This window comes from Hemitrygon akajei, chromosome 27, assembly GCF_048418815.1.
Source record: "Hemitrygon akajei chromosome 27, sHemAka1.3, whole genome shotgun sequence".
NCBI lineage: Eukaryota > Metazoa > Chordata > Chondrichthyes > Myliobatiformes > Dasyatidae > Hemitrygon > Hemitrygon akajei.
In genome coordinates this window covers 49225147-49369325 of record NC_133150.1, presented here as the reverse complement: position 1 = coordinate 49369325, position 144179 = coordinate 49225147, and the positions used below count along the sequence as shown (strand labels likewise).

At 44.0% G+C, this 144179-nt stretch overlaps 3 protein-coding genes across 8 annotated transcripts; 1 reads left to right on the top strand and 2 right to left on the bottom strand.

The window, feature by feature from the left end:
• Nucleotides 1–2683: 2683 nt before the first annotated feature.
• LOC140717385 (zona pellucida sperm-binding protein 3 receptor-like) lies at nucleotides 2684–31328 on the bottom strand. Of its 5 annotated transcripts, none has more exons than XM_073030922.1 (6): nucleotides 30699–31328; nucleotides 25966–26062; nucleotides 23585–23658; nucleotides 20952–21128; nucleotides 16625–16721; nucleotides 2684–3606 (listed from the first exon to the last, which is right to left on the bottom strand). In XM_073030922.1, exons 1-6 carry the CDS (start codon nucleotides 30751–30753, stop codon nucleotides 3603–3605), a joined length of 504 nt encoding a protein of 167 aa, XP_072887023.1. In that variant the 5' UTR covers nucleotides 30754–31328; the 3' UTR covers nucleotides 2684–3602. The 5 variants fall into 5 exon arrangements, with proteins under 5 accessions (XP_072887023.1, XP_072887019.1, XP_072887022.1 ...); XM_073030918.1 differs by having other exon boundaries at nucleotides 2684–3437; XM_073030921.1 differs by having other exon boundaries at nucleotides 2684–3437; nucleotides 31100–31328.
• A 3660-nt stretch (nucleotides 31329–34988) lies between these two features.
• LOC140717052 (complement decay-accelerating factor, GPI-anchored-like) lies at nucleotides 34989–56125 on the top strand. 2 transcript variants are annotated; one of them, XM_073030236.1, is made up of 5 exons: nucleotides 34989–35243; nucleotides 39305–39496; nucleotides 46714–46810; nucleotides 50260–50333; nucleotides 55762–56125. In XM_073030236.1, the coding sequence occupies exons 1-5, from the start codon at nucleotides 35168–35170 to the stop codon at nucleotides 55938–55940; spliced, it is 618 nt and encodes a 205-aa protein (XP_072886337.1). In that variant the 5' UTR covers nucleotides 34989–35167; the 3' UTR covers nucleotides 55941–56125. The 2 variants fall into 2 exon arrangements, with proteins under 2 accessions (XP_072886337.1, XP_072886338.1); XM_073030237.1 differs by lacking the exon at nucleotides 39305–39496 and having other exon boundaries at nucleotides 35015–35243.
• A 9011-nt stretch (nucleotides 56126–65136) lies between these two features.
• LOC140717071 (C4b-binding protein alpha chain-like) lies at nucleotides 65137–141275 on the bottom strand. The gene is made up of 18 exons (XM_073030252.1): nucleotides 141177–141275; nucleotides 118523–118723; nucleotides 116183–116279; nucleotides 112198–112271; nucleotides 111148–111333; nucleotides 109282–109464; nucleotides 108349–108534; nucleotides 105551–105733; nucleotides 99999–100181; nucleotides 92664–92760; nucleotides 90750–90823; nucleotides 86752–86937; nucleotides 84624–84720; nucleotides 71014–71087; nucleotides 70253–70321; nucleotides 69295–69315; nucleotides 67205–67289; nucleotides 65137–65248 (listed from the first exon to the last, which is right to left on the bottom strand). Exons 1-18 carry the CDS (start codon nucleotides 141223–141225, stop codon nucleotides 65137–65139), a joined length of 2157 nt encoding a protein of 718 aa, XP_072886353.1. The 5' UTR covers nucleotides 141226–141275.
• Between the last annotated feature and the right edge of the window lie 2904 nt (nucleotides 141276–144179).

Sequence of the window (144179 nt, the reverse complement as noted above, 5' to 3'; positions counted from 1 at the left end):
TCCTACAAATGACCAGGTGCTGTGTCTCACCATGGCTGATATGAGAAGAACCCTGTGCAGGGTCAACTCACGGAAGGCTGCTGGACCAGACAACATCCCTGGTAGAGTGCTCAGAGGATGTGCAGACCAGCTAGCAGATGTTCTCACTGACATCTTCAACATCTCCCTGAGCAGTGCCACCATTCCAACGTGCTTCAAGGCCGCCACCATCGTCCTTGTGCCGAAGAAGTCTTCAGTGTCCTGCCTAAATGACTACCATCCCATTGCACTTACATCCATCATCATGAAGTGTTTCGAGAGGCTCGTCATGAGGCATATCAAGACCCTGCTGCCCCCCTCACTGGACCCCCTGCAGTTTGCATACCGTCCCAACCGCTCAACAGATGACGCCATTGCCACCACCCTCCACCTGGCCCTAACCCACCTGGACAAAAAAGATACATACGTTCGGATGCTGTTCATAGACTTCAGTTCAGCATTCAACACAATCATCCCTCAGAAACTGATTGGAAAGCTGAGCCTACTGGGCCTGAACACCTCCCTCTGCAACTGGATCCTAGACTTCCTGACTGGGAGACCTCAGTCAGTCCGGATCGGGAGCAGCATCTCCAACACCATCACACTGAGCACGGGGGCTCCCCAGGGCTGCATGCTCAGTCCACTGCTGTTCACTCTGTTGACCCACGACTGTGCTGCAACACACAGCTCGAACCATATCATCAAGTTCGCTGATAACACGACCGTGGTGGGTCTCATCAGCAAGAACGACGAGTGAGCTTACAGAGAGGAGGTGCAGTGGCTAACAGACTGGTGTAGAGCCAACAACCTGTCTCTTGATGTGAACAAAACAAAAGCGATGGTTGTTGACTTCAGGAGGGCACGGAGCGACCACTCCCCGCTGAACATCAACGACTCCTGGGTAGAGATCATAAAGAGCACCAGATTTCTTGGTGTTCACCTGACGGAGAATCTCACCTGGTCCCTCAACACCAGCTCCATAGCAAAGAAAGCCCAGCAGCTTCTCTACTTTCTGCAAAGGCTGAGGAAAGTCCATCTCCCACCCCCCATCCTCATCACATTCTACAGGGGTTGTATTGAGAGCATCCTGAGCAGCTGCATCACTCCCTGGTTCGGAAATTGCACCATCTCGGATTGCAAGACCCTGCAGCGGATAGTGAGGTCAACTAAGAAGATCATCGGGGTCTCTCTTCCTGCCATCATGAACATTTACACCACACGCTGAATCTGTAAAGGAAATAGCATTATGAAGGACCCCATGTACCCCTCATACAATCTCTTCTCCCTCCTGCCATCTGGGAAAAGGCTCCGAAGCATTCGGGCTCTCACGACCAGACTATGTAACAGTTTCTTCCCCCAAGCAATCAGACTCCTCAATACCCAGAGCCTGGATTGACACCTTGCCCTATTGTCCTGTTTATTATTTATTGTAATGCCTGCACTGTTTTTGTGCACTTTACACAGTCCTGTGTAGGTCTGTAGTCAAGTGCAGCTTTCTCTGTGTTGTTTTTTTTACGTAGTTCAGTCTATTCAGTCTTGATTGTGAGAGGGACAGAGAGAGAAAAAAGAGAGAGGAAAAAAGGGGAAAATAATGAATGAATGAATAAGGGATGGGGTAAGAAGGGAAGGCTAGAGAAATCAATTCATATATCCAATTTCCGTTAATGCCCCCCTCTCCTTCTTACCCCATCCCTTGTTTGTTTATTTATCATTTTTTTCTCTTTTCACTCTTTTTCTCTTTCTCTGCCCCTCTCACAATCACTCTTTGCCTGTTCTCCATCTCCCTCTGGTGCTCCACTCCCCCTTTCTTTCTCCCGAGGCCTCCCATCCCATGATCCTTTCCCTTCTCCAGCTCTGTATCCCTTTTGCCATTCACCTTCCCAGCTCTTAGCTTCATCCCTCCCCTCCTGTCTTCTCCTTACATTTCAGATTCTCCCCCCCCCCCCCTCCCACTTTCAAATCTCTTACTATCTCTTCTTTCAGTTAGTCCTGATGAAGGGTCTCGGCCCAAAGTGTCGATAGTACTTCTCCCTATAGATGCTGCCTGGCCTGCTGCATTCCACCAGCATTTTGTGTGTGTTGCTTGAATTCCAGAATCTGCAGATTTCCTTGTGTTTGCAAATCTCAAAATCCTTCTTAGAGATTTTTGTGCCTGGTGATAGCAAATTCCATCGTTAGAGTCCTGAACCCAATACTTATTACTAGAAACCTGTCCTGCCATGCAGCAGCCGTGCTGCCAAAGCATGCCTGGACAAGATAGGAAACTTTCCAGCTTACATTGTAGACAACATTTTAATTGACTTGAAATATGAATTGAAATACAGGCAGTCCCCGGGTTACGTACGAGTTCCGTTCCTGAGACCGTCTTTAAGTCGGATTTGTACGTAAGTCGGAACAAGTACATCCGGTATTATTTAGCATCAGTTAGTCAAACGTTTGTCTTAGTATATAGTATATATTTTACCTTTCTATGCATATAAAACTTAAGAAACGTATGTATTCCAATAATTAAACCACTGCGTTGCTTAGTAATAATTGTAGCTTTCATCGGGGCAGGGCCTTTCACATGCTCCATTATTCTCACTTTATCCGTTATCCTTTAAAATTGTTCCGATCGTTGACCGACTGTAGCCTAACGCTTTTCTAATGACTGATGGCGTTTCACTTCTTTCCGATCGCTTTATTATTTCCACTTTATTTTAAATCACGATTGCTTTCCGTCAATGGAACAGAAGCACTGCGGGCGGCGGGTCCCGAGCTGCGCCGGCTCCCGAGGTCCGCAGGGTCCTAAGGACCACTGTACTGAGACAGGTTAAATGGGACAAGTGGGGGCTGTGCTGGGTTTGGGTATTTGATCCACCACAATATTCCACGTGGGAATTTAAACTGGAGGTGGCACTGTTTTTTTTTACGAGGTCGAGTTGCGAGCTCGACATCAACCCGGCACGGATGGTACGGGAGTCACTGGATCGACATCAACCCGGCACGGATGGTACGGGAGTCACTGGATCGACATCAACCCGGCACGGATGGTACGGGAGTCACTGGATCGACATCAACCCGGCACGGATGCTACAGGAGTCACTGGATCGACATCAACCCGGCACGGATGGTACGGGAGTCACTGGATCGACATCAACCCGGCACAGATGCTACGGGAGTCACTGGATCGACATCAACCCGGCACGGATGGTACGGGAGTCACTGGATCGACATCAACCCGGCACGGATGGTACGGGAGTCACTGGATCGACATCAACCCGGCACGGATGCTACAGGAGTCACTGGATCGACATCAACCCGGCACGGGAGCAGTCTGTCACTGGATTGAACTCGGGAAACTCCGTTCTCCAGCCCAGCGCTGATCTCACTGCGCCACCAGCCGACCAGAATGAGGGGCGGGGTCAGGGTGAATCTTACTAAGAAAAATTTAAGCCAAATATAAAGTTAAACATTCAACACAGTGTCAACAGCAACAACTTAAAATGACGGACGGCGTCGTGATCTGACTTAAAATGGCGGACAGCGTTCTTCTTCCTCGGCTCGTAAGTACGAGTTGTCCGTAAGTCGGACGTTCTCGGGGACTACCTGTAATAAACATAAGTGATTTCAAAAAAAGGTGCGTGATAGGGAAATTTCATGGTGATTTTCATGATCAGTAGCCCAAAATTCATTAGCTACACCTAAAAGTATTCAGGAAACAAAATCTTTGTTGTCCCGTGATATTGATTTGATCTCGTTTTTATTGTTTGCTGCTCTTTATAGTAATTTTTTATTGTTAGAAACTTTTCATTATTTTTGAAAGCATCTTCGCTTTGCAGAATTTTTTTACATGTGCCTAAGACTTTGGATAATACCATATGTTTCTATGTACATAGAGAATAGAACACTACAGGCCATTCGGCCCACAATGTGTGCCGACCCAGCTAAAAAGCAAATCAAAAACACCCAAACACTAATCCCTCCTACCTTCACCATATCCATATCCCTCCATCTTCCTTACATCCAAGTACCTATTCAAATGCCTCTCAAAAGCCTCTAATATATTTGCCTCTACCAACATACCTGGAAGGGTATTCCAGGCACCATTCTCTGAGTAAAAAACCTACCCCTCACATCCCCTTTGAACCAGTCCCCACCCAATGTATATTAAGGGTTATGGGGAAAAGGCATGTAGGTGGAGATGAGTCTATAGCCAGATCAGCCATGATCTTATTGAATGGTAGAGCATACTTGACGAGCCAGGTAGCCTACTTCTAATCCTCTTTCTTATATTCTGGTACTAGACACTTCAAACTGGGAAAAAGATACTCCGTCTACTCTAACTCTGTCTCTCATAATCTTGTAAACCTCTATCAGATCTCCTCTCAGCCTCTGCCAATCCAGAGAAAACAACCCAAGTTTATCCAGTATCACATGATAGCATAAACCAGACAGCATACTGATAAACCTCTCCTGCACCATTTCCAAAGCGTCAGCATCCTTCCTATAGTAGGGAAACCAGAAATGTATGCAAAACATTTGATTAATAAATCTATATTTAGAAACAGAGAAACATAGAAGACCTACAGCACAATACAGGCCCTTCGGCCCACAAAGTTGTGCCAAACATGTCCCTACCTTAGAAATGATTAGACTTCCCCATAGCCCTCTATTTTTCCAAGCTCCGTGAACCTATCCAAAAGTCTCTTAAAAGACCCTATCATATCCGCCTCCACCACCATTGCTGGCAGTCCATTCCATGCACTCACTACTCTCTGAGTAAAAAACTTACCCTGACATCACCTCTGTACCTACTTCCCAGCTCCTTAAATCTGTGTCCTCTTGTGGCAACCATTTCAGCCCTGGGAAAATGCCTCTGACTATCCACACGATCAATACTCCTCATCATCTTATACACCTCTATCAGCTCACCTCTCATCCTCCATCGCTCCAAGGGGAAAAGGCCGAGTACGCTCAACCTCTTTTCATAAGGCATGCTCCCCAATCCAGGCAACATCCTTGTAAATCTCCTCTGCACCTTTTCTATGGCTTCCACATCCTTCCTGTAGTGAGGTGACCATAATTGAGCACAGTACTCCAAGTGAGGTCTGACCAGGGTCCTATATAGCTACAATATTATCTCTCGGCTCCTAAATTCAATTCCATGATTGATGAAGGCCAATACACCATACGCCTTCTTAACCACAGTGTCAACCTGCACAGCTGCTTTGAGCGTCCTATGGACTCAGACCCCAAGATCCCTCTGATCCTCCACACAGCCAAGAGTCTTACAATTAATACTATATTCTGCCATCATTTTTGACCTACCAAAATGAACCACTTCACACTTATCTGGGTTGAACTCCATCTACCACTTCTCAGCCCAGTTTTGCATCCTACCAATGTTCTGCTGTAACCTCTGACAGCCCTCCACACTATCCACAACACCCCCAACCTTTGTGTCATCAGCAAACTTACTAACCCATCCTTCCACTTCCTCATCCAGGTCATTTATAAAAATCACGAAGAATAAGGGTCCCAGAACAGATCCCTGAGGCACACCACTGGTCACCGACTTCCATGCAGGATATGACCCGTCTACAACTACACTTTGCCTTCTGTGGGCAAGCCAGTTCTGGATCCACAAAGCAATGTCCCCTTGGATCCCATGCCTCCTTATTTTCTCAGTAAGCCTTGCGGAGGGGAATTTATCAAATGCCTTGCTGAGATACATATACACTACATCTACAGCTCTTTCTTCATCAATGTGTTTAGTCACATCCTCAAAAAATTCAATCAGGCTTCTAAGGCACGACCTGCTCTTTACAAAGCCATGCTGACTACTCCTAATCATATTATGCCTCTCCAAATGTTCATAAATCCTGGCTCTCAGGATCTTCTCCATCAACTTACCAAACACTGACTCACTGGTCTATAATTTCCTGGGCTATCTCTACTCCCTTTCTTGAATAAAGGAACAACATCCGGAACCCTCAAATCCTCTGGAACCTCTCCCGTCCCCATTGATGATTCAAAGATCATCGCCAGAGGTTCAGCAATCTCCTCCCTTGCCTCCCACAGTAGCCTGGGGTACATCTCATCCGGTCCCAGGGACTTATCCAACTTGATGCTTTCCAAAAGCTCCAGCACATACTCTTTCTTAATATCTACATGTTCAATCTTTTCAGTCTGCAGCAAGACTGCACTACAATCACTAAGATCCTTTTCCATAGTGAATACTGAAGTAAAGTATTCATTAAGTACTTCTGCTATTTCCTCCGGTTCCATACACACTCTCCCACTGACACACTTGATAGGCTCAATTCTTTCACGTCTTATCCTCTTGCTCTTCACATACTTGTAGAATGCCTTAGGGTTTTCCTTGATCCTGCCCACTAAGGCCTTCTCATGGCCCCTTCTGGCTCTCCTATTTTCCTTTTTAAGCTCCTTCCTGTTAGCCTTATAATCTTCTAGATCCCTAACATTACCTAATTCTCTGAACCTTTGGTAATCATTTCTTTTCTTCTTGACTAGATTTATTACAGCCTTTGTACACCAAGGTTCGTGTACCCTACCATAACTTCACTGACTCATTGGAACATACTTATGCAGAACTCCACACAAATATTCCCTGAACATTTGCCACATTTCTTCCATACTTTTCCCTGAGGAGATCTGTTCCCAACTTAAGCATCCAATTTCCTGCCTGATAGCCTCATAATTCTCCTTAAACCAATTAAACGCTTTTCTAAATTGTCTGTTCCTATCTCGCTCCAATGCTGTTGTAAAGGAGATAGAATTATTTGAGAATAAGCAGCCATCAGATGACAAACAGGAAACAACTTCTGTGTCACATGAGTACCAGGCAGCTATCATCTCCTGTAGGGGACAATGTATCCACCTACCACTGATATCCTTTGCTACACAGTCACCGAACTCCTCACCATCATCAGCCCAGGATTCTGACTCGCCCCTGAGTTAAGGAGTGGTGGACCATGCAGAAGGGTCTCAAAGGCAAGATGCTGGAAACCTGAAGTAAAAATAGAAGAAATTTTTCCTCATCTCAGCCCTGAATGGCCAATTCTTCAGTTTGAGACTGTGACCTCTAGTTTCAGAGTCCTCAACTAGGGGAACGTTAACAAGTATCTAATGTTCCAGTGAGATTCCCTCCCACTCCCCTGCCAATCAATTCCACACTGGACACATGCAGTATCTCAGAAACTAGTCTGGTGAACCTTTACTCTACTCCTCCTCAGCAAGCACAGCCAACTCTCACATTCCAGCTGTTTAAGTAAAGAAATTTGACCTTAGAAAATTCCATAAGACACAGGAGAAAATTAGGCTATTCAGCCCTTCGTCTGCTCTGCCATCATGACCAACTTAGAATTCACAAATAACCACCGAAAGAAACACGATAGGGTATAAAACTTCATTCTTACAAATTTATGAGTTTAAAAATTAAATAAATGTGCAGAAAAGGTAAAGAGCGATCAGGCCAAAGATTATAGGCTGATGGTGAAGATTGATATTGAGTGTCCAAAGTTAAACAGTTGAACAAGTGATCAAGACTGGAATTCTGGAATGATTACAGTGCAGGAAGAGACCATTTGCCCATTATGTCCATTACAATATGCCATTGGAACAAGATTTGAAATTTCCTTAAAATATTCCTATTCACAATTTATTTTTAGTAAACAAAGTACAACTCTTTCACATTTATAGGCAGAAAACTGCTGGAGGATGCAATACCAGATTTGTTCTCTGGTTTCCTAAATTGTCACCCAGACCTGGTGAGCCAAGGACAGGAATGTTCCCATGGGTGGGAGTTCATCACTAATGTACCGTTAACTATCTCAGTGAGTCTGCTTCTTCATCATTCAATGTTACTCTATAGCATCTAAAATAGAAAAAAAGCAAAAAAAATTAATAGCAAAGTAGAATGTGATGAACTTTTTAACTTGTAAGAACAGCTGCGCTATCTAAGGTACTGTGAAATGCAAAGTATCATGCTGACAGTTCAGTTACAGGGACTCAGAATGGAGACAGCTCCTGTACTTCCACTCTAACAGTGCAGTTAGTCCTCCAAGAGGACCAGAACCTTGTCATGGTTTGGAGGCTTGTGTGCCTCAGTGACCCAGAGAACTATGCTGGCTGGAGATGGCTTTAAGCTTTGGCTCTTGGTAAGGTTGCCCATGCCAAACAGGTCAAAGGGTAGAGGCCAGACTAAGAGTGGTCCACCAGTCCTCCAAGTTCAGGGGTAACAACCCTGACAAGTAAAACAAAACTGTTATGGAAACAGCAATGAAGAATCCTTCTGAGTGCGACGGTATTCCTGAGTCTCCACCTGGGACTTGCATGACTCACAGTAAACCATGCGACCATAAGATATAGGAGCTGAATTAGGCCATTTGGCTCATCAAGTCTGCTCTGCCATTTCATCAGGGCTGATCCATTTTCCTTCTCAGCCCCAGTCTCCTGACCTCTCCCGTATCCCCTCATGCCCCGACCAATCAAGATTCTATCAACCTCTGCCTTAAATATACCCAATCGCTTGGCTTCCATAGTCACCTGTGGAAAGAATTCCACAGATTTGCCACTCTGGCTAAACAAATTCCTCCTCATCTCCATCCAAAAAGAACGCTCCTCTGTTCTGAAGCTGAGTCCTCTGGCTTTAGACTCACCCATCATGGGAAACATCCTCTCTACATCCACTCTACCAAGGCCTTTCTACTTTTGATAGTTTTCAATGAGGTCACCCCTCAGTCTTCTCGATTCCAGTGAATATGGCCCAGAGCCATCAAACACTCTTCACGTGACAAGCCATTCAACCCTGCAATCATTTTCATGAACCTCCTTTGAACCCTGAAGTCCCACAATACTCCAAGTGAGGCCTCACCGGCACTTTATAAAGCCTCAACAATACATCCTTGCTTTTATATTCTAGTCCTCTTGAAACAAATGCTAATGTTGCATTTGCCTTCCTCACCACAGACTCAACCTGCAAATTAACCTTTAGGGGATACTGCACAAGGACTCTTAAGTCCCTTTGCACCTCAGATTTTTGAATTTTCACTCCATTTAGAAAATAGTCTACCCTTTCATTTCTTCTACCAAACACTTCCTGACACTGTATTCCATCTGCCACTTCTTTGCCTATACTCCTAATCTGTCTAAGTCCCTCTGTAGCCTCTCTACTTCCTCAAAACTACCTGTTCCTCCGCCTATATTCATATTGCCTGTAAACTTTGCAACAAAGCCATCAATTCCATCATCCAAATCACTGACATTTAATGTAAAAAGAATCGGTCCCAATGCGGACCCCTGTGGGACAGTACTAGTCATTGGCAGCTGATCAGAAAATGCTCCCTTTTTTCCCACTCTGTGCCTCCTGCCAATCAGCCACTACTTTGCCCATGCTAGTATCTTTCCTGTAATACCATGGACTCTTAAGTTGTTTAGCAGTCTCACGTGTGGTACCTTTTCAAAGGCCATCTGAAAATTCAGAACCACAACATCCAGCAATTCTCCTTTCTCTATCCTGTTTGTTATTTCTTCAAAATATTTCTTCAGATCTGTCAGGGAAGATTTCCCCTTGAGGAAACCATGCTGACTATGGCCTATTTTATCATGTGCCCCCAAGTATCCCTGAAACACTTCATTAACAATAGACTCCAACAACTTCCCAACCACTGAAGTCAGATTAACCACCTGATTATTTCCTTTCTTCTTCCTCCCTCCCTTCTCAAGGAATGGAGTGACATTTGCAACTTTCCATTCCTCCAGAACCATGCCAGAATCAATTGATCTGACTCTTGAAAGATCATTATTAATGCCTCCACAATCTCTTCAGCCACCTCCTTCAGAACCCTGAGGTGTACACCATCTGGCCCAGGTGCCTTATCTACTTCAGACATTTCAGTTTCCCAAAAACCTTTTCTCTAGTAATGGCAACCTCACACACTTCTGCTCTCAAACGCTCTAAGGTAGACACAAAACCGAGCCACCAACACGATGATGGAAGCCCTGAACACCAGCAGAGATGGAGGACCTTCATTACTGCTCTAAACACCAGTGGCATAACAGGCAGTGTGTAAGTAAGTGTTAGCAGCTTCCAACATCACTGTATATGTATATACCTGTCCATGAGTCATGATATTTTACCATAGGACAGTTTAGGAAAGGTTTGCAAGGGTTCCCAATCTTCTTCATGCCATGGATCCCTGCCGTAAGCTGGGGGAGTCCGTCAAGGGCAGGTTGGGGATCTCTGGTTAGAGGAACACACTGCCCAACTGTGGAGCAGCCAGTGATTGTGATGCAGATGCAAATCCACAAGTATTCAACAGGAACGTGGATACCTTAATGGCTGCACCAAATTGTAGTTATATCCCAGCTCTTGTTATGCCCAGGAGCTCTTCACAGTCAATGCAATGCTTCACTGTTAAAACATCAGAAGCACAACAGCCAACTGATGCACAGAAAGCTCCCATAAACTACTAATTGATCACAGGCAAATGACAATGTTTACTATGTCTGCAGAATGAACACTGTCCACAGCACTGAGGATAATCCTTCTGTTCTCTGACAGATCTTTCCATAAGACCAATAGATACAGGAGATATAGGGCAGCTTGTCCCATCGAGCCTGCTCCACCATTCCATCATGGCAGATTCATTATCCCTCTCAATTCCATTCTCCACGTTACCTTTGATGCCTTTACTAATCAAGAATCTTTCAACCCACTGTCTTGGCCTCCACAGTTGTCTGTGGCAATGAATTCCACAGATTCGCCACCCACTGGTGGAAGAAATTCCTCCTCTTCTCATTCCTACACATTGCCAACCATTACCAACCAAGTACTGATAGCGTGGTTTGAGCCGCTTACATAGAAGACACTGAGATACATAGGTTTGCTCTTACTCCTGCTTCGCACATTGCTTAATGATGGCAGCGATGATGAGGACAGTGGCCACGCCTATGACGAATCCTGAAATTGAAACAGCATAAAACATAGTACAGGAACAGAACCTTCGCGCCGATGGCCAGGGAGGAGAGCCAGCTATTCCGGCACTTCCCTGCAGCAGCGCTCAAAAGCAACCGAACCGCGAGGCACCGATCCACCCCCCCGCCCCCCCCATTGTAGGAACATGAAAGAGAGCAGCAGCGTTTGGCCCTTTGAGACACCCCTCCCGCTCAACGAGATTAAATTGGAGTTTTACATCAAACTGAGCTTTCAGTGAGGTTAACAAAACTGCATTCATTGGCACACAGTGTGGTCACCACATGAGCCCCTATCTCTCACTGGACATTAAAGCAGTTCTCTAGGTAGTTTACACTCACCAATCCTCATAGAGGGATCAGAAATGGACAGAGTGAGCAATTTCAAGTTCCTGGGTGTCAAGATCTTTGAGGACCTGACCTGATCCCAACATATTGATGCAGCTATAAAGAAGGCAAGACAGCAGCTATATTTCATTAGTTGTTTGGGGAGATTTGGTTTGTCATCTAAAACACCTGAAAACTTCTGCACATGTACCTTGGAGAGCAATCTGACAGGATGCATCACTGTCTCCATGGGGGTGGTAGGGAAGCTACTGCACAGGATTGAAAGAAGCTACAGAAAATTGTAAAATTAGTCAATCCATCATGGGTACTAGCCTCCATAGTATCCAACACAGCTTCAAGGAGCGGTGACTCAGAAAGGCTGTGTCCATCATTAAGGACCCCCACCATCCAGGACATGCCCTCTTCTCACTGTTACCATCAGGGAGGAGGTACTGAAGCCTGAAGGCACAGTCAGTGATTCAGGAACAGCTTCTCCCCCTCTGCCATCCAATTCTTAAATGGATATTGAACCCACGAACATTTGAAAACAGCAAATCTCAGTGGCAGTGTGTTGTATTTGAGCCAATAAAAAGAAAGGAAGTTTAAGCAGAACGGGCATTGTGTGAGTGGAGCAGTGTTAGGCTGGTCCAACTTTGGCTAACAGGTATGGGCAAGCACAGACACAGGCTCTATGTAAGTTTCTACTATTTTTTTCTGTTAATACATAGCTAATGCTCTGGGGATGAATCCAGGTATAGTGGTATCTTCCTTGTGTGAGATGTGGGAACTTTGGGGGCAGGTACCTTTTAGGAGAGGGAAAGGGAATAGGCAGCCAGTGTAGAGAACCTGTGTGACCATTCCCCACAATAATAAGTACTCTGCTTTGGATACTGTTGGGGGGTGGGGGTGGGGGGCGAAGCCACAGTGAGCAGGTCTCTGGCACTGAATATGGCTCTGTGGCTCAGAAGGGAAGGGGGAAGAAGAGGAGTGCAGTAGTAATAGTTAGGGGAGAAGACAGGAGATTCCGTGGATGTGAAAATAAAAATCTAATGGTACTTTGCCTCCTCGGTAACAGGGTCAGGGATGTCTCGATTCAGGTCTACAGCATTCTAAACGGGGAGGGGGAGCAGCCAGAGGTTCTGGTACATAATGATACCAACGACATAGGTAGGAAATGGGAGGAGGTCCTGAAGAGAGAATACAGGAAATTAGATAAAAAGCTGAAAAGCAGTACATCCAGGGTAAACACCAGTGACATGCCAAAAATTCGAGAGTGTCATGGCACAGAAGTGAGTACTGTTGCTATTACTAAGGAGAAGGTGCTTGGAAAGAGGAAAGATCTGAAATTAGATAAATCCCCTGGGCTAGATGGTCGACACCCCAGGGTTCTGAAAGAGGTGGCTGAAGAGATTGTGAAGGAATTAGTAATGATCTTTCAAGAACCACTAGATTCTGGAATGGTTCCAGAGAACTGGCAAACTGTAAAGGTCTCTCCACTCTTTATGAAGGGAGGGAGGCAGAAGAAAGGGTATTATAGACCAGCTAGCCTGACTTCATTGGTGGCAAGATGTTGACGTCAGTTATTAAGGATGAGGTTTTACGGTACTTAGAAGTACATGATAAATTAAGCCAAAGTCAGCGTGGTTTTCTTACAGGGAAATCTTGCCTTACAGATCTGCTGGAATTCTCTGAGGAAATAACAGGTAGGATCGACAAAGGAGAGTCAGTGGATGTTGTTTATTTCAATTTTCAGGTCTCTAACCAGGTGCTGCACATGAGACTGCTTAACAAGATAAGAGTCCATGGTATTAGAGGAAAAGTACTAGCATGGATAGAAGGCTGCTGCAGGCGGGAAGTCAATAAAGGGGGTCTTTTCTGGTTGGTTGCCAGTGACTAGTGGTGTTCCACAGGGGTAGGTGTTTGGACCACTTCTTTTCACATGAAATGTGAATGATTTGGATGATGAAAGTAATGGCTTTGTGACCAAGTTTACAGATGATATGAAGATAGGTGGAGGAGCAAGTAGTGTTGAGGAAGCAGGGCATCTACAGAAGGACTTAGACAGATTGAGAGAATGGACAACGTGCCAGATGGAATGTAGTGTAAGGTCATGCACTTTGGTAGAAGGAATAAAGGCACAGGCTGTTTTCAAAGCGGGGAGAAAATTAAAAATCAGAGGTGCAAAGGAACTTGGGAGTCCTTGTTCAGGATTCCATAACGGTTAATTTGCAGACTGAGTCGGTGGTGAGGAAGGCAAACACAATGCTAACATTCATTTCGAGAGGATCAGAATATAAGAGCAAGAATGTAATGCTGAGGCTTTTGAATGCATTGGTCAGACCGGCATTTGATAGATTCCACCAGACCCTGAGGATTTACCCAATACTTTCTCAATACTCTCAACATGTCCAGTTTCTTAATATTTAGCCCCAAACTATTAACATACCCTCTCTGACTTCACTCTCATCCATGTCCTCCTTGGTGAATACCTAGGCAAAATACTCATTAAAAACCTGCCTCCTTTACTCAGTGATAGACACTAACCTCCCCACCATCGAGGACATCTTCAAAAGGTGATGGCTCAAGAAAGCAGCATCCACCAAGAAGGACCCCAGCACCCAGAACAGGCCCTTTTCTCATTGCTACCGTCAGGAAGGAGCTACAAGAGCCTGAAGACACACTAAATGTTTAAGGAGCAAATTCTTCCCCTCTGCCATCAGATTTCTGACAGACGTTGAACCCATGAACACTACCTCACTGTTTTTGCTCTCTTTCTGCACTGCTTATTTATATTTATAATTTATTTTTATTGTTGTTTATTTATTTAGCGATCAAGTGCAGAATAGGCCCTTCTGGGCCTTTGAGCCACACTGCCTCAGCAACCCCCAACAAACCCGATTAACCCTCACCTAATCACAGGACAATTTACAATGACCAGTTAACCCACCCGATACGTCTTTGGACTGTGGGAGGAAACCAGAGCACCTGGAGGAAACGCGCATTGTCACTGGGAGAACGTACAAACTCCTTACAGGCTGCTGCGGGAATTGAACCCAGCTTGCTGGGTCCTGCAGGTGAAATCAGTATTAATCTGACAAAGCAACAGACACATGGCAGAAGATTATTTGTAATGCCTCATCGGGCTTAATTGAAAGAATGAACTGCCTGCTCAAGGAAAAAGTTCGCACTCTGACACCCTCTGGCATACTGCAGGGGTGGCTAAGTGTCCTTCAGCAGGCTGTTGAACAATTAAACACACGGCCCACTGGCCAAGGGAGGGTCCCCACTGTCCTGCCATCTGGCACACTCCGCATCGCCCGGCTTGGAAACCACTGAACCCCCCCGAGACCGAGGACTCGGGTAGAGTATGGATAAGACAGCCACCAGGTCCCCCCAAGAAGGGAGAAATTGTCGCGCGGGGTCCAGGGGACACCCGCTGAGTCACCATTCCGGGTAAATCCAATTTGCCCTGTATACATACCCGGCATTTAACCCGACGGGAATGAGTTTCCTCCTGCTTCCCCACCCCCCCACAGGACAATGGTGCTACTTCAGTCATCCCTCCTGGTCGGTGCGATGATCGGCTTCATGACAGCTGCCAACACCTTCCTCAGGGTCGCTTACGAGTTTGCCTGCAACACCAACAGATCAGACTGCTGGATCTGCACGCTAAGCCCAGCACACGCCGATCCCATTGGATGACATCGAGATGAACTGTTTACACAGACTGTTTGCTCCTGTTGGTTTTGGTATATCTGTTTGGGGGGGGAGGGGCTGCTGGCAGTCCCCCCCACTCTCCTCCCCACTACACAACATCTCATCCCTTGACCCCCGATGGGGTGGGTGTTTCAGGAACTGGTATTTCCCTCCCTACAATTTGACCTCCACTCGCATCCTCACCCTCAGAGTTATCCCACAGCCACTGAGTAGACCCAGGGAATGCTGGTGCAGGTTCTGCAATGAGCACACTTCCAACCTTTCAGTCGGTCACAGCAACTGCGAGTGAAACTGGTACCCGGGTGCCCCAGTGACCACTGCTGACGGTGCCGCTAAGCTGGGAGTTCCCTGGACTCTGAACGGGACCCACTGGACCTGTGGCCACTGCGCCTACCCGTGGCTCCCCACGAGCTGGTACGGGTGCAGTTTTCCAGCATATGTGGTGCCCCTCATCCACCCCCTGAATGACCTTGGGGAGCAACCGGCGTACAGCGGCCACCAGGACAAGAGGGCCATTACAGAGGCGGAGAGGTTCTGGATGATGGCCTTTCCCAGTTATGATGCGGGCTGAGAGTCACGGGAGGTGATCCAGATGTCCATCGCACTCATTCTTGTCATTACTGCTATTATTATACTCTGTTGGCATGCCAAATTATTAAGTGTGCGCCTGCCTTTATTTAGCTGCTTTGAAATGGTTACTTCTCGTATCTGTTGATATTGTTTTCACTCTCCCTTATGTGTCCTGGCTGTGTGGTGTGTCCTCTGAGGGGTGGAGTGTAACCAGAGAGCTGTGTCTGTCCCGTGACAGCACTGCCCTCACCTGGTCGGAGGTCACACCACCTGCCAGTCAACATTTCGCCCTTCCCAACTAATCAATGCACACTTAACCATTGGCCACCTTAATTGGATTAACCTGTCTAGCACCAAGCTGTTGGCCCCCTGACCTATAAAGGGTGCTACATATGCTTGGCTCGCTCTCTCTTTTGCCATCCTTGAGGGACCACCCTGCTTCACTCCAGGCTGAAGACTGCAGAACAGCGCTGGAGACACGTGGTAAGGTGTGCACTGAATAGGGTTGTGGGAGCGTTTATTGTTATCCCTTTAACAAAGAGCCGTGCTTGCCCCTAGCCAAGGGGGGAGGCACGTATTGTAGTTACTTTTCCCTTGCTTGTATGTGTACCTGTATTCCGTCCCCACACCGTTTTCCCGTGTATTGTACTGCAGACCTGATTTTTCCCGCGCTCCTCTATTCTAAGCGCATTTGTACGAATACTGTAGCTGCTTGTGTTGTTCCCAAGCTTTTTCTCCCCTTGAAAATAAACTCATTATTAAAAATGTGTGTCCAGAGCTCTTGCCTTTGAGACCCAAAGAATCTTTCTCATTTCCATCACAACAGCCATTCAACCCATCTAGACTGCTCTTCCATCATCATGGCTGATTTAATATCCCTCTCAACCCCATTCTCCCGCCTTCTCCCCATAACCTTTGATGACCCGCCTAAAAAAGAACTTTTTTAAATATACCGAATGGCTCGATCTCAACAGCCGTCTGTTGTAATATGGTCTAATGGAGAGTCACTGCTTACCCTTTATCACAGGAGTAGAATGCCCATTTCCCAATTGTGTCGTCTGATACAGTGTAAGTTGCATTCTCCATGTCTGGTGGAGTACCACAGTTGTTGGCTGCACGAATCACAAACAACTTCACCATCAATTTCAACAATTTTAGAAACCCCCATACCATACATTAAATCCAATTTCAGGAGGATTCAAGTCCTTTAGCTTGCAACATTCCTCCAGGGTTTGGACCATTAACCTGGAATTTAAATGTAATCTCTAAAAATTAAACTAGGATCTCAAGATAAAGATGAGAATGAGAATTAGAGGGGGGACATAGAATCAGGGGATGTAGAGTCAGTATGGATAGAACTGAGAAATTCTAAGGGTAGAAAGACCCTAATGGGTGTTATTTACAGGCCCCCAAACAGCAGTCTGGATGTAGGGTGTAAGTTGAATGAAGAGTTAAAATTGGCATGTCGCAAAGGTAATGATACAGTTGTCATGGGGGATTTCAACATGTAGGTAGAGTGGGAGAATCAGGATGGTACTGGACCCCAAGAAAGGGAGTTTGTGGAGTGCCTCTGAGATGGATTCTTAGAACAGCTTGTACTGGAGTCTACCAGGGAGAAGGCAGTTCTAGATTTAGTGTTGTGCAATGAACCAGATTTGATCAGGGACCTCGAGGTAAAGGAGCCATTAGGAGGTAGTGACCATAATATGATAAGTTTTAACCTACAATTTGAGAAGGAGAAGGGAAAATCGGATGTGTTAGTATTACAGTTGAACAAAGGGAACTATGGAGCTATGAGGGAGGAACTGGCCAAAGTTCAATGGAACAAAACCCTAGCAGGGAAGACAGTGGAACAACGATGGCAGGTATTTCTGGGAATAAAGCAGAAGGTGTAGGATCGGTTCATTCCAAAGAGGAAGAAAGATCCTAAGGGGAGTAAGGGTAGGCCGTGGCTGACGAGGGAAGTAAAGGACAGTGTAAAAGTAAAAGAGAAGTATAACATAGCAAAGATGAGCGGGAAACCGGAGGACTGGGAAGCTTTTAAAGAGCAACAGAAGATAACAAAAAAGGCAGTACGCAGAGAAAAAATGAGGTACGAAGGTAAACTAGCCAAGAATATAAAGGAGGATAGTAAAAACTTCTTTAGGTATGTGAATAGCAAAAAAATAGTTAAGACCAAAATTGAGCCATTGAAGACAGAAATGGGTGAATTTATTATGGGGAACAAGGAAATGGCAAATGAGTTGAACAGGCACTTTGGATCTGTCTTCACTAGGGAAGACACAAACGATCTCCCAGATGTAATAGTGGCCAAAGGAACTAGGGTAATGGATGAACTGAAGGAAATTTATATTCGGCAGAAATGGCGTTGGGTCTGAAGGCTGCTAAGTCCTCGGAACCTGATGGTCTGCATCCCAGGGTACTTAAGGAGGTGGCTCTAGAAATCGTGGACACATTGGTAATCATTTATCAACATTCTATAGATTCAGGAATAGTTCCTATGGATTGGAGGGTGGCTAATGTTGTCCCACTTTTCAAGAAAGGAGGGAGAGAGAAAACAGGGAATTATAGACCGGTTAGCCTGACGTCAGTGGTGGGAAAGATGCTGGAGTCAATTATAAAAGAGGAAATTATGACACATTTGGATAGCAGCAGAAGGATCAGTCCAAGTCAGCATGGATTTATGAAGGGAAAATCATGCTTGACTAACCTGGAATTTTTTGAGGATATAACTATGAAAATGGACAAGGGAGAGCCAGTGGATGTAGTGTACCTGGACTTTCAGAAAGCCTTTGATAAAGTCCCACATAGGAGATTAGTGGGCAAAATTAGGGCACAAGGTATTGGGGGCAGAGTACTGACATGGATTGAAAATTGGCTGGCTGACAGGAAACAAAGAGTAGCGATTAATGGGTCCCTTTCGGAATGGCAGGCTGTGACCAGTGGGGGACCGCAAGGTTCAGTGCTGGGACCGTAGCTGTTTACAATATACATTAATGATTTAGATGAAGGGATTAAAAGTAACATTAGCAAATTTGCCGATGACACAAAGCTGGGTGGCAGTGTGAAACGTCAGGAGGATGTTATGAGAATGCAGGGTGACTTGGACAGGCTAGGTGAGGGGGCGAGTGTATGGCAGATGCAGTTTAATGTCGATAAATGTGAGGTTATCCACTTCGGTGGTACGAACAGAAAGGCAGATTACTATCTAAATGGAGTCAAGTTAGGAAAAGGGGAAGTACAACGAGATCTAGGTGTTCTTGTACATCAGTCAATGAAAGCAAGCATGCAGGTACAGCAGGCAGTGAAGAAAGCTAATGGCATGCTGGCCTTTATAACAAGAGGAATTGAGTATAGGAGTAAAGAGGTCCTTCTGCAGCTGTACAGGACCCTGGTGAGACCCCACCTGGAGTACTGTGTACAGTTTTGGTCTCCAAATTTGCGGAAGGACATTTTTGCTATTGAGGGAGTGCAGCATAGGTTCACAAGGTTAATTCCCGGAATGGCGGGAATGTCCTATGTTGAAAGATTGGAGCGACTGGGCTTGTATACACTGGAATTTAGAAGAATGAAAGGGGATCTGATTGAAACATATACGATTATTAAGGGATTGGACATGCTGGAGGCAGGAAGCATGTTCCCGCTGATGGGTGAGTCCAGAACTAGAGGCCACAGTTTAAGAATAAGGGGTAGGCCATTTAGAACAGAGATGCGGAAAAACTTTTTCACCCAGAGAGTGGTGGATATGTGGAATGCTCTGCCCCAGAAGGCAGTGGAGGCCAAGTCTCTGGATGCTTTCAAGAGAGAGTTAGATAGAGCTCTTATAGATAGCGGGGTCAAGGGATATGGGGAGAGGACAGGAACAGGGTACTGATTGTGTATGATCAGCCATGATCACAGTGAATGGCAGTGCTGGCTAGAAGGGCTGAATGGCCTACTCCTGCACCTACTGTCTATTGTCTATAATTTGACTAACTTCTATAGATGTGTAGTGGAGAGTATATTGACTGGTTGTAACGCTGTCTAGTATGGAAACACTAATGCCTTTGAATGGAAAATCCTACAAAAGGTGGTGTATTTGGCCCAATAAATCACAGGTATATCCCTCCTAACCATTAAATGCATCTACTTTACATGAAACACTGTTGTAGAAAAGCAGTATCCATCATCAGAGATCCCCACCACGCAGGTCATGTTCTCTTCTCACTGCTGCCACTAGGTAGAATGTACAAGAGCCTCAGGACTCGCACCTCCAGGTTCAAGAACAGTTATGACCCCTCAACCATTAGACTCTTGGATAGAAGGGGATAACTACACTCACTTGTTCCATCCTTGAAATGTTCCCACATCTAATGCTCACATTTTAAGGACTCCTTATCTCATTATCTCATGTTCTCGTTATTTATTGCTATTTACTTATATTTGTATTTGCACAATTTGTTGTCTACTGCACTCTGGTTGATCTTTCATTGATCCTGTTATAGTTACTATTCTATAGAGTTGTTGAGTATACCCACAGGAAAATGAATCTCAGGGTTATATATGGTGACATATATCTATACTGATAATTAAATTTACTTTGAACTTTGAAATGTCACAGGCTGAGTGAAACATAGAAACATAGAAAACCTACAGCACAATACAGGCCATTCAGCCCACAAAGTTGTGCCGAACACATCCCTACCTTAGAAATTATTAGGCTTACCTATAGCCCTCTATTTTACTAAGCTCCATGTACCTATCTAAAAGCCTCTTAAAAGACCTTATCGTATCCGCATCCACCACCGTTGCCGGCAGCCCATTCCACGCACTCACCACTCTCTGAGTAAAAAACTTACCCGACACCTCCTATGACACTACTCCCCAGCACCTTAAACCTGTGTCCTCCTGTGGCAACCATTTCAGCCCTGGGAAAAAGCCTCTGACTATCCACACGATCAATGCCTCTCATCATCTTATATACCTCTGTCAGGTCACCTCTCATCCTCTGTCGCTCCAAGCATAAAAGGCCGAGTTCACTCAACCTATTCTCATAAGGCATGCTCTCCAATCCAGGCAACATCCTTGTAAATCTCCTCTGCATCCTTTCTATGGCTTCCACATCCTTCCTGTAGTGAGGCGACCAGAACTGAGCACAGTACTCCAAATGGATGAACTGGGTGAAATTTGAACATCGACTGGCAGGAACCTTGTGAAAAATGACCATCCCAGGTCAATTCTGCAGGTAAACTCCAGAACTCCACCCACCCACCCAGCGTAGACTGTCCCCACAGGTGATTTCATCAAGAGCACCCACACAACCAGTGACCAGTTGCCACCATTCAACACCTGGGCTACATCACCTGTACAGTTTGGAGGTGGGTGACTCCAGGTCCCGGTATCCGTGCAGTAAATGGTCTCTTGACCAGTCAAGGTATATCCTTTGGCACAGGAATAAATCGCCTCGGCCCCGTACGTCCACTCCTCTCCCACAGTAACCCTGCCATTGCTGATTGGCAGTGGATGGTCACACTCTATTTCTGTAAAACAGAGAATGGAACTGTCATCACCAGTGGTTACAGGCAGGAGTGAGCAGGGAGGTGAGACAAGTGTCCGTCCTGACTGAGAACAAACAGATTGATGAGGGTCAGTTCGAGTGTTTATTCCAACTGGTCACTCTCAGCGGTCACTCCCAGTGGTCACTTCAGGCAGTCAGATGCAGTGGATGCCAGCGGTGATCGTGAGGTGGAGGCTCCAGTGAGGAGTGAGCTGGTTGTTCTGGTGAGGGAGGTCCCACCCTGCAGGGACCCCTCCTGCACCCCACAATTCAATCCCACACTTCATTTGCTGGGTCTTTGGTGGGAGCTCCCATCGGTCTCTCTGTCGAGTTACTGCCCCAGGGATTAGATGTTAAACTCTGAGAGGGATATGGAGCACAGGAAAACTATTTTGGTCACCAACACATCTCCTTGACAACGCCAAAAGGCTCAGAAAGTCAAGTCAGGTCAAGTTTAATGCTATTTAACTACATACATGTATTCTGTCAAATGAGACAACATTTCTCCGAACCAGGGTGTAAAGCACAGTGGTACATGTAACACACAATAACTTATGAAAGTAAGGATAAAATCTACAGATGAATCCTGCATATGGGTATAAATTAGATATTTTAAGATAAAGAACAGATTAACCAGTCACACTTTGAATGTGATATGGTGGGGAGATCAGAAGCCCAGTGGCCTTGGGGGAGAAACTGTTTCCCATCCTGACCATTCTTGTTTTTATGAATTACCCCTTCCTGATGTAAAATGTCAAAGAGGATGCTGGATGGATGTGTGGGATCCTTGATAATACTAAGGGCCCTGCAAACTCAGCACTCCTGATAAAAGCCCCCGATAGATGGTAGGGTGACCCCTGCGACCCTCTCAGCCATTCCCACAGTCCTTTGTAGGGACTTCCAGTCCGATGCACAGCTGCTCCCACACCAGATAGAGATGCAACTTGGCAGGACTCTCTTGATGTCCAATGTCTCACCCACTGCCTCGAAGTTTCAAAGTATGTATACAGAATACAACCTGAGTTTCATCCTCCCGCAGGCAGTCACGAAACACAGAAACACCAAGGACAATGTTCCCTCTGAAGAGTGCGCCTGTGCGCGCACACACATCTTTTGCTATAGGGCACAAAGGAATTTAAACTGCACACAAAAGGTTTGTCACCCTCTACCACAATGGCATGTTGAGTATATTTCACGATTGCAGACAATCACATTTCCTTTTCCGCTATCTGATGCTGATGGTGCTGTCAACGTGGAGTTTCTGAAGATTTGTCTACAGCATTTATAACTGGTTTATTTATACTGTTTTTACTGAAGAAATTATTCAGTGTGCACATGGTGTTGTCACTGGGCAAAATATTGCACAGCACAAGATTTTTGTGCACACTGGTCCTTACAAATTAGGGGAAACACTGACCATGGAACCAGTTTAATGAAAACACCAGACACCTAATGTACAAAAAATGAACAAATAGCACAAGCAGCAAAAAGCGAGCAAATAACACACAGATTATTAGACATTAAACTTCCGAGTCCTCAGAACAATCCAGGAGTGACAGCCACCGAGCCAGTTCAGTTTAGCGCTGAGAATGACTGAGCCTTGGACATGACACATTTCTATCAGCTGGCTCTCTATTTTTAGAACAATATCAACTCTTGATATACAGTGTGGTTTTCCACTTAAATGTAAAGGGGCAGTACACAGTTAATAGCAGCACCCTCAACAGTGTTAACATTCAGAGAGATGTCAGTGCAAAGCCTATAGCTCCCTTAAAGTGACCACACAGGCTGACAGGGAGTTCAAGCAGGATTACAACATGCTTGCCATTATTAATCGAGATAATGGATTGGAGAGCAATATCCAACAACAGGGACCCCCACCACAATGAAGAAAGAAGGTACAGGAGCCTCAGGACCTCACCACCAGGTGCAGAAACAGTTACTACCCCTCAATCATCAGGCTGTTAGACCAGAGGGGATAACTCATCCTCATTTCTGAGACTTTCCCACAACCTATGGACTCCCTTTCAATGACTCGTCATCTCATGTTCTCGATATTAATTGCTTATTTATTATTATTAGTATTATTATTTCTTTGTTTCCATTTCTTGTTTGTATTTGCAATTCTGTTGCTTTTTACACAGTGGTTGTTTCCCACCCTGTTGGGTGCAGTCTTTCATTGATTCTGCTGTGTTTCTCATTTTACTGTGAATGCCCATGAGAAAATGAACTCAGGGTTGTATATGGTGACATTGATGTACTTTGATAATAAGTTTACTTCGAACTTTGCTCATCACGGTCTGACAAGCGTCTGAGTGAAGAGATCTCTCCTCCCCACTATCCTAACAGGCCAACATCAAACTTTCTCTACAATTGTTTCACAGCGAAATGGTTTAAAACATAGCAACCAAGTGAGAAGAAGGTCTATTCATCACTTACTCTGACAAAACAAAGAAGGTTTGTTCCATCCATTTTTTGTGCACGGTATCCTGTTTCTCCCATACAGAATATGGCTGAAAGAAAAGGCTTCAGATGAACTGGACAAGATTCAAGATTCAGATTTATTTATCAGGCATACATAGAAACATACAGTAAAGGTATCATAGGCATTAACAACAAATAAAATCTAAGGCTGTGCTGGGGGTGGCCAGCAAATGTTGCCACACATTCCGGAGCCAGCATAGCTTACCCGAGTGCACGGCAGAACAACACTGGACCATAAGACCAGAAGATATAGGAGCAGAAGTAGGCCATTCAGCCCACTGAGTCTGCACCGACAGTCAATCATGGCTGGTCCAATTCTTCCACTCATCCCAACTCCCCTGCCTTCTTCACATACCCTTTCATGCCCCGGCTAATCAAGAACCTCTCTTGATGCTCACACAGTGTCACCCATACAAACCAAAACTAACTGATTTACTATGGGTTTCTCATTCCTTCCAAATGGGTGGTATTTTTCCCAATGGAGATTAGGAAGCAAAACTCTAAACTCCAAAGGAGTGTGTAGAGGCAGCTTTGGAGACACTTGTGTGGAACTAGGCCGACGTAGGAAAAGGCCATTCAACCCATTGCTTCTGTGCTGTTTACGATGCCAGTCTAAATAATTCCCTCTAACTCCACTCAGAATCAGGATCAGCTTTAATATCACTGGGTATGTGTTGTGAAATTTGTTGTTACGCAGCAGTAGTCCATTGCAATACATAACGATAAATCACTGAATTCCAGTGAGCATATTTAGTATATTTAGGAAAGGAAAGGCACGTCGCATCTGGAGTTTGTCCGGTTAGCGGGCAATTTCCCTCCACACCTTTCTGAACCGCAGTGGGGAACCGTGTACGAGGCAAGTTACAGCAGTGGTTTGCATTGCCTTCTGCTGAGTGAGTTTCCAAAGAGATCACCAGCACAGATAGAAAGCGTGTAGGGGAGCCGGCTGGATTCAAACTCGGGACCTTTTGTCACAAAGTCCAGCGCTGATGCCAATACGCCACCAGCCAGGTCTTAGTATATTTAAGTGTGTGAAAATATATGACGTGGGCACACATGTTCAAATGTCCACGATTATTCCTGAGAAATTGTTCTACAGAGATGGTTGCCATTGCCTTCTTTTGGACGGTGTCTTTACAAGACGGGTGACCCCAGCCATTATCAATATTCTACCCTGCAAAAAAGACTCCACCTACCGAATCAATGCCTCTCATAATCTTATAAACCTCTATCAGGCCAGCCTTCAGTCTCGAATGCTGCACAGAAAATAACCCAAGATTGCCCACTCTTTCCTCGTGTGGGGCAAGTTTTGTTTTACACAGAGCGGAGGCTGCCCGGAACATGCTGTGTGAGCAGATGATGTTAATCGTTAAAACCACAAAGTTTAAGAGCAGTTGGACAGGCGCATCAACAGGCAGGGAATGGAGACACATGGACCATGTGTAGGCAGGTGGGATTAGTTTAAATTCGCATCTGTGTCAGCAGAGCTATGATGGGCCGAAGGGATTGTTCCTGTGCTCTATTGTTTTGTACTCTATTATACCACCAGGGAGTGACGGCTTGGAGTGGCTCCACCTGGAATTAACTACAGATACACCCTTAGCGGTCATCCCCCAATGTTCACTCCCGATGATCACCCTCAGTGTTCACTCCCAGTTCCCTTTGCAATGGCCACTCCTTGCAGATAGCCCATATTCACACTCAGTAGTCACTCATAAAGTCCAGTGCTAAACGATGAAAATTCTGCCTCCCCCTGACAATACACAGACTGCAGAGATCCACGGTGGAGGTGGGGGAGAGGTGGACCTTCCTTTTCCTTGGTTTTACTCCTGGGATCTGACACAGCCCCTTCCCTGTAAACCACCACGGGCAGTGAGGGGCGACTCTGAGCTGAGGGGAGATCTCCGGTAAGGGAGGTGGGTGGGGGAGAGAAAATCATCTGATTGGTAGCTGCATACAGGAAGTCAGCCAGCCAGCAGAGGTAGATGGGGCTGGATTTCTCACCAGTTATCTCCCTCTGCAGCTGTCCTGCAGGGTGGAGATAAGCTGGATAACAATTTGATGTAGGAGAGCCCGAGGCAGCTCTCGGCTGACTTGTGTGGAGACACTTAGAACATAAGACCATAAGACATAGGAGTATAATTAGGCCATTCAGCCCATCAAGTCTGCTCTTTCATCATCATGGCTGATTTAATATTCCTCTCGACCCCATTCTCCTGCCTTCTCCCCAAAACCTTTGATGACCTGACTAAAAAAGAACTTCTTTAAATATACCGAATGGCTCGATCTCAACAGCCGTCTGTTGTAATATGGTCTAATGGAGAGTCACTGCTTACCCATTATCACAGGTGTAGTACGTCCAGTTCCCAACTGTGTAGCCTGATACAGTGTAGTTCGCATTCTCCACGTCTGGTGGAGTACCACAGTCGTTAGCTGCACAAAACAGAAACACCATCACCATCAATTTCAACAATTTTAGAAACCCTCATACCATACATTAAATCCAATTTCAGGAGGATTCAAGTTCTTTAGCTTGCAACATTCCTCCAGGGTTTGGACCATTAACCTGGAATTTAAATGTAATCTCTAAAATCAAACTGGGATCTCAAAATGAATATGAGAATTTGACTAACTTCTATAGATGTGTAGTGGAGAGTATATTGACTGGTTGTAACACTGCCTAGTATGGAAACACTAATGCCTTTGAATGGAAAATCCTACAAAAGGTAGTGGATTTGGCCCAATAACTCACAGGTATATCCCTCCTAACCATTAAATACATGTAACACTTACCCAACAGGCTGGTATATGTCTAGGGGAAAAAGAGATCCAGCCACTCACCAACCCCACCTCCCGTACACACAGGTGCTGTGAGAATCAAGTTTATGCCACGCGCACATACACCATATCAAACTCACACCAGATACCGTAATGGAATACACTTTAAAGATTTTACTAAAACTAAAGAGTACTATGCAATACAATATATACAAAGGAAAAGAAAATAAAGTAAAAGGCGCCAACTTATCAAAGTTCAGTCAGTTTAGTGCACATCATTGGAGCTCAACCATCGAACCATTCGACCCCTCGTCACTTTCCTCCGACCTCCACGTCCTCGCACCTGGGACCACCTGGGTGGTCGACCGAGCAGTGCAGCGCACGTCCACCTACCTCGGCGTCTTCCTCCCAACTCCCCTGAAAAGACCGCGAAAGCCCCGCTCCCAGACCCACAAGACAAAATAACATTCCCCATTGGTCAACAAATGAATACAATCCCGATATCAGCAAGTCTAAAGCTAAACAACTGCGAGAGAAAGCACCTATCATACAAAGAAGCATTCCTACTCTTAACAAAACAAAGAAGCCATTTTGATTGACATACACAGGACATTGTACATTCTCTCCCCACCAGCAAATGTCATGCCCTCATGACATTACCAGAGTTCCCCAATGCTTCTTGCAACACACAAAACCCAACCCAGGTGCAGAAAGCAGCGACATAACTACCCAGAGCAGTAGAAATCACACTCAGTTCCCCTGCCACCACATATGTTAACCGTTCCGGGGGGCGCCTACTTCTCTGAGATCTCCGTACCCCTTCTGCCGACCCTTCTGCCTCAGACCCCGTGGGGGACACTCCTGTCGGACCCTCATCCTTTCCCTCACTGGGCTCCCTCTTCACCTGTGAAGCCTCTGCCTCGGACACTCCATGTCTACCTGTCAGACCCTCACCCCCTCCCTCACAGGGTTCCCACCTCACCTGAGAACCCTCTGCCTCGGACACTCCATGTCTACCTGTCAGACCCTCACCCCCTCCCCCACGGGGTCCCCCCCCCCCTCACCTGAGAACCCCCTGGCTCACGTTCAGGTTCCACCTTCTCTCCCCCCCAAAGTTGGCTGCCTCTCCATCTGACCATCAACACCTTCCCTCCTCTCGCCCAACTCAGTATGGGAAGGGCCAGGAGCCTCCTCTCCTGGTACTGGAGCGCCAGCGAATGGGAACAGGGGCCACTCATCTGAGTCATCACCTTCTGAATCGGTATCCATTCCCGGGTTAAGGGCCCGTCCCGGCTCTTCAGCAGCGACCTCTTCCCTCGCTCCGAGCCCTCGCAGAGTCCTTGTACTAGGCGCAATCTCCCACTCTGGCTCCTTATCCACCCAGAGGCAGCAGGTGATTCTGATGGAGCACCTTGACAGGCCCATTCCCGTCCTCAGGTTTCACCTGGTAAACTGGTAGACTCGGCATCTGGCTCTCTATTACATAGGGGCTGGCCGCCCATCGATCTGCCAACTTGTGCTTACCAGGGAGTCCCAAATTCCATAAAAGGACCCGGTCACCCGGGAATAATTGAGCAAACTTCACCTTTTGATCATATCTCCTCTTATTCCTCTGATTCTGTTTGGTAGCCGCCACCTCGGCCAACTCGTACGCCCTCTGCAACTCCCTACTCATATCGGACACATACTTTAGATAGGGCTTCACGGGTAATTCACCCACTTCAGCACCAAAACACAAGTCAATGGGCAACCTCGCTTCCCACCCGAACATCAGATAATAGGGCGAGTACCCTGTAGCATCATTGCGAGTACAATCTAAATGAAACATTGTTGTAACAAAGCAGTATCCATCATCAGAGATCCCCACCACCCAGGTCATGCGCTCTTCTCATTGCTGCCATCAGGTAGAAGGTACAAGAGCCTCAGGCCTCACACCTCCATGTTCAAGAATAGTTATGACCCCTCAACCATCAGACTCTTGAATAGAAGGGGTAACTACACACTTGCCCCCTCATTGAAATGTTCCCACAACCAATGATCTCACTTTAAGAACTCTTTATCTCATTATCTCATGTTCTCGTTATTTATTGCTACTTATTTATAGTTGCATTTGCACAATTTGTTGTCTACTGCACTCTGGCTGATCTTTCATTGATCCTGTTGGTATACAATTCTATACATTTGCTGAGTATGCTCACAGGGAAATGAATCTTGGGGTGGTATATGGTGACATATGTATGGTACACCAATAATGAAATTTACTTTGAACTTTGAAATATCACAGGCTGAGTGATGTTCATGTGCACTGAGTTAAGCATTATTTTGCATGTTTTTGACCTAATTGACATTGGCCAGTAAGAACGGGCCCATGTTCATGCTTGCAATTGCAGAAGCTCTCAAAGTCCATAGACAGAGGAGACCAGCTGCCAATAATGCAAAGCCTTTCCTTTGCTTGATGGGCCAAATGATCTAATTCTATTCCTACAGCTTACTGTCCCTCCAAGACTGGCCCCTCCATGTGTCTATCCAAGTTTTTCTTTAATGACACTATCGTACCTGACTCAACCACTTCCTCTAGCAGCTTGTTCCACGCACTCACTACCCTCCACAGGAAAATGGTGCTTCCCCCCCCCCCCCCCCCGGCTCTTTTTAAATCTTTCCCCTTCCATCCCAGAAGAGGGCCATTGCTGGAGCAACAAGTAATGTGCTGGTGCAGAGTTCCCACCGACACCATCCACGGGTCCTTTCCACCCTCAGACACTGCCCGGCCAGCGGGCTCCTCCTCGGGTCCTTCTCCGAAGAACAAGGGCAGGCAGTGCAGGGCAGCACCACCACCTGTAAGACCATGAGACATAGGAACAGAATCGGGCCATTCAGCCCATCGTGTCTCCTCCACCATTCCATCATGATTGATTTAATTTCCCACTCAAACATATTATCCTGCCTTCTCCCTGTTAGCTTTGACACCCTGTCCAGTCAGGAACCTATCAACTTCCGCTTTAAATATACCCAGTGACCTGGCCTCCACTGCCATCTGTGGCAATGAATTCCACAGATACACCACCCTCTGGCTGAAGAAATTCCTCCTCATTTCTGTTCTAAATGGAAGTCCCTCCATTCTGAGCCTTTGCCCTCTGGTCCTAAACTCCCCCACTATTGGAAAACTCTTCTCCACATCCACTCTGTCTCGGCCTTTCAATATACGGTAGGTTTCAATTATATCCCCGTCCATTATTTGAAACTCCTGCAATTACAGGCCCATAGCTGTCAAACACTCTTCATACATTAACTCTTTCATTCCCAAAATTATTCATGTGAACCTCTTCTGGACTCTCTCCAAAACCAGCACAACTTTTCTTAGATAAGGGGTCTAAAACTGCTCACAATACTCCAAGTGTGGTCTGACCAATGCCTTATAAACCTCAGCATTACATCCTTGCTTTGTCAACCACTCAGGAGGACAAGGGCAGGGAACGCAGGGAAGCACCACCACCCATAGGTTCACGACCAAATTCCAAAGCTGACCTTAAAGTGTATCACAGGTCCCTCGTCACCTCTAAACCCTGGAACTCCTCTCCCTACAGCACTGGAGGGTCAGAAGCTGTCAGAGTGGCAGAGAGGAACACAGGTGTCCCTGGAGGTGAGTGGGTGCTGACTCCATCAGGATAGAATGAACAGTGGTCCAGATGGGTACAATTGCAACAGAAAGAGGCCTGTGGATAGTCCATGGGGGGGAGGGTCACAGGCACTGGGACAAGCAGGGAGGATGGACCAGTTGGGTCAACGACTCTATTACTATGACCCCTTCACCAGAAGGTTTGCGTTTTGAAAAGAGGTGGGGAGGGTGTGCTGAGGTTGCAACAACAGGTGGGACGGCTCAACGGTGAATCACCCGACGGCGGATCGGCATGCCCTAAGCCGTCCCAAGGGGTATTCAGGGCGAGAATCTGACGACAGTCCCACAGCTTACTCCTCGGTAGCAGGGGAGGGGTGGGTGTCCTCGAGAGATTGGTGGGTATTAGGGCCGACACGTTTCGGGACCGGACTGTAGTGGTGGCCCTGGTACCGGGAGGCTTAGTGGGGGGGTGGGGGGCAGGGACGGTTGTAGAACGGGGGAAGGAGCGGAGGGAGAGGAGAAGAGCAGAGATAATGTGGGGAAGGGGAAGAGGCCCGGACGGTGTAGGGTGGGGATGGACTGGGGAAGGGGAAGAGGCCGGGACGGTGTAGGATAGGGGCAGGTATGGAGTAGCGTAGGGGCATGTGGGGAAGAGGGGAAGCAACAGTATCTCACCCTGGCTTCCTCCGACTAACGCAGAAAGCAGCATCGCAACCAGGAAGGGCTTCATCCTCACTCCGTGACGGTGATCGGTTAACCGGCTGCTGACGCTCACTCGCTCCGTGATGGTGATCGGTTAACCGGCTGCGGACACTCAGACTCTCCGTGACGGTGATCGGTTAACCGGCTGCGGACACTCACTCGCTCCGTGACGGTGATCAGTTAACCGGCTGCGGACACTCACTCGCTCCGTGACGGTGATCGGTTAACCGGCTGCGGACACTCACTCGCTCTGTGACGGTGATCGGTTAATCGGCTGCGGACACTCACTCGCTCCGTGACGGTGATCGGTTAACCGGCTGCGGACACTCACTCGCTCTGTGACGGTGATCGATTAACTGGCTGCGGACACTCACCCGTTCCGTAATGGTGACCGGAGCCCATGTGGTGGACTCCTGCTGGATCCTGCGATCGGCCGCCTCAGTTCGCCCGGGCTGGGATGGTGACGGGTCCGGCAGAGAGAAACTGTAGAGCGGAGCGCCTGTCACCAGAGATAAGGGGGGCGGCAACACAGTGAGACCCTCCTTCAAGGGAACAACCCAGCCCAGGAGTGTTGTCCAGGGACACCGGAGTGGGAGAGAGGGCATAGGGAGGAAGGAAAGAAAGGAGGAGGAAAGGAGGGGGAGAGAGGAAGGAAGGTGGGGGGAGAGGAAGGAAAGGAGGGGGAGAGGGAGGAAGAAGGGAGAGGGAAGGAAGGGGATAGGGAGAGGGAAGAAGGGGTGGGGAGAGGGAAGAAGGGGTGGGGAGAGGGAAGAAGGGGTGGAGAGAGAGGGAGATGAGAGGTGGAGGGGAACGATCGAATGGAGGGAGAGGAGAGAGAGGAACCGGGAGAAGGAAGGGGCAGAGGAGAGAAGAAAGGAAGGGAAGTGTGGGGTAAAGGAAGGGGAGAGGTGAGGAGGGGAGAGAAAGGGAAGGGAGGGTTTGAAGGAGAGAAGGGAAGGTTGAGGGAAGGGGAAGGGAAAGAGGAGGGAAAGGCGAGGGAAAGGAGGAGAGGGTGGATGGGAGAAGCAGGCAGAGGGTGGAGGGGGAGGTATGAGAGAGGACCAGGAAGAGAGAGTGAGGGAGTGAAGAAACAGGGAGAGGGGGAACGAGGAGAGAACCATGGTTAGCTGCTCTCCAGATGAAATTTGGCATTCCTGGACTTCAGAAGTGTTCACTGTTTTCAGGGAACATGGATCATTTCTGCAGTGGCTGATGGAGCCTGATCTCGAATCTCCTCTGTTTCTTGTACTTCTCTCACCCTGCCTCCCAACAGAAATAACGCAAAGTTCCCCAGGTCTTCACCTGCACTGTTCCTGCATCTGCATCCAGCATATTGTCCTTTGTCGGTCCCACCAACTACAGTGAAGGTCCCACCACTATTTCCAACTGATTGCAATGACTCACTGATCCACTCCACCCCCTCCCTGAACCTTAGCACTTCTCTCTGACATTGGAGTCGGCGTGACACCTTCCTACTCCTCTGCCCTCACCACCATAGAACAGTACAGGCCCTTCAGCCCACAATGTTGTGCCAACCTTTTAACCTACTCTGAGATCAATTTGACCCATCCCTCCATCTTTATTTCATCCTTGTGCCAATCTATGAGTCTCTTAAATGCCCCTAACGTATCTGCCTCTCCATCACCCGGCAGCACATTTCATGCAACCACCACTCTCCGTGTAAAAAAGAGCACCTTTGATATCCCTCCCCCTACATTTTCCTCCAATCGCCATAAAATTTTATCCTTTCATATTAGGTTTTCTGCCCTGTGAAAAAGAAGCTGGCTGTCTCTTCAAAATATACTTCTTATCGTCTTGTACACCACCATCAAGTCACCTCTCACTCTCCTTCTCTCCAAAGAGAAGAGCCCTGGCTCACTCAGCCTGTCCTCATAAGACATGCTCTCTAATCCAGGGAGCATCCTTCTGCACCCTCTCTAAAGCTTCTACATCCTTCCCATAATAAGGTGACCACAGCTAAATCTAGAAGTATTGTCCACAGCCCACAGAGAGTCACCATGGTTCACTAGCGCCACCTTCCTACAGTTGGGCTGTCATTCATTGATTCTGTTATGGTTATTATTCTGTAGATTATATGAGTATGCCCAGGATTGTATGTGGAGACACATGTACTTTGATTACAAATTTACTTTGAACTTTGATATTCCATGTATTGTGGAGGCACCTTAATACTCCCTGAACCCTCCCAAGGTGACCTTCTCTACACCAACAAATCTGAACACAGACCTGAAGAGTATTTCACAGAAAACCTATGCTTGGTCCACAAAGGCTATCCCCTGCTTCCAGTTACTGACGATTCCCCATCCCCACACCGGCCTGTACATCCCTGGCTATCCCACTGACAGGCTGAGGCCCGAAACAGGCTGGAGGAACATCGCCTCAATTCCACATGGCTGGTCTACAAGCAGTGTTAGGAACTGGCCCTGCCCTTGGACAACATCGGTGGTGTGGAGAGGGGACACTTGCAGCTTGGGCAACTGCTGGTCTTCCCAAAACAACCTTGCCAGGCTTGTGCCCTGGAAAGTTTCCAAGGCGCAAATCCATGGTCTATCGAGACTAATGGATGCCTACACAGTAGGGACATTGAATTCTCCAATTTTAAGTAAAATTCCGCTTCTTCCACACCCCCTCCAAACTCTTCCTTCTAATCCTCCTCGGGTCCTCACATTTTTCTCCCCCTTCACCTTTCCTTTCTGCTTTCATTCATAATTACACACACTCCTCACCCAAAGGATCAGTGAGACACTCTCCCCCCTCCCAATCCCTGCCTGGTTCCATGTCTCCTAACGGTTCAAATTCATGTCTACTTATCAGTCCTAATTAGTCAACCATGATGGAATGGCAGAGAAGACTGATGGGCTGAATGGCCTAATTCTGCTCCCGTTCCTTATGGAGTCCGGTACCGGCAGATCTTCGAGTTCCTGGTTCTCTCCCTCCAGTAGTAATCTCTCCCACCCCTGACCTTGCTCCCTCTACCTTTATTTCTGCTCCCCTCTTTCTGTCTGCCTGCATCCATCACCTACCTTACCCCTGCCTTCCCACTCCCCTCCCCTGCCTGGTACAACCTGCCTGTCATCTCACATTTCCACTTCTGCCCACCAATCACTTCCGGCTCCTGTCTCACCACTCCCTTCTCATTTGGCTAACGTCCCTCTCCACTTTCAGATCTGGTTTCCACTAGAAACATTGACAGCTCCTCTTCTGCCCCAATTTCCACCCCCCCCCCCCCCCACACACATACACACACCTCCACCTGCTGACTTCCTCCAGCAGCATCTTTGCATTGTTCCAGAAACATCCATTACATCACCGATCCCAGAGTCAACCCCAAACTCACCGACCCGGCAACCTCCATACTCATTCAGCCGGTTAATGTGGATGAAGGTGGTGGGTTGGAGATACGTCTCTACCAAAGGAGGTGTGAGGCGCTCCTTCCCTCCACTCACCTTGGGCAAGGTGTAGCACTTGATTAGCCCCCCCCCCCCAATCCCGATCAGGGTCCGTGAAGCCACAGGAGCAGGTGGTGAATGGTTCTACCAGCCGCTGCTGCACATCACAATTGCTGGCTGTGCGGCCACTGACAACCTCTAAAGAGTATTGATAATGGCTGTGGTCACCCATCTTGAAAAGGCACTGACCAGAAGAAGACAATGGCAAACCACTTCTGTTGAGGTTTGGGAGTTGGGGAGGAACGCCTCGTGTTAAAACAAGGAGTATGTCATTTTAAAGTTCGTCGGCAAATGGGGATTTGGCAACCACCGGGCAAAGTGTGGGTGCTCCTGGCTTGTGAAGCCGGAGATAGGATCGGAGGCTGTCGCCGAAATTGCGGGATTCGGCGTGTGACGGTGTCTGGGGCAAAGGGGAGGTCGGCGGTGTCGTGGGCCGCAGTAAATCCGGCCGGGGTACGTTCTCAGGGAGAGTCTGGGCCGGTGAAGGGGGTCTGGGGAACACGGGAGTGGTGAACAGTGAACCGGGACACCAGTGATCACTAAACGGTGACCCTGCATGGTGAATGGGGAACGGGGGGGGGGGGGGCGGGTGGTGTAGAAGCGTAACTGAGGAACGGCTATCCGTAAATGTGGAAACCGGTGAACTGTGACGGGGGAGTCGGTGAACGGGAGACCGGGGTTCAGTGAACAGGTGATCGACAAACTATGCACAGGGAGCGGGCAGAGACCAGTGAACAGGAGACCGGGAAACGGGGTTCGGTGGTTTCCAAGCCTCCTTCTGCAGACAGGAGCGCGGGTACCGTCAGGAGCCAGACCCGCCCAAGAGCGCCGCCCGGTGCGGGTGGATCGGACCTCTCCCCCGCTCACTGATTCGCCGCGGACCAGCCCGGGGAGACTTGGACCAGGACATATATGGGCTGAGGTGCTTGGGCAGCTCACCGACATTCGGCGGCTGTTCTCTGTACCGGTTTCATGGCGTGGGCTTCGTTCCTCGTCCTGTTGGCAGCATCAGCATCGGCGTCGGCGCGAGTGACAACGCGGTCAGCCGGTAAGCAGCGGGCACACACGGGAGCCGCTCCCGGGGGTGCGGAGCTTGGATCCCGGGCGGAAAAGAAAAACTGCGGACGCCGGACCCCGGTGGCTGGGGACACCTCCAGCCCGAGCATGTGTGCGTGAACTGGTCGGCGCCGTTCCCCTGGAGCTAAGAAACACGGGATCTTCCTGTGCGGGGGAGGGAGGAGCGAGCCCCGGTACCGGACAGGACGATCCAGCCAGGGTATCAAGTGCCCACCCCGACCCTAACCCGGCGGCAAGGCTGTTTTTTCACAGTGGCGCCGGCATCCAGTCGCAAGTCCATGCGTCGGGGAAAAAAACGGGAGCGTGTCCCGGCCCGGAGAACACCCTGAGCGAAGCCACTTCCAACTAGGAGCCGGTGGGAGAGGGAACCTCCCGGCCAATAGGAGAGAGGGAAATCCCTGGCCTGTGAGAGGGGCAAACTCCCAGCGAGAAAGGGAACTTAGCAGCCAAAGAGGGAGTCCCTCCATCCGAGGAGAGGGGCAACTCCTCGGCGGGAGAGAGTGTCCCGGTCAGTGGGGGAGTATTCCAGCCAGGGGAGATCCCACATGGAAGAGAGGGGGAACCTCACAGAAAACGAAGGAGCATCCCAGCCAGTTGGAGCCTTCCAGTAGGATAGAGAGGGTGCCTGCCAGCCGAGGCAGTTGGCCGTCCATTGCCAGTTAACATGAAAATGGGTATTGATGTCAAGAGTTCACTCCATGCTCCGTCACTATACCACACCGCCCCTCACTATTCCTCACTAAACCCCACCACCCCACAGTACACTCCTGACCATACTGGCTGATTAGCACCTACTGCGATTTTGGTACCAGGAGGTGAGCAGCCAGACTGAGACTGAACCCGATGTGGACACGGTCGGACTGAGACTGGACCTGGTGCGGACACGGTCGGACTGGGACTGAACCTGGTGCGGGCACGGTCGGACTGAGACTGGACCCGACCAGACTGACCCTGGACCTGGTGTGGACATGACTGGACTGAGACTGGACTCGGTGTGGACACAGCAGGACTGAGACTGGACACGGCGGACTGAGACTGGACCTGGTGTGGACACGGTCGGACTGAGACTGGACTCGGTGTGGATACGGTCAGACTGAGACTGGACCTGGTGTGGACACGGTCGGACTGAGACTGGACTCGGTGTGGACACGGCGGACTGAGACTGGACCCGGTGCGGACACGGTCGGACTGAGACTGGACCCGGTGCGGACACGGTCGGACTGAGACTGGACCCGGTGCGGACAAGGCCGGACTGAGACTGGACCCGGTGCGGACACGGTCGGACTGAGACTGGACCTGGTGCGGACAAGGCCGGACTGAGACTGGACCTGGTGCGGACAAGGCCGGACTGAGACTGGACCTGGTGCGGACACGGTCGGACTGAGACTGGACCCGGTGCGGACACGGTCGGACTGAGACTGGACCTGGTGCGGACAAGGCCGGACTGAGACTGGACCCGGTGCGGACAAGGCCGGACTGAGACTGGACCCGGTGTGGACACGGTCGGACTGAGACTGGACATGGTGCGGACACGGTCGGACTGAGACTGGACCTGGTGCGGACACGGCCGGACTGAGACTGGACACGGCGGACTGAGACGAGCTGGTGCGGACAAGGCCAAACTGAGACGGGACCTGGTGCGGACAAGGCCAGACTGAGACTGGACCCGGTGCGGACACAACCAGACTGAGACTGGACCCGGTGCGGACATGGTGGACTAAGACTGGACCCGGTGCGGACAAGACCAGACTGAGACTGGACACGGTGCGGACACGGTGGACTAAGACTGGACCCGGTGCGGACACGGTGGACTAAGACTGGACCCGGTGCGGACAAGGCCAGACTGAGACTGGAGCCAGTGTGGACACAGCAGGACTGAGACTGGACCCGGTGCGGACAAGGCCGGACTGAGACTGGACCCGGTGCGGACAAGGCTGGACTGAGACTGGACACGGCGGACTGAGACTGGAGCTGGTGCAGACAAGGCCAGACTGAGACTGGAGCCAGTGTGGACACAGCAGGACTGAGACTGGACCCGGTGCGGACAAGGCCGGACTGAGACTGGACCCGGTGCGGACAAGGCTGGACTGAGACTGGACCTGGTGCGGACACGGTCGGACTGAGACTGGACCTGGTGCGGATAAGGCCAGACTGAGACTGGACATGGTGCGGACACAGCCAGACTGAGACTGGACCTGGTGCGGACACGGCCGGACTGAGACTGGACACGGCGGACTGAGACGAGCCGGTGCGGACAAGGCCAAACTGAGACTGGACCTGGTGCGGACAAGGCCAAACTGAGACTGGACCTGGTGCGGACAACTCCAGACTGAGACTGGACCTGGTGCGGACACAACCAGACTGAGACTGGACACGGTGTGGACAAGGCCGGACTGAGACTGGACCCGGTGCGGACAAGGCCAGACTGAGACTGGACCCGGTGTGGACAAGGCCAGACTGAGACTGGACCCGGTGCGGACAAGACCAGACTGAGACTGGACCTGGTGTGGACACAACCAGACTGAGACTGGACCCGGTGCGGACACGGTGGACTAAGACTGGACCCGGTGCGGACAAGACCAGACTGAGACTGGACACGGTGTGGACAAGGCCGGACTGAGACTGGACCCGGTGCGGACAAGACCAGACTGAGACTGGACACGGTGCGGACACGGTGGACTAAGACTGGACCCGGTGTGGACACGGTGGACTAAGACTGGACCCGGTGCGGACAAGACCAGACTGAGACTGGACCTGGTGCGGACAAGGCCAGACTGAGACTGGATCTGGTGCAGACAAGGCCAGACTGAGACTGGATCTGGTGTGGACACAGCAGGACTGAGACTGGACACGGCGGACTGAGACTGGAGCTGGTGCAGACAAGGCCAGACTGAGACTGGATCTGGTGTGGACACAGCAGGACTGAGACTGGACACGGTGGACTGAGACTGGAGCTGGTGCAGACAAGGCCAGACTGAGACTGGACACGGTGTGGACAAGGCCGGACTGAGACTGGACCCGGTGCGGACAAGACCAGACTGAGACTGGACACGGTGCGGACACGGTGGACTAAGACTGGACCCGGTGTGGACACGGTGGACTAAGACTGGACCCGGTGCGGACAAGACCAGACTGAGACTGGACCTGGTGCGGACAAGGCCAGACTGAGACTGGATCTGGTGCAGACAAGGCCAGACTGAGACTGGATCTGGTGTGGACACAGCAGGACTGAGACTGGACACGGCGGACTGAGACTGGATCTGGTGCAGACAAGGCCAGACTGAGACTGGATCTGGTGTGGACACAGCAGGACTGAGACTGGACACGGTGGACTGAGACTGGAGCTGGTGCAGACAAGGCCAGACTGAGACTGGAGCCGGTGTGGACACAGCAGGACTGAGACTGGACCCGGTGTGGACACAGCAGGACTGAGACTGGAGCCGGTGCGGACATGGCCCAACTGAGACTGGACCTGGTTTGGACACGGTTGGACAGAGACTGGACACGGTGTGGACACGGCCAGACTGAGACTGGAGACATCCAAGCTGCAGCTCTCCAATGCAGAGGAAAAGCTGTATGGAAGACAGGTAAGCTTCAGGGAACCTGAAATAATTTGGTTCACTTAAATATCACAGCTTTCTCAATTTTTTTAATATCTTATCAGAGCTTTAAATGATGGTTTGTTTACTTCAATTGTTACTTTAAATTTTACTGCTTCCTGACTGCAAAAGCTGTTAAGAAAGACGTTTATCTTTGACAGTTGGCTAAGTTAGGGTGTGACTAAGCTGACTGTCATTCTCTGCAACAGTCTTCGGGTGACACTTATCTCAGCTGTCCATGCAAAGGTATGTATGCCAGGATAGGGAAACTCCGACAAGGACATTCCCACCATTCTCACAGGACATCCATGGGCCAGGCGATGGGGGAGCAGGTGGCTGACCCCAAACTCTGGGCCAATGAATCTGGAAAGGTTATTGTTCCTGCATTTGCAAACCACCAGCTTAAATGTGGTGTTTTTTTTACTTTCCCAAGATGAGTGTGGCAACCCTCCACACCTGGAAAATGGATCACCCTCTGTGGAGTTCCTATCTTCGACATCTTTTCCCGTGGGTACCAGGGTGTTGTATCATTGCTACCCTGGTTATGTCCTCCAGCAAGAAAGCTCAGGTTCGGTCAGCTGTGAGGAGGGTTTAACCTGGACCCCACTGGATGCCACTTGTGAGCGTAAGTCATAGACATAGAGTCATAAAGTGCTACAACACAGAAACAGGCCTTGCAGCCTATCTAGCCCATCCTGAACCATTATTCTGCCTGGTCCCCTTGACCCTCACCTGGACAATAGCCCTCCATACCCCTCCCATCCTTGAATTTAACCAAACTTCTCTTAAAAGTTGCAATGGAACACATATCCAGCACTTCCTCATTCCACTTTCTTACCACCCTCTGAGTGAAGAAGTTCCCCTTAAATATTTCACCTTTCACCCTTAACCCATGACCTCTAGTTCTAGTCTCACCAAACCTCAGTAGAAAAAAACAGTTTGCACTCACCCTATCTATACCCCTCACAACTTTGTATCATCATTGTCAATATATATGATGTAGGTGATCAAGGTCTATCCATGACCATGATTGTTCTTGGCAAATTTTTCTACAGAAGTGATTTGTTATTGCCTTCTTCTGGGCAGTGTCTTTACAACACCATTATCAATACTCTTCAGAGATTCTTTGCCTGGTATCAGTGGTCACATAACCAGGACTTGTGATATCCACACCTGCTCCCATGACTTCTTGTGACCCTATAGCAAAGCAGGTGCTACACTTTGCCCAAGGGTGATCTGCAGGCGAGCTGAGGAAAGAAGCACCTTACACCTCCCTTGGTAGAGACGTATCCCTATCCCGCCACCCTCAATCAATTTTGTGTACCTCTATCAAATTCACTCCTCATTCCCCTTTGCTCAAGGGAGTAAAGACCTATTCAACCTTTCCATGATCAGGGTATCACCCTGCCAAACTTATGCACATGCCTTCCTCAGTGACAGCTTAGTCAGAACAGGGATCCTTCTGCAAATACAACCAGCTGCACTTCAGTATATATGTGATCACAACAGGAGATGTTTAGCTCTTCAATTCTGACTCTACCACACGGAGCTGGGGTATTATACCATCCAGTGTTCACCTGGACTTCCAGGAAGGCGATCAGACATTGATAGGCTCTTTCACATTCACTACTCACACACTCTGTGGCTATGTAAAAAACTCTAAGTAAATTTTATTGTCAGAGTACGTATATGTCACCATATACAACCCTGAGATTCATTTTCCTGTGGGCATACTCTGCAAATCTATGGAATAGTACCTATAACAGGATCAATGAAAGACTAGAGTGCAGAAGACAACAAACAGTGCAAATGCAAATATAAATAAGTAACAAGAACTTGAGGTAATGAGATAAAGAGTCCATGAAAGTGAAATCATTAGTTGTGGGAACATCTCAGTGGATGGGCAAGTGAGTGGTGTGTCTCCGCCCTTTTGTTCAACAGCCTGATGGTTGAGGGGTAGTAACTGTTCTTTAACCTAGTGGTGTGAGTCCTGAGGCTCTTGTACCTTCTACCTGATAGCAGCAACAAGAAAAGAGCATGGCCTGGGTGGATCTCCAGTGATGGACACTGCTTTCCTACAAGAGCGTTTCATGTAGATGTGCTCCATGGTTGGAAGGATTTTACCTGTGATTTACTGGGCCAAATCCAAAACCTTTTGAAGATTTTCTGTTCAAAGACATTGGTGTTTCCATACCAGGCTGTGATGCAGCTAGTCAAAACACGTTCCACTACACATCTATAGAAGTTTGTCAAAGTTTCTGATATCATGCCAGATCTCCTCAGACTCCAAAGGAAGTCGTGGCACTGCCATGCTTTCTCCGCAATTGCGCTTGCGTGCTGGGACAGGACAGGTCCTCTGGAATAGTAACACCCAGGAGTTTAAAGTTCCGGATCCCCTCCCATGTTAAATCTTACTGAGCTGTTACAATGTTGATTATTGACGATGAACACAGAACAGGTCAGCTCAGGAACAGGCTCTTCATCTCAGTGTCAATGCCAAATTAAACTAATTCTCGTCTACCCTTCCATTCCCTGCACATTCACATGTCTATCAAGCACCACTATCATATCTACCTCCACCATTCCAGACACCAACCACTCATCCTGTAAAAGAAACTTGTCCTGCACATTTCTTTTCATCTTTCGTCCTCTTATCTTAAATGTGTACCCTCTCATATTACACATTTCAACCCTAGGAAACAGAAACAGTTGTCTACCCTATCTTTACCTCTTATAATTTTATAAATTTCTATCAAGTCTCCACTCCATTTCTCCAGAGAAAATAACACAAGTTTGTCCAACTTTCCCTCGTGTCTCATGTCCTCTTATCCAGGCAGCATCCTGGTGAACCTCTTCTGCACCTTCTCCAAAGCCGCCACATCCTTCCTGTCCTCCACAAAATAGCCCAAGTGCAGCAATTCCAAAGGTTTATCAGAACAATTTTTTAAAGAAACTTCTCACGGGAGAGATAGCTCCCCAAACTGGGAGGTTGTCAAAGAGCAGAGTCTCAAGATAAAGGGGTGGGGGTTTAGCAAATGAGGACAGTGACACGATAGGCCTCTATCTGAGGCTGTGGAGAGCTAGGCACAGTATATTTAATGCAGATGTCGATAGATTTTTAGGTATTAAGGAAATCATGGATTTGGGATTAGTGCAGCAAAGTGGTACTGAGATAACATGTACATCAAAAATACATTGAGAAGTGTTGTTTGCATCAATGACCAACAGAGTCTGAGGACGTGCTGGGGGCAGCCCGTATATGTCACCATGCTTCCAGCACCAACATATGCAGCATGCCCACAACTTGGTAAGTCTAACCCAGACATCTTTGGACATTGGGAGGAAACCCAGTCACAGGGAGAACGTACAAACTCCTTACAGGTCATGGCAGGAATTGAATCCTGATTGCTGGTACTGTAAAGCCTTGTGCTAATCACTGTGCCACCATGCCACATAATATGATCTTACAGAAAAGCAGAGAAGGAGCATTGGCCAAATGGTTTGCCCATATTTACTTAGCAGTGTGGAGGAACAGAGTCATCTTGGGATCCACATCCATAGATCCCTCAAAGTTGCTGCACAAGTTGTCAAGGTGATTAAGAAGGTATACGATGCGTTGGCCTTCATTAGTTAAAGGATTGAGTTCAAGACCCATGAGGTAATGTCACTGCTCTATAAAACCCTAGTTAGAGCACATTTGGAATATTTGAGCTCCTGATGCGGCCTCCTCTACATTGGTGAGACCCATTGTAAATTGGAGGACAACTTCGTCAAGCACCGCCACTCCATCCGCTGCAAGTGAAACTTCCCAGAGGCCAAACATTTTAATTCTGATTCCCATTCCCGTTCTGAAATGTCAGTCCATGGCCTCCTTTTGTGCACCTCAGGGTGGGGGAGTAACACCTTATATTCTGTCTGAGTAGTTTGCAACCTGATGACACAAATATCAGTTTCTCCTTTCAGTAAAACCTCTCCTCACATACTTATAACTTACCCCTGGGGTCCCCTCCTCCTTCCCTTTCTCCTGTAGTCCACTCTTTTATCCTATCAGATTCCACCTCCAACCCTGGACCTATCCCACTCATCTGGCTTCACCTATCACTTTTGACCTATCCTCTTTCCCTCCAGCTTTTTATTCTGGCATTTTCACCCTTCCTTCTCAGTCCTGAAGAAGGGTCTCAGCCCAAAACATTGACTGTTTATTCATTTCCATAGATGTTGCCTGACCTGCTGAGTTCCTCCAGCATTTTGTATGTGTTGCCTCATGAGGGTAAGGATGTGGAAGCTGAAGAAAAGGTGCAGAGGAGGTTTACCAGGATGCTGCCTGGATAGGGTGAGCAAGCTGGGGCCTTCCTCTTTGTTGCAACGGAGGATGAAAGACAACTTGATTGAGCTGTACAAGATAAGCATAGATCAAGTAGATAGCCAGAATTCTTTCTTCCCCACCCCACCCCCAGACAGAAATGGCTAATATGTGTAATTTTAAGGTGATTAGAGGAAAGTATGGGTAGGCTTTTTACACAGAGAGTGGTGGGTGTGTGGAACACAATGGTAGAGTTGGTGGCAGAGTCAGGTATATTAGGGGCACGTAAGACACTCTTAGATAGGCACATACAGTACTGTGTAAAAGTCTTAGCCAGATGTAAAAAAAACTTTGTAAAGCAAAGATGCTTTCAAAAATAATGAAATAAAAAGTTTCTAAATATCAAAAATGCTATAAAGAGCAGTAAATAGTAAAAAAAAATCAGATCAATATTTGGTACGACCTGTATTTGGCTTTAAAAATGCATCAATTCTCTTAGATACACTGCCGTGCAGTTTTATAAGAAAACCAGCTAATAGATTGTTCCAAGCATCTTGGAGAACTTGCCACAGTTCTTCTGCAGACTTTGGCTTTCTCGCTTGCTTCTGACTCACCAGGTAATTGCAGACAGCCTCAATGATATTGGGATCAGGGCTTGGTGAGGCCAAACCACCTGAAACCATTTAAGAAATCTGAGGCGCCTAAGATTTTTGCACAGTTCTGTTGTTAATAGAAAAATGGAGGGTAATGTAGCAGGGAGGGGTTAGATTGATCTTAGAGTGGGTTAAAAGGTTGGTCCAACATTGGGGCTGAAGAACCTGTAATGTTCTATGTTTGTGTACAGTTTTTGTTTGACTGTAAGATCTGACCTGCTCAGTGCACTTGGATGTAAAAGCCAGCTCAATGTCAGTAGCAGACAAGAAACCAAATAATGGAAGACAAGTGTAGCATTTCCAAAGGGAACCAGTGGGTATATTTAGAAAGGAAACACATGCAGGGTCTGAAGGGGAAAGCAGGGCCAGGGATCAATCAAACAGCTGTTTCCAGGAGCTGCCAGGGCTTGGGAGAAGTCTGCAGACTCCTCTGATTGTCTGGTTCCAACATACAAGGAAAGGTTTAAATTTCAGGTGACTCCCAGGTCTACTCACAGGCAGAGTAGACATTAGCATCAGAGAGTATGGTTTTAGTTCAACTGGGTTAGTTTAGATTTCATTCATTTCCTTTCACACAAAGAGTAGATCCTGCACCTGGTGTGTCTTCCCCCCCACCCCCACCACCTCCCCTGTAACCTCAGCCAGATTTGAAAGCTCACACGGCAAGATTCTTCGAATGCTTGCAGCCATCTCCGAGCAGTGCCTCAGATATCAAAGACACAGCGCATGCACTCTCCCCGTGCAAGCTCCAGTTAAAGATTTGCTATTTCTTTCACAGTTACATTGACATATCAAAAACATGGAGTGAAATGTGTCATTTGAGTCGACAACCAACAGTCCAAGGTGTACTGGGGGCAGGGCATGCTTCCGACACCAACAAAACAAGCACACAATTTGCCAACCCTAGCCCATATGTCTTTGGACTGTGGGAGGAAACCAGAGCGCGGTCACGGAGAGAACATACAAACTCCTTACAGGCAGCAGCGGGAATTGAACCCTGGTCGCTGGCGTTGTAAAGTGTTACACTACGTGCTATGCTACTGTGACACCCTCTTCCACCTCTTTCCCTACTGGCAGCATCCTGCAGGCTTTCTCCTCACATTAATCCCACTCCATTTAAAAAAAACAGGTGGAAATGGAATAGATGCGGATGTAGGGGAAGGAAGAGTATGATTCTGAGTGACGTTTATTTTTGTTATTTTATTTTTTGTTTGCATTTTATCCCATTGTAAAGCACATTGGACTATATTGTCTGTGTGAAAAGTGATTGATAATTAAGTTATTATTATTATTATTAAAAGACCATAAAACATAGCAGAATTAAGCCATTTAGCCCATCAAGTCCACTCCACCATTCCATCAGGGCTAATTAATCATCCTTCTCAATTCCATTCTCCTGCCTTCTCCCTGTAACAGTTGATGACTTGACTAATCAAGAACCTATCAACCTCCGTTTTAAGCATATTCAATGACTTGGCTTCCACAACTGTCTGTGGCAATGAATTCCACAGATTCACCAACCTCTGACTAAAGGAATTCCTCCGCATCTGTGTTCTAAATGGATGTCCCTCTATTCTGAGGCTGTGTCCTCTGGTCCTAGACTCCCCCAATATAGGAAACATCCTTTTCACATCCACTCTATCTAAGCCTTTTAATATTCGATAGCTTTCAATGAAATCCCCCCGATCCTTCTACACACCACTGAGTACAGGCCCAGAGCCATCAAATGCTCCTCACACATTAACTATTTCATTCCATGAATCATTCTTGTGAACCTCCTCTGGACCCTCTCCAATGTCAGCATATCTTTCCTTTGATGAGGGACCTAAAGCTGCTCACAATACTCAAGGTGTGCTCTTATTTATAGGTAGGGTGCCTAAGACTTTTGCACAGTACTGTTCATCAACTACAGAGAGTTGATGCAGAGAGCAAGATTGTAAATCTGGCAAGAGCAAAGGAAGTTGGGAATGGTGAGGCTGGAGTGCCATGGGAGGGGGGTGGGATAGGTAGCAGAGAATTGGTTCCGTGGGGTGGGGTGAGGGTGGTGTCAGAGCAGACCCACCCAGCCCTGAGACACCAGGTAAGATAATTTGATTCCGAACAATTGGTTTATTAATTACAGGATGCCTTTCTGGTGCATCCCACTCCCTCCCCCTTTTCCCAACTATGATTGCCCTCTCTCTGCTGTCTTCCCATTCTCAGTCCACAACAGAGACCCATATCAGAATCAGGTTTTTCAGCACTTGCATGTCATGAAATTTTGTTGTTTTTTTTTGTAGCAGCAGTACAGTGCAATACATAAAATTACTAGACTGTGCAATAGTCTTAGGCCTCTAACTATATATATGTGCCTAAGGCTACTGCACAGTACTGTATTTTGTAACATCAGGGTAGCATGGCAGTGTAGTGGTTAGTGTAATGCTCTACAGCACCAGTGATCAGCGATCAGGGTTCAATTCCCGCCACTGTCTGTCAGAGGTTTTGTATGTTCTTCCTGTGACTACATGGGATTCCTCAGGGTGCTCCAGTTTCCTCTCACATACCAAAGGTATACAGGTTAGTGTTAGTAAGTTGCGGGCATGTTCTAAGACCATAAGAGCAGAGTAGGCCATTCAGCCCATTGAGCCTGCTCCAATATTCTACCTCTGGACCCCCTCCAATGCCAGCACATCTTTTATAGAGCCTAAAACTGCTCAGAACACTCTGTCCATTGAAGTATTGACTGTACTGCTGCACCAAAACAACAAATTTCACATTTTTTTCAGTGATAATAAACCCGATTCTAATTCTGTGTCGGCCCAACATTGTGGACCAAAGGGCCTGTATAGTGCTGTACTCTTCTAAAAATCTTTTTGGTAATTGATAACTTTGCTTTTCACTGTCCAGGAGTCGACTGTGGTAATCCAGAGGAGATTGAGAATGGAGTTTTTGTGGCTCCTTCTACTGTGTTTGGAAGTGTGGCTGTTTATCAGTGCAACGAAGGGTGAGTCTGTGCATATCCCTGAGTGAGACTGTTAACAAGACCATGTTTCTGCTGGTGTGCCTGTATCTACCTTGAGGACCAGGGAAGCGGCTTTAATGTCTCACCGACAGAATACAGTGGGTGATGCTGTTAAACACTGTGTGGTGTTATCAGAACAGACTGTGAGAACAGACTCTGAGCATTGAGGTCCGTCACTGAGAGCAGGTGAATGTCTGAAAGAGTTTGCCGAGGGGTGGGGTGTGTTTTGGGTTTTGTGTCAGTGAATTCCTCCCGGTGTGGTCATCAGTAGCCCAGCACTGGGAGGTGTCACAGACCTGAGACACGAGGCCACGCAACGATCTCTTTGACCGGGTTCAGGGCAGCCTGGGAGGTTAGCAATGCACCCAAAGGTGCTACAGCACCCGTCACATAGAAAGTCCAGATGCCAGGTGGTCACTCAATTCCTCATGTCTGCTCTGCCATTCACAGATCACATTACACCTGCTCAAACCCCAAATCCTTCAATTCGCTTCATATCTAAATATAGATTGCAGCAGTGTGTACTAGCTACAAGATGCACTGCAGCAACACACCAAAGTTTGTAAGGCAGCACCTCCCAGACCCATGACCTCTACCATCTAGAAGGACAAGAACAGATACCTGGGAACACCACCACTTGGAAATCCCCCTGCAAGTTACTCACCATTCTGACATATCGCTGTTCCTTTATTGTCGCTGGGTCAAAATCATGGAATTCCCTCCCTAATAGCACTGTGGGTGTACCTACAGCTTAGGGACTAAGAAGGGTGTTTCACAAGTGTGCCCATTACACCACTGACATTTAGGGCAGGAATGTAGGCCCTCCATCTCTTGGCAATGTTCAGGGCTTCCTTCATTATGTCAGTAGCTTCCACTTGGTTTTCACTGCCAGTCGTGCAAGTTCCAGCTGGAGGCTCAGGAATACCATCACACTCAAACGTAGAAGGATTCTTCACTGATGTTTCAGAAAGTTTTGTTTGACCAGTCAGGGTTATTAGCCCTGAGCTGAACCCCCAAACCTGGAGGACCAGTGGACCACTCTTAGTCAGGCCTCTACCTTTGACCTGTTTGGCACGGGTGACCCTACCAAGAACCAAAGGACAAAGCTCTGACTCCAGCCAACCTAGCTCTCTGGGTCATTGAGGCAAGCAAGCCTCCAAACTTTACTTTACTTTACTTTATTGTCACCAAACAATTGATACTAAAGCGTACAATCATCACAGCGATATTTGATTCTGCGCTTCGCGCTCCCTGAAGTACAAATTGAAGTAAATATAATAAAAATTTAAATTATAAATCATAATTAGAGAATAGAAAAGGGAAAGTAAGGTAGTGCAAGTCAGGTCCGGATATCTGGAAGGTACGGCCCAGATCCGGGACAGGATCCGTTCAGCAGTCTTATCGCAGTTGGAAAGAAGCTGTTCCCAAATCTGGCTGTATGAATCTTCAAGCTCCTGAACCTTCTCCCGGAGGGAAGAGGGACAAAAAGTGTGTTGGCTGGGTGGGTCATGTCCTTGATTATCCTGGCAGCACTGCTCCGACAGCGTGTGGTGTAAAGTGAGTCCAAGGGTGGAAGATTGGTTTGTGTAGTGTGCTGGGCTATGTTCACAATCTTCTGCAGTTTCTTCCGGTCTTGGACAGGACAACTTCCATACCAGGTTGTATTGCACCCTAGAAGAATTAGTGAAGATTTTAGGGGACAGGCCAAATTTCTTCAGCTTTCTCAGGAAGTAAAAGCGCTAGTGGGCCTTCTTGTCAGTGGACTCTGCTTGGTTAGACCAAGTCAGGTCATTCGTGATATTCACCCTGAGGAACTTAACACTTTTGACCTGTTCCACCTGCGCACCACCTATGTAGATGGGGTCGTGCAGTCCGCTACTCCTTCTGAAGTCAACAACCAATTCCTTCATCTTGCTTATAGGTTATTGTCTTTGCACCATGCCACCAGGTTCTTAATTTCCTCTCTGTACTCAGACTCATCATTACCCAAGATACAGCCTACAATTGTGGTGTCATCAGCAAACTTATATATTGAGTTCGATAGAAACTTGATTACACAATCATGGGTGTACAGTGAGTACAGCTGGGGACTGAGTACACAGCCTTGTGGGGCACCGGCACTCAAAGAGTGATTGTAGAGGAGAGCTTGTCCCCTATTTTTACAGTTTGGGTCCCGTCTGTGAGGAAGTTGAAGATCCAGCTGCAGATCTGAGTGCTAAGACCCAGGTTCCGGAGCAAAAACAAGGCTGTGGTCCTCTTGGAGGAAGAAGGGAGCTTGTTTACTTTCTAAGTTGAGAATTGCAGCATCTGTAGTTTTTTTTTTGATAATTGCAAAGGGGAAGGAAGAGCCCTGCAAAGCCACTAGGAGACAGTGTGAGAGTTGTTAGCTGGACCCATGGCAATTTACTCCAGGAGCCCATGTCTGGAAAGTGAGGGCTGTTGATATGTTTGGTTGGGAGGAGTTTTTCTCCAATCATGACAATCCATTACCATGCACGTAGACATAATCAGTGCAATCTTCGCTTGTGGTATGTCCTCCGAATGTCTGGCCTTTGTATATTTATCAATTAGTTGATTGATCGTCACTATAGAAACTCAATTGTGAGGTCGCAACGAGACCCCCTCCCTACATCACAATTGAGCTTCCCTGATGATAACCAATCAACTGATTGATGAGTAATAAAAGGCCAAGCATTTGGAGGACATACTACAAATGAACAGCACACTGATTATGTCTTCTCGCATGGTGACAAAATACTTGCAAGTAAATTGCCAAGATCACAGAACAACTCAACCCAACCATCAACCTCCCGAGTACCACATTTTCAGAGTTGATATGTTTGTTTGTTTGTTTTAACAGCACAGGGAGCCCACAGGGTACACCTAGTACATCCTCAGTGTTCAGGGCAAACTTCATGTCAAGAGGCTACCACCAGGATCACTCCTCACCCAGTGCCAGGCATCCCAGAACTTCCTGTGGGATCAGCTGCACCCCCACCCTGCCTCTAACACTAGGCTCCATGGAATTTACTCTACCCACCTAGCCCCAAAATTCCCATATCTAACATCCACGGAATATTGGTGCATCTGAAGAAAAAAATCTCTTCAAACATCTTCCTTTACAATTGGCTACCATCTTTGACCAAATGCGGATAATTGGTCTTCGAACAGCTTTACTTGTCACATGTACAAATCGAAACACACAGCAAAATTCGTCTTGAGTCCACAACCCCAATCAGTGATCACTGTCACTATAAGGAGTTATATTAACCACTACCATACCATACTGTCCTGGAATGATGTGCCCTTTCTTAACACTACTAACTCTCTGCAGGCAGATGTGGCACTAAGTTAGCACTGGGAGTCTTTCCTGTCCAACAGATGTTAACAGTAAAGATTATCTCAACTTTTCCTGGTGACTTGTTTTTCAGATACAGGATGAGCGGAGGAGGTGTGCGTATATGTGGTTCCAGTGGCTGGACGGGTCAGGCGCCAACCTGCACGGGTAAGTTAATCTTGTTGTCCTTCCTAAGGACCAGATACATTTAACACCTGATCACTGAGTGACTCTGTAGCATCTGATATATCTGACCCAGTTGGTGGACTGGGGGTGGAAAGAGAACTCTGACTGCAGCCAGGAGATTCACCTGTTCCTCTGGTTTGTTTGCACTGTTTAACCCAGCCTAATACATAAACATTCTCTTCTGTCACTCCAATCTTCAACATTTTCTTTCCACAATCAAAAAGAGATATAAAACAAATTCCTGATGATCTGATTGTGCATTCAATTTATGAAATTATAGGCATTCTATGTCAAAATCATGTTTGTTGTCATGTGTTGAGTTCAAGGGTCAAGAAGTTATGTTCGGCTTTCTAGTTAGGCTACATCTGGTGTATTGCGTACAGTTCTGGCCCCATTATACAAAGGATATTGAGGCCTTGGAGAGGATGCAGAAGAGATTAACCAGGATGTTGCCTGGATTAGAGGGCATGTGCTATAACAAGAGTTTGGACAAAGTTGGCTGTTTTCTCTGGAGTAGCAAAAGCTAAGGGGAGATCTGTTAGAGGTTTATATGATTATGAGAGGCATAGTGTAGAGAGACAATATATTTTTCTAACTGTTGAAATGTCTAATAGCAGAGGGCATGTATTTGTGGATAATTTCAAAGGAGATGTAAGGGGCAAGTTTTTTTTGTATACAGAGTGCTGGATGCTTGGAACGCATTGCCTGGGCTGGTGGTGGAGGCAGAAACAAAGTTCAAAGTAAACATTATGGAGTTTTAAGAGATGGCATATGTATCAATATTACAGTGGATAAAGGGAATTACAGAGGCACAAGAGAGTTGGCCAGAATTAACTGGAAAAGAACACTGGCAGGGATGATGGCAGAGCAACATGGCTGAAATTTCTGGAAGCAATTCGGAAGGCACAATATATATACATGTCGAAGAGTAACAAGTCAAAGCCAATATAAAAGCCAAAGAGCGGGCATACAATAGAGCAAAAATTAGTAGGAAGTTAGATGATTGGAAAGCTTTTAAAAGCCAACAGAAGGCAACTAAAAAGTCACTAAGAAGGTAAAGGTGGAATACAAAAGTAAGCTAGCCAATAATATTAAAAGGATACCAAAAGTTTCTTCAGATACATGAAGAGAGGCGAGAGTGGATATTGGACCAATGGAAAACAATGCTGGAGAGGTACTAATGGGGATCAATGAAATGGTGGACAAACTGAATAAGTATTTTACATCAGTATTCATGGCAAAAGACACTAGCAATATGGTGGAAGTTCTATGTGTCAGGGGACATGGAGTGTGTGAAGTTACCATAACTAGAGAGAAGGCTCTTGGGAAACTGAAAGGTCTGAAGGTAGGTAAGTCAGCTGGACCAGATGGTGTACACCCCAGAGTTCTGAAAGAAGTGGCTGAAGAGATCATGGAGGCATTAGTAATGATCTTTCAAGAATCACTGGGTTCTGGAATGGTTACAGAAGACTGGAAAATTGCAAATATCATTCCTCAAGAAGAGAGAGAGGCAGAAGGAAACTATAGGCCAGTTAGTCTGACCTCAGTTGGGAAGATGTTGGAGTTGATTATTAAGGATGAGGTCTCAGGGTACTTGGAGGCACATGATAAAATAGACTGTAGAGAGCATGATTTACTCAAGGCACAAATTTGGCTAACAAATCTGTTTGAATTTGAAGAAATAACAAACAAGTTGACAAAGGAGAATTGGTTGATGTTGTGTACTTGGATTTTCAAAAGGCCTTTGACAAGGTGCCACACATGAGGTTGCATAACAAGCTACAAGCCCATGGTATTACAGGGAAGATTCTAGCATGGATAAAGTAGTGGCTGATTGGCAGAAGGCAAAGAGTAAGAATAAAGGGAGCTTTTTCTGGCTGGCTGCCGGTGACTAATGGTGTTCCACAAGGATCTATGTTAGGACTGATTCTATTTACATTATATATCAATGGTTTGAATGATAGAATTGATAGGTTTGTGGCAAAGTTTGCAGATGATATGAAGATAGGTGGATGGGCAAACAGTTTTGAGGAAGTAAAGAGGTTACAGAATGATTTAGACAGATTAGAAGAATGGGCAAAGAAATGGCAAATGGAATACTGTATTGGGAAGTGTATGGTCATGCACTTGGGTAGAAGAAATTAAAGCTTTGACTATTTTCAAAATGGAGAGAGAATACAAAAAAAACTGAGGTGCAAAGGGATGGGAGTCCTTGTGCAGGATTCCCTAAAGGTTAATTTGCAGGTTGAGTCTGTGGTTGAGGAAGGCAAATGCAATGTTAGCATTCAATTTGAGAGGACTAGAATATAAAAGCAAGGATGTAATGTGGAAACTTTATAAAGCACTGGTGAGGCCTCACTTGGGAGTATTGTGGGACTTCAGGGTTCGAAGGAGGTTCATGAAAATTATTCCAGGATTGAATGGCTTGTCATATGAAGAGCGGTTGATGGCTCTGGGCCTGCATTTGCTGGAATTCAGAAGAATGAGAGGTGACCTCATTGAAACTTATTGAATAGTGAAAGGCCTTGACAGTATGGATGTAAAGAGGATGCTTCTTATGGTGGGAGAGTCTAAGACTAGAGTACACAGCCTCAGAATAGAGGGGTATCCTTTTAGAACAAAGATGAGGAGGAATTTCTTCAGCCAGAGAGTGGTAAATCTGTGGAATTCTTTGCCACTGGCAGCTGTGAAGGCCAAGTCTTTGAGTATACTTAAGGCAGAGGTTGATAGATTCATGATTGGTCAGGGCATGAAGGGATTGGGAAGCAGGCAGGAGATTGAGACTGAGAGGAAAATTGAATCAGCCATGATGAAATGGCGGAGAAGACTCAAAGGGCCAAATAATCTAATTCCGCTCATGTATATGGTCTTATGGTTTATATAGGCATGTGAATATGAGGAGAATGGAAGGTTATGGGCATTGTATAAGCAGAAGAGATTAGTTAGCCATTTCATTACCAAATTTGTTCATCACAACAAAGGGCCTGTTCCTGTGCTGTACTGTTCTATGCCCACAAGTACATGTGCGCACAGGTGCAATGAAAAACTTACTTACAGTGGCATCACAGCATTGGATAAGAAGCACTCAATATAAATTATACACAATATTACAATAACATAATTAAAACAAAATTAATTCAATTTTGGTGTAAAGTGAGCAAAGTTGTCATTGCGTTACTAAATCACAAACAAGAGAAAATCTGCAGATGCTGTAAATCCAAGCAATGCACATAGTGTTGCTAAACTGTGGTGATTAGGGCTGTGCCAGTTGGTTCAAAACCTGAATGGTTGAAGGGAAGCAGCTATACCTGAACCTGGCAATGTGGGACTTCAGGTTTTTGTACCACTGGAACAAGATGATAGCTTGGGAAAGGGTGAGATGGTTATTGAATGTAGGCAGTAAATACACGTGGATGATAGAAAAATAGAATGTGGGAGAGATGGGTTGGAATGATTTTAAAGCAAGTTAACGGATCACATTGTGGGCTGAAGGACCTGCACTGTTCCATGTTGTAATGTGGGCAAGGTCCCACATGAATACTTCTCATCTGTATTCACCAAAAAATATGTGGCAGAGAGTGAGTTCAGGGAGGGGTATGTGGATTATCTGGGGCAAGTCAGGGGATGTTACAGGACTGATAAATCTCCACGCTCTATCCATGTTGCTATGGGAAGCAAGGGAACTCTGAATGAGGGGCTTGCATATTTGTTAACTTCAGGTGAGGGTCGAGATACTGGAGGATAGTAAATTTTGTTCCATTATTTAAAGAGGCTGCAGAGATAAGTGGGGTGAGCCTTGTGTCAGTGACAGGAAAACTACAGTATTAAGTCCAAAGGAATAGAATTTTTGTATATTTGGAATGAAAGAGGCTCATTAGGGATAGTCATGGGTTTGTGTAGAGAAACCCTTCCTCACTAATTTGATTGAGCTTTTTTGAAAAGGGAATTAAGAGGACCAAAAAGGGCAGGATAGTAGACATTATCTATATGGACTTCCATAATACACATGTCAAAGTCCATGATAATTTGGTATCATATGTTAAAGCACATAGGATCCAAAGTGATCTGGCTAATTGTGTCCAAAATTGGCTTGGAGACAAGATGCAGAAGGTGATGGTGGAAGTCTAACCAGTGCTGTACCACAAGTATTCTTGTTCTTGGTGTCCATGGTATGCTTTAATAGCTTGGATGTGAATGTAGGAGGACTGATTAGTAAGTTTGTAGATGACATGAAAGTTGGTGTATTGTGGAAGGTTGCCAAAGGCTACAACAGGATATAGATCAGATGGAAAGTTGGGTGCAATATTATCAGATGGAAATTAAGCCCAAGTTCAAGGTGATGTATTTTGGAAAGTCAATAGGGTTAGGGTATAAGCAGTTAATAGTAGGGTACCAAAGAATAATGAACATTTGAGGGATCCAAGAACATTGTTCCCAGAAAATGGCTAAACAAGCAGACAGGGTGGTGACGCATTCTGCATTCTTGCCTTCATAGTTTGGGGCATTGAATATAAACTTTACAAACCCCAGTTACACTGCACTTGGAATTGTGTGTGCTCTTCTGTTTAACACACTACAGGAAGGATGTGGTTGTGCTGGAGAGGATGCAGAGGGGATTCACCAGGAGGTTGACTGCATCGGAGGACTTTAATTATAGGGAACATAGATGGATACAGTCCTTAAGTGTGCACATAGGATTAGTTATCAGGAAAGGTTGAAGGTTAGCTCTTTATTCCCTGGAGAGCAGGCGAATAGGGGGAGATCTTATACAGGTTTACAAAATTATGAGGTGCATAGAAAGGGTGAATGTTTGCAGGCTTTTTCCCCTCTCTGGTGAGACTAGGGCTAGAGATTATAGGTTTAAGGTGAAAGGTGAAATACTCAAGGAGAATCTGAGGATGAACTTCTTCACTCAGAGAGTGGTGTGAGTGTGGAATGACCTGCCAGCAAAAGTGGGGGATGCGGGTTCGATTGCAAGTTAATGGATGAGAGAGGTATGGAAGCCCATTGTCTGACTGCAGGTTGGCATCGACTAGATGGGCCAAAAGACATGTTCCTCTGCTGTAGTGCTCTATGAATCTACGACCAATGCCAATAGGCAAAAAGGTTGGCATCAACAGCATGGGCTGAATGACCTGATACTACACTGTACAACTCTAACACAAGTCACAAATGTTCTTTGACAACACTTTTATATTAAAAACAAGCACTGGAAGAAAGTTTTTCTTTGTTCTTGAAACTTCGTTCTCAATTATCAGATTGTGCTGGCTTGGTTGTGTTAATCTCCAATAACATGAAAATATATTAACCAATAAGAGAGTCATTGAGGAAGTTCAGGAACGATTATAGAAATTTCATGATTATATATACAATCATAAACTGAAAATAATCATATTAATTCTTCATGCAGTATCTACTGCAGCTGGAATCCTTAACGAAATGATCACATTTGGACATGAGCTCATCAACAAGGAAGAAAACGTGATCAAATCATACTACCAGCTTCTGGAAAGGGAACGCGAACTTCTTAGATCAAAAGAGAAGCTTCTTCATGAAGCAGAGCAGTATGTTAATCAAAATATTCCTTAAAGAGTTCTAAATTCTTCATGCTTAAATGTTATGATTTAATAATCACATCAGGTTTTACTAAAGTTATATTCCATGTAAACCTGAGAAATTCTGACATTGTTAAAACGGCATGCTCATTTGTGGTATTGGAATTTCTATTGTCAATGGTCTTGAAGAAACTAATAAAATGAAGAATGCACAGTAAATTATTTTGGGATGGGTATCAAAGTTTCTAAGTTCTTACACTTTCAAAGCTTTAATTGCACCTCAGCTTTTCCCTTGTGTAGACAAGATTGGATCAACACACCTACATTTAACACCAATACATATTGGGTGGCCTAAAAAAAAACACATTCACAAAGACTAGTTTCGGACCGTGTTGGTTTACACTCAGGAGCAAAAATAAGGTCATATGAGCAGCTGATGCATATCACAAGTCCTGGTTATGTGACCACCCTACCAGACAGACAATCACTGAAGAGTACTGATAATGGCTGGGATCATCCATTTTATAAAGATACTACCCAAAAGAAGGCAATGGCAAACCACTTCTGTAGAAGAATTGGCCAAGAACAACCGTGGTCATGGGTCTATAATCACCTACATCATACAACACAACACATAATGATGATGACTACAGGTGTTAATAGCCAGCAGAATCCATACATTAAAGGTGACTAATACTTCAGAATTAGTAAAGTAACTGTCCAGTACTAAGTGTCACCCTAGAATCTTTTCTTAGTATCCTTATCTTGACTTGGAATGTCAAATGCTTTTGATCCCCTGCTGTGCTAATGGAAGTTATGCTCCTCAAAAACCTTTCTTCAAAGGCCTGTGTTGGCTGCACATGATCTGCAAAGTATCCTTGCCTGGACATTGTCTTAATCCTTGCCTTGCTGCAACTGCCACAAGCACTTCTACTGACAATAGAACCTGCAGATTGGGATATCATTGCTGACAATAATACAATATTATATTCTTCTAAAAATATAACACAAAATTATGAGGGTATAGATAGGATAAATGCAAAAACACTTCTTTCCGCTTAAATTGAATGACAGTAAACTAGAGGTCATAGTTTAAGGGTGAAAGATTAATTATTTAATGGAAATCTGACGGGGAACTTCACAGAGAGTGGTGTAAGTGTGGAATGAGCTGCCAGTGGAAGTGGAGAATGCAGATTTTAGTTAAATGTTTAAGAGAGGTTTGGATAAATACATGGATGGGATGGGTACGGAGGGCTAGGGTGCAGGTGCAGATCCATGGGGCCAGGTAGAATAATAGTTCAGCATAGATTGGACATGCCAAATGGCCTATTTCTGTGCTAAGATGTTCTGTGGCTCCACCTGAATGTCTCGACAAGGCCAGCATTTATTGTCCATCCTCTCTTTCTTTGAGAAGATGGTGCTGAGCCATTTTCTTGAACTGCTGCAAACGTGTGGTGAAGGTGTCTGACAATGCCATTGGAGGGGGGTGGCAAGGAGGTTCATACACAATGAAAAACTGACCATTTTTAATTTAGAATAATGTGTGAGACTTGGAGGAAATTTGCCAAGTAGTGGTGTTTCAGATTAGCTTTATTTGTCATAGTAAATCGTGTGTTTGAGTTAAATCAGATCAGCGAGGACTGAGCTGGGCAGCCCGCAAGTGTCACCCTGTTTCCAGCACCAACAGAGTTCTCCCACAGCTTATTTACCCTAACTAAATGTCTTTGGGACGTGGGTGGAAACTGGAGTACCCAGATGACACCCACGCAGTCATAGGGAAAACATACAACTCCTTACAGACAGCAATCAAACCCCAATCTTACCCTCTTGTATCTGAATTACAGTAAGTATGTGTATATTAAATAGTTAAATTAACTAAGTAGTGCAGAAACATAGTGTTCAAGGGTTCAATGTCCATTCTGAAATCGGATGGCAGAGGGGAAGAAGCTGTTGCTGAGTGTGTGTCTTCAGGCTTGCACCTCTTTCCTGATGGTAGCAATGAGAAGGGCATGTCCTGAGTGCTGGGGGTCCTTAATGATGGACACCATCTTTTTAAGGCACTACTCCCTGAAGAGGTCTTGGATACTTCGGAGGCTAGAACCAATGATGGAGGTGACTAATTTTACATTTCTCTGCAGCTTACTTCGATTCTGTGCAGTAGCTCCTCCCCCACCAAACACACCCCTCCCATACCAGTTGGTGATGCCACCAGTCAGAATGCTCTCCACAGAATATCTGTAGAAATTTTCAAGTGTTTTAGGTGACATACCAAATCTCCTCAAACTCCTAATGAAATACAGCTGCTGTTTTGCTTTCTTTATAACTGCATCAATATGTCGGGACCAGGTCAGGTCCTCAGAGAAATTAATACCAGAAACTTGAAATTGCTCACTCTCTCTACTTCTGAGGATCCCTCTATCGTGAAGTCAAATTAAATATATGTCACCATTTACTATCCTGAGATTCATTTTCTTGCAGGCATTTATAAGAAAATTAAGAAATGCAACAGATTTTACAAAAATATATCAATAAAGACTGACAGACAACCAATGTGCAAAAGAAGACAAACTATGCAAATTAAAAAAATACTGAGAACAGAGCTTTGAAAATCTGAGTTGCAGAATCATTAATGGTGAGTCTGTTGGTTGTGGAGTCAGTTCAGAGTTGAGGTGAGTGAAGTTATCCATGCTGGTTTGGAAGCCTGATGGCTGAAGGGAAATAACTGTTCCTGAACCTGGCGGTGTGGGACCTAAGGCTCTTGTATCTCCTGCCCAATGAGTGAGAAGAGAGCACAGCCTGGATGGTGGGGTCCATGATGATGGATGCTCCTAACTTGTGGCAGCGCTCCTTCTAGATGTGCTCAATAGGCTTTGCCTGTGATGTTATGGGCTGTATCAACCCTTTTCTGTAGACTTTTCCATTCCTAGGTATTGGTGTTGCAACCAGGCTGGATAGTCTCCTCTGTGCATCTATAGATGTTTGTCAACGTTTTGGATTATGGAAGGTTATGTAGTTGATGTATTGATTCTGCTTCTCTCCCTGCAGAGCAATCACAGTACTTACCTGTATATCAAACGTGCTATATCTACAGTAGCTTCGTGATGAAGGGTTTTGGCCCAAAATATCAACTGTATATTCCCCTCTATAGATGCTGCTTGATTTGCTCAGTTCCCTCCAGCATTTAGTGTGCGTTGCTCTGGATTTTCAGCATCCGCAGAATCTCTAGTGTTAAGTATCCACAGCATGTTACTTGTGGATAGAGAAATGACCCAGGTACACATCAAAACAGAGAGCAATGTGACTCTGAAAAGAAGAGAGCTTTGAAAATCTGAAGGTAAGAAATTGTGAGTGTGAGTGTGTGTGTGTGAGAGATAGAGAGAGAATGGGCACAGTGGTGGTAGAAGAAGAGTTTGATATCACATCAAATTCGACATTCATTAAGAATGAAAGCAGAGTTGAGACCTCTGTTGAGGACTGCTTGTTCAGGGTCAGGGAAGGTAAGAGAGAATAGCGGGAGTTGGAGTAAGGAAAAGGGATGGGGTTAGAGGAAAGAGCAGAGGATGCAAGATCAGGAAGTGTGCTGGAAATCAAGCTTGCAATATTTACTCATTCATTTTGCAATCTTCTCTTCAATTTAAGATCACTGCTTTATTTTGTTAAATTTTGGACCTGAAACATAACTGCTTCTCTCTGTACAGATGCTGTATGACTTGCTGTTTATAACATTTTTTGTTTTAATTTCTAGCATCTACATCTTTTTTCATTTTCGTTATCCAAAAACTCACCCTTTTTTACAATAAAAAATGGCTCTACTTCCAAAGGTAGTATTTGCTGCCAAAGAATATCCATTCACTATCTCTCCTGGATATCCACAGTTCTTCGCTACACAGAGACAGAAAAGGGACAGTAAAGGCATTGCACAACACCAGGATCTCCAACAGCTTTTTGATGCAATCGACAGAAATGTTTTGCTGTGAATTTTCCACATTTGATCTCATCTCCCATCTAGAGAAATTAAAGAGATAATTTGTAACAAGTGCATTGAATTCTTTTCAATAAGTAATAATGAAAGCTTGGAGGCTGTAAGCACAGCCATCTGCATCATGGATACTAGCCTCCCCACCAATGAGGACACCTTCAATTGGTAGTATCCATCATTAAGGACCCCCATCACCCAGGACATGTCCTCTTTACTCTCTCTCTCTCACACACACACACACACACACACACACACACACACACACACACACACACACACACACACACACACACACACACACACACACACACACACACACACACACACACACACACACACACACCAGTGGCCTTTACAAGGTAGTGGTAAATTGCCCTTCTCTTGCTTTCCACACAGAGCAGAGCTTAGTCACTCCACACCCCCTACCCACCCCACCCCCCAGGCCAGCATCTCCTGTGGCTCACACTATGCTGGAGGTTAGCCACAGCTCACGTTAATGCAGTGTCAGCAGCCCCCTGCCAACTGATATCCACACAGTTCTGCACATGGGGCTTCCAGGATCTCGTGGGGATACTAAACACATCAGCAATCTCACGTACCAAAATAACCCACAGTCCTTTCCCCACCCTCTGACTTTAATAACCCAATGGACCTGCTTCTAACACAGAACAATAACCAGTCCTGCAGGGACAGGCCACTCCCCCAGAACTTCATCTTGTGAACTGGCAGGATTACAGGGATCTCGGCATTTCTGCTCCGCAGGGTTGCTCTCGTATAGAAACTCTCAGAACAGTGGAGTGGTTAGAGTCGCTGATTCTAAGGCTGTCCAATGTCACAGGGAACTGAGATTGCCACCTGTGATAGCAGTTGTTAAACTGCGTCATGCTGCAAAGAGCTGAATCAGGGCTATCATAACATGGTGGTTAAGTTACCTGGACTGCAGCCAGACATTGCCCCTTTGACTCAGAGATACATGTTCAAATCTCACTAGGGCAGCTGGCAAGTACATGTTAGTAAATCTGAAGTTATTAAAACTTCTCAGTAACGGTGACTGAAATCATCACTGCTGTCCTTTGGTCACAACAGGCACACAACAACATAGTTCAATTACTCTTTGCAAGATCTTGTATGGCACAGTAGGGTAATGCTTTACAGTGCTATCCAGGTTCAATCCCGTCACTGTCTGTAAGGAGTTTGTCTGCGGGTTTCTCTGCGTGCTCTGATTTCCTCCAGATGCTGTCTGAATGCTGTGTTGGCACCAAAAGCACGACGGCACCTAGTGGTCTGCCCCCAGCACATTCTCCGACTGTGTCGGTCATTGACACAAATGATATACTTCACCATATGTTTTGGTGTAAATGTGATAAATCAAGCTGAGGAGTGGTTGGGAAGGAATGACTACTGGTCTTGACACCATCTGAAAATAAATTAAAACAATCCGCATCTATTCTCTGTCTAGGATGGCACATGCAGTTAAAAGTGTGGCACTCAATTTTTCTTCCTTAGCAAAATACAGATTTGATGGCTTCCAAATTCCCGAAGATGTTCACCCTGTAGTCTCCAAGGTGTAACACAGCAGAGGGTACCATGGGCCACAGCTTGTTTCAACAGCCAGAGTTTCCAACTGTATTTGGTAACTGGGTCAGTTCTGCAAACATGAAGACCAACATATTGATAAAAGAGACAGGTGTATATGTAGTGAAACATCCCTCGGGACACAAACACAATCCAATATATAGTAAGTCCAGGTACTTCATAAACAGTGGAATGTTGAAGATGATTCCAGGCATATTAAGAACGTAAGAGCATAGAACATTATGGCACAGTACAAAATTGTGGAGAAGTTAGAACATGTACAGAGGAGTTCGAGTACTTTTGCTCCGTCCACCGTACCAGCCAGGATCTCCCAGTGGCCAACGATTCCCACACTGATATCTCTGTCCACAGCCTCTTCCACTGCCCAGTTGAGGTCAGATAAAGATCAGAGGAGCAATACCTCCTATTCCACCTCGGTAGTCTCCAACTTGACGGCATTTACATCGATTTCTTTTTGTAACTTCTTCTCCCCCGTCACTTCTTTCTTTACCCTTATCCTACCAGCCCTCATCACTCTTTCTCTTCCTCCACCTTCTCCATTTGCCTATCACCACACATTTCTCCCAGTGGATCCTCTCCCCACCTCCTCCCTTCCATTCAATGGTCCTCTCCTATAAGACTCCATCCCTTTGTCACTTCCAACTATCACATCCCAGCTTCTTACAATTGTAAGGGGGTTTCTTCTTGGTGTAAGGGGTTTTTTGTTACTGGGTATGTTAATCAAAATGGCTTCTTTGTTTTGTTAAAAGTAGGAATGCTTCTTTGTTATGATAAGTGCTTTCTCTCGCAGTTTGTTTGGGTTAAAATTACTGATAACGAGAATTGTATTCATTTGTTAACCAATTGGGACTAATGTTATTCCTTCTTGTGGGTCTGTAAGCTAGTGTTGGGGAGGCATTTGGGGAGTCAGCGTGAGGGGGTGAAAGAGAGAGGACGCGATGCTGTAAGCTGGGCGACAGAGTGAAACCTGAGTGGGGGTCCGAGGCCAAGGTTTTCGGCGAGGAGAGGAGACAAAGACAGACGTGCCAGGGGTGCTTGGTTGGTCACTTCGGGTGGTCCTGAGCTACGAGGAGGATGGAGGGGATCAAATGGTGGCCAGAAAGCTTTGTTAATTGAGCTCCAACGGTTGTGCACAAAAGGGTTTGGACTTTGATAAGTTTGGTGCTTTTTCTTTATTTTCTTTTCCTTCATATATACTGTATCGTTATTAATCACTTAGTTCTAGTAATCTCTATAAAGTGTAATCACTTAATCGCATATGGTGTACTGTCTGTTATTTGGCGGGGTGGGGACATCACACAGCATCCACACAAGCTGATTACCCAGTTTGGTGGGGCCGAAGGCTGCTCCCCCTAGACGAAAGCCAGCTGAGCGAGCCTGAGGTGTGCCAGGGGGCTACACAATATTCCCACTCTTCCCTCTTTTTGAAGGAACCACGCACCAGCTCTTGCTTCACCACTCTGCCCCCACCCCTTGTCACTGCCTATCTTCCCTCATTCTTTCCAGTCCTGAAGAAGGATCTTGGCCTAAAACGTCAATCATCAATTTCCTTCCATAGATGCTGCCTGACCAGCTGAATTCCTCAAGTATTTTGTGTGTTGCTCCAGAGGTCAACCAGGATGAAAGATTTCCATTCCAAGAAGCTAAAAACATCAAGGCTGTTCTGCTTGGAAGAGTGAAAGTTATATGGTGATCTAATAGAGGGCTTCAAAATGATGAGAAGCTTTGATTAAAATAAGACAATAAAGCAATTCACTCCAAAGGAGACTCACAAGAATTATCTCCGGAATGAAAGGGTTAACATATGAGGAGTGTTTGATAGCTCTGGGTCTGTACTCGTTGGGAGTTTAGAGCAATGAGGGGGAAATCTTATTGAAAGTAATCAAATATTGAAAACCCTAGATAGAGTGGATGTGGAGAGGTTGTTTCCTATAATAGGGTAGATTAGGACCAGAGGACACAACCTCAGAATAGAGGGACATCTATTTATAACAGAGATGAAGAAACGTTTCTTTAGCTAGAGGCTGGTGAATGTGTGGAAATCATTATCACAGATGGCTCTGGTGGCCCAACCATTAAGTACATTTGAAGTGGAGGTTGATACATTAGTGATTAGTAAGGGTGTTAAAGGATATGGGGAGAAGGCAGGAGAATCGATTGACGTGGAAAATAAATCAGCCATGATCAAATGTCATAGCAAGCTCAATGGGCTGAATAACCTAATTCTGCACCTATGCATTATAGTCTCATCAGGCAGCACCAGTAAACGTTTGAATATAAAAACATCAAGAAGGCAGATGAGGAGAAATATTCAAGCTCATACTTTTAAAAAGGGCTGCACATATCCTTGGGAATGAGGATATTACTGAGAGATGGGAATGATCTGGTACATCAAATGTATTTCTAAAACACAGCAGAGGAAGTGGAGCTGTCAAGCTCCAGTACTGTGCGGCTCCTAGATTGTAATAATTTACACACCAGACTGTGTGCTTTACAACCCTGTAAATAAATGGCTTCCAAAATTGTATTATCAAAAGTGATTTGATAACTGTGTAGTGAACATTGGTGAATGGAATATAACTTTAAATTTTTTGATACAGGAGACACCTATTCTTTTATAATGTTTACTACCAGAAATATTTGATACAAAATATTCAAATAAGTAGATCTTTATCAGATTTCAAAAACAACAAAATTTCATACAAAATTTAATCAAATCTGGTTGGTACCCAAACATTGAACAGTGACGCAAGATCAGAAATCAATACCAAACAGTTATGATGACACGTAAAATCAGATGTTACGTGCATAAATTTATAATCAATTATCTTCTCAGTGAAACAGCTGTCTATGCTATAGGTGATATCAATGTCAAACTGTCCATCAGTAAATAGGTCCAAAGATCTCATGCCAAATTTGACTCAATATAGTACGTTAATGTAAGAAGCACAGACTAAGCACTTAGATTGGAACAGTTAGACCTAAACAGAGGTTATAGAACAGTCTCACTTTAGGTGAATCATACCACAGGAAAATAGTGGGATGTAAACAAGTGAATTGGTCATTTTAGGGCTTCAACATTCGGTATTGAACATATCCATTGAAAATTGAAAGAGAATACAGAATCACGCTTAAACATATTATGGCAGTTCTTGAAAGTAAACCTCATCAGACCACCAATCAGTACCAACTGTTCACTTGGGACCGGACTAACACCCTTGCAACACAACTGTGACTAAATACTGTTCATTCAAAAAAAGACAAGGTCTCATCTGCCTTTTTAAACATATTAAATCTGAAACTTCTAAACAACTCCAACTCTCAACCCAATATGTGTTTCACAACACACTGTAAGGAAAAATGCTGGAGTTAATTTCCATGGAAATGACATTAACGAATTAGAATGTTGCCAGAGGTTTGACCTATGGGGCAAGAAAATAATGACAATTGTAAAATAAAATAAATCGTAGATACTTAATACACACTGAATACTGACTAGAATAGCTGCATTCTTAAGACATACAGCAGGCAAATCATTTGTTGCTTAAAAACTAGAATTTATATTGAATGTTCAAAGTTCAAAGTAAAGTTTATTATCATAGTACATATATGTCACCAAATGTTTACCTTTACCATAGGATTTCTTTCATTAAGATCAGGCTGGATGATCAGAGTATCCATCAAAATGGGCCTCCCCCTTGCTTTGACTGGGCTGAGGTTTAATGCGAATATTCTTGCGGGTTTTATACTGTCTGGACAGCCAGCACCTAAATACAAGTGAAAATTCAGTAACACCACAGCAACTCATGAGAGAAATTTGTAATTACAGAACAAACAAACAAAGCCACTTTGGCAAGAAAATTAATAGATCAGTAATAAGCTAACTGTCAGATTTACAGAAGGTGAAAATGAATGGATGAGGAAACCACAGAGGGCTGACAGATACCGGTAACTTTTCTATTTTTTGTTCATAGTTCGGAATGCATGAAAAGGAGGACAAGAACTGATAAACACGAGATTCTGTAGATGCTGGAATTCCAGAGCAACACATACAAAATGCTAGAGGAACTCAGCAGATCAGGCAGCATCTACGGAGGAAAATAAACAGTCCATGACTCTGACTGAGATCCTTCATCAGGACATTAGAGTCTTAGCCCAAAATATTGATGCTGCCTGGCCTGCTAAGTTCCTCTAGCATTTTGTACAAGAACTGATAAATGGAATTGATTCAGATTCTCAGTCATCCCGCAATTAACATTTTGACATTTCTTTTTGCACTACATCAGACTGCACGACTACATGTTGCTCCATTTTACTTTTTCATACTCTGCTGTATGTCTGAATCAGAATCAGGTTTATTATCACAGCGCATTAGAGTAGCAGTTAGTATAATACCAGCAACCTGGGTTCAATTCCAGCCACCATCTGCAAAGGGGTTTCTATGTGACTGCATAGGTTTCCACTGGATCCTCTGGTTTCCTCCCACATTCCAAAGATATACAGATTAGTCAGTTAATTAGTAACTTTGGTATAATTGTGTGGCATGGGCTTATTGGGAAAGGCCTGTTACCGTGCTGTATCTCTAAATCTAAAAATCTAATAATAAGAACTCTTCATAGAGCACTTTTCATACAGCCATTGTCATTCAAGGTGCTTTACAATGAGATGAAAGTTCAAACATGAAAATAAAACAAAAAATAAAAATAAAAATGAAAATAAAAGACAAAAAGATGCTTGTTAAAATCAAGGATAAATAAGTTTTGAGCTAGTGTTTTAAAGTGTCAACTGAGCTTGCATCCCTTATAGTTTCAGGTACTGAATTTCACAGTTTAGGAGCACAGTTCAAGAAACCTGACCTGACAATTATCTTTTGAAGGAGATTATTTAAATTTAAGAGACCAGCAGAAGAAGACCTGAGAGTTTGAGCAGGTTTATACAACGAAAGTGATTTTGTGATGTATTCCAGTCCAGGACCATTGAGAGCTTTAAAAACGAGAAAGAGAACTTTAAAATCAATTCTAAAGGATAGAGGAAGCCAATACATAGTATGTTCCCTCATCCTGATTTTAGTTAGAAGTCTAACAGCGGCATTCTAATGAGATGAAGTTTGTCAATAAATTGGTTTCGAAGACCAGTGAAAAGTGCACTGCAGTAATCTAGAGTAAAAGACCTGAATTAGTTTTTCAGAATTATTACTTGACAGAAACTGGAGAACCCTTGGTATATTTCTTAAGTGTAGAAATGCTACTTTGGTCACTTACTTTATATGGGATTTAAATTCAAACCTGGGTCAAGGACATCACACAGGTTTGGTATTTCTGATTTTACAAGGGGAGCCAAGTTTCCAAGTTTATCAAGAAGTTTATCTTTTTTGACTTTGGGACCAAATAAAAGTATTTCAGTTTTATCTTCATTTAGTTTTAGGAAAGTATTACTCATCCTTTTGTTTATTCAGCCGTACCAGAACACAGAGAAGGCAGGGCACTGTATTAAGTCACTTCTCTACCTGTTTCACTGCAAAGAAAAAAAGCCTTAGCTCGCTCAACCTTTCCACATATTTTATATATTTTTGTGAATGCAGCGATCCATTTATCTTCTTTTAGAGAAGCACAGCACAGTTACAACACCTTCCAGCCAAGGGTGGCACGGTAGCATAGTGGTTAGCACAACACTTTATAGCATCCCAGGTTGATGGAAAGAGATGAGATATGAAAGGATCTCACCTTTTCTTATACTGGAATAATCCAGCAATAACACCAACAGCAAAGCAGAAGATTATAATGCAAACGATGATAATGCCAGCAGTTTCTGAAACAACACGCATGGTTAAACATGACTAACTCCTATAAAAAATATGCAGTATGGAGAAAATACTGCTAACAGTGTCTGAGCCAATAATGATCTATTTATCTAAACTCAAGCTGTTGCTGTCCTTAAGTTGCACTATAAAATATGGTTTATAACTATGAGCCTTCAACCACTTGGTTCTTGAGCCAACCAGCAGAAATGTAATCAGTAAAGTTTGGCAAAACGATGGCCACTTCGATAACTTAGTTGCACTAAAATTGATTTCTTTTTGTTGATGTAATTGTGTCTTTTCTTGCAAAAGTTGTGCATAATTTATGCTTAACTGTTCTTTTGAATGCTGCTTATCTGATGCTCTGTGCCTGTGATGTTGCTGCAAGTAAGTTTTTCATTGCACTTGTAAACACATCTGACAATAAACTTGACTTTGATTTTATAGCAAAATAAAATCAATGAGAGTGAACCCTGTTACCATGTGGTGCTCCTAGTACTAATTCCTTCCAGGATGATGGCACACTCGGACACAAATGTGTAATTCAAGAACCAAATGGCTGAAGGGACAAAGGTGTAATTGGACATTCTTTACAGCTTTTTACTTCACAATCACAAGACACTGCTAGATATTAAGAACAGCAAATACTCTAGGTCTACCCTACCAGTAAGCTGCTCCACAGTGTGGAGCTGGACTTGTTGCGCGCTGTGTTGCAGCCTGTTTCAGCCACTCAGGATAAAAGGTATCAGAGGGGGTACACAATGCAATAAATGATTATCTTGGACGTTCTTGTGATTGCAAGACCCCATTGCACATTAGTAATGTAGAGTACTGCAGGTCCGATTCACTGGTTCATCGGCGAGACCAAAGGTGGAGGAGCTGCACGTCGCCAGTTGTTGCGCGGAGGAGGACCTTATGCCTCGGGGTCACCTGTAACAGCCGCCAAGGAATAAAATGCCAGAGTTGGCTGAGTGCTGCTGGATTCCATGCTGGTTTGGGTTGTCCTCTCTTGCTCTCAAGTGCTCGCTCGGAGGAAGACAAGCTGGATTGAGTTCAATTCCAGCTCTACTTGTGCAAGATGAGGAAATGCTCGGGCTTGTTCTTACAGAAACATGGCTCCAGGACAACATTTATGCACCATAATACTCAGGGACTTGGGCTACGTTATTTTTTTATATATTATTATTTTTGTAATTGTATGTTTTTCTCCTGTTGTAATTATATATGCTGTGTGCTCCTGGTAAGTGTTTTGCACCTTGGCCCCAGAGGAATGCTGTTTCCTTTGGCTGTATTCATGTGCATGGTTGAATGATAATTAAACTTGAATTGAACTATTCTGTACTCTGTGCCCAGACTGCCACAATATCCTCACAGGAACATGAATGAGACTGCAAACACTGTGCAAGATTTAGATTTCTGAATGATATCCACAGAAGGCTCAGAAGCAGCTGGAAAAACTAAAGTAAATGTGCTGCAGGTTCTGCTTCTCACCAGGCGCTTCCTAGTAAGGACAAGCTGTGAACATCAGAGTTGAATTCGCACTTTCAATATATTAAGCAAAGCTCTAATAATTTCTCCAATGTAAAACAATCACAAAGTTTAGAAAACTGCCAGTGACAGCTTCAATTTGCAATTTGATGTCACAGCCAAGATATCAAAACCAAAACTGAAAGCTATAATTTCTCCCATGAAAAAAATTATATTTCAATATTTATGTACATCTTTAATCAATATGTAAAATTCTAATTTTACAAGCGTTTACACATCTGAAGATCTAAATTTAATTCTCTATCAGAAGGGGAGAAGACAACAGCAAATGTTTTTAAATAAACAAGTATCTCATGACCTAGGTTGTTGCATGGTGTAAGTTAATTTCATTAAAGTACTGATAAGTCTATATAATTATCAACATTACAACTCACTAATATAATCATACACACTTGCAAACTGTACATCCCCTATGTAAATAGCTCACAAGTACAGTATAATGAAAAATTTGCAATATCTTGTCCTCACCAAGGCCTGACTTCTTCTGTGCTGTAAGAATGAATAAAACAAAGGTTAAATTACAGTCATAGAGTCATAGACAAGTACAGCACAAAAATAAACCCTTCAGCCCATCTAGGCCACGCCAAACCATTTAAACTGCCTACTCCCACTGATTTGCACCAGAGCCACAGCCCTTCTCCTACCTCTACTATCCATGTACCTATCCAAACTTCTCTTCAACATAGAAATCCCTTAAGCTTTTTCACCTTTTACTCTTAACCCAAGTTGTAGTCTCACCCAACCTCAGTGGAAAATGCCTGCTTGCAGCTATCCTATCTATGCCCCTCATAATTTTGTATACCTCCATCAAATCTCCCCAAGGAATAATGTCCTAACCTATTCAATCTTTCCTTATAACTCAGGTCCTCCAATCCAGGCAACGTCCTTGTAAAATTTCTCTGTACTCTTTCAACATTATTTTTATCTTTCCTGTAGGTCAGTGAACAAAGCTACACACAATACTCCAAATTAAGCCTCACCAACATCTTATACAACTTCAACATAACATCCCATCTCCTGTACTCAATTCTTTGATTTATGAAGACACCACTTTCACTGAATTGCGGACCTGTATTCCCATATCCTTTTGTTCTTAATTTACCTACACATGAAGGATGTCTGACATTATAGACAAAGAACCAGAAGTTCCAGCCAGTCAACCTAATAAAAGAAGTTAGGCACCAGCGCTCTGAGTTGTGACATAGAAGCACAAGAGAAAATGCATCGTGGAGAGGTGATTACAGCTCTCATTCTAGTGACTGTCAAGAAAGATCTCCCATTATCACTATACAAGCTGGGCAGAACTCTGGCGACATTCTTAAGTACATTAATTACAATCTATTTTATTTTAGGTCATCAGATACTGTAAGTCAACTGAGGCAACTGGAAACTTATCAAAAGGAAATTAATATCTTATGCACAGTACCTGCAACTTGAGAGAACTTCAGCCTAGGCTCTGCAAACTCAGCAATCTTCACTGGTGTTGACTTTATTTCTAGACACAGAAAGGCAAAGATGACCAACTAACACAATGTAAATATTCAGTTCCTCTAAATATTAAGTTTAGCAGGTCATGATATAGTAAATTATATAGCTGAGTTTCAAGTTATAACTTGCATACTTGGATATTTTCTCTCAACCATTTTAAATGTCAAGGATGCTATTGATTTTAAATATGCAGTTCATATTGCAGTTTAGATCAGTGGACTCATCTGTACTCAAGGAACATTGACTAATTCAGATCAACTTGCCAATGCTGATACAGGTTTCAGTGGCATGCATGTAGGGAACTGGGAAAAGAGGTCAATCCAGGTGTTCTTGAACTGGAAACCATGGATGAACTAAGAGATCCACTGTCTACGTCCAAGCCTACGGCATCCAGGTTGAGTGACTTTAAGCTACACAGGAAACCTAGGTCCAACCATCAAAAAGCTATCAGATATGTCAGAAGACAACACAGGAGCAAACTAGAGTTGCAGACCAACTGTCAGTTGTGACAAGGCTTGCACACTACTGCAGGTTGGACAATAAAGTCAGCAGTATCACTGACAACAGTACATCCCACCCAAATGAGTTTTGGAGTTACAAAACATTGTAATGACATGGTGCTAACAATCTAAATATGTCCTTTGATTGCTTCAGCTATAGAACACTACAGAGTCCTATAAAGATAGAATCTTAATTTACCTTTACACACTGGGACTTTACCATCCCAACCTGTAGTAGTACATACTCGGTAGTTCTTTCCCACCATCAGGAATCTAGGTCAAAGAAAAACAAGATACTAAAGTAAAATAAAAATTCCAGTTGTTAGATTATGAGCCAGTAATTAAATGAATCTATGTTCAATGTACACACTTGAAAGACATCTATTGAATGTAATGGATCAATGCCTGAAACCGTTACAATTGGCCATATAAGGGAAAATAATATATTGGAGAGGAAAGAGAGCAAGTCAAAGCCATGGATAATTCTAAGAGAGCCCCCTTACAGACTAACAAACTAAGATTTGTTTATTTATCACATGCACATCAAAACATACAGTGAAATATGTCATTTGTGTCAACAACCAACACAACCTAAGGATGTGCGGGGGGCAGCCCGCAAGTGTCACCACACATTCTGTCACCAACACAATATGTCCACCATGTTTGGCAGAACAACATAAATAACAACAGCAACAGAACAGCAGGAAAATAAGCCCCTTTCCTTCTCCTTATCCACACATACGCAGAGAAGACAGTTCTCCAACCCAAGACAGGTCAACTCTGAGCCTCCAACAGACTTGTGGGCTTGCAGACATTGGACTAACTTGTTTTACTCAGCTGCTCCCTGAAGTATTGCTGCAGCTTGGAACGTTATTCCAACCTGCGTAACACACACAAAGTGCTGAAGTCAAGAAGTCAAAATTGGAGTCACCTATCACCTGGCAGCTTGTACTCCTTCCCATCCTCCCACCTTCTCACTTTGGTTTTTGTCCCCTTCCTTTCCAATCTTGATGAAGAGGCTTGGGCCAAAACATAGACTGTCTTTTCCTCTCCATAGATGTTGCCCGACCTGCTGAGTTCCTTCAGTATTTTGTATATGCTACTCTGGATTTCCAGCATCTACAGAATTTTTGTTATTTATTCCAACCTGCACTTTGAATTAATCAGGAACCTATAACATCTGATACTGAGGCACTATATTATACATTAGTTACTAATTACAGTAAGTTGGGTTGCGGAGTGAAGATACGACTCTGCCAAAGGAGGTGTAAAGCACTCTGCTAGCCTGCAAGGTGTAGCACCTGCTTAGCACCCCGATCAGGGTCACGTGAAGCCATGAGAGGAAGTGGTGGATGGTCATATGAGCAGCTGGTGCATATCACAGATTCTGGTTATGTGACCACTGACGCCAGACAAGTAATCACTAAATATGGCTGGGGTCACCTGTCTTTTGTGAAGCCTCTCCCCAGAAGAAAGCAATGGCAAACCACTTCTATAGATGAATTTGCCAAGAACAATTATGGCCATGAGACCATGGCCATCAAACAACACAGCACGTAATGATAATGATGATGAAATCCTGCAGGCTGTTGGGTGGTGTAATATTGTATAATCTCATTAGCATGGTCATACCTTTCTTATTTCTCAATTCTATCCATAAAGCCTTACTAGATGACATGTCCACTCTGTCCTGACTGAGCACTACTATGACATTTTCCTTGCTGGTAATGCCATCTCTTCCCTTTAATCCACTCTATCACCTCTAAGTCAGTGGAGCCCCAGAATACTGAGCTGCCAGTTCTGCCTCTCCTGCAACCAAGTCTCACTAATGATTACAATGTCATAATTTCATGTGCTGGTCCATGTCCTAAGCTTATCTGCCTTTCTTACAGTAGTCCTTGCATTCAAATATTCACAGCTCAGAACATTAGTCACACCATGTCAACCTATTGATTCTTGACTTCTGGTCTTAATTTGCTGAAATCTTCAATAATTTCATCCAATTAATTAATGTTAATTGGAAAAAGTTGATGTATACTGGGTTAATGAAGGAGTCATAAATGATTCTTTTTATCTTCTTTGCAAAAGAAATGCTTTCAGTTTGTTATTAAATCAAATAATTACAATTAAGAAAGCAATTTCTCATGCTCCCCTTCCCCCACCCCTCCATCCATCTGTCTTTGATATGACATGGTTGACATGACATTGCAGATAACATTAGCAGATTTCTTGGTCTTTAGTGATAAATGATGGTCATCTTATTGAAGTCCTGTGTTCTAAGAAATTCAAGACCCTGACATGATACTTGACATTTTATTACCAACATAAGTTTGTTTGTTCCTTTTAATGTATCAGATTTTGTGTATATGTATCGCATAAAAAGTGTCATCATTGCAGCATGTCTCACTTTGACAGCCATAGCTAGCACATGCTCCGGTGAGAAACCTGTGATTGTTTTCTACTTTTTGCTCTTGATTCATAGATTTAAAACATGACTTTGGATCTATTTTGTGCTTTTTTAGATTTCTGAACTTATTTCCTCTTGGAATTGTGTTCAGAAAGAAGGCTGAAAAGCAGTACCTCATGGGTAATAATCTCTGATTGCTGCCTCTGCCATCTGCAAGTGAGGGTAAGAATAGAATGATTTATTTGGTAGATGAATATGTGACTGGTGTAGGCAGCAGGCTTTCAGATCTGTGGATCATTGAGATCTCTTCTGGAGAGTATGACATAAGGTGGGTTCCCCTGGATTGCAGGGAACCAATTTCCTTACGGTAGAGATGTTGGGGAGTGTTGAGACTAGTTTGGTCGGAGGATGGGATCCAACATAAGGTTCAGAGGATGGGGTATTTGATGTACAGGTAAATACAGTGCGTCGACAGTCTGTGAGGAAGGATAGGCAGTTGATAAGGCTAAACTGCAGACAGTGGGATTGGTTGAATGCGTCTATTTTAATGCAAGAACAAGAATGATGAATGTAGAGCATGGGTCAATGCATGGAACCTTGATGTTGTCATAGAGTCATAGAAAAGTACAGCACAGAAACTGGCCCTTTGGTCCAAGCTGAGCCACTTAAACAGCCTACTCCCATCGACCTGCACCGGGACCATAGCCCTCCATCCATGTGTTGATCCAAAATTCTTTTAAATGTTGAAATTGAGTTTGCATGCACCATTTGCACTGGCAGCTCATTCAACACTCTCACCACCCTCTGAGTGAAGATTCTCCTCGTGCTGCCCTTAAACTTTTCACCTTTCACTTTTAACCCATGACTTCTTGTTATAGTCCCATCCAACCTTAGTGGAAAAAAGCTGCTTACATTTACCTTATCTACACTCCTGATAAATTTGTATACCTCTATCAAATCTTCTCTCAATCTTCTAAGTTCCAAAGAATAAAGTCTGAACCTGTTCAATTTTTCCTTCAGTCTCAGATCCTCCAGACCTGGCAACAACCTTGTAAATTTTCTCTGTACTCTTTCAACCTTATTTACACCTTTCCTGTAGGTAGGTAAGCAAAACTACTCACAATAATATAATGCAGCTGTCACAAGAGCAGGAATGGCTACTCGTGTATCCAGGGTTTAGATGTTTCAAGGGAGACAGGGAGGAAAGGAAAAGAGGTTGGGGAGTAACATCAAGGAGAGTATCATTGCTGCAGCAAGGGAAGATGCTGACTGAGTCAGTATGGGTGGAAGTCACAAAGGTATATAATTCACCTAGACCAGTGGACCTGCACCTAGGATTCAGAACTAGAGTTCTGATAGAGGTAGCGTTAGAGATTGTGGTGGCATTAGAAATGATCTTTCAAAAATCATTGGACTCTGGCATGCTGCCAGGGACTAGAAAATTGCAAATGTTACTCCACTCTTTAAGAAAGGAGGAAGGCAGCAGAAAGGAAATTATAGACCAGTTAGCCTGACCTCAGTGTCTGGGAAGATGTTAGAGTCAACTGTTAAGGATGAGGTGTTGGAGTACTTGGAGACACAGGACAAGATAGTTCAAAATCAGCATGGTTTCCTTTCAGGGAAAATCCTGCCTGACGAACCTGTTGGAATTCTTTGAGGAGATTACAAGTAGGATAGACAAAGGAGATGCAGTAAATGTTGTATAGAAGGCCTTTGACAAGGTACCACACATGAGGCTGCTTGCCAAGTTAAGAGTCCATGGTATCACAGGAAAGTTACTAACATGGTTAGATCATTGGCTGATTGATAGGAGGCAGCAAGTAAAAGGATCCTTTTCTGGTTGGCTGCCAGTGACTAGTGGTGTTCCACGATGTTGGGACCACTTCTTTTTATGCTGTATATAAATGATTCAGATGGAATAGATGGCTTTGTTGCCAAGCTTGCAGATGATATGAAGATTGGTGGAGGGGCAGGTAGTGTTGAGGAAACAGGTAGGATGCAGAAAGACCTAGACAGATTAGCAGAATGGGCAAGCAAGTGACAAATAAAATACAATGTTGGAAAATGCATGATCATGCACTTTGGTAGTAGAAATAAATGTGCGGATTATTTTCTGAACGGGAAGAAAGTCCAGAAATCTGAGATGCAGAGGGACTTGGGAGTCTTTGTGCAGAACACCGTGAAGGTTAACTTGCAGGTTGAGTTGGTGGTGAGGAAGGCAAATGCCATGTTAGCATTCATTTCAAGAGGTCTAGAATACAAAAGCAAGACCGCAATGCTGAGGATTTATGAGGCACTGGTGAGGCCTCACCTTGAGTATTGTGAACAGTTTTGGGCCCCTCATCTTAGGAAATAAGTGCTGGCATTGAGAGGGTCCAGAGGAGGTTCACAAGGATGATTTCAGGAATGAAAGGGTTATCATATGAGGAACACTGATGACTCTGGAATTACTTGCTGGAATTCAGAAGGATGAGTGGGGATCTCATTGAAACCTTATGAATGTTGACTAGATAGAAGTGTACAAGTTGATAAAAGGTGTAGATCAAGTAGATAGCCAGAGACTTTTTCCCAGGGTAGAAAAGAGGGTATAATGTTAATGAGATTGGAAGAAAGTATAGGTAGGATGTCAGAGGTGAACTCTTTACAGAAATTAGCAGGCGTGTGGAACACCTGTCAGGTGTAGGGTAGAGGCAGATACATTAAGGACTTTTTAGAAGCTCTTACATAGGCACATAGATGATAGGAAAATGGAGGGCTATGTTGGAGGTAAGGGTTATATTGATATTAGAGTAGATTAAAAGGACAGCACAACATTGTGGGCTGAAGAGCTTGTACTGTGCTGTAATGTTCTATGTTCTATGTCATGTGAGCAGTTGGTGCATATCACAAAACCTAGTTACACGGGACAACAAAGATTTTGCTTCCTGAATACCATCTAATGAATTTTGAGCTACTGATTATGAAAATCACTATCAAATTTCCCTATCACTCACCATTTTTTGAAATCACTTATGTTTATTATTTCAATTCATAATTCAAGTCAATTAAAATGTTGCCTACAATGTAAGCTGGAAAGTTTCCTATTTTGTCCAGACATGCTTGGGCATGCTTAGGCAGCCCAGCTGCTGCATGGCAGGATGGGTTTTAGTAATAATTATTGGAGTCAGGATTGTAATGGTAGAATTTGCTATCACCAGGCACAAAAATTTCTATGAAGGATTTTGATATTTGAAACAGATGCTTCCCAGAATAACTGATGCCAAGATTATGGAAAGCATTTTTGTTGGTCCACAAATCAAACAAGTCATCAATGACAGGCAATTTGAAGAATTTCTAGAGCGACCAGAGAAAATCACATGGAAGGCATTCAAGGAAGTTGTTGAAATTTTTCTCGGCAACTACATGCAGCTGGTTGAAAGCATGCTTCAAGCATATAAAACCACGAAATGCAACATGTCACTAAAGATTCATTTTCTGCTTTCCCATTTAGACTTTTTCCCTGCAAATCTTGGTGCTGTTAGTGATGAGCATGGTGAAAGGTTTCACCAGGACATTTTCATGGAGAAAAGATACCAGGGCAACTGGAATCCATCAATGCTGGCGAATTATTGTTGGACACTTAAGTGAGAAGCCTCAGACACTGAGTACAAATGAAAATTATTAAAAGAATATTTTTAACTTACTTGAACTATTGCAAAGCATCAGCACCATTATGCAATTAAACCATTATATTCAATAAAAGTTAATTTGTTGTTTCTCCAAATTCCTACATGATAAGTATTCTGAAATTATATTTGTGTTCATCTTCAAGCAGTCTTTCATAAACAAAAACAAATTCTGAGGAAGCAACACTTTTGAAAAGAATTGTTGTCCAGTGCTGACACCAGGCCGACAATCTCTGAAGAGTATTGATAATGGCTGGGGTCTAAAGAAGGCAATGGCAACCCACTTCTGTAGAAAAATTTGCCAAGAACAATCATGGTCACCATGATCACCTACGTCATATGACACAGCACATAATGATGATGATGATGGTTAATTAAGTGCTTCTTATTTAATAATAAGAAGGTGTACAATAATAGAGGTGTACAAGATATTAAGAGGAATAGACAGAGTGGACAGCCAGCGCCTCATCCCCAGGGCACCACTGCTCAGTACAAGAGGACATGGTTTTAAGGTAAGGGAAGGGAAGTTTAAGGGGGATATTAGAGGAAGGTTTTTCACTCAGAGAGTGGTTGATGCGTGGAATGCACTGCCCGAGTCAGTGGTGGAGGCAGATACACTAGTGAAGTTTAAGAGACTACTAGACAGGTATATGGAGGAATTTAAGGTGGGGGTTATATGGGAGGCAGGGTTTGAGGGTCGGCACAACATTGTGGGCCAAAGGGCCTGTAATGTGCTGTACTATTCTATGTTCTATGTTCTACTACTGTCAGGCAACTCAAAGCAACAAGTATGACATCAAGAAGCCCTGGTAAACTGGTTTTATTATTATCACTTCTACCAAGGTAAAGTGAAAAACTTGTCTTGCATACTTTCCTAAGTTCAAATCAATACACAGTGCACTGAGGTAGAACCACATAAAACAAGTTAAATGTAGAATAAAGTGTAATAATCATGCAATGCAGGAAACAATAAGATGCAAGATCACAGCCAAGATCTTGTGAGGTCAAGAGCCCACTCTATCACCTTATCAGACCGTTCAATAGCCTTTTTACAGCAGGAAAGAAGCTGTCCATGAGCCTAGTGGTGTGTGCTTTCAGGTTTTTGTATCTCCGCAAAACTGAAGATGATGACTTCAAAAAGAAAGAATTCCAGTGGTGGAGACATACCTTTGGTTCATGGTTACTGAAGGTCAATAATCACAGCCCCAGGATGTCACTGTAGGAGTATCTTAGGGCAACCAAACTCAAAGTTGAGCTTATTGTCATATATGTGTATGAAACAAATGCAATGAAAGGCTTAGTTGTGCAACAGCAGCACATGCATCAAATAAATAGCACTCACAAAATATAAAATAAACAAAGTTAACACATCTTTTTACAAGAAAAAAATCAATTTTAGCACAAATGACTTCTGCAGACTCCCTGATTCCTCAACATTACCTGCCCCTCCACCTATCTTGAAATTCTCCACAAACTTGGTCACAAAACCATCAATTGCATCATCCAAATCACTGACATATAATGTGAAAAGAAGCGGCCCCAACACTGACCCCTGCGGAACACCACTAGTCACTGGCAGCCAAGGGTCATCAAGGACATGACAAATGGGTGACGGGAGTAGAGAAAAACTTAAATAGTCAAAGTTCCTTCGGAAGTGAGAATAAATCTAGAGATGGTAAGAGGACAGAGTGAGCAATCTCAAGTTCCTGGGTATCAAGCTCTCTGAGGAGCTAACCTGGTCCCAATATATCAATGCAGCTATAAATAAGGCAAGGCAGTGGCAACTCTTTAAGAGTTTGAGGAAATTTGGTTTGTCATCTAAAACATTTGAAAACTTCTATAGATGTACCATGCAGAGCATCTGTCAAGTTGCATCACTGTCTGGTATTGAGGGGGGCTACTCCAAAGGATTGAAAGAAGTTACGGAAAGTTGTAAGATTAGTCAGCTCCATCTTGGGTACTAGATTTCTTAGTATCCAAGACATCTCCAAGGAATGATGCCTCAGAAAGGCCTCGTCCATTATTAAGGACCCCATCATCCAGAACATGCCTTCTTTTCATTGTTATCATCAGGAAGGAGGAACAGAAACATGAAGGCACCCACTCAGCAATTCAGGAACGGCTTCTTCCCCTTTGCCATCCAATTCCTAAGTGAACCAAGGAACACTACCTCATTACTTTTTTATTATTTCTATTTTTGCACTATTTAATATATATATATTTACAGTAATTGATTTTCTGCTACACGGGGGCGACGGAGGAGAACCAAAATGCAGGACACAGGCACGTTGACTCAGTTGGGGAGGCTGGCGTAGACCTGAACGAAGAGCAGGAAACCAGAGGGACCTTGACAAGGAGACGGGATTCACAGGGACTCTGTAGAAACTAGAGCGGAACTTAGAACTACCGGTTCCATTCAGAACAGGGAATGAAGTATCACATGAGAATTGAATTGACCAACGAACTGGCAACCTGTGATAGAGTCACCATCGTATTTAATTCCCAGTCTCTGATGAAAGCCAGATGTACGGTAATTGGGTAACTAGCAGCAATTGACTGAAATTGGGGCATAATTGGGGAGAAAGAGTGTTAAAGGGGAACGGCCAACCAGAACCATGACAGTACCCCCCCCCCCAAAAAAGGAGCCTCCCGGCATTCCTCCAGGCCTGTCTGGATGGTCCCGATGGAAGTCCTGGATGAGGGAAGAGTCTAGGATAAAGGAGCCAGGAACGCTCTTCAGGACTGTACCCCTCCCAGTCCACCAGGTATTGGAGGACCCTGCCCCGACGGCGCACATCTGGCAGTCATTGGACGGTGTATGCTGGATGGTTGTCGATGAGCTGGGCAGGGGGAGGAGCCTCAGCTGGGGGACACAAAGGGCTGACGGAGACTGGTTTCAACTGAGACGCATGGAAGGCTGGGTGAATACGCATGAACTTTGGCAGCGTGAGGCGGACCGCTGTGGGATTGATAATCCTATCAACCTTGAATGGTCCCAGGAAGTGGGGGGCAAGTTTCCTGTGTTCGCATTTGAGCGGGATGTCCCTGGAGGAAAGCCACACCATCTGCCCTGGTTGGTACTCCGGCGCTGGAGTCCGGTGTTGGTCGGCCATTTTCTTATTTCGATTTGTTGATTTGAGTAGGGCCGTGCGAGTCTCCTCCCAAATCTTCCGGCACCGATCAACATGGTCCCAAACCAACGGTACCGCGATCTCTGCTACCTGTGCGGGGAACAGCAGTAGTTGGTATCCAAGGGAGTACTCGAACGGGGACCTCCCAATGGCAGAGCTCACCAGGAAGTTGTGGGCGTACTCAACCCACGGGAAATGGTCGCTCCAGGTTGATTGGTGGTTTGCCGTTACGCAATGTAACGTTGCCTCCAGGTCTTGGTTGACCCGTTCTGTCTGCCCGTTCGTCTGGGGGTGGAAGCCGGACGACAGGCTGACCGTTGCACCTAAGGCTTGACAGAAGGCCTTCCATACCTGTGAGACGAACTGGGGACCTCGATCGGAGACAATATCCATGGGGATTCCGTGGAGGCGGAAGACATGGCGGACGAGAAGATCTGCGGTCTCCTGCGCGGAAGGTAGTTTAGAGAGGGCCACAAAATGCACGGCAGTGTTTCCACGTGAAGAGGGTAGACCGGTGATGAAATCTAAAGTGATGTGGGACCAGGGACACCCAGGTACAGGTAGGGGACGGAGTAATCCCGCAGGTGGCCAATGGGAGGTTTTTCCACGGGCGCAGACGGAACATGCGGAAACATAGGAACGGGTGTCAGCGTCCATGGAGGGCCACCAGAAATGCCTCTTCAGGAAGGTCAGGGTCCAATCAACTCCAGGGTGGCAGGTGAAGCAAGAAGTGTGCCCCCAATGTAGGACCTGTGATCGAACAGCATCGGGTACAAAAAGGTGATTGGGAGGTCCGGTGCCTGGGTCGGGTTGCATCCTTTGGGCCTCTTTTACTTTGGACTCGATCTCCCAGGTGAGGGCAGCCACTACTCAGGATGGTGGAAGAATGGTCTCGGGGTTGGGAAGATCCTCCTCGGAAACGTATTGGCGGGAGAGGGCATCGGGCTCCCTGTTCTTGGACCCCGGACGATAGGTGAGAGAGAACCTGAACCGGCCAAAAATAATGCCCAACAGGCCTGGCAGGAATTCAGGCATTTGGCGGTCCGGATATATTCAAGGTTGTTATGGTCTGTCCAGACGATGAACGGGTGTTCCGCCCCCTCCAACCAATGCATCCACTCTTCCAACGCCAGTTTGACTGCTAGTAGCTCCCGGTTCCTCACGTTGTAGTTTCGTTCAGCGGAAGACAGTCGGCGAGAGAAGAAGGCACAGGGATGTAGTTTCTGATCCGGGCCCAAACGTTGGGACAGTACCACTCCCACCCCCGGAGTCAGAGGCGTAACCTCCACAATGAACTGACAGGAGGGGTCCGGTTGAATCAGAATGGGGTCAGACATGAAATGCCTCTTCAGTTCAGCGAATGCTGAGTCCGCCTCGGAGTTCCAAAGGAAAGGTGTGGCAAGTGAGGTAAGTCGGGTAAGGGGTGCCGCCACCTGACTGTAGTTTCTGAAGAACCGGCGATAGAAGTTCGCAAACCTCAGGAACCGTTGGAGTTGCTTGCGGTCCGTGGGTTTGGGCCACTCCGCCACAGCCCAGATCTTCTCGGGATCAGCTCTCACCTGTCCACTCTCGATGATAACCTAGGAAGCTGACCGAGGGGACGTGGAATTCACATTTCTCTGCCTTTATGAATAATTTATTCTCCCCCAGCCTCTGCAGGACTTGACGGACATGGTGCACGTGTTGCTGGGGACTGCTGGAAAAGATCAGGATGTCATCCAGGTAGACAAACACAAAGTGGTTAATGAAGTCACTTAGTACATCGTTAATCAAGGCTTGAAAAACTGCGGGAGCATTGGTGAGGCCGAAAGGCATGACTAAGTACTCGAAGTGGCCTAACGGGGTATTGAAAGCCGTCTTCCACTCGTCCCCCTCCCTTATCCGGACCAAATGGTAGGCGTTTCGGAGGTCCAACTTCGAGAAGATGGTGGCTCCATGAAGTGGCTTGAACACAAAAATTATAAGAGGCAGTGGGTACTTGTTCTTAATGGTGATATGATTTAGGCCTCGGTAATCAATGCAGGGACTGAGAGAGCCATCCTTCTTCCCCACAAAGAAGAATCCAGCACCCACCGGGGAGGATGAGGGTCTAATAATGGCCGCCGCGAGAGACTCACTAATATATTTCTCCATGGCTTCTTTCTCAGGCCAGGACAAGTTATACAGGTGACTGGTAGGTAATGAGGCCCCAGGGAGAAGGTCGATAGCGCAGTCATACGGGCGGTGTGGAGGCAGGGAAAGAGCACGTTGCTTGCTGAATATCTGTCCCAGGTCATGGTATTCTGTGGGAACTCTGGACAAGTTGAGGGTTTCAAAGACAGGCGAGGTCGCTGTATCCTCCCTAGGGGATAGGGCCGACTGCAGACAGGTGGCGTGGCAAAACAGGCTCCATCTGGCTATCCTCCCGGTAGACCAATCAATGCAAGGATTATGGCGGCATAACCAGGGGTATCCAAGTACTATCAGGGCTTGAGGAGAGGAGATTAGGTTAAATTGTACCTGCTCCCGATGATTCCCAGAGAGGATCAAAGACAGTGGTGGAGTACGGTGAGTGACTCGAGCCAGAAGTCTTCCATCCAGTGCCCGGGCTTCCAGAAGGGTAGACAACGGCTGCCGAGGAATTCCGGCCTGGGCAGCTATGTCTTCATCCAACAGATTCCCCTCAGCTCCAGAGTCTATCAAGGTAGACAAGGACAGACACTGTTGGTTGTCGGTTACAGTAGATTGGATCTGCATCCGGGCTTGGGGAACTGAAGGGAGTGTCGTCTGATTCACCAGAACAGTTGGAGCGGGGGCTACCCCAGGAGCGGACAGGGAAGAGAGGCTGGCCGAAGATGGTAAGGTGGGTCGAAGGATGACCTGAGGAGCGGGGTGATTGGTCTTTTCTCTCAGACGTTCTCGAAGTCAATTATCTACCCTGGTGGCTAGAGAGACCAAAGTGTCCAGGCTGTTCGCATCATCCCTGGCCATTAATTCATCTTTTATCTTGTCAGAGAGACCCCTTCGAAACGCTTCCTGTAGTGCTTCGTCAGTCCACCCAGAGTCGGCCGCTAATGTTCGGAACTCTACAGAGTATTTCGCTACGCTTCGCAAGCCCTGACAGAGCGTCAGAAGGTGCCTAGCTGCGTCCTTCCCGCGAATGGGCTGTTCAAAAACCTTCCTCATTTCAGAGACGAAGGTGGAGAAGGAGGAGCAGACCTCTGGCCTGTTGTCCCAGATCGCGGTGGCCCATGATAAGGCATCCGCTCGTAACAGCTCCATGATGTACGCAATTTTTGATCTGTCTGAGCTATACGTACATGGCTGTTGCTCAAAAACCAGAGAGCACTGCAGTAAGAAAGCCCAGCACTTCCCTAGGTCCCCAGTGTAGGGTTCTGGTTCGGGTACGTAAGGCTCTCGAGGTGATTGTGGTGCCGAGCCAAGTGGCGCAGCCATCCCAGGCTGTGCGGTTTGATCAGACTGGGTTCTTGGAAGGGACTTAGTAAGGGCAGCGGATACCCGGTCAACCTGCTCACTGACCTTCTTTACATCCTCGGATAGGGCACGAAGATCTTTCATGACTTCTCTGAGTAGCTGCTCATGTATGCCCAGTAGGGAGCCCTGGCTAATGAGGGCCTGTTGCACTGTGTCCGTGTCCGTTGGGTTCATTCTGGCCAGTTTGTTCTGTTACACGGGGGCAACGGAGGAGAACCCAAATTCAGGACACTGGCACGTCGACTCAGTTGGGGAGGCTAGCGTAGACCTAAACGTAGGGCAGGAAACCAGAGGGATCTTGACAAGGAGACGGGATTCACAGGGACTCTCTAGAAACTAGAGCGGAACTTAGAAATACCGGTTCCAATCGGAACAGGGAACGAAGTATCACACAAGAATTGACCGACGAACTGGCAACCTGTGATAGAGTCGCCATCGTATTTATTTCCAGTCTCTGGTGAAAGCCAGATGTACGGTAATTGGGTAACTAGCAGCAATTGACTGAAATTGGAGCATAATCGGGGAGAAAGAAGTGTTAAAGGGGAATGGCCAACCGGAACCATGACATTTTCTTATTTCTTTTTCTCTATATTATCATGTATTGCATTGTACTGCCTCTGCTATGTTAACAAATTTCACAAAATAAAACTTGATTCTGATTCTGGATTGGTACATGTGGAGATAATAAGAAAGATCTGTAGTCTAGAATACAAGCTCCTGGCAAAAGGAATGGGCACAGTGGTGGTAGAAGAAGAGTTTGATATCACATCAAATTCTACATTCATTAAGAATGAAAGCAGAGTTGAGACCTCTGTTGAGGAATGCTTGTTCAGGGTCAGGGAAGGTAAGAGAGAATAGCGGGAGTTGGAGTAAGGAAAAGGGATGGGGTTAGAGGAAAGAGCAGAGGATGCAAGATCAGGAAGTGTGCTGGAAATCAAGCTTGCAATATTTACTCATTCATTTTGCAATCTTCTCTTCAATTTAAGATCACTGCTTTATTTTGTTAAATTTTGGACCTGAAACATAACTGCTTCTCTCTGTACAGATGCTGTATGACTTGCTGTTTATAACATTTTCTGTTTTAATTTCTAGCATCTACATCTTTTTTCATTTTCATTATCCAAAAACTCACCCTTTTTTACAATAAAAAATGGCTCTACTTCCAAAGGTAGTATTTGCTGCCAAAGAATATCCATTCACTATCTCTCCTGGATATCCACAGTTCTTCGCTACACAGAGACAGAAAAGGGACAGTAAAGGCATTGCACAACACCAGGATCTCCAACAGCTTTTTGATGCAATCGACAGAAATGTTTTGCTGTGAATTTTCCACATTTGATCTCATCTCCCATCTAGAGAAATTAAAGAGATAATTTGTAACAAGTGCATTGAATTCTTTTCAATAAGTAATAATGAAAGCTTGGAGGCTGTAAGCACAGCCATCTGCATCATGGATACTAGCCTCCCCACCAATGAGGACACCTTCAATTGGTAGTATCCATCATTAAGGACCCCCATCACCCAGGACATGTCCTCTTTACTCTCTCTCTCTCTCACACACACACACACACACACACACACACACTTCTAAGTCACCCGGACCAGATTATTATTTCTACTGCCTCATTTTCTAGCAGTCCTATAAACACTCACATTTCTCTTTTATCTTTAATATACTTCAAAAAACTTTCACCATACTTAGCTATTATTTTCTAGCTTGCTTTCATATTTAATCTTTTCCCTTCTAATGATTTTTTTTAGTTGCTCTCTGTAAGTTTTTAAAAACTTCCCAATCCTCTATCTTCCCACTAATTTTTTGCTTTGTTGTATGCCCTTTCTTTTGCTCTTACAATAGCTTGGACTTCCTTTGTCTGCCACAGTTGTACTATTTTACCATTTGAGTACTTAATTTTTGGAATAGACATTTCCTGCACCTTCCTCATTTTTCCCAGAAATGTATGCCATTGCTGCTCTGCTGTCATCCCTGCCAGTAGCTCCTTCCAATTTACTTTGGCCAATTCTTCTCTCATACCACTGTAATTTCCCTTACTCCACTGAAATACTGCTACATCAGACATTACTTTCTCCCTATCAAATTTCAAGTTGAACACAATCATATTGCGATCACTGGTTCCTAAGGGTTCTTTTACCTTAAGCTCCCTAATCACCTCCGGTTCATTACATAACACCCAATCCAGTATAGCCGATCCCCTAGTAGGCTCAATGACAAACTGCTCTAAAAAGCTATCTCTTAGGCATTCAATAAACTCACTTTCTGAGATCCATTACCAACCTGATTTTCACAATTGAATTGCATGTTAAAATTTCCCATGACTACCATAACATTGCCCTTTTGACTCACCATTTCTACTTCCTGTTGCAACCTGTGGTCCATCTCCCAGCCACTGTTGGGAGGCCTGTATATAACTACTGTCAATGTCCTTTTACCCTTGCAGTTTCTTAACTCAATCCAGAAGAATTCAACATCTTCCGATTCTTCACATTTTTCTACTGATTTAATGCCATTCTTTACCAGTAGAGCCATACTACCCACTCTGCCTACTTTCCCATCCTCTGATATAACATGTAACTTTGGACATTCAGCTCCCAACTACGTACAACTATTCTTCAGCCATCATTCAGTGATGGCCGCATAATCATACCTGGCAATCTGTAATATTGCAACAAGATCATCCACCTTATTTCCTATAGTATGCGCATTTAGATACAACACCATGAGTACTGTATTTGCTGTCCTTTCTGATCACCCTACCTGCCCTTTGATTCAAATTTGACTCAGCCTGATTCAAATAACACAATTCCTATTCTTTTTTGGAAAATCCTTACTTCATTATCTAGAACCAAGGAGGTAAATCTTCTCACGTCTCATTCCGGCAGGAGAGGTGCTGGGCACACATTTACACAGAGAGTGATGGGTGCCTGGAATGTGCTGTCAAGGTGCAGTGTGGAGGCGAGTACGACAGAGGCGTTCAAGAGGCTCTTACCATGTGGAATGAAGGGAGCTGGACCATGTGTAGACAAAAGGAATCAGTGTAACTGGGTATCATTAGCTTAATCAGTTCAGTACATCACAGGCCAAAGGGCCTTTCTGTGCTGAACTGTTCTGTGATCTATGCTCTAGAGTTACTCTTATGCACCAGGGAAAGAGGCAGGACACACAGAATCACTACTGAGAACAGTGCATGGTCATTACTGTAAAACAGTTTATAGAAAACAAACATCCAAACTAAGTGGCATACCTATGCACATTGGAGGAGCCCATTTCCACTCTCCATTCTCTCTACAAGTGAGATTGACTGCACCTTGTAATGAATAGCCTGCATCACAGGAGTATGCTGCGACTGCTCCATACTCCCACTGCTCTCCCCTGGGTGGTGATGGAGCTATCCCATTGTTAATTGGTGGAAGAGGAGCGCATCTGACAGCTGAGGATAAATGAAACATCATTAATGCTCTGAAGAGAAGTCCAGATGAAAATGTTATCTTTTGAGAACTGCTACAGGTCAGCATGGTAGCATAATGCTTTACAGCTGCCACTGTAAGATCAGGGTTCAACTACCCCGCTGCCTGTAAGGAGTTTGTACATTCTCCCTGTGATCGCGTGTGTTGCTCTGGTTTCCTCCCACATTCTAAAGATGTATGGAAGGCAAATTAAAGGCAGGCAGGGGCCAGCGCAGTGGCCATCTTTGCAGTAGCCGTTGTCTGAGTGGACAGAGACAGTGCTGATCTTGAGGCTTTAGTTCTTCATGGCTTCAGTCAGAGAAAGCAAAGAAAAGCTCCAGGTTAAGTTTTTTTTTTGCATTTCCTTCTTTATATCTGCTTAGTTAGAACAGTAGAGATGCCAGGCAGGATAGTGGAATGTTCCTCTTGCAGGACGTGGGAAGGCAGAGTGACCTCCAGTATCCTTGACGACTACAACTGCGAGAAGTGCATCCCGATGCAGCTTCTAATAAACCACGTTAGGGCATTGGAGCTGGAACTGGACTCCAGATAGTTTGAGAGGCTGAAGGGGTGATAGATAGGACATACAGAGAGGTAATTACACCCAAACTGCAGGACACAGAAAACTAGGTGACAGTCAGGAAGGGGAAAGGGGTTAAGGCGCCAGTGCATAGTACCCTGTGGCCATCCCCCTCAACAACAGGTACATCACTTTGGATACTGTTAGGGAGGTTGACCTAACAGAGGAAAGTCACAGTGGTCAGGTCTATAGCACTGAGTCTGCCTCTCTGACTCAAAAAGGAAGAGGGAAGGGGGGAGAAAAGGCACCTTGTGGTGATAGGGGATTTGTTAGTTAGGGGAACAGACAGGAGGTTCTGTTGGCAAGAATGAGATTCCCAGTTGGTATGTTGCATCTCAGATGCCAGAGTCCGGGATATCTCGGGTCAAGTCCTCAACATTAAGTGGGAGGGTGAACAGCCAGAAGTCTTGGTCCATGTAGGTATCAATGACATAGATAAGTGACATGGTTCTGCACAGGGAGTTCAGGGAGTTAGGTGCTAAGTTAAAGGGAAGGACCTCCAGAGTTGTGATCTCAGGATTGCTACCCATGCCACATGCTAGTGAGGCCAGAACTAGGAAGATTTTTTACAGTTTAATGCATGGCTAAGGAGCTGGTGTAGGAGGGAGGGCATAAGATTTTTGTATCATTGGGCTCTCTTCCAGGGAAGGTAGGTCCTGTACAGATGAAACAGTTTGCACCTGAACTGGAGGGGGACTAATGTCATAGCAGGAAGGTTTGTCAATGCTGCACAGTGAGAGTTAAACTAGAGTTGCAGGGCGATGGGAACCAGAGTGCCAGAACAGTTAGTGGAGTGGTTGTGGAGGCAGATGTTGGCGATACAGTTAGGAATCAAAAGGTTACACATGGTACAACCAGTGTCCTGAGCAGCGTATATTTCAATGTAAGAAGTATCGTAGAAAAGATGGATGATATTACTGAAGATGAGATAGCTGGTTTGCAAACAGAGGCAGTGTGTAGTGTAGTGTGGTGAGGCTGTTGATAGGGCAAAATTGCAGTCAACAAGGTAAAAGGTGGACAAAATCAAAAAGGGTGAATACAGGACTGAAGGTGTTATATTTGAATACATGCAGTCTACGGAATAAGGCAGATGAACTTGTAGCACAGTTGCAGATTGGCACGCATGATGTTGTAGGCATCACTGAAAGATTATAGCTGGGAGCTTAATGTCCAAGGATACACATTGTATCAAAAGGACAGGCAGGAAGGCAGAGGAAGTGGTGTTGCTCTGTTGGTAAAAAAATTAAATCAAATCATTAGAAAGAGATGACACAGGCTCAGAAGGTGTTGAATCATTTGTATAGAACTAAGAAATGCAAAGGTAAAAAAGACTCTGATGGGAGTTGTATACAGATCCCCAAACAGTAGTAAGGATGTGGTCTACAATTTATAAGATGCCACACAAGGCTGCTTAACAAGCTACGAACCCAAGGTTTTACAGGAAAGATTCTACCATGGATAAATCAATGGCTGAGGGAATAAAGGGAGCTTTTTCTGGTTGGCTGCTGGTGACTAGTAGTGTTGCACAGAGGTCTGTGTTGGGAGTGATACTTTTTATTTTATATGTCAATGATTTGGATGATGGAATTGATGGCTTTGTTGCAAAGTTTGTATACAATATGAAGATAGATGAAAGGGCAGGTAGCTTGAGGAAGTAGAGGGGCTACAGAAGGACCTAGATTAGGAGAATGGGCAAAGAAATGGCAGATGGAATCCAGTGTTGGGAAGTGTATGATTCTGCTCCTATACCATATGGTCTTAAGGGTTAGTAAGTTTTGGGCATGCTCAGATGGCACCAGAAGCAAGGCAATACTTGCGAACTGCCCACACACAATCCTTGGACTCTGTTGGTTGTTGATGCAAACGACATATTTCACGGTATGTTTCGATGTTCTGATCTACATCTGGCAAATAAAGCTAATCTTTATCTTTAACACCACACAATTCCGAGGACAGAGCAATGAAGATGCAAAATTGAACACTGGCATCCCTCCCCCAGCATCACTCATGATGCTGGGCCACTTCTAAACGTGCTTCAAAATAAGCAACACAGTTGGTCTGGAATAACACACGCACAAAATGCAGGAGAAACTCAGCAGGTCAGGCAGCATGTATGGAGTTGACATTCGGGGCCGAGACCCTTCATCAGGACTGGAAAAGAAGGGGGAAGAAACCAAAATTTCTTGTGTTTACAATTAGTTTAGAATCATTTAAATCACTAACTGGGATGAGAGAGCTGTCTTATCATGAGAAGATAAAGAAATTAGAAGAATGAGGGGTATTCTTATTGAAGCAATCAGATCTTGAGGGGATATGACAGAGTGGAAGCTGTACTGTTTCCACTTCTGGGAGAATCTTAAACCAAGAGTCACAGTTACAATTATTAGGGAAAGACTGTTTAAACAAACATGGGTACAAATTTCTTCTTGCAGAGGATGGTGAGTCTTTCAAGTTTTCTCTTCTGGAGGACTGTTCTGGCTGTTTGAAGAGGAAGTGACATAAGGTTTGAAACATCAGCAGATCAAGGGTACAGAGGATGACATGAAGCCTGTGGTTCAATTTTCTTTCAGAGAATGCATACAGTATAGAACCTGAAATTATTACTGTTCACAGACATCCACCAAACAGAAAAAAAAAAACCAAAGAATGAATGACGGGAAAACGCTAAAACCCCAAAGTCTCTCCCCCACACACACAGCAGCAAAAGCATCAACCTTCACTCCTCCTCCATGCCTCAGCAAAATCATCAGCCCCCCTCCACAATCCACCATGCAATAGCAAAGTCCCCAGAGACCATGATCTAGTCCATTAAAAAAAGTACATCCCACAGGCTCTCTCTCACTATTGAGTGAGAGAGAGGTATCACTCCTGCCACAGCGAGAGGGAAGGCTGTTTCAGTGTTACCAGCCATGATCTACTGAATGCTGGGACAGACTTGAAGGCCTGGTGGCCTACTCTTGCTCTCATTCTCTTATCTTCATCATGTTCTCAGTATGTATGAAGTCTACCTTAGTGAGAAATCCGAAAGGTATTCGAACTCACACATTTTCCATGCCACACTTGACTTTTATACTACATAGAAAACAATATTTCCTACCCATTCCCAAAAAAATCAGCACACTTAACGGGTATTGAAATAAAATATTCAGCAGTCCATGGAGGAAATATTGTTGATGTCCTCATTCACTGTGCAACATTCCAAGGATCTGACCTTACCCTCACATGTCGGCATTTGTCCATCCCATCCAGCAGCAGCACACAACAAGTAGCTACTTCCCACCAGCTGATATCTAGAGAGAGACAGGTTATTACCAAGAAACTGGTATAAAAATGAGAGCCAAATAAGTCAGTGCTTCAATATCTTGGCTAAGAAGAAACATAATGTTTATTTAATTCAGAATATGAACCAACACAATGGTACAATGAAGGAAAAGTGTAGCAAGATACAAATTAAAGCAGGTTAAATCGCTCAAAAGAGATTTTTTCAGATAAGGGTTGCTGTGGGTCAAAAGGGACAGTGGTGTAGAATGAGTCATTGCTCCAATTCACATACGTATGAAGAGTCATCGATTACTCTTACAAGAATGAAAGGGTTGAAACCTAACACATATTGAAAGGTCTAGATAGAGGATGTTACCAATAGTGCGTGAGTCTAGGATGAGAGCTCAGAATACAGGATGTTCGTTTAGAACTGAGATGAAGCTTCTTTCGCCAGAGGGTGGTGAATCTGTGAAATTTTTTGCCATTGACGGCTGTGGATGCCGAGCCATTGGGTATACTTAAAACAGTGATTGATAGGTTCTTGGTTAGTCAGGGCATCAAAGGTTCTGGAGAGAAAGCAGGAGAATGAGATTGAGAAGGAAAATAAATCAGCCATGATGGAAAGGTGGCAAAGATTCAATGGACTGAATGGTCTAATTCTGCTCCTATGTCTTCTGGTCTCTCTTTTGGCCTCTACATGATTCTAATTAACCCGGCTCTGTTTTCCTGTATTTCCTCTGGTTCCCTTCAGTGTCAATGGTTAAGGAGAGGGATCTGTAGTCTCATCACGCATAGCTCCCAGGCACCCTTTAGAACTCAACACTCCTAGCTTGCTGATGAGAGAACGAAAATATCAAAAGGAAGAAACTGAAAGAAGCATTCTGACCAATATGATTTCTCAGCCCTTGAAGTTATGATAGGGATTGATGTGATAAATTCCAAATTTCAAAGTCAAACTACATTTATTATCAAAGTGCATATATATTGCTATGTACTACCCTGAGATTCATTTTCTTGCAGGCATTCATAGTAAGACAAGGAAATACAACGGAAGCAATGAAAAGCTGCACAGAAACAAAGATTTTCAAGCAAATAATGTACAAAAGAAGACAAGCTATGCAAATAAAAAACTAATAATATATAAATAAATTTCAACGTAAATTTATTAACAAAGTACATATATGTCACCATATACAACTTTGGGATTCAATTTCTTGCGAGCATACTCAATAAATCCATAATAGAATAACAAACATAATAGAATCAATGAAAGACTGCACCATCTTGAGCGTTCAACTAGAATGTGAAAGACAACTGTACAAATACAAAAATAAAGAAAGAATAATTATAAATAAATAAACAATAAATATTGAGAACACAAAATGAAGAGCCCTTGAAAGTGAGTCCATAGGTCGTGGGAACATTTCAGAGATGGGGCAAGTGAAATTAAGTGAAGTTATCCCCTTTGGTTCAAGAGTCTGGTGGCCGAGGGGTAATAACTGTTCCTGAAGCTGATGGTGTGAGTCCTGAGGCTCCTGAGCCTTCGTCCTGTTGGCAGCCGCAAGAAGAATATATGACGTGGGTGGTGGGGGCCCCTGGTGAATGATGCTGCTTTTCTGCGACAACACTGTGTAGATAGGCTCAATGGTTGGGAGGGCTTTACCCGTGATGGATTGGGCCATATCCACTACTTTTGTAAGATTTTCTATTCAAGGACATGGATGCTTCTATACCATTTATGGTCCTTCCAAAAATAAATAAATATTGAGAACATGAGTTGTAAAGTCCTTGAAAGTGAATCCATAGGTTGTGCTCAATGGTTAGAGTTCAGAGTTTGCCCACCTGACATCTGGTTCACCAAATACTCACCCTGTTTTACAGGAAAAAGTAGCTCTACTTCCAAAAGTTGTATTTGGTGCCTGAATATATCCATTTGCTATTTCTTCTGGATTACTGCAGTTCCTCACTACACAGAAAAACAGGGGAAAGAGTTAAGGTGCTGCAGACACAGAGATCTCCAATAGGTTCATAAGGCATTTGACAGGAATGTATCATTAAGCATTTTACAACAGTGACATTTTTGATATCCCACCACTTTAACAGTGAACACAAGATTCAACAGTGCAATAGTACTGTAGTGGTCAGCACATTGGTTTACAGTACCATGACCCAGATCAATTCCCGCTGCTACCTATAAGGAGTCTGCATGTTCTTCTCGTAACTGCATGGGTTTCCTCCAGTGGCTCTGGTTTCCTCTCACAATCCAAAGACGTACTGGTTGGTTGGTTAATTGGTCATTGTAACTTGTCCCATGCTTGAGCTGGGATTCATCTGGGGGATTGCTGGGCGGCGTGGCCGGGAAGGCCTATTCCACGCTGTATGTCAATCAATCAATCAGTCAATAAGTAGATATAGATAGATATCACAGAGTTGGCCTCTCTCCTGCCCATTCATGTTTGAAAGGAATGGTCAGCACCAGCCTCCAAAAACAATGTGAAGAACTAGTACTGTGGCTCCAAGTTGTGGTACCTTATAACAATGGTCAAAGTAAATCTTATCATAGTGGTTGCTAGCTGTTGCTGTATTAGCCCAAACTACATCAACAGCTCGTTACCACCAGGATAGTACAGAAATGGTCTCCAGAGGCCATCGAGGTCTTGAAGGGCTGCTTTGAGGTTACTAACTGGAATGTGCTTTGGGAACCATATGGGGAGAACATTAACGGACTTACTGATTGCACCACTGGCTACAATAACTTCTGTGTGGACACTGTAATACCATCAAGGATTGTTCACTGCTTCCTGAACAACAAACCAGTAATCTAAAGGCTCTTTCCAAACACAGGCTTTAGACCTGGAGACAGGGAAGAATTTAAACATGTGCAGAGGGAGCTAAAGGGGAAGATCAAGATGGCTAAAGAGGAATACAGGAGAGAGCTGGAGAACAAGCTTGGGCAGAGTAGCACACAGAAGAGTGGCGAAGCATGAAAAACATCACTGGCTTCAATTAGCCTAGCTGTAGAGCCCAGGTGCCAGCCCAGGTGCCAGCCCAGGTGCCTCCTCAGCACACCAGCCCAGGTGCCAAGATACCCGATGTTCCCTCAGAACCAATGCCTCCCCTCCCTCCAGTTCAACACTTGGATGAACAACACAGGATACATCCCCTCCTTGCACTGCACTAACCATTCACACCTCCAAATACCAACTGCTATCATCGCAATCTTCACCTCCTCCCAGCCTCCACCTTCCAGCAACACCCCAGTCATCATGGTCTCACCTTCACTACTGAGCAGGTGAGAAGGGCTCTGGGGAAACAGACATGGCAAAGCATTGGGACTGGATGGTGTGAACCCCAAGGAATGTGCTGAGCAGCTGTGTGCAGTTCTCCAGTGAAACTTCAATCTGACCCTCAGCCTTGAAACGGTCTCAACTGTGTGGAAAACATCATGAGTGGTCCCAGTACCTAAGATGGGCCAACCAAAAGTCTTAAGTGACTACCACCCAGTGGCCCTAACCTCACACATCATGAAGACCCTAGAGAGGTTGATCCTGGCTTACCGCCAACCCTATGTCAGATCAGCCCTCAATCCCCAGCAGTTTGCCTAAATTGGAGTTGACAATGCTGTCATCTACCTGCCAAACAGAGCCTACTGCCATTTGGATAAGAAGGACAGCACTGTGAGGATATCATGTTTTTCTTTTTCATTTCTCAACTGCCTTCAATACCATTCAGCCCTCATTGCTGGGGGAAAAGTTCTGTTCAATGCAGATTGGCTCCTCCATTGTATCCTGGATAATGGGCTACCTGACTGGCAGGTCATAATTTGTGCGGTTTCAGAGCTGTGTGTCAAACATGGCTATAAGCAGCACTGAGGCCCCGCAGGGGACTGTATTGACACTCTTCCTGTCTACCCTGTATACCTCGGACTTCAGATACAATACAGAGTCATGTCATCTGCAGAAATTCTCTAATGATTCAGCAATAGTTGGAGGTATAAAGGGAGGACAGGAGAATGAGTACAGGGCCCTGGTGGAGGACCTGGACAAATGGTGCAAGCTGAATCATCTGCAGCTCAACATTAGTAGGACAAAGGAGATGGTGATGGACTTTAGGAAGACCAAGTCTACACTGCTCTCTGTTACTATTGATGGTGAGGACATGGATGTTGTGAGACCCTCCCCTCTACTTCCTGAGGAGACTGAGGTCCTTTGGAGCATGCAGGCCTCTTCTTCAGATGCTCAACCAGCCTTCTGTCACCAGTACAATCTACTATGCGGTGGTGTGCTGGGTCAATGGCATCATGATGTCAACAGGCTCAATAAACTGATTAGAAAGACTGGCTTTGTTATAGGAATCATACTGGGCACAGTGGAGGCTGTGGTAGATCAAAGGATCCTATGGAAAATCCTGGAAATTCTGCAGGATGTCTCTCACCCTCTGCATGTCACCTTGGCTGAAGAGAGGAGCACTTTTAGTAACAGACTAAGACAACTGTGCTGCTCCAAAGAGTGCTCTATGAGGTCATTCTTACCCTTGTCCATTAGGCTCAACCAATAGCCAAGGAAGTGACACTCCTAACACTCCTGTTAGACTGTTTGTAGTAACTTATTTTTATTCTTTCTACCTCTCTTCTAATATTCACATCTGTGCACTTGTAATGCTACTGCGACACTGTCATTTTCTTTGGGATCAATAAAGTATCTATCCAGCTATCTAAATTTATTATCAAAATACATATATATCACCATATACAACCCTGAGATTCATTTTCCCACATACATACTCCTGTTAGGCACAGGAGTACGTTCAGCCAGAGACTCATTCCACCAAGATGAAACACTGAGTGTCATAGGAAGTCATTCCTGCCTGTGGCCATCAAACTTTACAACTCCTCCCTCAGAGTGTCAGACACCCTGAGCCAATAGGCTGGTCCTGGACTTATTCCACTTGGAATAATTTACTTATTATTATTTAATTATTTATGGTTTTATATTGCTATATTTCTACACTATTCTTGGTTGGTGCGACTGTAACGAAACCCAATTTCCCTCGGGATCAATAAAGTATGTCTGTCTGTCTGTCAAATCTACAGAATAGTAACTACAACAGAATCAATGAAAGATCAGAGTGCAGAAGACAACAAACTGTGCAAATACAAATATAAATAAATAACAATAAATAATGAGAACATGAGATAATGCGATAAAGAGTCCTCAAAATGAGATAAATGGTTGTGGGAACATTTCAATGATGGGGCAAATGAGTGCATTTAAAGAGCCTGATAGTTGAAGGATAGAAATTGATCTTGGAAAAACCCCTATTAAATATTCACTCTGGCAGATGGAATTTATTGCAGACATGTGCAAGGATTTGCACTTTGGTAGGACCGACCAGTAGGTCTTACACAGTGAACAGTAGGGCACTGACGAATGTGTAGAACAAAGTGATCTGGGAATACAAGTGCAAAATTGTTGAAAATGGTGTCACAGGTAGATAGGGTCATAAAGAAAGCTTTTGGCACACTTGCCACCACAATTTGGGGTATTGCGTCACCTACCTACAGGAAAATGTAAACAAGGTTGAAAGAGTGCAGAAAAAATTTACAAGCATGTTGCCAGGTCTGGAGGACCTGAGTCATAAGGAAAGATTGAATAAGTTTGGACTGTATTCTTTACATCATAGAAGATTGAGAGGAAATTTGATAGAAGTACACAAAATTATGAGGGGTATTGATTGGGTATGCAAGCAGGCTGTTTCCACTGAGGTTGGGTGGGACCCAAAGGTCATGGGTTAGGGTGAAAGGTAGAAGTTTAAGGGGAACATGAAGGGAAATTTCTTCACTCGGAGGGTTGTGAGAGTGTGGAACGAGCTGCCAGCACAAGTGGTCTATGCAAACTCGATTTCAATGTTTAAGAGAAGTTTGGATAGGTACATGGATAGCTGGGATTTGGAGGGCTATGGTCCCAGTGCAGGTTGTTGGGAGGAGGCAGTTTAAATTGTTTCAGCGTGGACTAGATGTGCCGAAGGGCCTGTTTCTATGCTGTACTCCTCCGTGACTCCTTCACCATTGATTACACTAGGCTTCAGTGGGTACAAACTGTACAGTAACAACTTAGGATGCATGTGAATGCACTTATTTCTTTTTATGATTTGCATAAGTTATTCATTTTTACGCAGTTTGGATGTCTGTCGGTTTTTGTCGTGTGCAGTTTCTCATGGATTCCATTGTCTTTCTTTGTTTTGTGACTCTGGAAGAAGATGAATCTCAAGATTATATATGATATACATACTTTGATAATAAATTTACGTTGAGCTTTGAAGGTGCAGAGGCAATCCATGAGGATGTTGCTCGGGATGGAACATTTCAGTGATGAGCACCTAGTGAATAATCTGGTATTGATTTTTCTGAGGGGCAGAGGAAGCTGAAAGGGGAAAAATAGACATGTACAAAATCGTAAGAGGTAGAGGATAGATAGTAAGAAAATTGAAAATTAATAGAACTATAAACTATAAAAACTGTTATCCATTATGGACAATCTGGTACATCCTCTCCATGACCTACAGAATAAGCAACAGTGCACCTTTTCGAGCAGAGTCATTCTGTCAGAAAATCTTTCCAACCAAATGTAATAAGCATATACAACAGTTCATCTCTGTGCAACAAGAGAATACAGATTATAGTACAATAGTCTCTATTATTTTGTACATTATTATTGCATATCGGTACATTATTATTGTGTATATTATTATTCTGTATTTTATCATTAGTTAAGTCTGCACACTGCTACACTGCTAAGTGTGTTTTTTTAAAACGTTGCTGCTCTATCAAAAAAATTTTCCACTCTGGATCAATAAAGTACTTATTATTATTATTATTATTACCAGAATCAGGTTTATTATCACCGGCATGTGACATAAAATTTGTTGACTTAGCAGCAGCAGATCAACACAATACATAATATAGAAGAAAAAAACAACAAATAAATAAATAGACTCCAGTATACATTTATTGTATAGATTAAAAATCGCACAAAAAACAGAAATAATATATATTTAAAAAGTGAGGTAGTGTTCAAGAGTTCAATGTCCATTTAGGAAACAGATCAGAGTAGAAGGAGCTGTTCCTGAATCACTGAGTGTGTGCCTTCAGGTTTCTGTACCTTCTGCCTAATGGTAACAGTGAGAAGAGGGCAAGCCCTGGGTGCTGGACGTCCTTAATAATGGACGCTGCCTGAGACACCACTCTTTGAAGATGTCCTTGCTACTTTGTAGGCTAGTACCCAAGATGGAGCCGACTAAATTTACAACCTTCTGCAGCTTCTTTTAGTCCTGTGCAGTAACCTCTGCCCCCCCCCCCATACCAGACAGTGATGCAGCCTGTCAGAATGCTCTCCACAGTACATCTATAGAAGTTTTTGACTGTTTGTCTTGACATACCAAATCTCTTTAACTCCTAATGAAATATAGCTGCTGTCTTGCCTTCTTTATAACTGCATCGATATGTTGGGACCAGGTTAGATCCTCAGAGATCTTGACACCCAGGAACTTGAAGCTGCTCACTCTCTCCACTTCTGATCCTTCTATGAGGATTGGTATGTGCTCCTTCGTCTTACCCTTCCTGAAGTCCACAATCAGCTCTTTCGTCTTACTGACATTGAGTGTCAGGTTGTTGCTGTGACACCACTCCACTAGTTGAAATACCTCGCTCCTGTTCACCCTTGTCACCATCTGAGATTCTACCAATAATGGTTGTATCAACAGCAAATTTTTATCGATGGTATTTGAGCTATGCCTAGCCACACAGTCATGTGTATATAGAGAGTAGAGCAGTGGGCTAAGCACACACCCCTGAGGCGCACCAGTGTTGATCATGTTGAACAGGAGATGTTATCATGAAATCGCACAGACTGTGGTCTTCTGGTTAGGAAGTCGAGTATCCATTTGCAAGGGAGGTTCAGAGGGCCAGATTCTGTAACTTCTCAATCAGGATTGTGGGGAATGATGGTATTAAATGCTGAGCTATAGTCGATGAACAGCATCCTGACATAGGCGTTTATGTTGTGGAGGCAGTCTAAAGTCATGTGAAGGGCCATTGAGATAGCATCTGTTGTTGACCTATTGTGGCAATAGGCAAATTGCAATGGGTCCAGGTCCTTGCTGAGGCAGGAGTTCAATCTAGTCATGACCAACCTCTCAAAGATATTATTATTGCTAATAAATGCTGGTAATCCAATGTAATGACCTGAAACATCATCCTTCCACAGGTGTAGTCAGACCTTCTGAGTATTACAAGTATTTTCATTTTTATTTTAGACTGTACAAATTTTCTCCCCAGGGCAGAGGTTTTTAAGACCAGAGGATGTGGTTTAAATGGGGAATAAGAGGTTTAGATTGGATCTGAGAAGAATATTTTCATCCAGAAAGGGACAGAAATGTGAATATAGTGCCTGAGGTGGAAGTGAAAGCAGATAGTCTCACAAAATTTAAGAAACATTTGGATGAGCACTTCAATTGCCAAGTAGGCTACATACCAAGTGGTAAATGGGATTCGTATAGTTGGGTACATGATGGCTGGTGTGGATATTTTGGGTCAAAGGAACTTTTTAAACTTAATTCCTCAAACTTTTTACCTCTGTAAAAGAAGTTTTAAGACAGAACCTTGATGGGAACACCATCACCTACACATATTAGAGGGGGCAAGATTACACCCAGACATTCAACCTCTGTTTCTGGATGGGAGCCTTAGAGAAAGTCAATACAAATTTAACAATTATCCAGAAGTCATATTTTACCTTTCATAATGAAGAACAGCAAAACATAAGCAGATTGAAGGCACATGGAAAATAGACTTCAAACATTTATGATTTCAAAAGATTTGAAAATAAATTTAATGCACTAATCTTTATTGGCACAGTAACATGGTGGTTAGCACGTGTTACAGTACCAAAAAACCAGAGTTCAATTCCCATCACTGCCTGTAAAGAGTTGGTATATTTTCCATGCGACCACATGGGCTTCCTCCAGGTGCTCCAGTTTCCTTTCACAGTCCATGATATGTACCAGTTGGTAGGTTAATTGGTCACTACAAATTGTCCTGTGATTAGGTGAGGGTTAAATTGGGGGTTGCTGGGCAGCTCGGCTCAAAGAGCCGGAAGAGCCTATTCCATTCTATATCTCCAATAAATAAATAAAATGCATACTCACGTGTGCAGGAGGGAGGCTCTGGTACAAATGTATTGTTTCCTCTACATTCTATCACACTCCCGCCAACCATCTGAAAACCTTCATCACAGCTGTAGCTGATAGTCTCCCCATATGAGTACGTCGGACCGAATCCTGCTTCTATCTGGCCACCTGCTATCTGTTCAGGACGATGACATTGAATGGCTACCAAAACAAATCAAAGTATCAGTCTCCAGCACATAACACTGCAGGTCAGGCAGCATCATAGAGAGAGGAAGAGTTAATGCTTCAAGGCTAGGACCTTACATCAAAACCAAGAAAGGGAAAAAACAAATCCATTTTTAGTAGCAAAAAATGTAGTGATGAACCTCTGAAAATTAAAAGTATTGGCTGCAATGTTTAGAATATTAGGAACAGGAGCAGGAGTAGATGTTTCAGTTCCTAGTGCCTGCTAAACTGCTCAGTGGAATCACTGATCATATTTTACCTCAGGGACACTTACTTACACAACCCTATATCATGATTCCTAAAATGGCCCTTAAGATGTGGTATGTCACCAAAGACTAGCAAATTTCTACAGCTGCATGGTAGAGGGCATTCGGACTGGTTGCATCATAGCCTGGTATGGAGGCTGCAATGCACAGGATTGCAAGAGGCTGCAGAGGGTTGTGGACTTACCCAGCTCCATCACCTGTCCTGAATTGCAGTCCCCTTAACCTGGGCCGGTTCTAGATCGACCAGACATACACAATCCTTTAAAAGTAAGAAGGATTTGTATGTTCAAATGAAATCACCTGACATTCTACTAAGCTTTGGAGGGAAAGGACAATCTACTTTCTGCCTGCTAATAGGACAAAACTCAGATCATTAGAATCGATCTGATATCCTTTGTTACATTCCCTTCACCACAAATACATCCTTCCTTCATTTAGAGTCAGAATTAGATTTAAGTTCACTGGCATGCAGTGAAATTTATTAACTTTACGTCAGCAGTGCAATGAAATACATGAGAAATAAATATAGAGAAAAAAACTGAGTTACACTGAGTATATATATGTCCTTTAAATAGTTAAGTTAAAATAAGTAGTGCAAAATAACAGAAATAAAAAAGCGGTGAGGTAGTGTTCATGGGTTCAATGCTAATTTAGAAATCGGATGGCAGAGGAAAAGATGCTGTTCCTGAATCACTGAGTGCGTGCTTTCAGACTTGTGTATCTCCTTCCCAATGGTAACAGTGTGAAGAGGGCATGTCCTGAGTGATAGGGATCCTTAATGATGGACACCTCCTTCCTAAGGCACCACTCCTTGAAGATGACTTGGCACTGTGGAGGCTGGTACCCGTGATAGCGCTGACTAATTTTACAAGTTTCTGCAACTTATTTCAATCTTGTGCAGTAGCCCCCCCACCCCCCCACACCATACCAGGTGGTGATGTCGCCAGTCAGAATGCTCTCCACAGTACATTTGTAGAAGTTTTCAGGTGTTTTAGTTGATAAATCAAATCTCTTCAAACTCCTAATGAAATATAGCTGCTGTCTTGCCTTCTTTATAGCTGCATCGATATGTTGCATCTAGGTTAGGTTCTCAGAGATACTGACACCCAGGAACGTGAAATTGCTCACTCTCTCCACTTCTGACCCCGCTATGAGGATTGGTTTGTGTTGCCTCCGTCTTACCCTTTTGGAAGTCCACAATAAGCTCTTTGGTTTTGCTAATGTTGAGTGCAAGATTTTTGCAGCAGCACCACTCAACTAATTTGTATATCTCCCTCCTGTACTCCCTCTCATCACCATCTGAAATTCTGCCATCAATGGTTGTATCATCAGCAAATTTATAGATGTTGGTTGAGCTATGCCTAGCCACACAGGCATAGGTGTGAGAGAGTAGAGCAGTGGGCTAAGCACACATTCCTGAGGTGGACCAGTGTTAATTATCAGCAAGGTGGAGATGTTATTTCCAATCTGCACCAAATGTGATCTTTCAGTTAGGACGTCGAGGATCTAGTTGCAGACGGAGGTACAGAGGCCTAGGTTATGTAGCTTTTTGATCAGGATGCAGGAATGATGGGGTTAAATGCTGATCTATAGTCAATAAACAGCATCCTGACATAGGTATTTGCTTTGTCCAAGTGATCCAAGGTTGTGTAAAGAGCCATTGAGGTCGCGCCTGCTATAGACCTATTGTGGTGATAGACAAATTGCAGTGGCTCCAGGTCCTTCCTGAGACAGGCGTTCTTTCAAAGAGCAGTTAGAGAGCAGACATGGACAATATTCCAAATAAAGTTGCACCATGGTGTTGGAATTGGCTTATTATTGTTATATGTACCAAGGTACAGTGAAAGGTTTTGGTTATCTGCCATGCAGACAGATCATTTCATACAGAACCATACTGACATAGAGAACAGAATGCAAAATATAATGTTGTAGAATACAGTCTGGTTTTATATATTTCCCATAAGACATCTTTGCTCTTCCGATCAGATCCTTTTATCAGAACGGCCAACACACAATTTGCCTTACTAGGACTCTCTGTGAATCACATACAAGGACACCACCCATGTTCACGTGAATGAACTTCCACCATTTATAAAGATAGAACTTCTCCTTTTGATCCATTAGACCATGAGACATAGGTGCAGAATTAGGCCATTTGGCCTATCAAGTCTGCTTTGCCATTCAATTATGACTTATTTATTTTCCCTCTCAACCCCATTTTCCTGCCTTCTCCCTGCAATCTTTGACACCCTTGCTAATCAATAAATTATCAACTTCCCCTTTAAATATACCCAATGACAGCCTCTATGGCCATCTATGACAGTGATTTCCACTGATTCATCATTTCCGTCTAAAGAAATTCTCCTCATCTCTATCTAAAGGGGTGCCCTTGGATTCTGAGTCGGTGTCCACTATTGGAAATAGGATATTTCCTCTTCATATCCACTCTAACTGGGCCTTTCAATACTTGATGAGATTTCAATGAGTTCCCCCCCCCCCCTTCATTCTTCTAAACTCCTGCAAGTACAGGCCCAGAGCCATCAAATATTTCTGTTAACGATTTCAATTCCAGGATCATTCTTGTAAACCTCGTCTGGACCCTCTCCAATAATTGCACATCCTTTTTTAGATAAGGGGCCCAAACCTGCTCACAATACTCTGTGTGGTCTGACCAATGCCTTAAAAAGTCTCAGTATTACACCCGTTTTCATATTCTAGTCCCCTTGAAATAAAAGCTAAGATTGTATTTGCCTTCCTTACTACTGCCTCAACCTGCAAGTTAATCTTTAAGTATTCCTGCACTAGGGCTCCCAAGTCCCTTTGCACTTCCAATTTCTGAATTTGCTCCCTATTTAGAAAATAACTTACACCTTTTTTCCTTCTACCGAAGTGCATGACCATATGGATCTCTACAGTGTATTCCATCTAAACTTTGCTCATTCCTTTAATCTGTCCTTCTGCAGACTCTCTGCTTCCTCAACACTTCCTGCCCTTCCACCTATCTGTGTACCATCCGAAAACATGGCCACAATGCTATCAATTTCATCATCCAGGTCATTAACATATACTCAATTGCCACACTATTAGGTACTTCTTGTTGTTACTTCTGCTGCTGTAGCCCATACATTTCAAGGTTCAATGTGTTGTGTATTCAGAGATGCTCTTCTACACACCACTGTTGAAACGCGTGGTTATTTGATTAACTATCACCTTCCTGTCAGCTTAAACCAGTCGGGCCCTTCTTCTCTGAGCTCTCTCATTAATAAGGTGCTTTTGCCCACAGAACTGGCACTCACTAGATTTCTTTTTTGTTTTGTGTTTCATGTCATTCTCTGTAAACTCAGAAGACTCTTGTGCATGAAAATTCCAGGAGATCAGCAGTTTCTAAGATACTCAAAACACCCTAGCACTAGCAATCATTCCAAGGTCAAAGTCACTTAGATCACATTTCTTCTCCATTCTGAAGTTGGTCTGATCAACAACCTTGACCAAGAATGCATGCTTTTATGCATTGAGTTGCTACCGCATTAACAAGTATGTGTACAGGTATATCTAATAAAGTGGCCATTTAGTGTATATCTAACATTCCTCACCTATTTACTCGATATATCTGCATCCTCCTCAAAATGCACACTGCAACCAGCTTTGCACCCTCACTGAGCCTTCAAACGCTAGCACACTTAAGACCATAAGACATAGGAACAGAAGCAGGCCATTTGGACCATTCAATCTGCTTCTCCATTCCATAATGGCTGGTTTATTATCCTTTTCAACCCCATTCTTCTGCCTTCTCTTGGCTCCATCATTCAAATCAACTGAACAACTGAAGCCAGCACTGATCCCTGAGGCACCAACGGGTCATAGCATCACAATCTGACAACAACCCAATTATTCTATACTCTGCTGTCGATTAACTAACCACAATCCATATGCATACCCATAATCCCATGTAATTTTGTTCAATTACTTCTTAAGTGGCACCTTCCTTAAGTTTTTCAAATGGTCCAAATGTGTATCAGCTTAGTTTTATTACTATTCTGTTAGTTATGACTTCCAAGATCCCTAACAGAAGTTACAGAAGACTAGGTTGATATGATCGGATCTCCTACCACTGACTCTGCCAAATCCTATGATTTTCCCAGTGCGCTCATGCCACTTTCTCAATAATACCTTCCTACATTTCCCCACTCCTGATATCAAGCTAACTGATCTACATCTCCCCGTTTTCTTCTCTCTACCTTCTTAAACTGGGGTAGCTTTCGATAACTTTCAACATACTTATCTAGAACCTATAAATCCAGTGCATCTACTATCTCTGAAAACTCCTATCTGTACAATGTGTTACAGCATTCACATTTGGAAGAATCCCTTACAACCTTGCATTACCGTAACTAAACTAAAAGGGCTGAAATTCAATTGCAAAATTCAAAACTTGAAGAATTTTTAAAAAGCAGATTAAGGACAAGGAAATATTTATTATGAATGCATTAGGTAGTCATACTAGATACCTCCTGTACCTAATAAAGTGGCCACTGAGTCTACGTACGTGGACTTCTGATGCTGTAACCCATCCAATTCAAGGTTCAACGTGTTGTGGGTTCAGAGATGCTGTTCTGCACACCATTGTTGAAATATGTGGTTATTTGAATTACTGTCACCAGTCTGGCCAGTCTCCTCTGACCTCTTTCATTAACAAAATGTTTTTGTCCAGAGAACTGCTGCTCATTGGATGTCTTTTTTTGCACCATTCTCTGTAAACTGTAGAGATGCTGTGCTTGAAAATCCCAGGAAATCAGCAGTTTCTGAGGTATTCCAACCACTCCATCTGTCACCAACAATCTTTCCATGGTCAAAGTCATTTAGATCACATTTCTTCCCCATTCTGATGCTTGGTCTGAACAATAACTGAATCTTTTGACCAAATCTTCATGCTTTTTTACACTGAGGTTCTGTCATATGATTGGCTGATTAGATAATTGAATTAATGTGCAGGTGTACCTAATAAAGTAGCCACTGAGTGTAATTATATTGTAAGCAAATTTTTAATTGTAAACCTCAGTTCATAAAATGGATACTCACGTGTGCAGGAGGGAGGCTCTGGTACAAATGTATTGTTTCCTCTACATTCTATCACACTCTCGCCGACCATCTGAAAACCTTCAGCACAGCTGTAGCTGATAGTCTCCCCATATGAGTACATTGGACCGAATCCTGCCTCTATCTGCCCATCCGCTGGCAAGTCAGGAGGATGACAAAGAACAGCTACCAAAAAAATCAAAGCATTAATCTCCATCAGGTAACTGACTATACTGAGGATATAGGCACTATTATCCATTTGCAACACATCAGACTATTAGTGAGCAACACACACAAAATGCTGGAGGAACTCAGCAGATCAGGCAGCATCTATGGAGGGAAATAAACAGTTAATGTTTTGGCCTGTGACACTTCATCAGGACTGGAAAGGAAGGGGGCAGAAGCCAGAGTGAGGAGGTATGGGAAGGGGAAGGAGTACACTAAGAGGTGATAGCTGAGTCCAGGTGAAGGGGGAAAGGAGTTGAAGTAAAAAGCTGGCAGGGGACAGATGGAAGAGTTAAAGGACTGAAGGATAAATCTGATTGAAGAGGAAAGTGGACCACACGAGAAAGAGATGAAGAGGAACACCAGGGAGAGGCATTGGCAGTGAGGAGAAAAGGTAAGAAGCCAGAGAAAAGAATTGAAGAGGAGGAAAGGGGGAGGGGAAAAGAAAAAAAAAATGAAAAAATCAATGTAGGCTGACGGCTACCCAGATGGAATACGAGTTGGTGATCCTCCACCCTGAGAGTGGCCTCATTGTGGCAGATAAGGAGGCCATGGATCGATGTTGGAATGGGAATGGGGGTAGGAATTAAAGAAGTTGGCCACCTGGAATTTCTGCTTTTAGTGGATGAAGTGGAGAACCAGTCCCCAACAATGTAGAGGAGGCTGCATCGGGAGCACTGAACACAATAGATGATCCCAGCAGATTTGCAGGTGAAGTGTTGCCTCAGCTAGAAGGACTGTTTAGCACCCTGAATGGAGGTAAGGGAGGAGGTGAATGGGCAGGTGCAGCTTTTCTGTTGCTTGCAGTGATAGGTGCCAAGAGGGAGATTAGCAGAAAGGGATGAATGGACAAGGGAATCACAGAGGAAGCCAGCTATACATATGTGCCCAAGATGTTTGCACTGTACTGTAGGTGAGGACAAGAGGAACTCTATCCCTGTTAAGGAAGCAGGAAGATGGGGTAAGGTGTGGATGCTTGGAAAATTAAGGAGATGCAGGTGAGGGTAACGTCAATGGAGGAGGAAGGGAAACCCGAAGCTATTATTCTGCCTGCTATTCTTCCATTATAAAATATGTTTGTGAAGATCACAAAATAATTTTAAAACAGAAATCATCCCAGAATTAAGAGTTATTGGCGAAGCACAGGTTGCTCCTGAAGAGAGCACATGTGATGATCCAATGACATCTTGACCATGAATGCTCCTTTTCCAATGCCCTCTTTGCAGGATGCCAGTGTCATAGGATTCCTGGTACTCAGCTCTTTCCAAGCTGGCTGAGTAACCAAACACACGGAATCATTTTCAATGACAACCACCAAGATCAGTTTTTACCTAACTTGCTAAATGAAGAGAGAAACACACTTGTACATTGTGTTTTATAGGATAGCTTTTATATTTATCATGTTTTGTTTGTGTTTAATGTGTTCTTGATGCTGCATCATTCCAGAGTAACAATCACTTTATTCTCCTTTACACCCGTGTACTGAAGGATGAAAATAAACAGTTCTGAATCTGAATCTTTTTATACACTTTCACTGTGAATGATGACTGATTGTGCAAATAAGGAATGTGAACATACAGCAGGTTACTAATTGGTTGGTATCTGTATCCACTTGTCAATTCTGTACAAAAGTAAATGAAGTGTGATTGAGGAACGAGTGCAAATTATTAAGAGTCCAGTTAATCGGCAGCTACAATTCCCACTACAGGTTGAGTACCCCTTATCCATAATGCTTGGGGTAGGAAATGTTTAGGATTTTGGATTTTTTTGGATTTTGGAATACATAGTGAGATAGCTTGGAATTACCATCATTTCTGACTCTAAATTTATGTGCTACTTGTAGGCAGTCTTTGTCTTACATTTGTTTATCACACATATGTACTTACCAGTAAAAATGATTACATACCATTAATAAAAAGAAAATATAATGTGCGCAGGGTAACTAAAGCAGCACAGAAACATCAGAAGAATGCCTGAATCTGCTTTTGAACAATAAACAACGGCAGGCTTTCAGTCTCCATTTTGGAAGTGCAGTCCAGAGTCCCTTTGGCAGGAATGAAGGAAGGTCCCGCCAAATCGTCTTGGCCCCAAACATTGACTGTACTTTTTTCCATAGATGCTCCCTGGCCTGTTGAGTTCCTCCAGCGATTTGCGTGTGTTGCTTGGATTTCCAGCGTCTGCAGATTCGCTCTTGTTTGTGTCCTAAAATGTTGAGAGTGTGTCTTCAGGCTCTAGTATCTCCTCCTTGATGGTAGCAATGAGAAGAGGGCATTTCCTAGGACCTTAGTATAGGTAAAAATGCAAAAAAAGATGAAGTTCACGCGTGGAAAAAAAAGTCATGAAGAAATGGTCGTGATAGGATTGTTCTACTTGGGAATAGTGTGGACTTGATTGTCTAACTGGCCTCCAGCCTTGTTGCAAGAATGAATATAAGTTACTGAATACATTTATTATTTCTTTATAACCACTTCCACATCATCAAGTGAGGATCACTGTCAAACAGAGGATTAAGGGATTGCTTCAGGACATGTACAAACTAATTTGTAGTAAGTAAGTTTCACACTGCAGTATTTTACCTTTGCATTCTGGTGGCACATTGTTCCATTCCCCAGTCTCTGTACAAACTAGTTTGGCTGCACCAATCAATGAATAGCCCGCACTGCAGGAGAATTTTGCAACCATTCTGTATTCCCAGTGCTGTCCATAGGGTGGTGATGGAGCTAGACTGTTATTAATCAATGGAAGGTCTGCACATGTGATGGCTATGGACAAATGAAATACAATTAATACTTTGAAAAATACATAAAATGCAAACATCAACTTCAGGGATTAAAACCATTCAGTTCAGAAGCACCGTAGACTTTGGGAAAAATAGGAGAATAGATAGCTGCACCATTCTTCTAAGAGCCAAAGCATAAAGACTTGACTCCAGCCAACATAGCTCTCCAGATCATTGAGGCACGCAAGCCTTCAAATCTCACAACAAGGCTATAGTTCTTTTGGATGACCATCTCTCCTACCTACTTGTATGTACCTACCATTCCCTCCTCATCTGACTCCACCTATCTGCCACTGTCCTTTTTTCCTATGCACTGTTAAAAAGTCATGCTATTTTACATTGAGATCATCGAAACATGGTTCAAAGCTTCAATGGAAATGTGTCAGATAAAGCTAAACATTTTGTAAAGAAAAAGTCATCATCCACTTTTCTGGATTTACAAGGGCCAGGAAGTAGACAATTACATTTCCGTGCAAAAGGTACAAGGAGGATAAAAGAATTTTGTTTTTAAAAAGAAAGAATAGTTATGATGCAGAACTTAACACATTCTTGGGAGAAAGGAAACAGAATCATCAGTGATTTTAAAAGGGAATTTGATAAACTCTTAAGAGAGAATAATTTTCAGTGATGAAGGTTTTGCTCTATAAAGGAACCACAGTAATTCTCAATGCTATGAAATAAAAAGTACCTCCCTTCATTCTGAACCTCAGTTCATGAAATGGATACTCACGTTTGCAGGAGGGAGGTCCTGGTACAAATGTATTGTTCTCTCCACATTCTATCACACTGTCGCCGACCATTTGAAAACCCTCAACACAGCTGTAGCTGATAGTCTCCCCATAGATGTACGTTGGGCCGAATCCTGCCTCTATCTGCCCATTCTCTGGCAAGTTAGGAGGATGACAAAGAACAGCTACCAAAATAAATCAAATTATCAGTCCCCAGCACAGAACACTGCAGCACCTGTAGAGAGAGAAACTGTTAATGCTTCAAGGCTAAGATCTTTCATCAGAACTGGGAAAGAGAGAAAACAAATTAGCTTTCAGTAGAAGAAAAGGTATGTAGGGATGAAAAAAATATCTCTGATTCAGTGAGGCAAAGTGACTTAATGTCGCAGTGGGAATAAATTGTTACATTGGTTTAAATGAGGTGTAGTGAAAAACTTTGTTTAGCCTGCCATGTATACTGATGACTTCATCACATCTGTGCTTTGAGAGTTTATAGGGCAAAACAATGAGAGAATGCAGAATAAAGTGCTACAGTTACAGTGCAGGCACACAATAAGGTGCATGGCATAACCGGATAGATTGTGAAGTTAATAGTCCATCTTACAGTACTACTGAACTGCTCAACAGTCTTACAACAGTGAGACAGAAGCTGCCCTTTAGCCTGGTGATAAGGCTTTCGTATATTACAACTGTTACTTCTAATTGCTGCTACACTATCACATTCCTCTGCTGAGGTTAAAGGACTATGTATGTGCATGGTTGGGAGGGAGGGAGGAAGGGGCTTGGTTTGCTGTTGTTGTTTTGCTGCTTGCTGTGTTCTGTTTTGTTCTGCTGAGCATTGTGGGCTTGCTATGCCAGCACCAGAATGTGTGGCACACCCATAGTGTGTTGGCTATTAACACTAATGATGCATCTCACTCTGTATTTGTATGTTTCGATGTAAAGGTGACAAATAAATTTGAATCTTGAATTGCCAGTTGAGGGATGACCAAACACACTCTTAAATCCTACTTTCACGAGCAATGTGCTTGGCAGGAACAAGTTGGGTTGAAGGGCCTGTTTCCATGTTGTAGGACTCTGTCACTCAAGTCTGACCCAGTCACTTTGGAACGTCTATTTATTTATTTAGAGGTACAGAACAGTAACAGGCCTTTCCAGCCCAATTAGCCTGTGCCACCCATGTAACCTCCCAAGCCATGTCTTTGGAATGCATGAGTAAATCACATGGTGATGGGGAGAACATGTGAACTCTTCAAAGACAGCTGTACGGGTTGCCGTCACTGTAATAACATTACGCTAACTGCTACACAACCATGCCATTCCAACATATCGCATCTGTGTAACCTCATTTTTGTTAGTACGTGAAAGATAGTTACTAGAATCAAAGACAGCCCTCTCCACAGCTGTTCCATCACTGAAAGGAGCATTCAAGATTCAGAAACTGCACAGAAACTACCCCTCAGCCTCTCATAGCCATCACCCTGCAGTTACGAGTGTGTTACAGTAAAGAATCCTTTCACTTCCGGCATATAATCCTAAACTAAGCAATCTCACTGAAGGTAATCAAGAACACATCCAACCTAACTGCAGCTAAACAAAACCATGCTGTAATGTGATTAAATATGAGTGGTGACACTACTGCTATGACAAAGAACTACTTTTGAAAGATTTTTTTAAATTACACTTACTCAGCAATTTTGTAAAAATTTACTCATTGTGGGACAAAGTGGCTCAGTTTATGGAATCACTAACTGGGATCATTACACACTGAGGCTGTTATTACTCACTTCGGCCACTACATGTCACTGGGCCCATTATACGTCACTGGAGCTGTTATTGTGCACCAACAGCTTGGTTACTGAACATACCTTTGCATTTTGGTGGTGGGTTGTTCCACTCTCCAGTTTCTGTACAAACAAGTCTCTCTGCACCAATCAATGAGTACTTTTTATCACAAGAATATTTTGCAACCATTCCATACTCCCAATACTCTCCGTAGGGTGGTGATGGAGTCTCGCCATTTCTAATGGGTGGAAGATTAGCACATGTGACAGCTGTGAATAAATGAAACAAAATTAATGCTCTGAACATTTGGCTGGATAAAAATTTCACTTTCAGAAATTAAAATGTGTTACTTCAGAGACACTACCCTGACAAACCCTGCCCCAATTATGTGGTGTCAACTTTTACATTTCAATTGAGGTAATTCAGACTTCAAGAACATATGACAATGAACCGGCTTTAACTACAATCACTGTTCCCTCTAAGCTGGGCAGGTTCGTGGCCGCGCTGTAACTGAAATGCTTCCTCGCACATAGCCTTTGTTGCCACGCAGCTGGAAAAAGATATCGGAAATAAAGTTTATGAGACGTCAAAGATATTCTTTGTTGTACTGTATCATTATATCCTTCAATTAATATGTTATTTTTCAGTTTTCATTCTGAATATTCATAGTATGCATATTACAAAGTTCTATGCAGTTTTCAGTCTGTGTAATGAGTGAAATGAGCATGGCCTCAGAATATATAGAGTAACTCTGCCACTATCCAAGATTCAGGGAATGAGCTTATGGCTTTTAACCCGTCACTGGTTGCACATAAGTTTGCAAGCTCTTCAACATTCTGTCCAAACAACGCATACAAAATGCTGAAGGAATTCAGTAGATCAGACAGTATTTATAGAGTGGAATAAACAATCAGCATTTCAGCTGATACCCTTCATCTGGACAACGTCTAAATAACCAGCTCCACTGGGACTCAACAGATAAATCCTCCAGCTAGGAGCTAGGTTATCCATACCAGAACCACTACTGTCCTTAAACAGAAAAGAACATTTTAAAACAAAGATCCCAAAAACATGTCAAAGGGGGCATTGCAAAATTGAAATGCAAGCCAGTTACAATGAATATAGAATCCTACCTTCACATGCTGGAATTTGACCACTCCAACCATCAGCTGTGCATAACTGGTAGTTCCTACCTACCAACATGTACCTAAAGGAAAGGAAGAGACGTTACTGTAGAAAAACTCAGACAAAAAGCACCTATTATAGTGTAACCCTGCTGTTCTGGTTATGGATATATGCCACAAATCATTACCAAAAGTACTTGACCCATTTCCTTTCTCGATCTCTCTATCTCCATCTCTAGAGACAGTCTATCTACTGATAAATTTTATGAACTCATTGATTCTCACAGCTACCTGGCCTATACTTCTTCCCACCCTGTCACTTTTAAAAATGCTATCCCATTCTCTCAGTTCCCAGTGTCTGCCAAATCTGGTCTCAGGATGCGGCTCTTCATTCCAGAACTAATGAGATGTCCTCTTTCTTCAAAGAAAGGGGCTTCCCTTCCTCCACCATCAACACTGCCCTTACTCGCATCTCTTGGCGTGAGGTAATGTTACAACTATTTAAGACCTTGGTCAGACTGTGGAGTACCAAGTTCTGGTCACCTCACTACAGTAAGGATGTGGATACTAGAGAGAGAGTGCAGAGGAGATTAACAAGGATGGTGCCTCGATTGGCGAATAGGTTGAGTCAACTTGACCGCAGGGAACCGTACTCTCTCCGGTCCTGTTCACCCTGTACACATCAGACTTCCAATATAACTCGGAGTCCTGCCATGTGCAGAAGTTCGCTGATGACACGGCCATAGTGGGGTGTGTCAGGAATGGACAGGAGGAGGAGTATAGGAAACTGATACAGGACTTTGTGATATGGTGCAACTCAAACTACCTGCGTCTCAATATCACCAAGACCAAGGAGATGGTGGTGGACTTTAGGAGATCTAGGCCTCATATGGAGCCAGTGATCATTAATGGAGAATGTGTGGAGCAGGTTAAGACCTACAAGTATCTGGGAGTACAGTTAGACGAGAAGCTAGACTGGACTGCCAACACAGATGCCTTGTGCAGGAAGGCACAGAGTCGACTGTACTTCCTAAGAAGGTTGGCGTCATTCAATGTCTGTAGTGAGATGCTGAAGATGTTCTATAGGTCAGTTGTGGAGAGCGCCCTCTCCTTTGTGGTGGCGTGTTGGGGAGGAAGCATTAAGAAGAGGGATGCCTCACGTCTTAATAAGCTGGTAAGGAAGGCGGGCTCTGTCGTGGGCAAAGTGCTGGAGAGTTTAACATCGGTAGCTGAGCGAAGGGCGCTGAGTAGGCTACGGTCAATTATGGAAAACTCTGAACATCCTCTACATAGCACCATCCAGAGACAGAGAAGCAGTTTCAGCGACAGGTTACTATCGATGCAATGCTCCTCAGACAGGATGAAGAGGTCAATACTCCCCAATGCCATTAGGCTTTACAATTCAACCGCCAGGACTTAAGAACTTTTTAAAAGCTATTATTAATGCTTTTTGAGATAGTGATTTAGATGCATATCATATTTTTTTACTGAGTTAAGTATTGTATGTAATTAGTTTTGCTACAACAAGTGTATGGGACATTGGAAAAAAGTTGAATTTCCCCATGGGGATGAATAAAGTATCTATCTATCTATCTACCTATCTTTTCTCCTTGAAGTGACAGAGGATGAGAGGTGACCTGATAGAAGTGTATAAGATAATGAGGGGAAATGACTGTGTGGATAGCCAGAGACTTTTTCCCAGGGCTGAAATGGTTAACACGAGGTGAAGTTTTAAGGTGCTTGGAAATAGGTACCGAGGGGATGTCAGGGATAAGTTTTTCACACAGAGAGTGTGGATGCATGGAATGCACTGCTGGCAGCAGTGGTGGAAGCGGATACAATAGGGTCTTTTAAGAGCCTCTTGGATAGGTACATGGAGCTTAGAAAATTAGAGGACTATGCGTTAGGGAAATTCTAAGCAGTTTCTAGAGTAAGTTACATGGTCAGCGCAGCACTGTGGGCCGAAGGGCCTGTAATGTGCTGTAGATTTCTATGTTCTATATTCTTCCATTTCACGCACATCTGCCCTCATCCCAATCTCCCACCACCTCACACATTCTTGTCCTCACCTACCACCCCACTAGCCTCTGCATCCAGCATATAATTCTCTGCAACTGCCACCACCTCCAATGGGATCCCACCATCAAACTCATCCTTCTCTCCTCTCTCTCTTTCTGCTTTCCACAGGGATCACTCCCTATGTGATTCCCTTGTCCACTCGTCCCTCCCCACTGATCTCCCCACCCCCCAGTATTTACCCTTGCAAGTGGAACAAGTGTCACATTTATCCCTACACCCCTTCTCTCACTACCATTCAGAGCCCCAAACAACTCTTCCAGGTGAGGTGCTTTTTTGTGTGGCCTCCTGTATATCAGTGAGATACAACGTAGATAGGGAGACTGCTTCACCAAGCACCCACACTCCATCCGCCAGAAAAAGCGGGATCTCCCAGTGGCCACACATTTCAGTTCTACTTCCCATTCCTATTCCAACATGTCAGTCCATGGTTTCCCCTACTGCCATGATGAGGCCACATTCAGGTTGGAGTGTGGGTAGCCTAAAACTTGATGGCAAGAACATCGATTTCTCTAACTTCCAGTGATTGCCCCAACTCCCAACTCCTTCACCATTCCCTATTCCTGTTTTCCTCTCTCACTTTATCTCCTTGACCTGATAGAGGTGTATAAGATGATGAGAGGCATTGATCATGTGGATAGTCAGAGGCTTTTTCCCAAGGCTGAAATGACTAACAAGAGAGGGCACAGTTTTAAGGTGCTTGGAAGTAGGTACAGAGGAGATATCAGGGGTAAGTTTTTTTACACAGAGAGTGGTGAGTGTGTGGAATGGGTTGCCGGCGACGGTGGTGGAGGCGGATATAATAGCGTCTCTTAAGGGGCTCCTGGATAGGTACATGGAGCTTAGAAAAATAGAAGATTATGGGGTAATTGCAATCTATAGTTTTTAAAAAATTATTATTGCAAGGTACTGCTGCCACAGCACAACAAATTTTACAGTAACACACACAAAATGCTGGAGGAACTCAGCAAGTCAGGCAGCATCTATGGAAATGAACAAACAGTCAACTTTTCAGGCCACGACCCTTCTTCACAACTGAGAAGGAAGGTGGAAGATGCCAGAATAAAAAGGTGGGGGAAGGGAAGAAGGCTAGCTAAAATGTGATAGGTGAAGCCAGGTGGGTGGGAAAGTTCAAGGGCTGGAGAAGAAGGAATCTGATAGGAGAAGAGAATGGACCATCAGAGAAAGAGGAGGAGGAGAAAACACAGGGGAAGTACAAAGTAATAGGTAGCTGAGAAGAGATAACAGGTCAGAGTGGGAATAGAGAAAGGAGAGGGGGGAGGGAAATTTGTTTACCAGAAGGAGAAATCAATGTTCACGCCATCAGACTGGAGGTTCCCCAGACGGAATACAAGGTGTTGCTCCTCCACCTTGAGGATGGCCTCTTCTTGGCACAAGAGGAGGCCGTGGACCAACATGTCAAAACGGGAATGGGAATTGAATTTAAATGCTTGGCCACCACAGAGTTCCACTCGTGGCAGATGGAGGTGCTTGACGAAGCAGTCCCCCAATTTACGACAGGTCTCACCAACGTGGCCGTATTGAGAGCAACGACACAATAGATGATCCCAGCAGATTCTCAGGTGAAGTGTTGCCACACCGAGAAGAATTGCTTGGGACCCTGATTAGAGGTGAGGGAAGAGGTGTATGGACAGCCATAGCACTTAGGCACCTCTCAGGGAAATTAGTAGGGAGGGATGAATGGACAAGGGAATCACGAAGGGAGCAATTCCTAAGGAAAATTGGGGGGGCGTGGGTGGGAAGGTAAAAGATATGTTTAGTGGTAGGATCCTTTTAGAGGTGGCATACATATACTAGTGATATTAAACCTGATTCTGATTAAAACATTAATATGACCAAATAATTGTAAAAATAAAGGAAACATCCCTTAAATATCTATTTAACACTGTATGCTTACCCTGAATCACAATAAAAAACAGCTTTACTTCCAAAAGTTGTATTTGGTGCCCAAGAATATCCATGTATTATCTCTCCTGGATTACCACAGTTCTTCACTACACAAATCAAAATGGGAGATGGTAAGGGGGTTGTAAAATACTAACATCGCCAAGGCATCTTCCTTAGAATTGCAAAACATTTTGCATCTTAACATTTTCCAAGCCCGCATATGTGGAAATTACAGTATTATTAATAATAATAACGTATTCATAGAGCACTTCTTATACAAACAATGCAGTTCAAAATGCTTTACAATGCATAAAGTGCAAACATGAAAATAAAAGACTAAAGGATGTTAGTTAAAAATTAAGATTAAATAAATAGGTTTTGAGCTGATGTTTAAGTGTCAACTGAGTCTGCATCCCTTATAGTTTAAGATGTTGAAATTCGACAGTTTAGGAGCATAGTGGTTCCTAAGGTTGTCACAGCTGGAGGTGGTAGTGGGGATAAGCTCACACTACCTATAAAGTGCTCTAAATGGCGTGCAACTCCAACAATGTGGTGAACTACATATACCTGGCTGGACTGCTCCTGTGGCTCCTCCCACAGACCCCTGTATAAAGGTGATTGAGGCCTGAGCCCGGCCTCATTCTCCAGGATGTAGTGTTGTTCATTCTTCCAGTCAATAAAAGCCAGTATCTCGCTTCTTACGTCTCAGAGTGAGTTATTGATGGTGCATCAAACAGCCTCCGACAACCAAGTCCAACTCTTGGCCTTCACATGTGGCTTTGCTACTAGGCCCAGTGGAACTGTTTCTACTGACAAAAGAAGGGGCAAAGACAGACCACTGGCTTAAAATACTCAGTTGCTTTGAGCAACCTGCTTAGGAGAAGGAAAATTCTGATTTTAAACCTCCACTGCCTTGCGGCTATACCTACACATGGGAAAGGCTTCACAAGTAAACCCAAGGAAGAAATCCAGAGCCAGGGTCCCCAAGGCAGTTTGATGTTGTTTACAACTTCACTCTGGAAACCTCAGTGACTACACTTGTGCCAAGCTGTATCAGCGCTTGCCCTTCCTTTGGACTACATCAGTGATGTGGAGAGGGGGAACCCACCGTATGGGTAACAGCCGGTTCTTCAAATCTTCTTGCCCAAGCTTGTGCCCTGGAGAGGAGACAGTCCACCAGAGATGCAAGCCTATGATCCTCTTGGATTGACAGCTGCCTACTACTACTAGAAGCTTAGTTCAAAAAAGCTGGACTGCTAATTATCTTTTGAGGGAAATTGTTTCCATTTACGAGACAGTGGAAGGAGGCCTGAGAGCTCAAGCAGGATTATAAAATGAAAAGTCATCATTTCCTGTGACAATTATGTTCCACAATTGTCACTTTGAAACTGATAAGCTGTTTACAAGTCAAGTTAAGTTTATTGTCATTTAATTAAAAACATGTATAGTGCCAAACAAGACATTTCTCTGGACTAGGGTGTAAAGCACATTAGTACACATAACACACATATAACACACAATAACTTAGGATAGTGCATCCCTAAGAATTTGATCTATAAATGAATTATGCATAGGTAAACATAGTAAAGTGCATAAATTAAATATTGTAGGGTACAGAACAAATTTGAAGGTGATGTGGCAGAGAGTTCAGAAGCCCAATGGCCTAAGGGAAGAAGCTGTTCTCCACCCTGATCATTCTTGTCTTTATGCATCGGAGTCTCCTGCCCGATGACAGAATATTAAAGGCGATGCTGGATGGATGGGCAGGATCCTTGAAAAGACCAAGAGCCTTGCATGTGCAGCATGCTCCTGTTAAGTGTTAGGGAGATGCCTATGGTCTTCTCAGCCATTTTCACAGTCCTTTGTACGGAATTCCAGTCCGATGCTATGCTGTTTCCACACCAGATAGAGATGCAGCTTGTCTGGACGCTTCCAATGGTGCTCTTGTAAAATTCAGTGCGGGGGGAACTCACTTGCTTCAATTTCTCAGGAAGTGGTGGTGCTGCTGTACCTTCTCATTCAGGGAGGTGATATTGAGGGACCAAGTGAGGTTGACTGTGACAGTCACTTAACTCTGTCTACAGAGGAACTGTGTATGTGCAGAGGGGGATGATCAAGTAAAACATTGCTTCTGCATACTGATAGCAAGAGACCGATCCAAAGAATTTTAAGATAATTGAAAGAACTCAGTATTTACTGTTAGCTTCACTACAATTTATCACACTGTTAGGACACTCCAAACTGTTTAGTAACGAAGTTGCTCGGGCCCTTCAGTATCAGACACTACCCTTATGAAATAAATGGGTAAGAGGAAAGAAAAGAGAACATGATCAAAGTACTCATTACTTACCTTCGCATTTCACCTCCAATGGTGTCCAAGCTGAATCTTCGTTGCAAGTAACAGATCTTGAACCCAATAATGAATCTTCCTTGAACACATAACCCAAATCACATCTGTAATTAATCACTGACCCCACTTCAAATGCCATCTCAGAAACAGATTCATCAATTGGAGAACCATTTTCCAGCTCGGGAGGTCTGCCACAATCACCTTAAAAATAAATAGGATTCTTAAGTTCATCGTTCAACAACTGTTCAGGAGCAAGAGAGACAATATTGCACCGTTAGGGATAAACAGAGAGTAAGAGGTGGAGAATTTCTTAAATGCATTTATTTTAATGCTAGGAGCATTGTAAGAAAGGTGAATGAGCTTAGAGCATAGATTGATACCTGGAAATATGATGTTGTAACTATTAGTGAAACATGGTTGCAAGGAGGGGTGTGATTGGCAACTAAATATTCCTGGATTTCATTACTTCAGGTGTGATAGAATCGGAGGGACAAGAGGGGGAGGTGTTGCATTGCTTGTCAGAGAAAATATTACAGCAGTGCTTTGGCAGGATAGATCAGAGGGCTCGGCTAGGGAGGCTATTTGGGTGGAATTGACGAATGGGAAAAGTGTAGTAACACTTATAGGGGTGTATTATAGACCACCTAATGGGGAGCGAGAATTGGAGGAGCAAATTTGTAAGGAGATAGCAGATATTTGTAGTAAGCACATGGTTGTGATTGTGGGAGACTTTAATTTTCCACACATAGACTGGGAAGCCCATTCTGTAAAAGGGCTGGATTGTTTGGAGTTTGTAGAATGTGTGCAGGATAGTTTATTGCAGCAATACATAGAGGTACCAACCAGAGAAGGGGCAGTGTTGGATCTCCCGTTAGGGAATGAGATAGGTCAGTTGACGAAGGTATGTGTTGGGGAGCTCTTCGGGTCCGGTGATCACAATGCCATTAGTTTCAATATAATTATGGAGAAGGATAGGACTGGACCCAGGGTTGAGATTTTTGATTGGAAAAAGGCTAACTTTGAGGGATGCAAAAGGATTTAGGAGGAGTGGATTGGGTCAATTTGTTTTATGGGAAGGATGTAATAGAGAAATGGAGGTCATTTAAAGGTGAAATTTTGAGGGTACATAATCTTTATGTTCCTGTTAGGTTGAAAGGAAAAGTTTATTTGACAATTGGTCAAATGAAGCAAGAGATCCTGAGATAAACAGGTCTCCAAAACACTTAATACCTAGTTCATCCCAATCTTTAAAGACTTTATCAGTCATGGAAAGGATAAAAAAATAATGAAGGAGAATGGGAGATGATAATGAAAAATTCGCTATACCAAAAAACTTTCTAAATTGAGACCAGATCCTTAAAGTTTGCTTAACAATTATGTTATCTGTTGTTTTATTTGCTGAAAAAGAAGAGTATGATCCAAGAAGAGAGACAATAGAGGAATTTTTTACAGAATTAACTTCTGAGGAGACCCATGATGGGCAATCTTTACAATTAATATAATAGGACCAGAAAGTAATATTCCTTATATTGGCAGCCCAATAGTAAAACCTAAAATTGGGTAGGGCTAATCCACCCATCTCTTTATTTCTTTGTAAGTAAACTTTACTTAAACGTGCTTGTTTATTATTCCAAATATAAGAGGTTAAAATTGAATCTAAAGAATCAAAGTACGTCTTAGGAATAAAATAGGTAAGGCCTGAAAAAGATAAAAAAATTTAGGAAGAATCTTCATTTTAATCGAATTAATTCGGCCAATTAGGGATAAAGAAAGAGGGGACCATTTAGAAAGCGTCTTTTTCACATAATTCAATAAGGGGTTTAAGTTTTCTTTAAATAAATTCTTGAAGCACTCCCAAAGACACATTTTTACAGATACCTTCAAATTAGAGATTTTCTACATTTCCAATTAGCTGCTTTTCCTATAGGTCCTGATAAAAATGTACTGGTCAATCTTTTAAATTTAAAACCTTTTGTTAATGGTTCTATTACCGGTATCTATAACTTGTTGATTGATTCTAGACAAGACTTTTTAGATAAAATAAAAAAAGCTTGGGAGGATGACCTAACTTGTCAGATTTCTGATGATAGATGGAATAAAATTTTTAAACGGGTTAATGAATCATCTTTCTGTGCTCGTCAATCTCTTCTACAATTTAAAGTGGTTCATAGAGCTTACATTTCTAAACAGAAGCTCTCCAGTTTTTACCCGAATGTTTCTCCACTTTGTAATAAATGCAACTCTGCTGATGCCTCTTTAATTCATATGTTTTGGTTTTGCCCTACAATTGAAAAGTGCAATTAACAGTGCACAGACTTTTATGTATATTTTTATCTTCTCTTCTTAAGTGAATATGTTTTTTTTCTAATTATCCATTGTCATCCATCAGCTTTTTTCTTTAGTAGTTGGTAGGGGGTTGACTTTTTTTTATATAAAAAATTTATTTTATGATGTATGACTTTTCTTTAAATTTTTGATTACAGAGTGGTATACCTTTATGTGTTATGCTATAATATTTTGATCAATTTTCTTACAATATATGAATGTACAAAGTTATGTTGAGATGTATCTATGTGTTGCACTCTGTAAATCTTGGTTTTTTTTCTTCTGAATAAAAATATTGTAAAAAGAAAGAAAGGAAAGGTTTAGAAGTTTGAGAGAGCCATGGCTTTCAAGGGATATTGGAAACTTGCTTCAGAAAAAGAGAGAGATCTACAATAAATATAGGCAGCATGGAGTAAATGAGGTGCTCGAGGAATATAAAGAATGTAAAAAGAATCTTAAGAAAGAAATTAGAAAAGCTAAAAGAAGATATGAGGTTGCTTTGGCAATTAAGGTGAAAATAAATCCAAAGGGTTTCACAAGTTATATTAATAGCAAAAGGATAGTGAGAGATAAAATTGGTCCCTTAGAGAATCAGACTGGACAGCTATGTGTGGAGCCAAAAGAGATGGGGGAGATGGGGGAGATTTTGAACAATTTCTTTTCTTCGGTATTCACTAAGGAGAAGGATATTGAATTGCGTAAGGTAAGGGAAACAAGTAGGGTAGTTAAGGAAACTATGATAATTAAAGAAGAGGAAGTACTGACGCTTTTAAAGAATATAAAAGTGGATAAATCTCCAGATCCTGACAGGATATTCCCTAGGACCTTGAGGGAGGTTAGTGTAGAAATAGCAGGGGCTCTGACAGAAATATTTCAAATGTCATTAGAAACGGGGATGGTGCCGGAGGATTGGCGTATTGCTCATGTGGTTCCATTGTTTAAGAAGGGTTCTAAGAGTAAACCTAGCAATTATCGACCTGTAAGTTTGACGTCAGTGGTGTGTAAATTAATGGAAAGTATTCTTAGAGATGGTATATATAATTATCTGGAAAGACAGGGTCTGATTAGGAACAGTCAACATGGATTTGTGCATGGAAGGTCATGTTTGACAAATCTTATTGAATTTTTTGAAGAGGTTACTAGGAAAGTTGACGAGGGTAAAGTAGTGGATGTTGTCTATATGGACTTCAGTAAGGCCTTTGACAAGGTTCCACATGGAAGGTTAGTTAGGAAGGTTCAATCGTTAGGTATTAATACTGAAGTAGTAAAATGGATTCAACAGTAGCTGGTGAAGAGTATTGTGTTCAGTTCTGGTCACCTCATTATAGAAAGGATGTGGAAGCTATGGAGAGGGTGTAGAGGAGATTTACCAGAATGTTGCCTGGTTTGGAGAACAAGTCATATGAAGCAAGGTTAGCAGAGCTGGGACTTTTCTCTTTGGAGCGTAGAAGAATGAGAGGGGACTTGATAGAGGTCAACAAGATTATGAGAGGCATAGATAGGGTGGATAGTCAGTACCTGTTTCCTAGGGTACCAATAGCAAACACCAGAGGGCATATGTACAAAATTAAGGGAGGAAAGTTTAGGGGAGACATCAGGGGTAAGTTTTTTTACACAGAGGGTTGTGAGTGCCTGGAATGACTTGCCAGCGATGGTGGTGGAGGCTAAAACATTAGGGATATTTAAGAGCCTCTTGGACAGGCACATGGATGAAAGAAAAATGGAGAGTTATGAGGTAGAAGTGCTACACCTGTCCCCACACTTCTTCCCTCACCACCATCCCAGGCCCCAGACAGTCCTTTCAGGTGAGGCACCACTTCACCTGCAAGTCAACTGGGGTGATATACTGTATCCGGTGCTCCCGATGTGGCCATTTATACATTGGGGAGACCCGCCGCAGACTGGGAGACCGTTTCGCCGAACACCAGCGCTCGGTCCTCCAGCAGTGGCAGGATCTCCCTGTGGCCACACACTTCAATTCCACAGACCACTCCCACACTGACATGTCTGTCCATGGCCTCCTCTATCGTCAAGATGACGCCACACGCAGGGCGATGGAGCAATACCTTATCTCCCGCCTAGGTAGCCTCCTACCTGCCGGCATGAACATCCAACTCACAGACCTCTGTTGATACCCCTGCCCCCCCTTACCCCCATCCCTATCTATTATTTTAGTCTGGTTCTCTTTCTCTTCTTCCCCCCTCACTGTAATCTCTCCCCACAGCCCTACCTTTCTTTCTCTTTTATTTCCCATAATTCTCCACCTTCCCCCTAGCCCATTTCCCTCCAGCCTATCACTTCCTAGCTCTCTACTTTATCCCTCCCCCCACTTCTTATGCCCCCTCAACCATCCCATGTTACTTCACTCCTGATTAAGGGTTTCAGCCCGAAACGTCGTTATTACCTCCTCCCATAGATGCTGTCTGGCCTGCTGAGTTCTGCCAGCATTTTGTGTCTTTTTTTTAGTTATGGGGTAGTGTGGGTTTAGTACTTTTTAAGGATTATATGGGTTGGCACAACATGGAGGACTGAAGGGCCTATACTGTGCTGTAGTGTTCTATGGTTCTATGGATGGGAGATGCCAGAGAGTAGTGGTGGATAACTGTTGGTCAGGTTGGAGGCCGGTGACTAGTGGTGTGCCTCAGAGATCTGTACTGGGTCCAATGTTGTTTGTCATATACATTAATGTTCTGGATGATGGGGTGGTAAATTGGATTAGTAAGTATGCAGATGATACTAAGATAGGTGGCATTGGGGATAATGAAGTAGGTTTTCAAAGCTTGCAGATTGATTTAGGCCAGTTAAAAGAGTGGGCTGAAAGGTGGCAGATGGAGTTTAATGCTGATAAGTGTGAGGTGCTACATTTTGGTAGGACTAATCAAAATAGGACGTACATGGTAAATGATAGGGCATTGAGGAATGCAGTAGAACAGAGTGATCTAGGAATAATGGTGCATAGTTCCCTGAAGGTGGATTCTCATGTGGATAGGGTGGTGAAGAAAGCTTTTGGTATGCTATCCTTTATAAATCAGAGCATTGAGTATAGGAGTTGGGATGTAATGTTAAAATTGTACAAGGCATTGGTGAGGCCAAATTTGGAGTATTATGTACAGTTCTGGTCACCGAATTCTAGGAAAGATGTCAACAAAATAGAGAGAGTACAGAGAAGATTTACTAGAATGTTACCTGGGTTTCAGCACCTAAGTTACAGAGAAAGGTTGAACAAGTTAGGTCTTTATTCTTTGAAGCGTAGAAGGTTGAGGGGGGACTTGATAGAGGTATTTAAAATTATGAGGGGGTTTAAAATTATGAGATAGAGTTGACGTGGATAGGCTTTTTCCATTGAGAGTAGGGGAGATTCAAACAAGAGGACATAAGCTGAGAGTTAAGGGGCAAAAGTTTAGGGGTAACATGAGGGGGAACTTCTTTACTCAGAGAGTGGTAGCTGTGTGGAACGAGCTTCCAGTAGAAGTGGTAGAGACAGGTTCGATATTGTCATTTTAAAAAAATGGATGGGTATATGGACAGGAAAGGAATGGAGGGTTATGGGCTGAGTGCAGGTCAATGGGACTAGGTGTGAGTAAGCTTTCGGCATGGCTAGAAGGGCTGAGATGGCCTGTTTCTGAGCTGCAATTGTTATATGTTATATGGTTATAATATTAGGTCCTGAGAGAGGACATGATGGATGTTTCTTCCTGTGGGAGAATGTAGCATTGTAGGATTGTAATTTAGATTTGCTACTTTGATAGTTAGGGAAAAGGTTTTACATAGAATATAGAACATTACAACACAGTATAGGCACTCTGGCCCACGATATTGTGCAAACCTTTGGCCATTTGGTTAAGCAGGGCAGCGCGTGAGGATCATGATTTTTGACTTCTCAAGTACCTTCAATACTATACAGCCTTCATTTCTTGGGGGAAAGCTCCATTTAATGCAGATTGGCACTTTGATTGTATCCTGGATAATGGACTACCTGACCGGCAGACCACAGTATGTGCGGCTTCAGAGCTGTGTGTCAGACATGGCTATAAGCAGCACTGGGTACCCACAGGGGACTGTATTGGTTCCTTTCCTGTTTCCCTTGTATACCTCACACTTTAGATCCGCAGAAATTCTCTGATGACTCAGCAATAGCTGAGTGTATAAAGGGAAGACAGGAGGATGAATACAGGGCCCAAGTGGAGGACTTTGTCAAATGGTGCAAGCTGAATCATCTGCAACTCAACATCAGTCAGACAAAGGAGATGGTGATGGACTTTAAGAAGATGAAGCCTGCATTGCTTCCTGTTAATATTGATGGCAAGGATGTGGATGTGGTTAGGATCTACATCTGGGTGTGCACCTGGATGACAGACTTGAGTGGAGCACCAACTCAGAGGCTGTGTACAAGAAGTCGCCTCAAATTCCTGATGGAGACTGAGGTCCTTTAGAGCAGTGGTCCCCAAACACTGGGCTGCAGACCGGTGGTTGGGGACCTCTGCTTTAGAGTATGCAGGCCTCTCCTTCACATGTTCTACCAGTCTGTTGTTGCCAGTACAATCTTCTATGCGGTGGAGTTCTGGGGCAATGGCATCAACACAGGTGATGCCAATAGGCTCAATAAACTGAATAGAAAGGGTAGTTCTGTTATAGGAGTCAAACTGGAGGCTGTGGTAGAACAAAGGACCCTATGGAAAATCCTGGAAATTTTGGACAATGTCTCTCACCCTCTGCCTGCAACCTCGGCTGAACAGAGGAGCACTTTTACTAATATAGAAGACAACTGCGTTGCTCTGAAGAGCACAAGATGAGGTCATTCTTACCCTTGGCCATTAGACCCTTGGCCTTTAGACTCTATAATGAGTCAATCTATAGCTGGGGAAGTGATGACCCCCTCCTGTTAGACTGTTTGCAGTAATCTTTTTTAAATTCTTTCTACTTCTCTTCCAATATTTACTTTGTACAAACATTTGTATATCTCTGCATTTGTAATGCTACTTTGACACTGTAATTCTCTTATTCTCTTATGTAATTCTCCTACATAACCCACTATTTTCCTATTATCCATGTGTATATCTAAGAGTTTCTTAAATGTCCCTTATGTATCTGCCTCTACCACCACACCTGGCAGGGGTATAAAAAAAACTTACTTCTGACTCCTCCCTATAGTTTCCGTCAATCACATTAAAATTACTCCTCCTCGTATTTCCTCCAAGGGTTGCCAATCTTTGGAACTCTCTTCCTTGAAAGGCAGTGGAATTAGAGTCCGAATATTGTTAAAGTTTGTTGGATTTGTCCCTGATGAGAGTGAAAAGCTGACCAGGGTAGATGGAACTGCACAGTTGAGATCACAGTCAAATCAGCCATGATATTGTTGAATTCACAGTGCTAACTTGTGTGGTTATTCTATGGCCCATCCTAGAAATAAGCATAGTCAGTGTGGTTCCTAACAATTTGTGTTCTCAGTATTATTTCGATTTGTGCATCAGTTGTTTGTCAGTCTTTGTTTATGCCTAGTTTTTCATAAAATTGTATTGCATTTCTTTTTCCCTGTAAATTTCTCCAAGAAAATAATCACAAGGTGTTATATGGTAAAATATGCACATTTTGATAATAAATGTACTTTGGTGGAGAGCTGTTAGAGAAAGATGGTGTTTGACAACAGTTAACAGGAACAGAATACAATTTATTGTAAAGGAGATGATGAGGTGAATTGGATTAGATTTGTATCACTACAGTGGCAATGATAGAAACTTAATACAAAAGGTTCATCTAAGAAATGATTGTGGATCAGGAAGGCTCTGACACATTGAAAGACTTTGGTGAGGTTAAAAAAAATCCAAATAGAATAAAGAACGTGTTGCCAGGGTGGTGTAAAGGCAAATACATTAAGGACATTTAAGAAATGCTTAGATGGGCATATGGATAAAACAAAAATGGAGGGTTATGTGGAGAGAATGGTTAGATTGATTGTGAAGTTGTAGGCCAAAGGGCCTGTACTGTTCTATATTCTATATCATGAATAAATAAAACAGCCTCTAGGTTAAGCAACACATTGAAAAATCAACCCACAACTGAAGTTTAGCTTTAGGGGATATAATAAATAAGTAGAGAATATACTGTGTTACGAATGAGGAGCAACTCTGATGGGCAGAAGGGTACAGAATCGCCAATGCCCCCCCCCCCCCCTTTTGGAGAATCGCAAATCGCTACTATTCCGATGCTGTTATCAAAGGAAATGAGAGAGATAAACAGCTCATACAAATTTATGAGAGAGGGGCACAGCACAGGTTGGAATTTCTCCTATTGACAAAGACAGAGATTACTGTTATTGTCTCTTGGAGAAGGAATCGTGTATTGAGTACTGTTCTATTCATTGAAACCCCTCAGGGGGCAACCAGAGTGGTCTGGTTGAGGGATTGCATCATCCCAACCTGATTGACATCTGAGACCCTGAGTGGGGATAAAAGTAGGGGTCTGGGGAACACCCCTCAGATGCACCAGGAGAGACGCTATGAGACTGGTGGGGGCTTGTGTATGTGTCCACCCTTGCCTGGGTGACGAGTCTTCCATGGAACGGTCTAGCTAAAGGACGGAGACGGATCAAGATCGTAAAAGAAAAGTCAGCAAGTTACTCTCTCTCTCTCTCTTTCTCCAACAATTGCAACATAATGAACAACAACTACTGCAGCCTGTATGAACTGATCTGAACTTTATATTTCCATCGGACAATTCATTATCCCCTAGACAATGATAGAGCTTATTTCTTATTGATGATTATTATACCCGCACTTTTAGGTTTAGTATTGATGACGTATATTATCTGTATATTTGCATTGATATTATTTTTGTGTATTTTTACTAATAAATACTGTTAAAAATAGTATCATCAGACTTCAACAGATACTCCTATCTTTGCTGGTAAGACACCCAGTTACGGGGTTCGTAACAACTTGGGGCCTCATCTCAAGATTTGATACCAAATTGGAGGGCCAGTAAATCGGGCTTTTAAGTCCAGACTTGGATCTAGTTGCGCAGGTAACCAGACGGGAAACCAGCAAAGATGGACGTAGACGAATTTACAAAAAACCCGACTCCGGAGGCACTAGAGGATGCCACAAAGTCGGACTTGGTAAATATTGCGAAAAGATTAAAACTCACAGAGGTGAAGTCGTCAATGAAAAAGTGGGAGATACAGAGGGCCATAGCTCAGTATTATGTTAATAAGGAGGTGTTTTTGGCTGAGGTAGTGGAACCTACCCCTGAAAAGGTACCAGCTAGTGGGACGGTTCAGTTAGAGTTGGAAAAATTGAGGCTAGACGCGGAAGAGAAGAAGAGGGAGCATGAACATGGGTTAAAACAGCTGGAAGCAGCTGAAAAGGAGGAGAGAGCTGAAAAGGAGAAGGAAAGAGCTGAACAGGAGAAACAGAGGAAGCATGAGCTGGAAATTGAGAAGTTAAGGTAAGAGCAAAGAGCTCAAGGGGCAGACCGAGAGGAGAGGTTTAATGTTAGTAGGTACATTAGGTACATTAAAGATTAGATTAATACCTCCGTTCGAAGAAACGGATGTTGATAGTTATTTCTTGCATTTTGAAAAGGTGGCAGTGAATCAGAAGTGGCCCAGAGATCAGTGGGTGACGTTGTTACAAAGTGTGTTAAAAGGGAAGGCACAACGGGCATATGCGGCGTTGTCTGAGGAGGAGGAGTATGAGAATTACAAGGAAGTAAAACAGGCCATTCTTCAGGCCTACGAATTGGTACCTGAGGCATATAGACAAAAGTTCAGAGATTTAAAGAAAGTGTGGAATCAGACGTATGCAGAGTTTGCCTATGAGAAGGGTGTGCTCTTGGATCGCTGGTGTGCGGCAGAAAGGGTGGAAGAGGATTTTCGGCGTTTCAGGGAGTTAATTCTGATTGAGGAATTTAAAGGTTGTGTTTCAGATGATATCCGGATGTATTTGAATGAGAAGCCGAATAAGTCCATATCCGAATTTGCCAGGTTCGCAGATGAATATGCCCTAACCCACAAGACAAAGTTTTCCTCGAATAAGAGTTACCAGAAAGACCGTAGGAACGGTAGAGAAAGCCCGCCGGCTGAGGCAGAAATTCAGCCGGGAGCTAGTGGTAAAAGTAAGGAGAAAGAAAGGCAAGATGGCAGGAGGGTTCCTGGCTTGACCTGTTTTAATTGTGGAAAGGTGGGTCATATTGCATCTAAGTACTTTGCTCCGACGAAGGAGACAGGAAAAGGGAAAGCAGCAGTTCCTACAGGATGTATTGTGTCAATCAGCAAATCGACGAGAAAGCCCCAGGTAGATAGAATACGAGAGGGGCGTGAGAAAATTTATTTCAGAAGGGACCATGTCTGTGAAAGAGGGAGAAACACCAGTTCCAGTGCAGATCTGGAGACATACTGGAGCTGAGCAGTCATTGATTCTCAGTAAGGTACGAGATTTTGGTCCTGAGACGGGAGAGGTAGTTTTGAGAGGCATAGGAAAAGGGACAGAAGGTGTACCTTTGCATAGGATCATTATAAATTGTGATCTGGTATCTGGACCAGTTGAAATAGGGGTGCAATCAGAATTCCCGAGAGTTCCAATTGCTGTACCTGTGTCCTACTGCTTCTGTTCTAACTAACTTTCAGAAATCCCAAGTATTCAATCTCAAACGTGGCACCCGTCAGGGATGCCCCTTGTCCCTTTCTCTTTGATTTGGCTATAGAACCTCTGGCGATAGCATTTCGAAAATGTCCTGAACTGACCGGGATTTGGAGAGGGGGTGTTGAACATAAAGTCTCTCTCTATGCTGATGACTTACTACTCTTTCTCTCATATCCGTCTACATCCTTACCTCTAATGTTTTCACTTCTTGACCAGTTTAGCCAGATCTCTGGCTATAAACTCAACTTACATAAGAGTGAACTTTTCCCAATTAATAAAGAAGCACAAGAACTAATATTTCGAGATCTCCCTTTTAAAGTAGTCCATAATCAATTTACTTATCTTGGAATTACAGTCACAAGGAAGTTTAAAGATCTCTTTCGTGAAAACTTTGTCAACCTTTCATATGCTACAAAACAGAGTCTGGCACAATGGTCACCTCTATCTATGTCCTTGGTAGGTCGTATCAATGTCGTCAAAATGTATGTTCTCCCCAAATTCTTATACTTATTTCAATCTATCCCAATTTTTATTCCTAAATCTTTTTTTGATTCCTTAGACTCTATTATTTTGTCATATCTGTGGCAGAATAAGCGCTCCAGAATTAATAAAATCCACCTCCAAAAATCTAAAAAAGAGGGTGGCATGGCTTTACCTAACTTTCGCTTATATTACTGGGCAGCTAATATACGTTGTGCTGCCTTCTGGTCTTTCTTCCACGGTCAACCTGAGTGCCCTAACTGGGTGGCAATGGAGTTGAGCTCCACTAAAGAATTATCTATATCTGCACTTCTTGGCTCTGCACTCCCTAGCAGTCTGCCCAGATCAATAGCTAATCCTCTGGTTAGACACACTTTGCGTATATGGGCTCAGTTCAGGAAATGCTATGGTTTCCAGGGGTTTTCCATTTCTAGCCCTGTCGCACATAATCACCTTTTTTTACCTACCACGTTCGATTCAGCATTCCATGTTTGGTACAGGAAGGGCATTAGACATTTTGAAGATCTCTTCATTGATAACCGCTTCGCTTCTTTTCAACAGCTCTCTGTTAAGTTCAACCTGCCTAATGCTCACTTTTTCAGATATCTCCAAATCCGACACTTTACTGCTCCTTTAATTCCTAACTTTCCTGAAATGCCTGCAAAAAATGCTATGGACCTATTTCTCTCCATTAATCCACTAGGTAAAGGTTTAATTTCAATTATCCAAGATAAACTAGCAGCCTTACGACAGGCCCCTGTGGATAAAATTAAAATGGCCTGGGAGCAGGATTTAAATATCTCCTTATCCGAGGAGAGCTGGGACTCAGTTCTCAAATCGGTTAACTCAACCTCTCTTTGTGCTCGCCATTGTCTCTTACAGTCTAAGATTGTTCATAGAGTCCATATGTCTAAATCTAAACTATCTCGATTCTACCCTGGCATTAGTCCGCTCTGTGATAAATGCAAGAGGGGCATGGCCTCTCTCATCCATATGTACTGGCTCTGTCCTAGCTTGGAGAAATTCTGGAAAGACGTCTTCACTACACTATCGGGTATTCTGAATCAGCACCTAGAACCTAACCCCTTAATTGCTCTGTTCGGTTTTTGGGGCGAGACGGATTTATGTCTGGGTCCGACCAAATGCCGAATACTATCCTTTGCCTCTCTCCTGGCAAGACGCTTGATCCTCCTTAGATGGAGAGATGTTGCCCTGCCCACTCATGCGCAATGGCTTAACGACATTATGGCCTGCTTGGACCTCGAAAAAATTCATTATTCAGTTCTCAATTCAGATTTAAAGTTCCATAAGATCTGGGGGCCTTTTATCGAGTACTTTCATAACCTTCCTCTTGACTAGGGTTTTTTTTTTCTTTTCAGTCCCTTGCTTTCAGCTCCCTTTTTTTTTCTGGTAGTAGGCATTATTATCCTCTGTTGCTAAGTGTATTTACAGTCTGGGAGTTTGACTGTCCGGACTTATACTCTCTACACTGTGTGGTGGTTGGTCTGGAATTGTTTTTTTTTCTTGTGTTGTGGGGTTTGGGGAGGACACTAAGCTCACTTGTCTTTAATTTAGGTGCTTTTTTGTTAAATTCTCTTCCTGTGTAGCATATTGTTATTGTATGCTTAACCTTGCTCTGTATTAATGCTCCTCATTGGGATTTGGGGTTTTTAATTTTGTAAAATGTTTTGAAAAACTAATTAAAAAATTTAAAAAAAAAAAAACAAAATTCCCAAGAGAAGGCGTGGACGTCCTTCTTGGTAACGATTTAGTAGGTGGTGACGTATGTTCAGCAGTGAAGCTGACGAGCAAGCCTGTAAGTGTTGAGGACCTGCCCCTAGGTTCCAAGATCTATCCCGCATGCGCAATCACTCGCAGCATGTCGAGAAAGGCAGCTGAGAAAGAGACCAGTTTAAATCAGTCCGGTGTTGATTTGGCTGAGATGTTTTTACCGACCCTGTACCAAGAGGGGTTATAGGGTGGTAAAACGGAGAATAGGGAGGTGAAAGAGAGTAAAGGAGAGGAGGTAGACCACCTACCCTTACCCAGGAGGAAATTTATAGAGGCACGGAGTAAAAATGATAAACAGATAAGGCTGTTAGAAGGTCCAGGGTTGGACATGGATGATCTGTCTGGCTTGACAGAACTGTTTGAAGAAGTTGAAGAATTTAAATGTGTTCCCAATAATGAAATAAGGGCAGTCCTAGATGAAAAGGATGCCATTATCTTGAAGGAGTCTGCTGGGTTAGCAGATGAGGTTGTTTCAGCCCGAAGGGTTGAGTTTACTCCGGAAGGGGGTTGCCCAGAGAGTAACTGGGAGGATCAGGGGAACTTAGAATTTGAAAAGGGGACAGGTATTGAAAGCCTGGAAGAGGCAGATGTCCCGTTTGAGTGTGTTCAAGATGTGGATGCACGTGGTACTGAACCTAGTAATGAAACTCAGGAAAAGTCTAAGGTATCTGATTCAGTTAAAAAGGAATGCAGTCCTTGTGGGTCAGATGGACTTGGTTTAGTGAAGAAAGGGTTAACCTTGGTGCTAGTGGGAAGTGAGAATTCCCAGTTGTTTGTGTTCAAAGGTGTGTTAAAAGTTAGGGAGGAGATAAAAGGTGGTGATGTGGATATTATTATTGAAGGAGAAGGGAAAAGTGTAGTTCCTAAGTTGAATGAAGAAAATTTAAAGTCTGGATTGGTGTCAGAAGCAGTAACCAGGCTGAAGGAACAATGGCTTGTTAACAAGGTGCATGCAAATCAATTACAGTTTGATTTGGAATGTAAAGGTACCCCACTCGCTAATGTTATTCAAGGGCGTGCTGTGAAGAGGCAGAATTTGAAATGTTATTTGGACAAAGAGGGATCGCTTGCAGATATTAAACTGAAAACTAATAGAATGAAGGGTCCTGAAGATAAAACTAACGACTTGCTTAAAAATAAAGAATTGTGTGGAAGTTCAGAAGATGGGCTAAGTTTGGAAAACATTATTGATAAAATAACTCCTATGAAAGGAGCATGCAAAAGCCTATTCCACACTGGTGAGCAAGCTAACCACGTGAGCATTAAGTGGAAAAGGGGCGAAGGTTGACAAAATGCCACTTTAAATAACAGAATCTGGTTTTGAGGGATTTTGACAAAGCATGTAAATAATAAAGACAACACCATGGAAGATTGACTGTTAAGTTTGAAAGTAAAATAAAGATTAGTATTTGCATAAACTTTTGTAATATACACGTAAGCTAAGATCACAACTCTTTAGTTTTGTTTTGCTGAAGAAAAGGAATAAAAATAGGTGGTTATTAAATTGGAGTCTGATGCTACAGGAATTTTATTAGGTACAAGATATTAAGATACTAAAGGAAGTGACAATGTAATCGCTAAATGTTTAGATGCTAAATTGAATGTATAACTGTATAACTCTGTAGCAAAAGACTCTTTTGTATTGTGTTAGATTCTGAAATTCTGTAAGACTCTTTATTAGTTAATTTTTCCCTGTGGTAAAAATTCTTAGAAGGATGGGGGTGTTACGAATGAGGAGCAACTCTGATGGGCAGAAGGGTACAGAATCGCCAATGCCCCCCCCCCCTTTGGAGAATCACAAATCGCTAATATTCCAATGCTGTTATCAAAGGAAATGAGAGAGATAACCAGCTCATACAAATTTATGAGAGAGGGGCACAGCACAGGTTGGAATTTCTCCTATTGACAAAGAGAGAGATTACTGCTATTGTCTCTTGGAGAAGGAATCATGTATTGAGTACTGTTCTATTCATTGAAACCCCTCAGGGGGCAACCAGAGTTGTCTGGTTGAGGGATTGCATCATCCCAACCTGATTGACATCTGAGACCCTGTGAGTGGGGATAAAAGTAGGGGTCTGGGGAACACCCCTCAGACGCACCAGGAGAGACGCTACGAGATCAGTGGGGGCTTGTGTGTGTGTCCACCCTTGCCTGGGTGATGAGTCCTCCATGGAACGGTCTAGCTAAAGGATGGAGACGGATCAAGATCGTAAAAGGAAAGTCGGCAAGTTACTCTCTCTCCAACAATTGCAACACAGTGAACAACTACTGCAGCCTGTATGAACTGAACTGAACTTTATATTTCCATCGGACAATTCATTATCCCCTAGACAACGATAGAGCTTATTTCTTATTGATGATTATTATACCCGCACTTTTAGGTTTAGTATTGATGACGTATATTATCTGTATATTTGCATTGATATTATTTTTGTGTATTTTTACTAATAAATACTGTTAAAAATAGTATCATCAGACTTTAACAGATACTCCTATCTTTGCTGGTAAGACACCCAGTTATGGGGTTCATAACAACTGTATGAAGCATATGGAAGCTTGATTCCACCATACTTGGAATACTGTGTCCATCGAAGCCTTGTTGAAAATGGATAGAGATAGAAACGTAGAAACATGGAAAACCTACAGCACAATACAGGCCCTTTGGCCCACAATGTTGTGCCGAACATGTCCCTACCTTAGAAATTACTACGCTTACCCATAGCCCTCTATTTTTCTAAGCTCCACGTACCTACCTAAAAGTCTCTTAAAAAATCCTATCGTTTCCACCTCCACCACCGTTGCTGGCAGCCCGTTCCATGCACTTACCACTCTCTGCATAAAAAACTTACCCCTGACATCTCCTCTGTACCTACTCCCCAGCACCTTAAACCTGTGGCCTCTTGTGACAACTATTTCAGCACTCGGAAAAAACCTCTGACTATCCACACGATCAATGCCTCTTATCATCTTATGGACCTCTATCAGGTCACCTCGCATCCTCCGTCGCTCCAAGGAGAAAAGGCAGAGTTCACTCAACCTGTTTTCATAAGGCATGCTCCCCAATCCAGGCAACATCCACGTAAATCTCCTCTGCACCCTTTCTATGGTTTCCACATCTTTCCTGTAGTGAGGCGACTAGAACTGAGCATAGTACTCCAAGTGGGGTCTGACCAGGGTCTTATATAGCTGCAACATTACCTCTCGGCTCCTAAATTCAATTCCACAATTAATGTAGGCCAATACACCATATGCCTTCTTAACCACAGAGTCAACCTGCGCAGCTGCTTTGAGTGTCCTATGGACTCGGACCCCAAGATCCCTCTGATCCTCCACACTGCCAAGAGTCTTACTATATTCTGCCATCATATTTGATATTAGGGAGAGTATAATAATAATCTAGAGAATGGTGCCTGAACTGCAAGGCTACAGCCATCAGGAAAGGGTAGTTCCCTAGAACAGAATGTGACAGGATTCATGAAAGAGCTTTCTGCCCAATTATTAATGATTTTTATCACCTAGACATAGAGTGCCTTCACTAATGTGGAAGAGCAAAACTACACTTTAAGTACAAGTTAGTCACAAAGAAATCTAGCAGAAAATTCACAAGTGGCAAGAAACTGAACAGTTATATCAAATAGTACATGCCAATTTACAGAGAATTAACAAAGGGTTAGTTCGGCTGACAGTTTGATGGAAATGGATAGAGGTCAGCTTTGCCTAGTTCTACCAATGGTCTGTATCTACAACATATCCATAAAACTGTAAGACATAGGGGTAGAATTAGGCCATTTAGCCCATCGTGTCTTCTCAACCATTCCATCATGGTTGATTTATTATCCCTCTCAACCCCATTCTCCTACTCTCTCTCTAATACTGTCGGCTATTACTTTTCAAGTTAAAGTGAAAGTCTGTCCCGAGCCTTATAGGCTCATCAGGCCAGTGCTTATGCTGGTTTCCATGACATGAAGCGAATGAGAGTACAAAACTCTCTCTCTCCCCCCCCCCCCCCCCACCCCCTGGATAGGACACCAGTCTATCACGAGGTTAACCCCCAGCATTTTGCCAGTACCTATTTTCAGCTGGGTAGACTAGAGAAATGTATGGTTAAGTGCCTTGCTCAAGGACACAACACGTTGCTTCGAATAAAGTTCAAGCTCACGATCTTCAGATTGCTAGTCCAATGCCTTAACCACTTGGCCATGCGTCACACGTTTACTTTTCAAAACCAGATCTAATTAAATTTTCACCACTAGTGTAATATACCTATTTACTGACAAGTTATCTGCAAACATCCGAATTTACTTTCTATACAATGATTCCCAGATCAGTCTCTGCAGAAACACTTTCCAATTCTTCATCTGAAAATATATTTATTACACAAAGTGGATGATTGACATTTATGCACATTCCTCACCTCTTCAAAGGCTTAAAGGCTCATTTATTATCGAAGTATACAACTTCTTCTTCAGATAGCCATGGAACCAAGAAAGAAAAGAATGGCAGCACAATCATCCCTGCTCCAGGCACAAAAATTCAAACTAAAATGGAGCAGGCACATTGACCTCCAAATCCCCCTCCCCCATACTCAAAAAAGCAAAAAAAATTGAAAGCAAAAAACATAGAATACAAAAAATCATAAGACTGAAAAGAAGTCCACAGTCCAAGTCCACATCCAAAACGCAGAAAACCTGGGCAACATTCTCCCTCTCTGTAGCAGAGTGATCTCACCAGCAATAAAAAGGCAGACTCCCGCTCCATAGTACAGCAATCTCACCAGTGATAAAAAGGCGGTCACCCTGCTCGAGTGATAAAAAGGCAGACAGCCAACATTTCAATCTCCCTCGTCGCTTTAATCAGTGAACAATGGAAGCTTTAATCAGCAAAATGGAGTCAAACACCAGCTCACAGCTCCCTCACCGTGAGGTTCCTGCATGTTGCCTCTGCCTCCCAGAATGGCCCTGGAGACTGCAGAGAACTGAAACACCAAAACGCTTGCCAAACTGCAAATTACAGGCTCCAGCAGCTCCAGAATCACATTCAAGATGAAAAAAAAATGTAAAAGACATAAAAGAAGTGAAACATATGGCTTCATGATCTACCCAGAAGATGTTGACCAAAGGACTATTATATGCAAGCAACATCGTGACTGGAATTAACAGATAAAAACTTTGCATGTCTACATTCTCTTAAAGCCTCTCTGCATCTTCCTCACAATCTGCACTGTCCCATTATCATCAGCAAACTGGAAATATTGCACTATGCCTCCCCGTGGACTGTGAGCAGCTTTCAATTAGTATGGAACTATACGGCATCCATAATCTTGCAGCCTTTTGACTCATAGTGATGACTTTTCTCTATAAATAATTGCGCAGCATTTCTTTTATTCAAGATTCGAGTTAGCGTTGCTTGCATTAACAACCAACTTGTATAAAAGTAAGTGAAAGGTAACATGCAAGTTCAGCGAAGCAATTAGAAAGGAGAAAGGTACTGGTGACTTAATAGAGGTGTATATTATGAGGCATTGATATAGAGTGGAAATGCCAGCACCTTTCTCCCGGGGCTGAAATGGTTAATACTGTTTAAGCTGGGTGTAGAAACGTTTAGGGGATATTTATTTATTTATTTATTTATTAAGATACAGCGTGAATAGGCACTTCCAACCTTTTGAAGAGAAAGTGCAGTGCAGGTAGACATTAAGGTGCAATGAGGTAGACTGTGAGGTTAGTATTTTTTATTTATTTATTGAGATACAGCATGGAGTAGGCCCTCTGGCCCTTCGAGCCTCACCATCCAGCAACCCTCCGACTTAATCCGAGCCTAATCACAGGACAACTTACAGTGACCAATAACCAACCAACTGGTACGTCTTTGGACCGTGGAAGGAAACCAGAGCACCCAAAGGAAACCCACATGGTCACGAGCAGAGCATACAAACTCCTCACAGGCAGCAGCAGGAATTGAATCTGGGTCATCTGTACCATAAGCATTGCGCTAGCCACTATGCCACATCAGAGATACTTTTTACTGTCGGGTGTGGGCTGATGGGGTTGGTAGCAGAGGCCGTTACATTAGGGACATTTAAGACACTCATATAGGCATAGAAGCTTATGGGTTTATAGGAGGGGTTACATTGGTTATGCCCACACAAAATTAAGGGCTGAAGAGACTATTGTGTATTCATTCAAGTCCAAGTCAACGTATTATCAAAATACATATATGGCACTACGTTGAGATTATTTTCCTGTTTAAAAACCTGCAAGAAAACCAAAGAAATACAATAGAATTTAAGAAAAACTATACATAGACACAGACTAACAGACAATGTGCAAAAGAAGATGTAAAATAAATAATATTGAGAACACGAGTTGCAGAGTCCTTGTAAGTGAATCTGTAGGTTGTGGACTCAGTTCAGTGCTTGAGGTGAGTGAAGCTATCCACGCTGGTTCAGGAGCCTGATGGTTGAAGGGTAGTAATTGTTCCTGAACCTGATTGTGTGGGACCCAAGGCTTTTGTATCCCCTGCCCGATAGCAGTAGCAATAAGAGAGTAAGGCCTGGACTGTGGGGGCCCTTGATGATGGATGCTGCTTTCTTGAGGCAGCACTCCTTGTAAACGTACTCAATGGTGAAAAGGGCTTTGCCTGGGATGGACTGTGGTGTATCCAGCACTTTTGTAGGAATTTCCATTCCAGGTATTGGTATTCCACGTTGGTATTGGTATTGAAGTATACTGTCAAATGAAACGTTTCTCCAGACCATATAACTCACATGAAGTAATATTACCACAAATAAATTGACAAATAATAAAATATATTCCAACAGATTAAAACTTAGCATTAACTGCATTTAAGACACAAGTTAGAAAGAATCATGCTACTGGCACTTCAGAAGTGGTGATAACTGGGTGGTGGCAGGGAGTTCAGTAGCTCTACGACTGTTCAAAGTTCAATGTTCATTGGAAGAAGAGTTGAGTACAGGAGTGAGTTATCTTGCTGCAACTTCCTAACCTTGGTGAAACCGTACCTGGAATACTATACGCAGGTCTGCTCTCCTGACCTAACAAAAGATATCCTTACAACAGCGGGAAACCTTGCCAGACTGATTCCTGAGATGGCAGATTATTACATGATGAGCGACTGCTGCAGCAAGGCTTGTACTCTCCTGAATTTAGAAGGATGAAACCCGATTTTATTGGCACACAAGAATCGGGTGTTTTTGGGGTTTGAACCAACCGGTTCAGAGATGATGTCTCCTCTAGAACCATGAGTCATAATTTAAGAGGATGGCTACTCAGGACTGAAATAGGGTCAGAGTTGTACAGAATGGAACCGACTCTTTGGCCCTACTCATTCATGCCAACCAAGTTACCTACCTGAGTTAGTCCAATATCTTTCTACATGAAATGGTGTTGTAGGAAAGCAACATCTATCATCAGAGATCCTCAACACCCAGGCCACGCTCTCTTCTTGCTGCTGCCATCAGGTAAAAGGTACAAGAGCCTCAGGTTCAAGGACAGTTACTACCCCTCAACCATCAGGCTATTGAACAAAAGGGAATAACTACACCGACTTGCCCATCCATTGAGATGGTCCCATAACCAATTATCTGACTTTTTAAGGACTCTTTATCATATTTCATATTCTCATTATTTATTGCTATTTATTTGTATTTACATTTTTGCACAATTTGTTGTTTTCTGCACTCTAGTTGAGCTTTCATTGACCCTATTATAGTTACTATTCTATATACTGAGTATGCCCACAGGAAAATTAATCTCAGGGATGTATATGGTGACATATACTTATACTTTGATCTTTGATTACTTCTCCTATCCATTTATCCAAACTATTTTAAATACTGTAATCTTAACTGCCTCTACCACTTTTTCTGGCAGCTCATCCCATTTACCCACCATCCTCAGTGTGGAAAATTTGCTCCTCAGGTCCCCTTTAAATCTTTCCTTCTCACTGTAAATATATGGCCTCTAGTTTGGACACCCCTATGTCCCAGGCAAGACAGAGAATCAAGAGAGGTGGATTAGTGCAATAGAGAGATGGTGCTGTCACAGTGATGAAGAATGGTTTTATTGAACAGCGGAGCAGGGCTGCAGTAAAGCCATCTCTTCTGCTTGCATTTACTTGCCAGTGCAGAGATGAATAACCCAATGCCAAAAACACACACCATACCCTTCGGCAGAACACATCCCTGTCTTCTTCACTCAAAAAACTATTGGTGAAAATATATACGGTGGATTCTGGTTAATTAGGCCATCGATTAATTGGGGCAGCTCCTTATTTGGCACAACTAATTAAAAAACTAATTGGGAAAATAATCACAATTTTGGTTATTTGGGACACTGCTACTTAATTGGGTGAAAAGACTGTTGGCAGTTTCTAACTAGTGTCGGTTGCATATGTTTGCGTATGTGTTCAAAAAGCAGTGACTTTTGTCCCTGATGATTGGAGAGAGATAAGCGGTAAGCCAGTTCAAAACTGTTTTGTTCACTGCAATTTCAAGCATTCAGGTTTGGAGACGCCAAAAGTAGTTGGGAGTGAAAATGAAACGATTTCAGTACTTCAGCAAGTTAGAAATTACTTAGAACTTGAAAGCATTGACAATAATCTTGAATGTTACAATGAGAATAAAGATGTGGAGGGTGCAATTGTTGAACATTTGTACGAAGGCAGTCCATTATCTGCACTGATGTTGTTCATTTACAGTCAATCAAATGAAGATGGCAGTGTTCACTGGATGAATTCCTCCATCGTTAACTATTAGGAATGGGTAGTTTTATAGTACTGGTAATATTCCAATTTGTCCTATATTTCTGATAAATTTGTTATTTAAATTGTGTTTTTTATATATCTTTTTAACTAGTTCCATGAAACTTCAGCTAATTGGACCAAAACATACTGGTCCAGATGCGTCCCAATTAACTGGAATGAAATTAATATATATTTCAATGTTTTGATGGATTTTCTCAGAACTGATTTTGGTCAGTTATCTGATGGAGACCTGGTGGAGAACAATGGTTGGGGGGGGGGGATGTATGATAAGAGGGGTGGGTTTTGTTGGTGGAGGATGAGTTGGAGAAGGGGATAGAGGGCGAGGTGGAGGGGAAGTTAGATAGGGGTAGAGAGGGCGAGGTCTGGTTGAGGTGGAGGGTTGAGGATAGGGCGAGGGGTTGACAGGTGTGGGAGGACTGAGGTAGTGTGGAGGACGGGAGTGGAGGCCTGGGGGTTTGGAAAGTGGGGGAGAAGGTTGGGGTGGTGGTCCAGAGATGTTGGGGGGGGGGGTCCGGAGGGTGGGGAGAGAGGGACGGAGTGGGAGGAGGAAGAAGTTGGATTGAGGGGACTGAGTGGGGTAGATTGGCGGTTTAGTGTGCGGGGGAACCAGGACCAGACCCACCCCACCCACTTACCCGCCGCCCCCGTCGCCGTTAGCATCGCGAGCAAAAGCCGCAGCGCCATCGTCCGCCCAACTTCCCCACCTCGCGCACGGTCGGGCGACCCAACGGACATCTGGGCCATTCCGCTGTGACAGGTACAGCGGCGCCATCTTTAGTCAAGGCGCCGTCTCGCCTTCGCCGCGCTCTCTCAATTCCTTCCGAAAGCTCTGCTCTCCACTCACTCCGCACGAATCCTAACCTCACCATCAAAGCCGCAGATAACGGGGTGCTATTGGCAGACTGACCTCTACCTTGCTGAGGCCAGACGACAACTCTCAGACACCTCCTCTTACTAACCCCTCGAACAGGAACCCCTTCGAAGGACCACCAGACCATTGTCTCCCACGCCGTCACTGACTTTACTGACTCTGGGGATCTCCCATCCACTGCCAGCAAACTCATTGTTCCCTTACTCTGCACCTCCCGTTTCTACCTCTAACCCAAAATCCATAAATCTGCCTGTCCAGATAAACTATACCTCGACCCCTCCCGCCGGTTCAGTCCCTTCCTACCTACATCCGTGACACCTCACCCGCTCTGGCTTTTTGCAATGACTTCAAGTTCCCTGTCCCCGATGGTCTCATTTTCACCATGGACGTCCAGTCCCTATACATCTTCAACTCCATCAGCCTTAAAGCTCTCCGCTTCTTTCTGGACAACAGACCCAACTGTACCCCTCCACCTGGCAGAATTGGTCCTCGGTCTCAATAATTTTTCCTTCCACTCCTACCTCCCTTCAAACAAAAGATGCACATGCATCGGACCCAGCTATGCCTGCCTTTTCGTCAGCTACGTGGAACAGCCTATGCTAGAAGCATACACTGGTATTACTCCCCAGTCGTTTTCTGCATTATGCACTGGGGCTGCTTTCTACACTCATGCTGAGCTTGTCAACTTCATCAACTTTACCTCCAGCTTTCACCCCGTCCTTAAATTTACCTGGTCGATTTGCAACACCTCCTTCCCCTTTCTCAATCTCTCTCTTATGTCTGGGCACAATTTATCTAGTGATATCTTTTGTAAATCCACTGATTGTCACAGCTACCTGGACTATACCTCTTCCACTCTTCACTTGTAAAAATGCCATCCCCTTCTCTCAATCCCTCCAATTCCACTGCTTCTGCTCTCAGGATGAGGCTTTTCATTCCAGAACAAATAAGATGTCCTCCTTCAAGAAAGGGGCTTCCCTCCCTCCACCATTAACGCTGCCCTCGCCAGTATCTCTTCGATTTCATGCACAACTGCCCTCATCCCATCCTCCCGCTACACACAAGTAGTAGGCCATCTAGCCCATCGAGCCAGTTCTGCCATTCAATCTGACCATGGACTCATCTTCACCTACCTGCCTTTTCTTATAACCCTCAATTCCCCTACTATGCGAAAATCTACCCAACCTTGCCTTAAATATATTTACTGAGGTGGCCTCCACTGCTTCATTGGGCAGAGAATTCCACAGATACACCACTCTCTGGGAAAAGCAGTTTCTCCTCATCCCTGTCCTAAATCTACACCCCTGAATCTTGAAACAATGTCCCCTAGTTCTAGCCTCACCTACCAGTGGAAACAACTTTCCTGCCTTTTGTTTTATTTACAAAATCCTCCAGTTTAATTGGTCAATTGTAAATTGTCCTGTGATTAGGTTAAGGTTCAATCAGGGGTTGCTTGGTGGAGTGGCTTGTTGGACCGGAAGGGTCTGCTCTGCGTTGTATAGATAAATACTGAGTGCACATTTTGGGCTGAGACCCTTCTTCAGTTCCATTTACCTTTCACTTGCCTTGCACTGTCTGTTCCTGTCTGTACAGCTAAATGTGCAAATATGGGTGAGTCTAGGACCAGAGAACACAGCCTCAGAATACAAGGATGTCCATTTAGAACAGAGCTGAGGAGGAATTTCTTTAGCCAGAGTCCTGAATCTGTGGAATTTATTTATTGAGATACAGCACAAAATGGGCTCTTCCAGCCTCTTGAGCTGTACCAGCCAGCAATCCCCCATTCAATCCCAGCAATCCCCCAGTTTAATCCCAACCCAATCATGGGACAATTTACAATGACCAATCAATCTATCAACCAGTCAGAAATCTGAGCAACACACACAAAATGCTGGAGGAACTCAACAGGCCAAGCAGCATCTTGGAAACAGTACAGCCGACGTTTCGGCCCAAAACATCCACTGTACCCTTTTCCGTGACACTGCCTGGCCTGCTGAGTTCCTCCAGCATTTTGTGTGTGTTGCTCAAATCCACCAACCAGTATGTCTTTGGACTGAGAGAGGAAGCTGGAGCACCCAGAGGAAAACCATTCGGTCACGAGGGGTTGGTATCATACAATTTCCTTACAGGCAGCAGCGGGAATTGAACCTGGGTCACTGGTACTGTAAAGCATTGTGCTAATTGCCACAGACAGCTGTAGAGGCAAAGTCACTGGGTATATTTAAAGCAGAAGTTGATAAGCTCTTGATTAGTAAGGGTGTGAAGAGTTACAGGGGGAAAGCCAGGAAAATAGGGGGCTGAAAGGAATAATTCAGTCAGGATGGAATGGCAGAGAAGACTGAGACATTGATATGCCATTAAATAACAGAGCAGAGATAGATGTCGAGATCTTTGCACTTCTTTGCTGGTGGTACCTACGGAGAGGAAATTGTCACACAGTGACTTACCCCACAGCTCTCTCCGCACCCACCAGAAATGTTCTGGGAGTTGTCAGAATATTCATTTTCTTTAACAAGCTGACTTATTGAAGCACAAAAGATTAAAAGTGGAAAAATTATGTACACCAGTGACTTCCTCAAAGGCAGTACAGTCACGCACAGTACACAACCTGAAGTTCATCCTCTTCACAGACATTCACAAAACAAAGAAACCCCATACAACGATAAAAGGCCCCCCACCTCTCCTTTTGCACAACAGTAGCAGAAGTATCGACCACCCCCATCCACCCCTACTTGTATGCCAGGAGAAACACTGACCTCCCCTCCCT

Excerpts from the sequence above, each read along its gene's own strand:
- LOC140717385 (XM_073030918.1), bottom strand. The coding sequence starts at position 30,753 with ATGAAGCCCTTCCTGGTTGCGATGCTGCTTTCTGCGTTAGTCGGAGGA. Across the intron at positions 21,129-23,584 it reads ACCTTCTTTGTTTTGTCAGA|AAATAGAGTGTGACCATCCA; the intron begins GTAAGTGATGAA and ends TCTGTTTTACAG. Across the intron at positions 16,722-20,951 it reads CCCACCTCCAAACTGTACAG|CCAACAACTGTGGTACTCCA; the intron begins GTGATGTAGCCC and ends TGATTCGTGCAG.
- LOC140717052 (XM_073030236.1), top strand. The coding sequence starts at position 35,168 with ATGGCGTGGGCTTCGTTCCTCGTCCTGTTGGCAGCATCAGCATCGGCG. Across the intron at positions 46,811-50,259 it reads GTTTATCAGTGCAACGAAGG|ATACAGGATGAGCGGAGGAG; the intron begins GTGAGTCTGTGC and ends CTTGTTTTTCAG. Across the intron at positions 50,334-55,761 it reads TCAGGCGCCAACCTGCACGG|TATCTACTGCAGCTGGAATC; the intron begins GTAAGTTAATCT and ends TTCTTCATGCAG.
- LOC140717071 (XM_073030252.1), bottom strand. The coding sequence starts at position 141,225 with ATGGCGCTGCGGCTTTTGCTCGCGATGCTAACGGCGACGGGGGCGGCG. Across the intron at positions 118,724-141,176 it reads AACGGCGACGGGGGCGGCGG|GTGATTGTGGCAGACCTCCC; the intron begins GTAAGTGGGTGG and ends TTTATTTTTAAG. Across the intron at positions 71,088-84,623 it reads ATTTTTTATTGTAAAAAAGG|ATTCCTGATGGTGGGAAAGA; the intron begins GTGAGTTTTTGG and ends TCTTTGACCTAG.